The 144,179-nt window shown below is 35.4% G+C and overlaps 1 protein-coding gene across 1 annotated transcript; it reads right to left on the bottom strand.

Moving 5' to 3' along the window:
* Window positions 1–15,131: 15,131 nt before the first annotated feature.
* Window positions 15,132–104,739, bottom strand: PCDH17 (protocadherin 17). Its single transcript, XM_085215777.1, has 6 exons — window positions 104,092–104,739; window positions 99,360–102,402; window positions 76,005–76,063; window positions 75,654–75,826; window positions 27,802–27,876; window positions 15,132–19,807 (listed from the first exon to the last, which is right to left on the bottom strand). Exons 2-6 carry the CDS (start codon window positions 101,967–101,969, stop codon window positions 19,125–19,127), a joined length of 3,600 nt encoding a protein of 1,199 aa, XP_085071903.1. The 5' UTR covers window positions 101,970–102,402; window positions 104,092–104,739; the 3' UTR covers window positions 15,132–19,124.
* Window positions 104,740–144,179: the final 39,440 nt, after the last annotated feature.

Raw genomic sequence — 144,179 nt, forward strand, 5'->3', positions numbered from 1 at the left:
TATATAGCTCATAGAAACACTATCATAGAACAACCAGTTGCATTAGAAGGCTTGCTTTCTTCAGTTCTGCACTTATATGGTGCAATTCAATTGGATGAAAAAGGTTGTCTTTGGCACTAGCTAGGCACATTAGCAATTTTTGAATTATATCTTGGCTGGAACACCATTACTTGGTTTTGCAAAATTCAGTTATATTTCTAGTTATAAAATATACCTGATCTCCTTGTGCCATAATCAAGATTCCAACAAGTGAAACTGTGTGTTTCTCCTTTGCATATTCCATTTCAAGTTTTTGCAAACATTCCACTATGTCTGAAACCAGATAATTTTGACTGGTAAAGTCCCGAAAGGTCAAAGATCCATCTTATCTGTCTACAACAAAAATAAGAAGGGTTTGATTACTCAGGCCCATTCTCCATTTCATTTTTTAGTATTAGAATGTGACAAATTAAAGGTAGATATATGTATATATATTTTTTTTTTCCTAGAAACTCCTGTTCTTAAAGGAAGAAGTTTTTTTTTTGTTTGTTTGTTTGTTTGTTTGGTTTTTTTTTGTCCTCTGATTGCTCATCTCTCTACGGCAGGTGGCTCCAAAGCAGTTCAAGCTAAGAAGCAGATGGTAATAATTACTGTAAGGCTTTCTTTATCTATGAAACATCCAGGGAAAACATATACATTAAGACAATGATTTGTAAAAATGTGTATAGGAATCTGTGTTACAGTGAATGCAAACAGCATTTCTGAGCTGTACAGGACCTTGTTGATTATGGTCATATATTATCAGGTGACTTAGATAAATCTTCAGAAAATATAATAGACACAGAGATTCACTTTGAGATACTCTGAGTGGAAATTGCTTCCCCTTTCATTTTCTCAGCAAAGGAGACAAACAGCTTTAGAAAAAAAATTTGAAAGGTTCTGTCCTATACAGATAAAAACACAAAGCCTCCCACATATCTTGTTTCTTCTCTTTGCAGTTGTCATGCTTTGGTAAATTACTAAGTTGGCTGATTGTTAAAACTATTGAAGCTAGAAATATCAGGCAGAAATGTTACAAAAATGTATATTTTTGGAGGGAAAATATAGTATTCTCTCCCCTAGTTCTCTCCTCTTTCTTTTTGTTGGCTTAAAAAAATTGATGGACACCATTTGGGATAAAATACTGGCAGCAAAAAGTAGCAATGACACAGTGCTGTAAGACAAGTTAGATAGTACTAGATACTCATGCAAGAGTACTGTGGTCCTGTGGGGACATCAGTATCCACAGAAGCTCTCTATGGACCATGGAAGGACTATACATAATCAGCCAGAATCTATCCCATTACTAACACCAAATGTAAATCTTAGGCTGATCATGAGGCTGCAACTTAGTACTTGCACAAGTAAAACTTCGCTGGCCTGAAGTCTCAGCTCTAGCTCACATTTGCTAGACACTTTATTAGCACTCCCATTTCAGACAGCACCTCTTTGTAATGCATAGGGAATTTCATAGTACCATATAAAAGTTGGTTGGAATGGATGTCAGATTTATATCTAGTCTATTATAGTGCTATTATAGGACCACAGAATCATAGAATTATTAAGGTTGTTTTAATGATCTAGTCATCTAGTCTAGCCATCAGCCCATCACTACCATGCTACTAAACCATGTCACTCAATGTGACATCTACATTTTTCTTGAAAACTTACAGGGATGGTATATCCACCACTACCCAGGGTAGCCCGTTCCAATACCTCACCACTCTTTTTGAGAAGAAATTCCTCCTAATATCCAATCTGAAGTTCCCCTGGCAAAACTTAAAGCCATTACCTCTGATCTTATAGCTAGTTACCTGGGAGAAGAGGCCAAATCACACCTTCACAACCTTTCAGGTATTTGTAGAGAGTGATAAGTTTTCCGCTGAGCCTCCTCTTCTCCAGAATTAATTACTCTAGTTCCCTCAGCTCAAAACTGAACACAGTTCTTGAGGTGCAGCCTCAACAGTGCTGACTACAGAAAGATAATCGCCTCCCCAGTCCTGCTGACTATACTGTTTCTGATACAAGCCAGGATGCCATTGGCCTTCTTGGCCACATGGGCACACTGCTGGCTTGTATTCAGCCAGCTGTCAGCTAACACTCATATCCTTTTCCTCTGTGCAGCTTGCCAACCACTCTGCCTCAAGCCTATTATTCAGGTTTAACATGTCAGAAAAGGAAGATAAAAGTATTATTAATAGTAATAATTAAATATATAAAAACTGAATGCTTACTACTCAGTGACCAATGCTCAACCAATCTCTAAGCAGCATCAGCACTACTCTGCCAACTATCCCCAGTTGTACTGTTTCACAGGTCAGCTGTCCTGGTTCTGACCCTTCCCATCTTCTTGTATATCCCCAGTCTGCTTGCTGGCAGGGCAGCATGAGAAGCTGAAAAGTCCTCTACCTACTATAAGCACTGCTCAACAATTAAAACATCAATGTGCTATCAACATTATTTCTGTCCTTAATCCAAAACTTCGCATCTTACCAGCCACTGCAAATAAAATTAACTCTATCCTAGCTGAAACAAGGACTACTCCCAACAGTTTTTTCAGCACATACTTCCTCAGCTTCCTCAGCTCTGCAAAAATTGAGAAAAGCCTTCCTAAAGTGGAGACGAATTCCACACACTACCTTCTCTTGTCGTGTACGTGGTCATTAAAGCACAGAAAGATTATAGATGCTGTATGCAAAATTTATTTTGGGAAAATCCATTTCTGAGTATTCCTGATTACTTTCTTGATCTCCACCTTCTAGAAGGTAGATTCCAAGAGTATTAACTTATTGCTTTTCCTATAGGTTGATGTGGGAGTGACTAGCTGACAGTTTCCTTTTGTCTCTTTTAACAGTGAATTGCAACATTTACTTTTCCTCCAGGTAATATGATAGGCAGCAGTTTCACAAGCACACTGATCGACTCATTCAGAATCTGTTAATAAAATATTAATAGCCTGATTATACAGAATATATCTAATTTTGTTCTGATAGTGAGAACCTTTTTTTTCCAAACTTTACTGGTATCTACAGAAGTCAGTTAAATCTTTCAACCTTTTCAGTATTGTTCATGGTTAGATTGTCTTCTCCCTCCATCAGCTTGCTTTCCTTTTCCCTCTCATTCACTTTGCAAGTATAGAATTTTTACCTGTTAACTTTTATTTTTTTTTCACCAGTTTTAGTTATGGTTGGAATTTTGATTTCCTGTTCTTGGCCCTAATTGTCTGAGTAATTTCTCCATACTTCTCTTTTGTTGCCATGATGCGTTTGTTTTGTTTTTTTTTTTCCCCAGTTCCTCTGGATTCCCTTTGTTTGTTTCAGTTTATTGGGGAGTTGCATGCTTAGTCAAAAAGCTTTTTGCCAAAACGATTAGTGTTCCTGAACAGGAGAGTGATTAATTCCTGAGCTCTCCTCTAAATAAATAATCTCCCTTCTCCTGTCTGTCCTTGCCAAACAGCCTGCATCCACTTGCAACTGTCTTGAAGCCACAGGTGACAAATTCAGGGTCCTGGATTTCAAATGTTTTTAAGTCATGATTTTTTTTTATTTGATTTTGTGTGCTTTTTTCCTTTCTTTGATTGTTTTAATTATAAGAATTCCAGAGGAGGTAGGAGTAGTCCACACTAGTTTTGTCAACATCACTTAGGAAAAGGTTTGATGAAACTTCCCTTTAAATTGATTGGGAAAATGTAAAGTGTGGAATTATGGATTGGTTTATTTCTTTCTTCATAAAACTTGTTATTTTACTCTTTTACTACAAAAATATTTTAAACATAAAGATGTTGACAACTCTTCTTCTTTGAAGTAAGTGATTTACATATATATTTTACAAATATATGAACCAAAGTTTTCAAGATGTCATGGTTTTCTGATTTTTGTTTATTGGTATTCCTCATCATAACATCATGCCATGCACTGCGAGTTAAAGAGCTAAGGTTAAAGAGGTCTCCAGACCTCTGAATCTGAGAGGTCTCAAAAAATAAAGAAGGCAAAGCAAGGGACTTTTTGTCCCTAGTGCCAGTAAGTATATTAGTCATAGAACCAGGCCAAACCAGCCTGTAAACTGTTGACACAAGACCAAAAGCTTTTGCCTTAATAGTACCATTAGAACTGTTTTAGTGACATCAGTTCATAAGATAATATTTATGAAAATGCCTGAAAATGTGAAATCTGAGATAAAAATAATCTCATCTCAAACTGTAGTGTTTGGCCACCCTTGTATGTAATATGAATGCATGATCAAATGGGAGACTAAAATTTTACAAAGCTAGAAACTACTATTATTCTCTGTCCCTTATCAGAGAATCGAGACATACATTTAATGCCCAAATGAAAGGACTTTTTCTTTTTTTTTCTTTTTTTCTTTTTCCCAATGATGGTAGTACAGTTACACAATTTGTGGACCAAGACTCTGTTTTTCTCAGAAGATATTAAATCTTTCCTTGCATAATATAACAATCCCAACTGAAATCTGATGCAAAACTCCCCACCAGGAATTATTATTTATCTACAAGAACTGCCATTTAGCCATTAACAATCAATGCCATGTTTTTTACCTCTTGAAGCTCAGGGAAACACAAGCTTTCTATTCTACCTCAAAAATCATAGTAATTAAATTATCCCATCTGGGAAAATAGTCTTTATATATGCTACCTCTGACAGCCATATAATAGACATTAAGGACCTCAGAATGCAACAGGTGACGCAGATGATGAATGCAAACAGAATATTTGGTAACAGTTGTTATAAATTTTGTATTCATCATTGGTATTCATCATGGTATAATAAGAGGGTAAAAAAGAACACAACTCATGCCATGAGCTCTGAAAAAGGCACAGAATAAGTCAGGTGAAATAATTTAAATTAATATTGATTAGTTTAATTTTGGCTTAGAAATAAATGACAGTATCACCTGTTAAACAGTCCAGTTTACTTAGTAGATCTCACTATGTTTTTCTTGGAGACATCCCAAAAATTGACTAGAATGAGCTACACTTAGTTGACTGAATCTGATACAACCAGATACTATGGTAAAATATCTGTTGTGTACACTGAAAATAAAGGTTTTTCTAAGCTACAAAGGTCTCATGTTTATTTGCAGTTCTCAAATTGTCAGTGTCTATTATTGAATAAACCACAATGCCTTAAAGCTAAGTAATCTTGTATTTTAGCTATAGTGGGAATGACAAGGAAGTGGTAAGGTTAGAATGTGTAAGAATAATGTCCAAATAAAGATAAATTAATGACATGGAAAAATAAAAAATGGTCTGCTATGAGGAAGTGCTGATAATAATCCACTGTTTATTTAGGTTAAAATAAGGTTATTTTATATATTTTGCAAATATTTGTTCAAACTGCAGTTAAAAACAATAAGAGAGGGGAAAATGTCTAGATGCCATTTCAATATTTTTAATTTAATGGACTGTTCAAAATCAGATTGAAACATGAAAACAGAAAACTTTAAATTACCCTTTTATTGTAAGTGAATATGTCTAGGAAAATATTTGGAACAGAATACACCTTAGCTGAGTCTGTGTGACTGTTTTAAATTTTTCACTTTCCTATGATCTTTCTCTTTGTGCCTCTGCGTGTGTGTGATGCCATAACTTAAATTTTAATTTCTGTATTCCATTAAAAGATAGCCACTTTTTTCATGATGGTATTTTCCTTACTTTCTTAGAAATTCAGATGGAAATATTCCTTATTATTATTTAAAAGAACCGAAACCCTTGGCTTCCACAGGGACGTCACTGTCTCACCCATTCATGTTCTATTGTGAATGCCAGGTGCTACTTTTAGTGTACAATACAAAATGGAACTCAAGTACATTAAAAGGACTTTTGTACAGCTTTTTTTTTTTTTTTCCCCAACACATTTATATATGATTTTGAATATTATACATGCAGAGGTCGATTCATTATCTTAAATCAAGACTAGCAGTTTCAATGATACACTACCTATTTATCTAAATCCCTATTAAAATCATATTCCTTCTACTAGAAAATTTGACTTTGAAAAATCCATAGTTTAAGCAACTATCTGAATCATATAACAAGACTGAATTACACCAGGTGGTATTGACTGATATACTTGATAATGTAATAAAGATGCCAATCATGACAAAACTTGTTAGTTTGAAAATATGGCAAAGAATCATTTTACCGGAAAGCTGGCTAATGAAAATATTGCTTATGGAATGATGAGACCTATCAAGTAGATTTATAGCATACAACATTTATCAACTCTCAAATATTTCAAAAAGATTTGAAGACTTATGCAATAAGCAACATGACTATTTTCTCTGCAGTACAATTAACACATTAAAAAGAAGGGTAAGATCTGACAACCAGACCTGAACAGTAAAGAGCTTTCTATGTACTAAAACTCTTAAGCAGAGTATGCTGCTTCTTGAGCTTATACAGGCACAGTCACGGCTGGACCACCACCTGGATGTTTTGCAAGATCCACAATTCAAAGAGATACTGCTTGGGGGATTAAAGGCTGTGAGTCAGATTCAGTGAATCCAAATCCCAGCAGAAGTTTGGCAGAGGACTGAATCAGTTCCTGGGATGCCAGCATTAATGGCTGAGGGCCAGGCACTAATTCTGGATGCATGGCACGTGTCGCCTCCTATCTCGATTAAGCCATGTCTCTGACTTGCACACACAGCACTTAACAGCAGATTTTCTAAGGCATATGCTGATCCCAGTGCCATACGTCTTAGTTAAAAATCTGCTCCATAAGGTATGACCATTTCTTTTCTTTTTTTCTTCAGTTATTTGATGAAGAAATAAAAGCAAAAGCAATAGAAATTGAGAATTCATTAATGGCACTCACCCTTTTTTACTCCTGTGGCTGCTTGTTCATCTCATATTCCCCTCTTTCCAAAGGATTCAATCTGTACCTTCCCACAGTGAAATTCAAGTAGAAGTAGCATAGGAAAATTATTTTCCTTTGTGGACATGACAGGATTCTGAAAACTCACAAGTATTTACTCTTCAGGCAAATTTTGCAGAGTTGTAAAACAACATGCAAACTGCAGGGTAGAGAGAAATAAGAGAGTCAGCATAGCAAAACTCGATTAGAAAGTTTGATTTGATTATCTGTTCCTTATTTGCATCACACTGCTGTTTCACTTGGAGGTACCTGACTGGAATATTTTCACTGCAATCTGAGCATGGAAACTGAAGCGATCGGTAGAATACCAGACTGCAGGAAGCACAGCATTTTATGTTGAAACATTCTAGCATGAGAATTGTTGCTTTGGAAATTATACTCCAAACATGTTCCTGTTTTATTTCGCCTCTTGATTTAGATGGAATATGTCCAGAAAAAAATGTGGTTCAGCTTGAAGATGAGAAATGGGAGATTGAGGAGCTGAAAGGTACAGTACGAGTGGATTGATGCGGTGTCTTAATGTATTGGCCTTGAACTAGACAAACTTGATGATGAATTTAGCCAGATTAAGGAGAATAAGAATCAATCAGTTTCTGATGGCTCTAAAAGTCACCATAAAAGAGAAGATGGTTGTGTATTGTCAAAGAGCTACACAGAAGACCCTCTTGTGCAATAATAATTAAAAAGGCTCAGCTAGAGAGGTTAGCTTGAAAAAGAAGGAAAAAAAACAACTGACCTTTCTTTTCTTAGAGTAAAGCCCATTAGAGGAATGATTGATTTTGTACTTCACTTTTTTCTTTTTCTCTTCTTTTCTTTTCTAATTCTCTAAGTTACACGAAGCACCTCAGTTTATTTTTAGCCACTTAGTTCAAATTGGGGAGGGGTAATTGTGAGGCTAATTTAAAAGTCTCACAGTATTGAATTTTACTTTCCGTGAACTTCTTTTAACCTTCACATTCTGGAAGGACAGGCATCAGAAATTACAGTGCTTTTGAGTATTTTCTAAATAAAAAGAAGAATCAAATTTTAAAATCATATCCCTATTTCTCTGTTACTCATCAGACAGGAATTAACATTTACAAGAAAGCACTGTCCTACTTCAAGTGTTGTGACAAAGAATGCTCCTTACGGTCTTGACTTTACCTCTCTTTCACACTGGAATCATATATAATGTAGATGAGATTGCTAGGGCAAGAAATCTTAATTTATTTATTGTATAAGTGTAATTCCAGCCACCTCCTGTTTTCATTATACCAATCTAATGCCAGCCATTTCCTGTTTTCATTAGACCATTGTAATGCTAGGCTCCTACTGTTCTCATTAGTGCAGGACTGTGTAATGGCAACCACCTCATGGTTTCATTATAACAAAACTGTATGGTGCCAGCTGCCACTTATTTTACTTTACAGAATAGCATTTGAATGTAATCCATACTCTTTTCAAAAGAATATACACAGAGATGTCAAGGATCTTCGATGCCTAAGCCCCCTCAGACAATTCTGGCAAACACCCTTCCTATTTTGCCACTAGAAGAATGGAAGAGAAATTACACAGAGCATACAGAATAATCATTAAAGGCTGCAGAAGTGTTAAACTGTGTGAAAGAAGTTTAAATTCTAGTAACTGAATTTCTGATCAATAATCTATCTGGGCTACCAAAAAATAAAAAGATCATAATATTTTTTGGTCTGGACTGCGCTTTTCAGGAAATCAAAGTTAAATTTCCAGCTCCAGTACCTATTACGTACCTACGTAGGTAACGTACCTACCTACATAGATAATTTACTGTAACCTGTAAATTTTCAGTCTTCTTAGTAGAGCTGTGACTATCTGGAGATAATAAGATTTCCTCTGTCCAACATATTGGATTATTTAGATTTGGTTTGTTTTTATCAACCCTTTGAAAAAGGAATCACTTCATTACTTGCAATTAGTGATTTAAAAAAATCTGTGACTCCTTCAGGTACGATTGTAATGATATTAAACAGTATTAAGAACAGCCTGATAGTGAGAAGATTTTACACTGGGGATAGTCTTAAAAGCATAACTTTGCTGAAAGCTGGAAGGATTCTTTTACAAAAGTTCAATTAAATTTTGGATGTATTGTAAATGAATGTGACTATTTTACCTTTTGCAATAGGTACTGCAGTAGTAATAATAAGTAAAAGATAAACAAAAAGAACTATCATACTAAAAGGAATACAACTATGAGATACTGTGAAAATATTTTCAATTCGCTTAAAGTTTGTAATTTAAATGCTTAGTTTTTTTTGCTGATATTGTATTTATATGCATGAATATCCAAAAGAAACCCATTATTATTGCTCTGTATAGTTTATGTCACTGCTATGTAAATGTTCTGCAATTCCACTGTGATTAAATATCTGTTTTATATGGGGAGTTCTGGCCTCAGGTCTCTAATGTATGAGTTTGCAGTGTTTTAGTCATGAGGAGAACTAACACATCTGCTCGTATGCACACTTCTGCTGCTTCTGTTCTAAAGTCATGGGAGCTTGAGGTACTTGCCATCAGGATCAGAAAAAGCACCACAACAAGGGCCCATGTCTGTACCTGACCAAAATGATCAGTTCTGCAGAGTGACTTTGGTTTTAATTATTCATGTGATTCCAGCTTGTCGTGTTTTATCTGTTGTAAGTTTTAATGATTTATAGCTTCTCTATAGCTTGTGAGGAGGTGAAAGCTCTATGGGCAGGTACCACAAAAATAAAATGTCACTGTTATTATAAATATTGGTACTTATATTCACTTATTTGAAAGAAAACAGCATCTCAGAGGTATTTTTTTCCTGCTTCTTTAGTCTTGATGGAAAAGTTGTGGTTTCACAAGAAGAAAAGTGTTCTTTGTCATTCTCAGATTACTGTATTATTAACATCACTAAATAGAATAATTGACAGATGTGTGCAAGTTTTGTTAAAATGATTAAAAGCTCTGGAAATCATAACCTGTCAGTGTTCTCTGGGAAACAAAGCCCTTTCCATCTGTTGGGGGAGTCACCTGCAAAATGACAGCTGTCACCCATAGGATTTGAGCCTTGAAGGAATGGCAAAAATACATATAAAAAGTCTATCAAAAAAATATCATTAATTTGTTACTATTTTGATCACCTCATTGTGAGCAGGAAGTAATAGCTTGTAATTTGTCTGTGATCTCTAGTGTCTGAATTAGGTCCAACTCAATAGAAAGACAGTTATTTTAAGTGATATTACAGTTTGATAAGGCACTATATGTCTATGTATATCTTTTCATGTTCTCTGTCAGTCTTCACAATGAATAAAATTTTATGAGAATGGTGGTATGCTATAGCAGTACATTTTAAAATTACTACTTCTGAACTGTGAAAGCCCAATAAAACTGAAGCTAGGGGATGGAACTGAGGGAAGTCAAGGTTTCTGTGTGCCTTTGATTTGCCTATGAAGACAGTGCATCTATACTCTCTATTCCTTCAATACTTGTTTTAAGAAAGCTAAATGACTTTTCACTTCTTTTCCCATATCATTGCTTTCCCTTTCTGACACATTATCTGAGGTAAGGCAGGTGGAATCATACCATTTTCTGTGAAATAAAATGCAAATTTTGTTATGCAAATGGATCATTAAGAACTGAATTAAATTGAGCAGTGGTGGTAAATCAGCAATTATATTGTTGTGGGTTTTTGTTGTTGTTGTTGTTGTTGTTGTTTTGTTTTTTAATAGCATGATTCCAGCTCAAATAAAATACAACGAGACAACAACACATGTTGTAGATGGTAATGTAATTCACTACTGGAAGAGAAATCCTAGGGATGATGATGTGCTTTACTGAATTTGGTATGCATTTCACCATCACTAGTCTTTAAAGCTAAGGATGCTGAGCAAAGTACTTTGAGTCAGTTGGTAACACAGTGTATTAATTACATCTCATAATAACTTCAATTTTTACATAATTGTTGCATATTTGTGCATGTTAAGCAGATAAAATCCTCAGCCTGGATTGGTGATTGTGATTAATATTTATGTTGCAGTTAAAAATGAGCATGCTTTCAGCTTCACCAATGTTGAAGACTTTCTGGATTCTGTATAAAATGAAACAAAAACAGTAATTAAAGAAATTCCCAAACTGAGCAAACATGGTTCTTCAAATACAATTCTAACTGGCTGTAAAAATGCATTATGTGCTAGCCAATACGTTTACTGAGCAAGGATTGGTCTTCCTCCAGACCACCCTTCAAGGCTTGGAAATGTGGACTAGCATTTTCTAGTATGCCTTACAAATACCCAGGATGAAGAAAATAAAGAAAGTAAATGAGGAGAGCTGGCATCCACTTTCAAGAAGCTATGTTATTCAGGATTTGGCTGCAGCACCTGGTAGCTTCTCACAGTTGCATGTTGTCATTGCCCATAGACATTTTAATTGCTTCCAGGAAGGAGGTGATAGAAACAACTCCTTAAACTAGAGAACTACTGGTTATCAGTAGAGCTGACTCAGTTTTGCATTCTTGATCTCACATTAAGTTTGGCAAACTACTAGGAAAGCTCTTCAAAGAACAGTGCTTGATTCATTCAAACATCCTACAATTGTTCTTACTGCTCCCACTGTTGCAATAATATGGCACTTCCTCTGGGTTGAGACAAGAACAAATAGGAAATGTGAGTCTGTTCAAAATATCTTACTGTTTTTCCTTCTCTATCTTGATATCTTTCTTCAACCACAACTTTTGAATTTGAAGTGGTTTTAAGTTTTAGCAGTCCAGAGTTTATTAATAAGTTCTGGAGAAGTCTTTTTTAAAAGTGGATTGATTCGGAAATTATTCTACTGAATGTTCCAAACCTCATGTTACTTTTTACAGCTGGGTTTCTAGAAGCAGATAGCACTAAAGAAACCCAGAGTTTGTCTTGACAGGGCATTTATTTTGAAGTCTTCTGCTACCACGTAATTTGAATTGAGGCAAAACCTCAATGTTTTTAAAAAGTTTATCTTATGGTCAAAAATTACAGCTCATTAACAGTTAATGTTTTCTTTTCTAAATCTCTTATAATGGTATATTAATGTTATCAAAATATCTTCACATGTATTATTTTCTGCTATGTTTACTATATTCACTTGATGTTATACAAATTATTATTAAATAATATAGCAATGGCTACATTCATTTTGTTCTTCATATAGAATGAGACACAAGGATATAGAAAATCATACCTATGGCGTGAAGTGTAGGAAGTCAAAGAATACTAAGAATAAATACAATTTGTCATATGGTTTGAGAAAGATGCTAAAAATGCACTGGTAATTAAATACAAACATGATCCATAGTATAGTTGGAAGATATTAAATACTTATTCAGAATATATGTCTGCTGCTTAATTTCTTCATATTTTCATTTAAAAATGCTAAAATTAGCTATTTTTTTCAGCAATAGCTGCATGTTTAATTGTTACAGAAATAGCCTGATTTAGAGCTGGCAAGTTTAAGAATTGTAATATTCCTTTTAAAAGGATCTCCCATTGAACTCAAAAGTGTGAATGAAGAATTTGTCCATAAAAAGATAAGTGCTTTAACTGCAAAATAAAAATATGCTTTAATATTTTAGCAACTATAATATGATCAAGTTTTAAAACAATTTGAATTTTAAGAAATAAATGGAGATTTTATCTGCAAGTATTATTATTAGTTTTCAATTATATAGAATGATGTATGAATTCTTTACTGAGATAAATTTGCAATGTAAAGTATTCAAAAGGACATGTCATATGCTTATAATATATAGCATGTAGCATCACAAAGCATGTCTGTTTTAAAAGGGTTAAAAATAAGATGCATAGAACATCTTACTAGAGACATGAATAAAATAAATACATAAATGTTATTTTCTCGTGCTCAGACATATATTGTGTTTCCACTTTAATTTTCATGCCAGCCCAATAACCCATTTTTTATCATTTTCAAATCAGTCCAATAAAGAGAGTTCCGTATGTGATTGCCCTGAAATGATAGAAAATTTGCAGCTATTACAAAATGTAATTGCAGATTTGTTAAGCACTATTTCTTATTTAGAAACATTACAAACATTCTTTCTGAACTGCATGAGCAATCAACTGCTTTATTGCAGAAGCTCAAATGTTGGTTTTAACTTGGAAAAAGTTGAGGATAACTGACTTGCTGATCCCCTAGTTCTCTGACAGCAGTTCAGTAAGTTACAATAAGAATTTCATGAACTTCAAGGCATTAAATACAAAATATTTTCAGATAGGGAATTTTAATTATTCAATTTTCCAGCAAGTCAAAATCTAAATCTGTTGTTCAATAGTCTGAGCTTCAAGCCATGTTCACATTCTTGCATTCTTGCAGAATGGACATTTTGAATTACTGTCCAAATAAAATCTCTAATCCAAAAGACCTAAGGGAAGAATCCCTAAATTAAGGAAAAATATTATTATCATTATTTATTTATTTATTATCTATCTATCCATCCATTCATTCATTATTAAGGAATCAGTCTCCCAGAGATGGGGAGAAAAGTACTTCTTCAAAACTTGAACAAAAGATTTTTGTGAGCCAGGCATTATCAGGAACCATTAGCAATAAATAAACTAAGATAATGTGCTCTCTTCCCTGAATCATAACATATGTATTATAGAATATACATCTCAGAAATGTTTAAGATGGCTCATTAATTCTCTGATTCATTTCTATATGTACTACTGGTACTTTGGTGACATTTCACAAATTAAGCTATACATACAGCAGAGAGCCATCCTTTGTTTCCATTGGAGAAATATAATTTTTAGGGAAACATTACTAACTGAAGAAATAAGCTTTCAGCTGCTTTTATGACTTAGACTCAGTAAGGGATAAAGACATGGCATTTATCCCATGAGTGAACATCCTGAAGCAGTTATATGTGGCTGGCTTACAGGAGATCTAAGAATCTTTGTTTGACAGGCTGGCTACCTTCCAAATGAGAAATCAATGACTCTGTATTGTGGGTAAAGAAAAGCCAGGATGGTTTATGACTTGTTCTGCATATACTGTGGATCCAGCCAAGCTCTGAATTACAGACAGCAAGACAGCAACAACCCACATCCAATAATGCTTTCAGCAGCATAAGATACATTCTGGCAGGGCTCTGCACAGACAGTGGCTTCCTAGATTTTGGAATTCACTCTGTAGAATGACAAATATATGTAGTACGAAAAAAAAAATAAGGAAGGAAATAATAGGGGTTTTGTATGCTTGGGATAGCCACTAATTAGATGCAGGCTGGTTTTGTTTGGGGCAAAGGGCCTTGAAGAAAACATAGAGTGGCTAGAAGGTAATTCTGCGTGCAGGACTAGCACATATCTTCATAAAACCTGTGGTATTCTGAACAATCTATGATGCAATTTAGATATCAAAAGGAATGCCTATATACTAAGTTATTAATAACAAAATAAAAATAATAGTATTCAAGTGGAGATGCTTTACATTATTTGGGATATCACTGTTACATTACACAGGAGCAAAAAACAAGAACCACACAATCTGAGGAATTCATGAGGCTCGAACATAGCATTTCTCTTTTTCAAAAAATGAAAACGGTTAACCAAGGTGTTAAATTATAACAACTTCAGTCAGCTGGACGTAGGACTCAGTTGTATTTTCTCAGCATTTGTCACGTTGTTTATAGGAAAATGAAATAAATTACTTTTCTCTATTACACGCCCATAAGAAAGACACATTAAAAAAAATAATAAAAAATAAATAAATAAAAGTTAAACAAGCTTACATTCTTTAGATTGTAAGGTATTCTATCTGCTTGTATATTCGGATATATTTTGAACTTTCTTGTTGCGCTGATAGCCTTTGAAAACTTCTATCCTCATTTTATAATGTATTTGGTGAACTCAAACCAGTGTACTGAACCAAACTATCCTTTACTCAGCTCCATATACCTGTGAGCAAATAACAGCCTGTAGGGATTCAGCACATCAGCTGCTTAAAAGATAAACCTACCCAGCTTGATGAAAGCTCTTCACTACCTTCCTGTTGAGAGAAAACAGTTACACATTTCTAATAAATGAAGCAGGAACTGTCATTTTTTTGGCAAACTGATAACTAGCTGTAACAGCCGCAATGCCACAAGTTGCTTTTCCAAAGTAATTACCATCAGGCTCCCTGTGGTATGCAGTGTTTAACACTTTTCTTCTTCGTGTTAATGAATGCAAAAGCAGGAAACACCACTATTAGTAATCGCTTTTTATTCGTAGTCCTCATTTTCCAGATAGGTCACATTAAACACAGCCATTGAACAATAGCGGTTGAAATAATTAATACAATGTATGCTGTTTTTGTTTGTGGATTTGTTTGTTTGCTTTTATTTGTGTGGTTTATTTTTTTTCCTGTTTGTTTTATTTTTAGTGTGTATGTGTCATTCACTAGTCATTGGTGCAACTTTGAGCCATATGGGGAGACAGGGACTGATAGATGCGAATGCCAACCTGTAGCACTACTGGGCCAGAGAAGTCAAAATCTTAATCAAGTTTCACTCAATTACACTTCAGTAAATCTTGATAGCCAAAACTCCCACTTCAATTAATGAAATAATAATCACTGCCTAATTTCAAAATAAAGTAATTAAATAATAATGAATGGGTGCACATTATGCTGGTTTCTGACTCCATTTTGACCTTAGCAATTTCCATTCCGTTAGGCAACAAAGAGTTGAAAGTTTGTTTGAATGATGTACCTTGCTCCACTGTGAGCAATTTTTGACTTCTGGATATGGCTTGGACTTTAAAATCTAATATCTCAAGTGGCAAATCATAGTTAAGAAGACTCTCTTTCCTGATAAGTATTCCAGGAAAGAAGAGGAAGAAAGAAAAGATCTGATTTAGAATCCTGATTTGATTGGCCAGTCTTTTAAGGAACTTTCAGTTGTTTGATTTCATTAATCTAAAAAATAAAAATAATAAACAAAATAAAACAGAATGCCTTATGTTCTATTCACAGTGTACAGTACAATTTTATTAGTTTTTTAACTTGGTTTCCCTTAGCTCAATCATTCTCTCTATAGTCATGTGACAGATATTTTATTTCAGTTTTATAAGACATATACATAAGGAATGAGAGAAATAACTCAACTTCATCTTCCATTGCTGTCTCTTTCTCCAGTGGTGATTGCAAAGATACCAAAGAGAGAAAAAATGTTCTAATTCTTTTGTTTGTGGTACTTCAGATGACACTTCCTTCACACGTAATCATATTCATTTTGACTCAAACAGCAAAACTCACATTGTATATGCTCTGCTCGTTTGTTGATACATTATGTATCAATCCTAAATTATGAAACAGATTTTTTAACCAGGGATATGCTTACTGGAAGCAGTATGCTAAAGATCTACAACACAAGGCAGTTGTTGGCCAAATTAAATAAAAGTAAGATTTCTTAAACTCTTCCATAAAGCTGTGAGTCATGAATTCTGAATTACCTCCGTGGTAAATAAATAATCACTACTAAATACAGATAATGTGTTAAACAACTAAAGCTAGTAAATCACTAGTGACAGAGAGCCTTAAGGTAAATTCCTCTTACATTGGCACAGCCCTTTCACAGAATATTGTGGTTTTATGTCTTCAGACATATACAATGAATTGTACAATCTGTTACTCAGTGTTAAAATCATTTATAAAATACACAAATCTCCATCACTTGACTGCATTTACATACTGGCTTAGATTTTGCTGAATAATGGATCTCACTGGCAGAGCTAAAGACTTGGTGCGCAGACACTGAAGTGATGAGCACCACAGAAATACGTATAAGAGACTGTTCAAACAATAAGAAATCCTCTCCACTATGGAATTTTAAGCTATCAAGCTATCAAGCGAAATCAATCTTGGGTCTTCTGGCCAAAAAGAAAGAAATATATATAACACAGACAACACCACATTTTAGTTACATAAATTGTCCAAAACATGGAGAGTAGCTTGATAAAACATGTACAAGATCATTTGCTTACATGTATTCATAGACTTTTTTTAACAGCAGGAGCTACAAGCAAACGGGAATGAGTGTTTCCAACAACCAAACACAATTAATTGTAGTACTGACTAAGTGAAATCACCCTTTAATGGTAATATCAACACGAAAAAAGTTGGATGAATGTTATTCCTTGAATTGATGAAAAGTATGGCTTTGTGATATTTGAGATTGTGAAACTAAATTAAATAAAATCTTTTATATATGTTTTTTTATAGTAGAGGTTTTGTTTAATTTAAAAACAGATACTGTTTTTAAACAATGTGCTGTAGTTTTATGTCCAACACAGTATCTGAAGCATATGGGGGACAGATCCTGAGCTAAACATTTTTTTCTTGTTCTGTGCTAGTTCATTCTGAATGTGGGTTGATTTTTTAAACTTTCATCTGAAGGCAATTTTAAATTTTTCAAATGCAATAGAAATGCCCTTAGAAAACACAGTAAAAAAGTTGAAGCTCTCCCAAATTATTCTGCAAATATTTTTCAGAACAAATGAAAACAAAACCAGAAACAATCCCCCAAAATATACAGTGTATAGTTAGAACTGCAGGAAGCAATTGCACAGGCTAAAGAAAAGAGAAAATACTGCTCATGCCTTGACAAGTTTTGGCACTGACATACGTTTCAGATCTCTCAGCTAAATATCAAAACTTTGAAAAGGGTGACATTTCTTAAGAAGTCAATCAAATATCCTACACTAAACAGGCTGGCTGCACATATTTGGGGAAAACAAAATAAAACAAATCAAAATAAATAAGAACGTTCCAGGTATTGGTTCAAGAGTAATTTTTGTTATTAAACATGAATTTGCAATAGAAGCTTCTACAAGGACTTGCACAAAACCATGACTGATGGATATATTTGTAGGCCGTTCAGTTAGCTCCATCAGCTCACTCAAACACATTTTGAACAGATTATGTACTGCAGTACTTCGTAGACCATACATTAAACAAGAGACTTTGCTCTGAGCCACTGCTTCCCAAAATCCATGGGGAAAAGGAAGCAGGAAAAAACAAAACTCATAGAGTTCGACAGCTACTGAGGCAACACTTGCCATTTACAATATAAGCCCAAATATTTTTGCAACACAACTATATATTAATTTAATAAAATACACAATATAGCTCTTATACACTCAACAATTTGGCTCATATGCACTGAATCTGCAATAAATCAATAAAAATATGTCATTTGATGTAAACACACTGAATCTTCTTACATTTGCACATTTATATGATCGTGTGATTTGTGTGGATGTCTAAGACATTTTCACTTTCCTGAGCTATTTTAGTGTCCACAAATGAATTAAAAAGTGTTAAGAACATTAATTTATTTTGTGTATTACCCTGAAAGGTAACTTTTTAAAATGTATTTTTCTCCTCTTTTTTCTTTTTAACTTACTACTATTTATAGTTTTGTTGGACACTAAAATGCTAAATAGATACTATTTTTTTTTCTTCTTTTTCAAGTGAATTAGCTGATGTGTGTGCAGAACAAGATGGACTATATCATTTTACATTTAATCTTTAATATGATATGAAGTGTTTTACTGATGATCAGGATATGTCTGGTTGAATAATGATCTGTAATGGTGGTGTTTTTGTTTTCTTGTTCTTTTTTTTTTTTTTTCTTTCCTCTCTTATTTGTGGCAGATAACTTTGTACATAAATGTTTACCACAAATGAATGTTAATGTTTGGTGTCTCTTGGACTACTACAAGAACTCTTTTAGGACTTTCCGTAGAAGCCTGTGGTGACTGCTGGCAATCCACCACAGAATAGAAATATTCAACCCTGTTTTTCTTGGGGTTTATACGTAAACAGTAAAGTCAGCATCAGCTATTGAGGACAGTCTTAAAGTATCAGACGTATTTCCATTCCACCTTTCTCACACCTTCCTATCAGATTGTCAAAATGGCACCGTCTTTCCTTCATTGATATAGTTCTTTGTGTACTTGACTCTGTCCTAATGAAAGTTTGGTCAAAATGAAACCAGTGTTATCTGTCAAAAAGAAAGAGCAGTGAAAAGAACATACTTGTGGGCACTTCAGATGTTCACTAAAAGCCTTAAAGCAGCATTGGTCTTCCTTCATTCCTGTAAATCTGTTACAACCAGGGGATTTTTTTTTTTTGTATTTAATTAGTTTTAATCAGCAGAAGAGGAACGTAACTGCCAGCCTGTCCTTATTTTCCCCCTCACTTTCTGATGGCCACAGGGTCATTTCCCCGACAGTCCTGCAAGAGCTTATCTATTTCTCTCACAACTTCCTCGGCATCCACCGACTCCCTGCCTAGATCCCGGGCTGAACGGTCTAACTGTTCCAGAACAGAGTCCATCTCACTCGAGTCTCGGCTCACTCGGGAATGCACATCTGCAAAGGCCCTAGCCATCTGATCTGATGTAATGAAGGGAGCGTCTTTTGACTGTTTACTAGGCGATAGATACTGACTGTCAGTTGACAAGTACTGGCTGTTTGGTTCAGCCAAGGCTCCTGATTTCACTTCACAACCATCCAGAGGTCCTTTTGTTGAGGTGCAAGGCTCAATACATGTCTTGGTTGGGCTGCTCGATGCTGAGGGAACCTCCTGAAGCAGAGGACTCAGGGCACGTTTGGCTTTTAAATAAGGTTTAACATTGGCAATGAGAATAGTGTGCTCTCTCTTGTCTTTCCCAAATGTACAAAAAGTCTTTTTCCCAGTGGGGTTCACAGTTTCGTAAGTCTCAGTCTCAACATTAGCTTCAACTGTGGGTACAAAGAGATTTGTGCGATAATCTGCATTCTCAGCCTGGCTGGCTGCAGGGAACTGTGGCATCCAACATCTGTCAGAATGACCAAGCACTCTGCATTCATCTGTGCAGTTAACACATTCTTCTTGTTCTGTAAAACAAAGGAGAAAGAGAAAAACTCTAGTTATAAGTGGATTTCTTTAATGAAGTATCTATGATCAACTTGTGATGGACTTACTTGACATCTGGTGTCTTAACTATGGAGAAAAAGAAAAGTATAATTAAAATATTTCAGAAGGATGACATAGATCTACTAGTTGAGACATTAGATTTATTTAATGCTATTCTCTATGTATTAAAGCATTCACACAGCCCAGTGGAAGTAAAAAGGGGTCATTAGAGAATCATTCTCAGAGGAACTGAGCTTCAGCTGTAAACTAATCTGCTGTAGAAATCTGTTAGGCTTTGTTCTGTAAAACTCATCCTAGAAAATAGTGAGTAATACTTAAAGAACTCAAAAGGCATTATCAGGATTAATTTTTCAAATCAAATAACTGAGCAATGACTGCCTTTCTGGAAATACAAACACTTCACAAGAATCAGCAAGCTGGCTTTTCATTTTTGTCACCTCCATTTCTTTTATAATTGTTATGTTGTATGACAGTCACGGAATAAAAAGGTTTTCTTAAAAAGCCTACTTTTCCTGCTGAGAACAGAGAACTAGAATTTTTCATCCAGAATGAATTAAATATAAGCTTGTCAAAAAGTGCATATTGCAATTTTATTAGACACAAGTATGGATGTAATCAGCTTTACCATTTTTGTTTTGGTGCAATAACTGAAAATGGATTTGCTCAATATATATGATTTGGAAGAATGACAAACCATGACATACTATTTGAAATGATAATGATTGTAGGATTTCTATATTCTTATTTCTTTAAAAGAATACAGTTAAATACTTTTTTTTTTTAAAATTCACTACATTTCTAGAACATAAATTTTAATACTTCCCATCCTACAAGGCTTTAAAAACCTTAGTTTGACTGCATTTTTGAAGTAACAGAATATGTTTGGACCACGACTCACCATTTTGAAACTGTATACATGACTTTAACTCAATTTCAGGAAGCAGGAAAATTCCAGAAATGTGCTTTAAACATGGATTTTGTGAAGGTTGGTTGTTTTTGTTTTGTTTTGTTTTCTTTTCAGGAATGACAGCTATGATGCAAATTACCTTCATTTCTTTCTTGATTTGTTAAGTACTCTCCAATCAGTGCTGACCCCATAAATCCTTTTAGTATCTCTAGCTTTTGATCAGCCACAAATTGCTATTAAGTATTTTGATCAACAGAGTGATCATATGGGCTTCAAATTTGATTTTAGGAATTCAGTACATACAAAATGCCTTAAATTCCAGTTGGATTTTAAATTATGAATAAATAAATAAATAAAAGCCTGTAAATATGCATGTGTATGTGTATATGTCAGGATTAATTATACACATTTGCAGAGACATCCACAACAGGTCTTTACAAAAGCTGAACAAACTTCTTGATCTGATGATAGGACAAATTCTAACAGATCATAATCTTTTCATATTAGAAAATAACCCCCCTATAATCTTATGGTGTCTATAAATAACCACTAGATTCATGGACAGTTGCACTTCATAAACCTGACATAGAAGAATCATTTCTTTTTTGAGTATCCAATAGTGTAAGTAAATTTGCTCACATTTATAAAAAGACATGAATACAATATGGCTTAAATTTACTCAAAATTGTCTTATATCACAATGATCAGTTAAATTGGAGTGAGGTAATTCATAGAATCATAGAATCATAGATTGGTTTGGGTCTTAAAGGAAAAATTTTTTAAAAAGAAAAATCTTAACGGAAAGGACCTTTAAGATCACCTAGTTCCAAACTCCCTGCTATAGGCAAGGACACCACCCTCTAGACCAGGTTGCTCAAAGTTCCATCCAGCCTGGCCGTGAATACTTCCAGGTAGGGAACATCCATAGCCAATCTGGGCAACCTGTTCCAGTGTCTCACCACCCTCACAGTAAATAATTTCTTCCTAATATCTAGTCTAATAAATAAAATAAATACAACAATAACAACAACAACAACAATAATAATAATAATAAATTTTAAAAAGAAGAATCAATTCAATTTTGTTTTTACTTTTGTTTTATTATGTTTTGTTTTGCTTTGGTTTATTTTATGGGCTTGTCTAATTTTAAATCTAACATATTTAGTTACTTATGATAAGAAAATGATATGTTACTCAAAATTTACTTAGATCTGTGAGTTTTTAATACAGTTATTAAAAAAAAAAATTGTCATTCTGTATAAATACTACTTTCCTTCTTTCCTTCCTTAAATCTAAGAATGGTATAAGACTTTCAGAAAAGAAATAACAAAAGCAAGAGAGTGAAGTACAGAAGGATACAGAGTGATTTTTGAGGAAGAGAATATAACATGTATGCTTTAAAGATAAAATTTGTAGGGGATCTCCAAGGATAAGGAAGCTTCATGCTGACTTTAGCGTACAATACAAGCTGAAGTAGTCATAATGAAAAGCAAGATGAAAATACATTCCCAGCCCTAAGACTGTAACACACTGACAGAACTAGGAAAAGTTCTGATTTTGCTTCACTCGAATGAGATGAAATTGGCACTCATGCCTGCAGGCACAACAAATATAGGACAATTGCTTAATGAAAAATGTAGGTATAAGTTTCATACATATAAAGGACAACTTAGACACCTCATTCCAACCATTCGTTCACCTCCACTAAGATTTTTGAGTCTTGTTTTCCAGAGCTTCCACAGCTTCAAACAGCTGCTGCATTTCAAACAAATCAAACCACAATATTTTAAATGGGACATAGAGCAAAAATACTGGAAAAGAAGGTTTCAAATTTTCAAGTTTTAACAGGGAATGGGCAATAGATAATGAAAGCTGAAGTCTGGTTGGCTTTTAGTATGCATAGAAATCCAACAGAAATAAACTAATAAACAAAAAAAAGTGCTCCATGGCCAATGCAAACCAAGACCTTTCTATAATAATTCTGGAATTTTAGATTTTGCAAGTATTTTCTCTAAATTGTTTCTGCTATTTTTTCTCTTTCTCTGAATACTATGGAATGGATTTCTGGTAAATATAGCCTCTGGCATAAAAAGTGGGTCTAGATAGTAGTGAGAAATAATAACTGCTTCATTTAAGATTTCTTATTATTTTACTCTTCTATGGAATGCACTACAGTGCTGAGTAAAATTTTTGGTTCTTTTAAAGGATTCTCTAGGAAATTAATTTATTTTTGCTAACTAACTGCTTTATTTTGCAAATTTAACTATCTTTTGCATCATTTTTTTAATGTATATAATTTCAATTCCTTTAAATAAAATAAAAATTAAAAAAGATGATGCATTTGTTAGAAGCTGTTAAATGCTCGGTACTGCATAATCAATGAACAAAGATTTCTCCCTGTCACTTTGCTCTCTTTTAAATTATTTTGTGAAATCATAAATAATCTTTTTTCCTTTATATCTCACAGAAAACAAATAAATACATAAATAGAATGTAGTACTGTCTGTAAAACATAATAATCATATTTAATGCATTGAGAGTTCACAGTTTTTACAGCCCTTCAGCCACTAGTTTTGTGTTATATTATCTTAAAACTATCTTTCATAATTTTCTACTTTCTACATTCAACATATATAGAAAGGCTGCTCTAAAAGTAGTATCTCCTATTTTATTACCTTGGCCCATGACATCAGAGGCCAATGTCAGTTGGTGGTAATGGCAAAAGAGGTTGAATCTGCCTGCCACTATTTCATTTCATTTTGTTGCTATGTGACAGATGGCAGCAGAGAGGCACTCTGACAAAATGATGTCTGACATGAATGTGCATATGAAACAAAGGGGTGTTATTGAACTACATGCAGAAAAAGTTACTTCCATTGTTATTCATCAGTGCTTGCTGAATGGTTACAGAGATCAAGGAGTGAGTATAAGCATAGTGAGATGGTAGGTGGTACATTTCAGCAGAGGTGACAGTGACACAAAAGACAAACCAGATTCCGGATGGTCGTACACATTTTTATGATCATGGCATGCAGTCTCTTGTTCATCACTGGTGAAAATGCATAGCTAACGGTGGTGTCTGCATTCAAAAATAATGTTTTGCAGCTTCAAGTTTGCTCTTTCAGATAGTGTTATTGTATTCTTCATATCTGTTGTAGTTTCCATGGAAATAAATATGAGGCATTACTTTCAGAGCAACCTATATACATATAAAATGCAGAGCTGAACAACTTATGTAATAAGAGATTCATTTTTCCACTCTTATTTTAAAACCTGGCTGTACTGTGCTAATAAAATTATTCCCCAAACTGAGAATGAAATGAACAAACCTGAGATGAAAGAGGGAGATCAGAGAAGTTCTCAGCCACTAGAAATGCATTAACTACACTAGGTACTTAGTAGTGTGCCAAAAACTATGCTTTGAGGTTTTCAAAACTGATTCATTTAATTTTGTCACTGAGTTACATTCTATGATTTGAATTTATTACTTCATGTGTGCACACATACACTGAATACGAGGATAACTTGCAGTATTTGCATTATTCATTGGCATCAGTAAAAATACAAATTTTACTGCCAATGTCTTTAAGTAGAAGAGATATATAACATATAGCATATATATAATGTATATTGCATGTCACATCTTCCTTCCTCTTCTCACTTTCTGCATTTGCTATAGCAGGATTGCATTCATACTCATAGTATTGACTAACTTTCCATTTCCGATCCTCGGGCACCTTAGCAGTGAGAGAATTAAATATGAAGCCAAAAAAAGAAGGCAGTTTTGTGAAGAAAAATGTCCTGATTGACCTTGAAGTGAAAATCACCTATTCATGGCAGGTTCATGAGCTTTAGTATTCTAGTTTTGAAAAACTGTGTCTTTCACTTCACTATTTTTGCATCACATTGTGGAAAATGGATTTCAAATATTGATTATCATATATTATAAGCCACTCCTCTCACTATTAGCTTGTCATTTTGCCTGCTACATATAACAGACAGTGAGAAAAATCGAGCAGGTCCTCTTAGTACTAGCAGTAGAAACTACAAATATGAAATGGACTATCACCACCAAAGGCCAAATTAGTGTTTATGAGAAAACTGAATAAATTTAAAGGTACATATATAAATATATATACATAAAATAGGTAAAACATTGCACTGTACATCAAGATGCACTGGTAGAGCAATATGTACCATTGGTCTTTATTTCTATGCTTGTCTTCCTTGAGTTGAAAATAAACCTTTAACAGTTCAAGTGTGTACAATAAACAGAAGCAGCCTAGAGGTTTTCCAAACTCTCTGGAGCTCTAAGGGTAAACAGTCAGAAGTGCTTCATGCACTTCAGGGAGAACACACACGAAAATAGAACTGCTAAATTATCTGCCATCAAAAGAAAGAAGAAAGAAGCTGTCTGGAAACAACAGTCACCTAGATAGGAAACTTTCACTGGACTGAAATTTAAGATGGTTTAGGGGAAAAAAAAATGTTGGAAAAATATAAATTGCAATACAAGGTATGTATTTTAGTGTAAATACATATATTACGTATTTTATTCTGCCTTACCAGAGAAGTTAGTAATTAACATCTGCATTCTGTATCAAGTTTGATGCAAAAGATGGTCTTATTTAATTTTCTATTCTTTCCTCAAAAATACCATGAATACCTTTAAATACAGGTTTCACAATGATTTCACTGTAAGCATATTTTACTAATTAATTAATTAATGTTTTGGATATCTAGCTCCCTTCAATAGCTAAAACTGAGATATTGCAATTGAATTTATTAATCACATAAAATTTGCATAATGATAACAGAGAAATTTGTAATTTTTTATCTTAAGAAAAGCAAAAAACACAACAGTGACTTACTTTAGCCGAACTGACTTCATAAATTAATAGTTTTCCAATTAAATTGGACCCTAATTATTTTAATTGCACACACATACATGAAGCTGCAAAGCAAATAAAAAGTAAGCAATCCCTGTACATAGAACCTCAGCATATTAAAACTTCCAAGAAGTCACGTAAGATGAAGAACACTGTAGTCTGTATAAAAATACACCATGTAATGCAATGAGAAACGTGAAGGTTTGAGCATAATGAAAATCAGATTTAAAATATATTTTTGTATGTATGTGTATATTACCTTCACACAAGCCTGGACATACACATGCATACACATATAAACTCATTTTCCTCCCTAAACCTGTAAATGCTTTTATCAAATTGTGTTTGAAATGAAGCAAGGCAGACACAATTTGCGTCATAATTTATAAGATTTGACTTGGTAAATGGTCATTTATGTACATTCTTTTCCATGAGTTTGTTACTCACAAAATGTAAAACAAAAGTGTTCCTCTTTACGAACATATGCTCATCAGTGAAGATTAAATTAGTATTTGTATAAATAAATACATAAATAACAGTGAACATTTTGTTATGTTTGATTATCCTAGGCAATGCAAATTATTCTTCCAGATGTCTTCCTCATTTACTCCTTACCTCTCTTTCAACAGGTGACACTTAGTTTTTACTATCACATTAATAGCTTCTTCTAATAGATGTGACTTTTTCCTCTTCTTTTCTGTAAATATGGAAGCTAAAAAATAATCAATAATTTTCAGGTATGGTTTACTGGAATGCCTCAATGATAACAGCTCCAAATGAAAAATACACCAGAGGACTGATCCACAAAAGTGTATATTCTTTCTGAAGCTTGTAGTTGCACACTGCTATCCACCTTCACTTTTGAAAAACTCTATTCTTCATTGCATTACACAGTGGGCAGTGATTCACATATTTACTGACCCTTGCTTTGCTTTACAAAGAAAGAGACTAATATTTGAATGCATATATACAGTTTACACTGACTTCCTATCATTTTACCCTTGATTTTGTGAATTTATGTTCATTGTTACAAGTATTTCCACTAATAATTTACTCAATAATGAAACAAGGTATATGTTCTGTAGTGCATATTTCTCTGGTCTGACCACAAACATATTATGAAGGGCATGGAAAGGAACAGTATTTCCTTTAGGTTAGTAGAATAAGGTGTTTTGTGTATTTTAATAATTTGAAATAGATATGGCCTGTATTTTCTGTACATATGTATAAACAGATGGACAATAAACACCTCATGTCCAAAGGAGAATATAAATAACTATGCCTTTCAGAACTTCAATTCCTGAAATACACCTGAAAAGCTTTGGATTTGAGACAGACAATTGCCTTTACTGAAGAACTGGACGGATAGTATGCAGATATTTATTATAAGAGGAAAATAATGGGCTTCTTTGACGTGTCCTAAGGACTATGGCTATATGACAATTCTGACAAGAACAATCAGCTAAAGTATTTCTTCTGTGGTTGGATTTCTGTTTAATTACAATTGATTTTGACATAAATGAGCAGAGGTAAACAAATACTTCTATACACATGCTTGCTGTTATTAAACAGAGCTGTCTCCATTCTGAGTATTTATATTGGCTTGGCTGTTTAAAGGCTCCTTTCAGTTAGGCAAAGCAATTACGTAGCTCAGATTAGCAGTATGACTGGCAGAAAAATAAGAACAGAATGCCACTTTTTTAAACCTCATGGATTTTGTGGTCTTTTTCTGATATTAAAACAAAACATTTGAGGCCTATAATCCTTACAAAGTTTCCCTTTTCTTGTTTTTTTGTTTTTTGTTTTTTGTTGTTGTTGTTGTTGTTGTTTTGTTTTGCTTTGTTTTTTTGTTTTCTTGGTTGCTTACTTACTTGTCTTTTGGACAGAGGATAAAATAGAATGTATTTCTAATGTTGACGTGGCATAAAGCATTTTAAAGTAAAAAAAGCTGGTGAGTCTTTGGATTTAATTCTAGTTCAGCTGCCCAAGACTATAAATATTGGAGGAACATTGCAGTAATACAATAAGCACTACAGAACATTTAATTTAATTTTTTTTCTTTTTACATAAACATGCTTTGAATTCATATTTACAATTTAATTGCAATCACATATTTCTATTTAAAGACAGCATAACAGCAAGAAAACATTTTCATTACCTGAAAATTTTCCATCCTCACAACGGGCTGGTCCACAGATCCCAACAATGGGTCTTTGGCCTCTGCCTTGCTGTTCTGGGGGCAAATCAGACCTGTGAGTCACAGACAGGACTAGGCTCTGCTTCCAAAATTCCCAACATTGTCAGAATTTCCAAAGCACAAAAAACAGATTCTGACATGTTCTGGGCATAGCCCATACCCTTTGACATTTATCCATATGCTTCTCAAATGTGACTGTAAAAACACAGCCCTTTCATAGCAGACAGTGGACTGAGAACATACTCCAGCCCCACACCCTGAAAAGGCAAAGGACATCCCAACGACCCCCAGCAAACAGAATGGGAGGTGAGCTGCCTTAGAAACGGTTGCCTATGTTCTATTGCAGCACCTTGACAAAATCACCCAGAAGAAAGGGGATGAGATGCTTCTGGATGCTTCACTATCTGCTTTCTTATCTGGGCTGGGGCAGCTGTGAGGAAAAGTGCCTCTCTGAGTAGTAATTTCTTCCTATTGAAGAAAGAGGAGAGGCTGAGAATGGACACCCAGTTTTGGCTTCTAAAGTTCACCTGTAAGTCAAACTGGTACCTTCCATAATTTGCAGCAAAAGTACCATATGGCAGTCATGAAAAGATATTTTGGCTTCTTCTCCATCCTGCCATAAAAACCCTTCCTATTCCACTGCTGCAGGCAGGAATGCACATGGACTCTCTATGCCAGCTTTGCACTTAGCAGTCTACTAGGCAACTTTAGTGACTTGACAAGTTCATGGTTTTAAACAGTAAATCTTACAGAGCCCAAAAGCTGCTTCCTGGAAAAGAAAGGTGACGAAACTGCAGTGTTTAGCAGAAGGAAATAGGTTTGAGGGTCTGTTAGAAGGAATATCTTTTATATAACATATTTTCTTTCTCTTGATCAAGGCAGTTCCATAGCTTTTTTCAATATAAATAATTTCCATATATAATTTGTAATGTTTAGTAAAAGCTAACACTGTGTACTGTGTTGTGATGTTTAAGAATCTAGTAATTAAGCAGCCCCATATTGCTGCATCCTATACAAATAATGATAGACTGTACATCCAGAGAAAAGGTAACAAGTGACTATAATAAACAAAAGCAATGTATGGGAAAGAAAGAAAAATTTAATGAAAATATAACCATGCTGTTGACATTTCCTGAAAATATTGATGTAAAAGCTTCGTAATTTAAATAAGGTATCCCCTTTTGTCGCACTGCCAAGCCACCAATGATTAGCTATATATTATACTGGTGAGCCTTCCTCACCAGTTGCCAATTATCTCAGCATACAAATCTTTAATTACAAAACACTAAGCTTTTTGCTTTGTAAGCTTGTCTCAAATTTGGATGTGACAACTTGTTTACGGACATTGACTGATGAGGGTGCAACTGAGGAGAAAAACAGGCTCCTAGAGAAATCTGATTCTATACATTTTGGTGGCTCTGCTTACATTCTGAATATAGGTAAATTCTCTTGAATTGAAGAATATAAGGTTCTGTATAGGAGCTTGATTTTACCCAATAATGAATCAACACATGAAAGCTTTTCAAATGCTGTTCTCCTTTACAGAATCTCTCTCTCACACACACAGAAAAGATATTTCTAAAGGCAATACTCATGCTGAATCATTCAAAATCTGGCTACTTTGGTGAAAAAAAGGAATACAGCTTCCCCCATGTACCTGCCAGCATGCCTGGATTTACAGTTAAAATCTCCTTTACCAGGCATAATGAGACAATGTCTGTTTTATACTGATAGATGGAAAAGCCCACTAGGTAACATTCTTTGCTTCAAAAGGCTGATATAAATGTCTTACACTTTGGACTTCATGGGAGGTGCAGTGCATCTGACCCAGCAGGAGGAAGAATGCTTTTGGTCTCAGGACTAAAAAACAACTTAAGAGGTTCAGGCATCTTAAGGAACTCTTTTTGGACACAGAGACACAGACATATCTTCTCAGAAAAAGAAAATAAATAATTCAACAGTTTCATATGGAGTCTCCCTATGCCATGATAAGTAGCATATTCATTATTGTTTGATTAGATGGTGCCCTAGACTATTGTTTAGCAGATTGCTGGTGTTATGTTTTATCACTAACTTCAAAAGAGATCTTAGAATGGGAATACCGTTGTGCCAATTTATGGAGCACCCGCATTCTTTCAGGAATTCGAGTTTCATAATGCTTTCCTACTCAGCTTTCTACCTGTGTGGTGCTTTAATTAGATCAATCAGAAGAAATAATAAGGGATGCCTTTTTAAATTTGACTCTCTAAATATAAATATTTTGGTAAGGAAAATTGTACATGTAAATAGATTTAATAAAATATTTTTAAGTTATCCATGAACTGTAAATGAATCTCCAAAAGGTACTAAAGATGATTTCAGGGTATGCATGTCTTCATTTCCCCAGATACTTCATCAAAACCCCTACGTTCAAGATCTCTTTCTTCTATTTCAAGGATCAAGGAGACTATATATATTAGCAACACTAATACAGAAAATCTCTCCTGGCAGTTACTTTTATTTGCAGAAGCTGAGCTGCTCAACTGAGAGTCATAATTTTACTTGTCATCTTTGCATTTGTTACAGCTTCATTTATTGTATTGATGTCAGAGGACTGTGACACAACCAAACATATCTTTAAGAAAAATGGATAATTTAGGATCTATTTTCAAAGATGTTGGCATCATGTATTCATTGTTTTCACTAATATCTTCACTTTTTAAGTCTGCTAAACAGTAGAAGCTATTTTTCTGGTCTCTGGAAATCTTTCATTGGTGTCATATTCCTATAAGAAATGTATTTCAGTTCTGGAAGTAGACTTAGAAGCTAATTACAAACACCACCACCAAGTCAGATGTAGTCAAGGTAATTGCTCTTACAAGTGCCCTCAAATAACTTGTATAAACACCCTTTGAAGGAAACCCAGCAGTGAGGTAATAGATAAGTTAAACACTTTCTACCAAAGCAAGTAGAAGCTGTAGCTGCTACCTTTAAAGCTGCTGAAGGATTCAGAATATGTCAGTCAGTGACTATCTGTTAAATACCTTTAAGAAAATTGTTACTGTGCAGAGATGATGGAGATGCTATACCCCTAGAAGTAGGACAGACATGCTATAAAATGCTGCAAAATATGATTAAGTTTTGAGTGTTTTTAAGATTTTTCCATTTATTGGAAGCCATCATCATGATATTTACATCATTTACAGTTTCATACATATCTTCCACCATGATTTCATTTAAATGGGTGTCACTCCTCTCAGCTTTTTTGTTCTCTTGGATAGAAAACACAAGAGACAATTCCACAGATTTTTTTAATTTTAATTTTCCATATCACAGTTAATGAGAAGGGGAGAAAACTGGATCTCATGATTGCCTTAACTCCCAGGAAGACAAAAAATTGTTATGTGAAGTACTGTGTTTGAAATCAAGGCTCAGTGGCTCAGTCTGACCTTGCACAAATTCTGTAAGGAATTAACATATAAAATAATATTCTTACAGGAAGCAAAAAAAAAAAAAAGCTTTTTTTTTTTTCTTCTTCTTCAGTTCATCTGTTACAACACACACGGTACATTTCCTTCTTAGGTATCTAAGACACACACAGTTTAGCAGAGCGCTAAACTTATTTGTAAGCTCTCAAGTGACTTCGCAGTTGCAGCTGAAGATGGATACAAGGCAGCTAATTTGCTGCCACCAAGGGAAAATGTTCTAACATAAAAACATTCCCTCCCATAGCTTCAAAACTGTTGAGCACCTAGGGAGCCTGACTATTTGTAGAGTTGATACTATGCATATGCTTCCTTCGTATCTGTTACATGCATACATCTGGCATCTGTCTCTGTGTTAAACAGACTCAATTGTCCTTAGTATTAGTATGTAAAAATCCTCTAAGCTATGTGATTAATGCAAAGGAAGGTCTTCTCTCTCTCCCTTTTTTTTTTTTTTTTTTTTTTTTTAACTTTATTTGTTGTTCCTCCAGGTTCTTTTATCGATATTGGACTTCAGAGCTCTCACTTACTTGCCAGACATAGCTGGACCTATTCTGAAGATATGTCATAATTTCTTCAGGTGATGTTAGGGTGACTCTACATCCTAATAAGTTATTCAGCTCACTGTTACCAGTGAAGTCAAAGTTAGGCAAAGCACTTGATTTCAGATTTCAATATATTTTGAAGAGATCAAAGAGCATGGCAAATCCTGTTCTTTGGTTAGTCAGACCATGCAGAACAGTAATACTCTAAAAAATGCAGGTAGTTGCATAGAATGAACACTAAACTAAAGACTTTTTGAAGTTATTTTAGCCTTTCTGTCAATGTTCATCTCAAACCCTTCAGCAAAGTAATACAAATAAACAAACAATAACCAGTATTGGTAATTTGACATCTGCCATCATCCATGGTAACAAAATTAAATATGCTTAACATGCATCTTTTACAAGAAGTTGTTTCTATAAGAAAGGCTATAAAGCATATTCTTTCCTAAAGCAAATATAACTGCCTAAGTTTGTTTGGGATACTCCTTGAAGTTCCAAAATTGAACTATGCAGTTATCAAATGACCTGGCTGAAGCTGCAGCTCCTATAAGGTACATTAAATCCTACTGAATATGAAGGCAAACTATAATTTTATTAGCTCTCTTCTTTAAACTTCACTAGCATGCAACAAGGAAACAAATGAGATCTTTCATCTAATTTAAGAAATTCTGGGAGAGTTCTCATCAGTTAAAGGATTAAAAAAATGTGCACAGAAAGTGGACTGAGGTGCTGGATTTCATTTTATTATCTGATGCTTAATAGCAGTTATAAGAGAATTATCTTTTAGAAGCAGAGACAACCATATAATCGAATTTCCAGCAATTAAAATTAGCTAGAATTATTATGCTGACTTTGGAGACAATGGAGAAGAGTGGATTCAAAGAGTTACTTTGCACTTGGTGATACGTGCCAGGTAAAATAATATATTCACTAAATGCGCATGCAGTGTGCATTCAGGTAGATCCTGAAGTTGCCTCTCTCTGTTTCAGAGACACATACACGCAATGGTTTGACTTTTTCAGTTAATTGGCTAAAGCTTTTCAACACTTAACATATCATTTGTTATAAGTCTAAGGGACCAATTTTCCTTTATTGAATATAAATGGGACTTAGATGTGTAACTCAGCATTATGAATACTCTTTTCCAAGATCTGCTCCTAATGTGTCCATGTTAGTATGAAAAATGTCCTCTTGCAAAGCAATATTCTAGAGATTACCTGCACGTGTAACTTTCAGGATTTCTACAGAATATTCATTTGCTGTCTAGTCAGATCAAAATTCTTTTTCCACTGGGATATTTCCATGCAAAAGCAAAATAACTTATTTTTCTCCTCTAATATTGTGCTGCCACACTAATGGCAAACTACTGTATCTTTTCACACAAGTAAAATTTGCTTCAAAGTATTGCACCTCGAATGCCTGCAGGAGCACACAAGAACTTGCTCTTCTTCATTGAGGAAAACTGTAGCTGTTCCATTCCCTCCACAAGGCTGCAGCTCTGGTTCCATCTGACTTCTTGTCAGAGCTGTAGCAGGGAGTGGCTTTGCTGATGTACAAGGCTGTCACCTTTATACAAGCAAAATGTTTGACCAGTATGAATAATTCTTTATAATTGTATTTAATTTTATATTTTCATTGCCAGGAATTTAGCAAGATAAATTTAGAGCAGCCGATCAGCTGCACTTCATGTACAGAGCAAGCTGGGATAGTAGGCAGCACATTATCCTTCCTCCTGATTGAATTTAGAGCCAAACTCCCCACCAAATCTCCTGAGCCACTGTACCTTGATTTTGCTGCCCAGGTTCTGTTGGCTCCCAGTTCTATCTGAATCCCAAAAACATCATGGCACTGAGCAGTATGCAGAAGAGTGCTAAATTCCAATTTGCTGTCATATCTACAGTTCAGACCTACAAATCTTTTGCAAATATTACCAGAGCATGCTTTTAAATTATGCATAACTAGGAAATTAAGAGGAAGACAGCTTTATGTATCAGATTCTTCGTGCCTTCCTGCTTGTCCTGAGAATGCAGAACTGATAGCTCTGGAACTCGGAATGAGATTTTAGGTTTCCTGAGATTCTCAAAAATACAAAATACACAATATGCAAAAATAAAATTTACTGGTACTGAGTAACGTACTTCAAACTCCCACCAATCACTGAGTTCATTCCCAGAAATGGTTCTGAGCTCAAAATTCCTATTTTAAAGGTTCAGTATGCTTAAGCTTTCCCATTTATTATATCTATGTCTTTCCCACATCAACCCAAATATTCATCCCTTCTTTAAATAAATTATCAGTTTAAATTTGGCATATGCTTTTTGATTAAGTGATGGCATTTCTGAGGGAGTCAGGCTGAGATGATAAACAGGGATCCCCATACTGTCAACAACTTTCATAAAACATCAGTCACAGCCCTCTGAAAAGATGACATGCTTATTTAGCAGTTAATTTTTTTTAAAGATAATCAAGTGGAAAATCAATGATGGTAATCCTGTAGAGCACATCTACACTATCAAATGTTCCTGTGATATATTAGCATGGCTACATTTAGCCACTACAGCCTACTGGTTTACATGATATTCAAATAAATTCAGTTACAGCTGGATATTACAAACTGCCTCCATATTTTCAACAAACTTATCTTGAAATAGATATTCTCAGATTCAGAGGTGTTTTTTTTTTCAACAGAAAAAAAAAAAAAACTAATGGCATATTAAGGGAAAACAATGATAAATTGTATGAAAAAATATAAAACTAGTAGTCTTCAATAAGTTAACTGTATAGAAAGAAGCTATTATGTAACTCTAATTTTCAAGTAAGAAAAATGAAATCATATATTAATTGTAAATGTTTATGCAAAATGTCTCTCTTGAACTTCCCTCGAATTCATCACAAATTAATTTGATTGAAACTCTTCCTTTGAAAGAAATAATATCTAAAGTAATATTATACTTTGCTTACTATGAAAATCTCTTTTATAAAACAAAGAAAAAATTATCAATTAATATAATTGTCCACTTAATTTCAAACAAGAAAAGTGGAATAAAAATAAAGAATAAAGCATTCCACACAGAGAGGAATATGTGTACTTTGGTCACTATTTATTTTCTATTTCTGAAAAAGAAAATATAACATTTTCTCCATGCTTCCAGTGTTACAGTTAGCCTTCTCTATGATGATAACATATATCTCTGATGTCATGGATGAATACATCTAAAATTCAAGACTTCCTTCTAGCAAGACTGTAATCCTACACAGAAGGTCAGTGACAATCTACCTATTAATACCAGCTGGTTGCAAGTAGTAAGCAGCATTTTCTTATTTGGGTTTTTCTCTCTCTGCTTTGCTAGCTGATTTCTATGGGGACCTCCATCTATTTACCACACTAAACCCTGTTGTTCATGTAACACATACTCTTTGTTCATTTCCTAGAGGTAGACAATCAGAACTGGCATTATTGTTAGCATTCACAGAATCACAGAATCATACGGGGTTGGAAGGGACCTCTAGAGATCATTGAGTCCAACCCCCCTGCCAAAGCAGGTTCCCTACACCAGATCACACAAGTTGGTGTCCAGGCGAGACTTGAATATCTCCAGAGAAGGAGACTTCACAACCTCCCTGGGCAGCCTGTTCCAGTGCTCCGTCACCCTCACCGTAAAGGAGTCCTTGCGCACATTCGTGCGAAACTTCCTATGCTGCAGTTTCTGGCCGTTTCCCCTTGTCCTGTCTCCACACACTGCTGAAAAGATTCTGGCCTCGCCACTCTACCCCCCACACCTTAGATATTTATAGACCTGGATCAGGTCCCTTCTCAGTCTTCTTTTCTCAAGGCTAAATAGACCCAGTTCACTCAGCCTTTCTTCATAGGGGAGATGCTCCAGGCCCTTCACCATCTTTGTGGCCCTCCGCTGGACTCTTTCCAAGAGATCCCTGTCTTTTTTGTACTGGGGAGCCCAGAACTGGACACAGTACTCCAGATGAGGCCTTACCAGGGCAGAGTAGAGGGGGAGGATCACCTCCCTCGACCTGCTGGACACACTCTTCTTAATGCACCCCAGAATGCCATTGGCCTTTTTGGCCACGAGGGCACACTGCTGGCTCATGGCCAACCTGTCGTCCACCAGGATGCCCAGGTCCCTCTCTGCAGTGCTCCTCTCCAGCAGGTCATCTCCCAGCCTGTAACGGTGCATGCAATTTTTCCTCCCTAGATGCAAGACTTACACTTGCTTTCGTTAAACCTAATTCTCTGAAGACATAGTCAATGCCGATGTAGCTAATCCCCTCCTATTTGTTATTCAGCAACCAGTGTCTGCCAATAGGATTTAGGAATCCCTAAAGACAGCGTTTAAAGGGAAGGGTTAAAATCAGCTCGTGTAATGACATTATCAACTCTTGAGATCATTCATCATATTCATGGAATCTGTTCCATGAAGAGAACTAAGGTTGCTGATTAAATTAACTTAAACTAGATGGACAACCATCTGAGTGAACGAGATCACTGTAACTTTATTATATATGTTGGTACAAATACTTCTTTTAATCTGTTCTCAAGGCCCATGCATTCCTTGTGAAAGTCTCCATTTGAGAGATATCACCTCTAGAGCTCAACTCCCTGAGAAGCAATCATATTAAGTGAAACCTGCTGGGGTACTTGATTTTACATTAAAGTGAATTTATCAGCTATTCCCAACTTTTTGATAGACTAATTGAATTATCAAAGGCTGCAATGGGAAATGTAAAGCCTTCTGAGATCAGATTTATAATATAGATAAAATCCTTAACTTGTGTCATGTGAATATCTTAAAATGTAGTAACAGGCTGAGGGCTAGAACACACCTGATGTAAGATTTATTCTGCCTGTATAAAATCTCTCTCTGCCCACCAAAATTACAGGAAATGTCTGAAGTGTTATAGACAGGAAAAGGACAAAAATTACTTTAAAACATCATCTTCAGGTATGCTGCATGCCCACATGAGCAAGTTGCATCATTTTTGATATTCAAGTCAAGTTACATACTTTCTCTTTTCACTTTTTATTCCCTTTCAGAAGGAATATACAATTTTCTCCATGTTAAGGAAGTGACACACGATCAAAATCAAGCATGAATACATTATGTTCCTGAATTAGGGTATATAATATTGAACTATTTACACAGAAAAGCTGCTGAACATGAAGTTCATCTGTGAAAATTCAGCTTTGCCAAAAATTTTACAAAATAATTATCTAAAAATTTATTTATTTTAAATTGTTTATCTTTGATGTGCATATAATTTTGGAATTATAAAATAGATCTTGGCAAAAGAGACCATTTGGGGCAAAATTACAGGGCAAAAGGCAGATTTGTATCCCACCGACAATTTGTCAGAGAGATTATCTTCATATAGATACATAAACATAGATGCTCACAAGGATATCATTTAATATTTATTACAGAAACAAAGCTGTCATCTTCCATATGCATGAAAAAAAAAATGCTATTAATATACTGCGATTATAAAAGTACAAAAAAATCAAGCTGTTCTTATTTGCAACAAAGCACTTTTATGAAATGTCCAATGACAAACATGCTAAATATGCAGTTTCTCTTTAGCTTCTGCATGATAACCTGCGAACAAAACATATAGTCCATGAGCTATGGAACTAATTAATGATTATTTTCTGCAATTTTTTTTTTGTTGTTGTTATTGACTGATGTATTGAAAGGTAAGTCTGTTTGAAGTTTTCTTGGTAACAGGCATTGATAATGGTTTTCTTCAGTCAAGAGTCTCCAGTTTTTAATAATCTCAGATTATCATTTTTTTCAGTTATATTGGGCAATTATATATTCTATTACAGATGTCTATATTCAGATAATATGCAGAAACTTATTTCTGAGTCCTGTGTGTAGATACTGTTTCAAAAGTTTCTGGTAACCAAGAAACCAGTCAGACAAACACAGCAATTTCAGGAATTTCTAAAAATTAAAACAAAATGGAACTTGAAAAATGCATCTAAAAATCAAATCATTTTATTATTATTATTATTATTTCCATAATTGCTTTTGAAAGACTGATCTCTCTAACCAAGTCTTCTTTTTCTTGAGTATGTGCAAAGCACCAAGAAGATTGTGAACACTACTGTGTAAGTTTTTCAAATGTCACTGTCTAGCCTAATCAATGTAAAATATCTTTAAATGACTCCTTGTGGAACAGCTGATAAGCCTGAGCAAAAAAATTCACTAATGAGTCCAGATTGCTTCTGACACTAAACTGATGTCATTTACCTGGACTTGAGCAAGGCCTTTTACATGGTCCCCAACAAATCCTTGTCTCCAAATTGGAGTATGTGGATTTGATGGGTGGACCACTTGATGGATAAGACATTGGTTGAAAGGCCACAGACAGAGGGTGGCCATCAATGGCTCTGTGTCCAGGTGGAGGCCGGTAACGAGCGGCGTCCCCCAAGGGATCTGTCTTGGAACCGGTGCTATTTAACATCTTTATCAATGATATCAACGATGGAATCGGGTGCACCCTCAGCAAGTTTGCTGATGACAACACCAAGCTGAGTGGTGTGGTTGACACGATGGAAGGAAGGGATGCCATTCAGAGGGACCTCAACAGACTTGAAAGGTGGGCCCAGGTGAACCTAATGAGGTTCAACACAGCAAAGTGCAAGATTTTGCACTTGGGCCGAAGGAATCCCGGGAATCTATACAAACTGGAAGGAGTGGTCCTTGAGAGCAGCCCCACAGAGAAGGACTAGGGGGTCCTGATGGATGAAAAGCTTAACATATGGATGAAAAGCTTAACATGAGCCGGCAGTGTGCTCTTGCAGCTCGGAAAGCAAATGGAATCCTGGGCTCCTTCAGAAGAGGGGTGGCCAGCAGGGACAGGGAGGTGATTGTCCCCCTCTACTCTGCTCTTGTGAGACCCCATCTGGAGTACTGTGTCCAGATCAGGAGCCTCCAGTACAAGAAAGACAGGGAGCTGTCAGAGAGGGTCCAGAGGAGAGCTACAAAGATGATCAGGGGACTGGAGCACCTCCCCTACGAAGACAGGCTGAGGACTTGTTCAGCCTAGAGAAAGGAAGTTGTGGGGTGACCTCATTGCAGCCTTTCAGTACCTAAAGGGAGCCTACAAGGAGGAGAGGAATCAACTCTTTGAAAGAGTAGATAACTGCAGGACAAGGGGAAATGTTTTGAAATTGAGGGAGGGGAGATTTAGGTTGGATGTCAGGGGGAAGTTCTTTACAGAGAGAATGGTGAGGTGCTGGAACAGGCTGCCCAGAGAGGTTGTGGATGCCCTGTCCCTAGAGGTGTTCAAGGGCAGATTGGATGGGGCCCTGGGCAGCCTGGTCTAGTATTAAATGGGGAGGTTGGTGGCCCTGCATGTGGTAGGAGGACTGGAGATTCATGGTCCTTGAGGTCTCTTCCAACCCTGGCCATTCTGTGATTCTGTGAACATCTACTAATATTTTATGGTGTTCATACAGCTACATACTTTTTTCCATATGGAATGGAAGTGGGACATAGTCTCAGATTCTGATACTTAGATGCCTTCAAGGAAGGAGGTTCATACTCCAGCTAGGTATCTAAGTTCCTATTATAGTAAATATCAATTTAAATCTACTTAAAAGAATCAACAGAATGTTTACCTTAATCTAGATATCTACATTTGAGCTGAATCCCACTGCTGAATAGCTGTAAGAATTAACCTAAGTGTCTGAATAGAGATGTAGGCTACCATCTTTAAATAGAAGTATACGAAAAGGCTTGGTTCTCTACCCTAAATACAAAATTGTCTTCTACAAATGTAGAAGAAATATATTTTGCATAAAATTTTGGCAGAGATTATGAGCAGAGCTGCAGAACTGATGTCAAATAGGATTCATTGTTTCCATGTTAGGAAAGGTCTATTTTGATTTATCAGTCTTAGTACAAAAATGTGCTATTTCATTCGCAGTGGTATTCAAGGAAGCTGTTTTGAAATTTCTTGGAAGACATGCTCCAGCTTGTTGTGCCCAGCTATGTTACATCACATAAGTTAATGAAACTCATATTCTCCTACACCAGTCAAGAAAGATCTAATTTAACTTGTTCATATTCCTACCTCTTCCATAAGAGAAATGTAATTTGTGCACAGATCTCCTAATACTATTTCCAAAAACTGAGCAGAGTAGATTCTGTACTTTCATATTTTGAGCAAAGTTTAAAGAAAGGATAAATTTCAAGAGATTATAGGACAAAGTGGTCATAAGAGGCGAACATATTTCTATTATATACAAGATCAAAATATAAGGACTGGGGAGAATGGGAAAGGCAAAAGCATCGGGTATAAAATAAGGATTACAATTTTAGACTTATTATTCTGCAGAATGCACTTTTTTATAAACCTTTAGGCCACAATAATTTAAATGTCATTTATCTGGATACAATTTTAACAGGCATTCAAGATCAGTGCAAACAAGGAAGGGAAATTTATGAATATAAACTCTCAGGTCTGAATTTCGCTATGGAGAAAAAAAAAAAAGATAAGGTAAAGGGAACTTTAAACCAAATAAGTCTAAGCATGCCATTTTTTACATGAATTTAAAAAATAAGTAAAAGAGCATTTTTTTTAACAGGTCATTTTGAAATATACAAAAGAAAAAAAAACTTTTTTAAAGTATCTAAATAATATGTGTTGGCAAACATAAAATAAGAGGAAAGGCCTAGTGTCTTCTCATATTTGCTTATGGATAAAATCCCATTAACAATAAACCAGCAAACAAAGCAGTGATTACCAAAATCTCCAAACCCACCTCTCAAAGCAGTTTCTTTTTTTCAGTAAGAAATACATGCTGTCAAACTCAAGCTTTACTGTGCTAAATAATTGTGCTTAAGCTTAATTGTGTTATGTGTTGTTTGATTGTTTCACCTTTTTATTTTTCCTCCTTTAAACTGATATTAAGCAAAACTGAAAGAAACTGTTACGTAACACAAAAGAAGTTTGTCTCCAGTAGGCCCTAAACCAGAATGTGTTTTAGCAGAACATTTTCTGTGCCTAGGTTTCTTTTCCAGTTTTCACTGTGTTATGAATATACAGCAATATATTTGTATATACTTATACATTTATGTAACCAATTCAATAAACAAAATTTAAGAATTAAATTAGCTTTGGGGGGGGGGGAGGGAGGGGAAAGAGATATTAAAAAAACTGGAGTGTAGCTGAAAATTAACTTGCTCCACACCTCCCTGAGACTCATCCAAAATTAGATGAACAGGAATTAAGGCAGTAGTGCTTTTTTATGTATGTAAAAAAAAAAAAAAAAAAAAAAAAAAAAAAAAATCTGCTCTTAAAAATGTGCATTTGTAGTGATGAAAAGAAGAAATATCTACATGAGAAATATTTTTAACTTGCATGAAATTTAAACTGTTGCCAAGTGCATGGAAATTTATATATTCTTTAATTGTTATTTTTATTTTTTTCCTTTTTCATTTTCCTCATTCTTTTGTTTCACAATAAGTATTTCTGTTTATCTGCTCCTGTTCCACTTCCTCTATTCTCCTCTCAAAATATGTAGCACAATGCGTTTTGATACTTGAGATACAGTTCTATAATGTCTATAATTTTCACTTTTTCACTGAACAAAACGATACAGAAATAAGCCAGAGAATTAATCTCCAAAGCTGAACAAAACCTAAATGGTTATCTCTTCAATCGATTTTACTTGGCATACTGTCATAAGTTCTAGTATATTTACTTATTTATTCATTATTTAGTACTGACTTAATAAACTCATTGTTGTATACTGACTACAATTATATAACTGAGACACTAAATTGGTCACATGCACACACAATGGCAAAGAGCAGAAATAATGTCATAAGCCTGATATGTGTTTTACAGATATAGAAAATCTCACAATATGAACAGACATTTTAGTTTAAAATCTCCTTAATTCTTGACTGGTATCTGTGTCTTGCAGTAGGGCAGGTAGTAACAAGGCAAAGTATTTCATGCACTTTAGCAAAAATGCCTTTTCAACAAATTTACACTAGACAGTAATGAGCTATATTGTGTGGTGCTCAGTCTAAAACAAGTGGGAAGAAATTCCTCTACCCAGCTCTCAGGTATTAAGTCTGTACATCTTTTATGTTGGCAGCTCAGCTTCAGGCAGTAAAATAGAAGAACCTGTTCTACATGTACTGTTTAAACCAAGAGCAGAAAACCTAAACCTCCATCAATCTACTATCTTTGTTTTATAGCTTATCTGTGGCAAAAATGAATCATAAGAAAGATTTGTTCTGATTTCACAGACCGATCCATTGACTTGCTGGTATCTGTGAACCATGCTTTTCTACAGAATTGCTAGTAGTGGCACAGTTGCAGTATTAAGCATACTATAAAACCAAGCTACTGTCATTTGCTTCCAATTAGAGTATGTAAAACTAGATCTATAAAATGTGCATACACACACTACATACCCACAGTCATACAAGTTGACATGGTTGGTTTCTTTTTATACATTAACATTTTCTAAATTATGTATTCTCTTTCAGAAGTTCTACCACAACCAAGGAACTAGAATAGGAGAATGAATTAATTTTGAATAATTTTTTCAGATGAATTTTCCACCCAAATTCTTTGAATACAAGATACTTAAGGATATGTAGTTTCTTCAGCAAATTACTTGTAAGCTCTTCAAGAAATAATCTGTCAAGTTCTGAGCTGTGACTTTTTAAGTTGTGACTTTTCAAAAGACAAACCCTACACGGCTTTATAATCTCACATGTAAAATCTGGATCACAAGAGAAGACAAACAGCAGACCAAGTGTTTTCTTACCTGAAAGAAACAGTTCAATAGAGACTAAAGCCTACTTGTGGTGTTATGTAGGGTGAAGATAGGAAAGAAAAGCAAAGTTGAGAATGCTTGAAAAATATTTTTCAAGTATTTTTCATTAACAAGCAGAAAATTAAAATACTGGGGAAAGAATTCATTTTGCTTCTGAATCCCTTCCCTAGAATGGACTCTGCTTTTATGTTAACTTTGTGAAAAAATATCTCTAAAATAGTACAGTAGCAGTGCCATTAAAGTGCATGATTTCTTTAGTTAAGGGCCACTGGTCAAACCCACAGGGTCCATTCAGGAATTGCTTTCACTGGAATAAGTAATCTACTCAGGGCAAAAAGGAACAGACAGTGGAGAGGTAATGGAAAGGATTTAATGTAGTAACTATGCATGTAATTTATAGCCCTCTTTTTCAGACAGTTATATTGGGACCACAACTCTATAACACATTCAAGCTCAGTGCCAGAAAATAGCAACTAAGCAAAGAAAACGAACAAACAAACAAACAAAACTGGGACATTCTTAAAAAAACAAAAACAAAAACAAACGATAGTTCAATATGCTTTAAACTGTGATGCAAGAATGAAAAAAAACAGACAGAAAAACACCGGAGTATAATTTAGTGGCACTCTTTCCATAAACACTGTTAAGGAAATGCATTATCTCTGGATTATTTAGATATTTTTAAGTATGAAAAAAGTCTCAAAGCATAAGCAATCTAAAAACTTCTGAAGGAATGAGCTTATAGGGTTATGGCCTGATATCATATTCATTTAATCTACTTTAGAAACTGCTTAAGGAAACATTCTGCTGCTTTCTGAAAGACTGACTTGGGGATTATTGGAGCTGTGTAATTGTTCAGGTGATCAGACTAAAAAGAAACACTTTGGTTTACACTTACCTTGCAGAAATGGTAATGCAGAAATGGGCAATTAATTTGAGACATAGATTGCTGCCTAAAAGTCTTGCCAAAATAATTTCTATGAGGGCAGCTATAGCTACGTTAAAATATACATATTTTTTTTGAATTGCCTCATTTTCTAATGCTCGATCTTTATTTAACATCTCTCCTTTTCCCCTCCTCTGCAATATAATTATGCAGAAATCCAGCATAAAAATAGGTTGATCAGTGAAAACAGTTAGCTTAAATATTTTTTTTTTTACACCGATGTCCTACAGATGTTTGTTCTTTTTTTCTTTCTTTCTATTTTTTTTTCTTTTCTTTTTTTCATTCAGCTTTTCATTTGATTTGTATACAGCTATTTCTCGTTCTTGAAATATGTTCAGTCAATATATGGAAACTGAAAGTCTGGGAAATGCACATGCTTATATCAGTGCATTGCGATATGTAGTGCATATAATGGGATAGAGCAAAATTCCCAGTTTTTCTAGTTAAAGAAGGAACCTATCACTCACCACACTAACTCCAGAAAGGTTTCTGCTTCTTTTTAAGACATTCTGTGTAAAAGTTGACAGTGTTTCAGTATATAACTACATATGGGTCCTGCACTTTGGCTACAAAAACCCCATGCAGCGTTATAGGCTTGGGGATGAGTGGCTGGATGACTGTGAAGAGGAAAGGGACCTGCGGTGTTGGTTGACGCTCGGCTGAACATGAGCCAGCAGTGTGCCCAGGTGGCCAAGAGGGCCAACAGCATTCTGGCCTGCCTTAGAAATAGTGTGGCCAGCAGGAACAGGGAAGTAATCATTGCCCTCTACTCAGCATTGGTGAGGCCTCACCTCGAGTATTGTGTTCAGTTTTGGGCCCCTCACTTCAACAAATATATTGAGGCCTTAGAGCGTGTCCAGAGAAGGGCAACGAAACTGGTGAGGGGTCTGGAGCACAAATCTTATGAGGAGCGGCTGAGGCAGCTGGGATTGTTTAGTCTGGAGAAGAGGAGGCTCAGGGGTGACTTCATTGCACTCTACAACTTCCTGAAGAGAGGTTTTGGTGAGGAAGGGTTTGGCCTCTTCTCCTAGGCAACAAACAGGACCTGAGGAAGTGGCCACAAGTTGTACCAGAGGAGGTTTAGGTTAGACATAGGGAAAAACTTTTTCTCTCAGAGAGTGGTCAGGCACTGGAATGGCCTGCCAACGGACGTGGTAGAGTTGCCATCCCTTGCAGTGTTCAAGAGGCGCCTGGATGAGGAGCTACGAGATATGGTTTAGTTTGTGGTAGCAGTGGTAATGAGAAGACGGTTGGACTAGATGATCTTGTAGGTTGTTTCCAACCTTGTGATTCTATGATTCTATGTGTTTTCTTATCTCCAGAATAGGTTCACTTTGCTTTTCTAATTTTGACATAAACTCAGTGTACATAGCAAAACTAATCATGGTTTCATGATAAATACTCCTCATTTTGTAATACTTCATTTCAACAAGTAGCACTTGACATTTAGCCTAAAAGAGATATAAAATGTTACCTTGACAGATGTTTAAAAGGTCCACTAAAATATAAGAGTTCCTCAGTGCAGAAAAAGGTACAAGATGTTATTTTTCCCTCATTTTCCAAGATCACTCATTAAGATAATTAACAGATCCTAATTCACACCCCCCCCCCAAAAAAAAAAAAAAAAGTTTAAGAAGTTGGGTCTGAGTGAGAAAGAACTAGTGGATGTCTATTAAATCTTTACTTAATTAATTAAAAATATGTAAATAAATAAATAAGAGGAAAAGAAAAATTACCAAAGATGATACTATGTGAAATAGAATGGATTTCATTTTGTATTAAATGTATAAGCAAGCAAAATAGAAATTACAATCTATCATAATTAGAGGAGACTATCTACTTGAACCAGAATTATTTAGAAATTGTTAAACTGATTTATAAAAGAAACATGTGGATTGTGCTTTCTCATATTCTCATACTTTTATTTCTATTTAATATTCAAAGTATTTGAGGCCACTATTGTTTTTTTTTTTTCCATATTTTTTTCAGGCTTATGTAAAAAATGTTGATTTTTAATAGTATTCCAGCCTGCCTGCTGCACAAAAAGTTTTTTTTTTACATTTATGTGAAGATTCACTCACATTTATTATTTTACGGTTTGAGGAGATGGTATCCTTTATTAACAAGACACCATGTAATCTGATGGCTCCTGCTGGAGGAAAAATAATATATGCTTTCTATTTTCATGTAAAAGGTGAATAACAGCTAAAAATTACCACAGAAGACACACAGATTCTTAGTGTGTGTGTATGCGTGTATGTATATATGTGAACCCATATATAAGTAACATATGCAGCTTCTAAACTGCAGGCTTTAAGGAAAAGATAAATTATTCCATTGTAGTACAGTAGGTTTAACACTGATTAATAAAATAATGATTTATATCTGTATATGAATTTTAAAAAACATCAGAAAGATTAATTGCTTTTCTGTGGGCAAAATTACATATAAGATAGTTAAAGATTATCCGATTATTTCATTTTCACTTGTTCTTCTGAAAGATGTCTGGGTGTCTCTCCAAGTAGATTGAACATCATTTGCAACAAGAACAACGAAAAGAAAAGAAAAGAAAAGAAAAGAAAAGAAAAGAAAAGAAAAGAAAAGAAAAGAAAAGAAAAGAAAAGAAAAGAAAAGAAAAGAAAAGAAAAGAAAAGGAAAGGAAAGAGAAAAAGAAAAGAAAAGAAAAGAAAAGAAAAGAAAAGAAAAGAAAAGAAAAGAAAAGAAAAGAAAAGAAAAGAAAAGAAAATGGAAAAAGAAAAAGAGAAAAGAAAAGAACACCCTTAATTTTCTAATCCCTCTTAGTGATAAGGTAAGTAGAAGCATTTGATTTTTTCTTTTAAATGGTGTCTAATACTAGAAGCTTCTTTAATAGCAAAAGATTACATGATAGCTTTTGTCAGCGTGCCCAGCAAGGTTAGCCATAAATATGTGCATACGTAACAGAAAAAGAATTCTTTTGTAATGCAAAATATTACTTTTTGACACAATAATTTTTCCATGCCGAAGGAATTCTTCAGGATATTCTTGAAAGGACTCTCTTTATAGTTTCTCTTTTAAGTTACTGAAGTTGCAGAAAACTCTCTGTTTCACATCACCTTCAACTGCTCCCAGCAAGGTAATCAAAGTACAGGAGACAGTTTAGAAGGAGAGAGGAAAAGCTAAAGAGTGTTAGAAGAAACTGCAAAACATCCTGCATCTTGTATATACTGAAATTACCTTGGAAGACTGCTGAAAACTACCTGCTATGCAGTGCATTGCTACTTACTGTACGCTTAAGTTCCCCTAGAAAATACAGATCTTTGGAACTGATCCAGACAGATTGCAAGTGAAGGGCCTTTTTAAATTATTTTTATTATCAGTGCATAATAATAATAAAAAATTAATATAATAATTATTGTAATAGACAAACAGTGTCTTCAGTGTAAATACAAAAAGCTGTTGTCTGAGAGATGGTTAGTTTATGGTAGATTTTCTGATTATCATAGATTGTATGAACAAAACTGAAATTCTGTAGTGTTGCATTGCCAATACATCATACTTCGTTGGCTTCACAATATCACTTCAGGATTACATCACGACACACTAGCTGCTGGAAGAAAATAGTACCTTCATAGGTTTGAAATAGTCCTTGCCTTCTTGCATGGGCTATTTCAGCATAGCTTGTCTTGCCCTGATCTTTGTCTAGGTGTATTACAGTTGAAGATACTAACCTGCAAAACCCTTGTACTAACCACATGTACTACAGGAGTGATCAAATATGTCTCAACTCCCAAAAAAAAAGGAACCAATGATTTTCATTTAAAAGAAATTATATATATAATGTCTGTCTAAAAAATCCATGTGAGAAAAAAAAAAGTGGTTGGTCACAAGACGAAGACACAACAAATCTTCACAAGAGCATTTGTGCCTCAGTCACTAGCAGTCTACCCTTCAGATAACTGAGACTAAGAAACATTTTTTATTTATTTTCATCACCAAACCTGTCACAAATGACTTCAAATCACCGTTCAAAGCAATGAACTCCATCATCTGTCCAATGTCTGCAGTATAGAGTTGAATTATACAGTCAGTGATCTTAACTGTAAAAAACTTTTGTTAAAAACAGTTCACATTCTAAAGATTTTCTAAATTGTTGGATATATTTCAGCAGTAAGTACTAGTTACTTGTCTACCAGAAGTCCCAAAATTCAATATATTTATGAAATGTGGAACATATCCTGAGAAAACAGTGATCTAAGAAACCTGAGTGATGCCCTTTGCAGCTTAGGAAGATAAACAGTGACATATTGAAGTTGTTTGGTACTAATCCTGACTAGAATTGACACTGACTAGCGTGTTGGTCAACGTCCTACTTCCTTTATTTACAAAAACAGTATTTCAATAAATGCTGAGACACACCAACTAAAACAAACTGATTTTCACTCTCTGATCATCTAAATTGCAAGCAAGATCAGGAAGACATTAGTTAATTAAAAAAAAAAAAAACAATTTTAATATTCTTGACAATTCAGTCTGGACTCAAGTCATGGCACAGACATGACAGAATATTGAGGAATATGATTCTGTATCTCTGCATTACTTAATACTGTCAGCCACAAGATATGTCTAGTTTGTTTGATCTAGGGAGAACACGCTATATAATTTTTTGTTATAAATGAGAAATGGCAGAACTTCCAGAAGTATTCTCCATGACAAAAGCCTGCATTTGTGCTGATCTGCATAACAATCAGTTTACTTTCAGGTCCTATATATATATATAATTTTTTATTAGGGGATATATGATTTATATTAGGTGATATAATTAACATAATATGGATTCAGAAGTCAACAGTTTTTGTACAGCAGACAGTTTGAACTCCCTTTATCTCAGAAAAAACAATGCTTCCTTCGTCAGGAAGTTACTTCTCATGTCATAAAGAACTATTAAATAGTTCAGTAGGAATTCAACAGAGTAAATGGCGTTCACAGACCCACAGAAATATTGTAAAGCTCTCGCAATTTTAATGTAGTCTTCTGGGACTGAATTTGTACCACTATGAAGAACAAGATAATCTATATTCAGGGAAGGCTATATTACTTAAATATGAAAATTAGAAAGTTACCCTTCCTACGTCCCTATCAACTCAATGGAAAAAAAGAGGGCAATTCAGTTTGGATTCTTGATATAGAAGCTAAAATTTTCAAACTAAGTGCCTGCACTTGTTTGACTAGCAAACAAATGAAGAAGAATAGTTATTAAATCATGTATCTTAACATTGCTGTTTTTTGCTAATATAAAGTTCTCACAAAAAAAAAAAAAAAGCCTCTATAAAAATAATGTTTTCTCTTTTTGCTAGTTAGCTACAAAACTGGAAAAAAAAAAAAGTCTGGTGGAAAGTGATCTATGCATATTCTCAGTCATCATTTCACTTCTTTGATTAAATGCCACATAACTGAATATGCTTTTTTTTTCATATTTTGGCCAGAAATTTTAAAAAAATTAGCTACAATTGGAGTCCTCTGGAACACAGGATACCAAAAATGCATGAATTAAATGTTCAGGCACTCAGTTGTTTTCTCCTCCTGGAGAGAAAATGAGAGATCTTAAGTCAAGGGCTTAACACACCACTGGGAAGTACTCAAAGAACATTGTGATGAGTGTCAACAGAATGAATAGAAATATTTAATAGATTGTGAAAATGTGGGAAATGGTTGACTTTCTGTTCTTTTCATGATAACTTAGCAGCATATTTGCAAGGAATGCATGTATATGTATTATTTGCAAGGAATGCATGTATATATAACATCTTTTTTTTTTCTTCTACTACATGGTGAGTATAGCAATCTCCTGTTCTGCTCTGCTCATGTCTGAAAAGACTGATTTCATCAGAAGGAGACACATGCCTTTCACTTCCAAATTGAAAGTATGGCTGAAAGTTCTTGATGCTTTTAAGTTACTAATTTTTGCTTGAATAAACATGGACACTAATCATAAACATGAGATAACTAATACGAACAAAGCTAGCAATAAGCCATTAGTTTGGGTGGTAGCACATAGTGAGGTAAATCACACAGTGCAGATGCTCTGGTACTCTTCCTGTTGGACTCTTGTTTTGAAGAGTAAATAAAAAAAAAAAAAAAAAAAAAAAAAAAAAAAAAAAAAAAAAGAAGGTCTTTAGGCAAGAAGGATTTGGGGCCATTACCCTTGACAGAGCTCTCTTTGCCCTAAGCAATCTTTATGCTTTTATAACATGCGCCACCAATGTTTATTTGGAGACAGAGATGAAAATACAATTGTATTTCACTCATGAACTAGTACTTATCTTTTGTTAAATGTATCCACTTAAACACTGACATAGGCTGCTGTTCATGATGCATCATAAGAGAAAAAATGATTATTCAAATTTGAAAACCCCACATATTTCTTTTCTTATTCAAATATTCCAGTAATTTTGGCTGTGTCCAGAATGACTATGTAATCACCTTTGAATTATTGCCCTAACTTTTGGAGAACTGCCAATAAGTCGCAAACGTTGACTTCTTAAAAAAAAAAAAAAAAAAAAAAGTAGTTTTCAACTAGAAAAAAATAATACACAGAATTCTTACTATAGACAGAAAATAAGATTAGAAGCAATGTTTGTGATTAGAAGCAGTCAAATTAATAGAAAGAGGTTAGAGAAAAAAATAATAAGAAGGGGAACAGCATGCAAGGGAAAGCAGTGACAAGATTAAAAGAGATGCCTTGTGGAAAATAAGAAAAGGTGATCAAAAGCTAAAAAGCTAATTATAAGATCAGAGAAAGAAACAACATAACATAATTAGGAAGTAATAAGCAAAATCAAATATGAATGTGAAAACAGTAAGTGACTAGCAGAAATGATCTAAAATAATAAGAAAGGTATAAAAAGGTAGTGCAAGAAAAACTGCAAGAATGCTTAAGTGTGTGAAATGCAGGAAACATTAAAAATAAAATGCTGGAGGAGAAATATAATGATTGGATCAAAGGAATGTGATAGAAGTCACATAACTGTTACCAACAGAGATAAAGAGTAATAGTAATGACAAAGAGGATGATCGAACTGAATTGTTTTAAAAGTCAGAAACTAAGAACTATTACTATAGAAAAGAATAAGAATCACAAAAGGAGTAATTCCAGGTACTTTAAAACACCAGTAATATCTGCAATCTGACTAAATATATACTTCCTAATGCATATTTTAGTGCCTATCAACAGTACATAAAATATTACACAGAAATGCATTCATAATAATAATACAAGCCTAAACCATTCAGCTGTATCACAAATAATAATTATCTGGGACACTAAAAGATCATGGCAAAAGCTAATCTAATAAGTCTTCCATTATCCTTTAATACTTTAAAACTGTGCCGTGAGCTAAACAGTTGTCAAAATTGACTTCTGTTTACACCGAGCTGAGTAACAGTGAAATAAACAGAGATCACTGCTGAGCTCTAATTACAAAAACAAATTGTTCTCTCTGTAATCGAGCTGAAAAGGTTAGTCTCCTTCCCATCCTGTCCCCCGTTAGACTTTATGCTTATTGGAGGCACAAAGGCGGATGAGAGACCATATGTCATTTATTGAGCAGATAGGAATTGTAAGAGAGGGGACATAATAGAAAGACCCCACCAGATAAAACTGATTAGCCACTGCCTTGCAGGGATGAGGCCACAGAGAGCACGATGACTACTTTATACCAGATATTGTATTTCATTTTAACTCAGTTAATGGCATACTCCCTTCTCTCTAAAGTAGAGTGGCTAAAGTGTGGTCTACCAGATAAATGCAATCTACAACCATCCTCCTTCAGAAGGGAGGTACAGACAGGAGAGGTTATGCAGACAGGCATAAGGGATTTATTCTCTGCTAAAAACTGAAGATAATATGTACTACGATTCCTCATATCACATACGTAAAATTTACAAATGCACACGCTCTATCTTCTGCAAATTAAATATATTGTAAATATTCGAGGAAAGTTGACAACATTCAGGAACTAAACCACAAATAACCCTGCATCAGAAGTCTGCATTCGGATTTCACATTGTGAAGTACTGCTGGTATGAATAACCAATATGAAAGGAAGTAGGATAGCTCACTACTTATCACGTCTTCTAAGTTTTTATTCATTCCTACCAGGGAAAGATTGTGAGTTCTTCACTTTGAAACAACTTCAAACTTACGTTAGTAGGCACTTTGATGTCCAGTTTCCCACCACTCGGTCCCCTTGCCAATATTTTTCTTCAATCACAATCACAGATTACCTAGTGTCTGGCACCAATATAGGTGTTCAAGCCTGAATATAAAATACTGAGTGCATATTAACAGCCATGGTTGCCTATACCATCACTTTTCTACAGATATGTAATTCACTTCTTGAAAAAAATGCTATTACAATACAACAAAAATAACACAGCTGCTCAGCAGGTACCACTGTGGTGAGAATAATGAGAATAACCCATCACAGTACTACTATAAAAATCTGTTTTACACAAGCCAGTCTCTGCTTGTTCACTATCAGAGACAGTACATTTTGCATCATCACTTACGTGGTTTTCCTCATCTGGCACGATACTTACAATCTCTATTTCTCAGCTCTGTGCCCCAGGGACTAAAACTATCAAAGTACAAGAAAAGAAAAACACTAATAAAAATGCAGTACCAACCCATCTCATGAACAGAATCAGTCACCTTTGATTTTGTACGTGCTCACAGTGCTATCCAAGACAGTTGCTAAATTATTACTTTCTAACACTGAAAGCCAGCATGAGAAAGATTCTTATTTTACGAATAACTGGTACCTAACACACACAGCCTACCTCAGATAAGAATACTGATTCATTATAACTAGTACAGAGTCTTGCATCTAGAATTCAATTCAAAGAAAGGACTACTGAAAAACTTCATTACAGTGGCAAAGCATACTATTCTTTTGAATGGTAAATTACAAGCACAAAAACAATAACTAAAAAAAAAAAAAAAAGGCAATTAAATCTACTTAATTCCCACTTCCTACAAAACTATATCAGATCTAAAAAATTAAGGCTCATTTAAAGCAAATGGAGTGGGTCATTAACAGCATGTTGAAGATGTCAATCAACTGAAGATGTGGGAAGAATTTAAATACATGTTAAGTACTAGCAGTCCTCATTTCTTGATTTTCTTCTTGTTTTACTAAGGGGAATATTTCAGTCTTGCACCCCTATTAGAACTAAACACTTCCTCACAGCGAAGATTTCCATTTATAAATCTTTTATAGGAAATTTCCTCTAATACCAAGCACGTTAAGAAACCTCACACTCTGTACTACTTTCTTAATCCAAAATAATTGAATAGAAATAATTTTAAAATTTGCTATTAACACCTTGGAATTTCTAACATATATATCTAGATGCATTTTATCTGCATTTATATTATATTATCTGCATAAACTGACTTTTATAGATGTTGAGATGTTGTTTTATTTAACAATATATATATTATTGTTCTGTATTACAAGTCTGAATTTTCTGTTAAAGAATCACTTCACAGTAGCCATTCATGACTTACATGAAAAAAGAGTCATTTTTTGATATTCTCTTTATAAAGTTTAAGAGAATATAAAATCAGTATTCTAAACAGCAATAAAAATTTAAAAATTGAATAGAAATCTACATCATTTGCTCAGACCAGAATGATGAAAGTACACATTTGTTTGAGTATTTACAAGCAAACTGGGATTTATAATCTGATTAGGTCTTTAATACAAATGGAAAATATTAAACAAAGAATAGTAGTGGAACTTCTATGCTCTTATCTGTAAATATTATTTAAAGTTAATATATCTCCTCTGAAATCCTCAGTTAAAGCATTTGACACCTTGTACCACATACAGTGCTAGCTTCCATCTTGCTATAATCCTACTTCGGTAATCTGAAAAGCTAACCTACTGCTTAAAGCTTGAGACCTACTTTTTTTGCACATTCAGAATGGGCATTCATTCAAGCTGTATGCAAGCCAAATAGTTTACATTAAAAAGACAAAATTGAAGGAACAATTATTATAAATAGTTTGAGACTATCATTCAAAATCTTAGCTACATGTATCAGAGGCATTTACTCAAATGACATAAATGATTGTAGAAGATGAATAAAATATTTTTCCCCCCTTTTTCCCTCTTTTCTTTTTTTTTTTTCCTTTTCTTTCTTGCTTACAGAATCTGTGAAAACGATCATAGAAAATTCTGTGCCAAGCTGCTACAAACTCCAGAAAACTGTAAAAACTCCATCTAGATACAATAACTGCTCACTTATTCAAAAAATAATTTAAAAAATTACCCAGAAGTTTTTTGTTTGTTTGTTTGTTTGTTTTTAAAGACGTTTGCCATGTTGTTTTTTTTCTTTCTTTTTTTTTTTTTTTTCCTTTAAGCAACTTTGCACAGAGGATTTCTGACCTTTCAGGCTAGCAAACAGTGCTAGAAAAGACCTAATTTTGACAGAAGCAAGCTTTTCCTTTTTCTAGGCTGTGGCTCCACACCTCGTAAAGCTAACAAAAACCAGCAATATAAGGTACCTGCTCAGGAAGCATTCCCACTCTGTTTCTTTATGCTAGCACTTTCATGTTATTGGTTCAAGTGGCTAAAAGAGCAAAAGCTAACACATCACTGCCAGAAAATAAATAAATAAATAGTAATAATAACAATAAAAAAAAAAAAAAAACAAAACATTCAGATATTCAAGAAGCCACTTGTAGTCCTAAGTTATCTTTGCCATATACATGATACAAACTGCAAAATGATGGATCCTAGCTTTATATATACTTCTGAAGCAACATCATCATAAAATTGTCACAAAAATCAAAGAACAAAAAATAGCTGTATCATAGAATCCAAGAACCACAGACTCACAGAGTAGTTTGAGTTGAAAATGACCTTTAAAAATCATCCAGCTCCAATTCCTCTTGCCATGATCCACCTTCCACTAGATCAGGTTGATCTAAGTCCCAGACCTCTTTCTAGGAATAGAGCATACATAACCTCTCTGGGCAACCTGTTCCAGAATCTAACCACTATCATGGTAAATAATTCCTACCGTATATCTAAGTTAACTCTACTCCCTTTTAGTTTAAAGCCATTACTCCTGCCCTACCACTACACACCCTGATACAGTCTCTCTTGTTTAAGTTCAGCCAGCCAAAGAAAGAAATGATAGCAGAAATAAAAACATTCAGAATATCTTAATAGTAAGACTGTCTTTTGTTTCCTTAAATCATACACTTAGTGCTTTCACAGGTAGCACAAAAACTGAAAATATGTTTAAGATGGGATGAAATGGGATAGGATGGGATGGAATGGAATACAGTTCAGTAGGAAGAGATCTTTAACGATCATCTAGTCCATCACATTAAACATACAGAAAAAGGAACAGGAATTCCTTCCTTTTACCTCAGTGTTTTTGGAAATAATTGTCTATGTTGTTGGATTTGATAGCTACCACCATTATGATAATCTCTTCCTTTTGTAATTAGAATCATGCGGAAATCATAGAGTAGGAATCAGGCATAACAGGCACAGAACAAGATAACAAGTTGTTTAAAAGGAAAAGCTACCACAACATATCATGTCAACAACTCTTATTTTCCACTGATTCTCAAATTGCTTTCAAAGCCAGTTCAAGAAACTGGTCAAAATATTTAAGGCTTTTACTGAGTAAGATGCATCCCAGAATAATTCTCTGTTCAGTGCACAATAATACAGCTGTGTCCCTCTAGGCCACTCTTGTGAGTGTGAACCTCTCAAGGCTAGAAATAAAATGTTCTCCTTTGATGACTGTCATTTGATGGAAAATACATATCACAAGAAATAAACAGGGGCTTCGGTTAGATTCTCCTACACTGAGGAAGTAATCAAAGCCAAGAGCAATAATGAAAGTTAACAAAAAACAGAAGCTAAACAGCAGTAAAAAAATATCTGTAAACTGAGGGTTGAAAATCAGAGCCCATCATTAACTCCTACATGGCTACATCAAGTATCACAGTGTGGTATGGATCTACTGGGATATACATCTTGCCTCTGGCTTCCTAACCACACATCTAATTCTTGTAGCGGAAAACTAGATGAAACAAGGGAAAAAAAAGAATTCATTGAGTTGTGGGGTCCCACTTTATATTTTGTAAGCAGCTAAGCACAAGCAGATCTCACCACATGGATATAGTAAAATCTAAATTATGTGAGTTGTTAGATGTCACAGATTCTGAAGCACCTGGAAATCTGAATGAGGTGTAGGTAAGATGTGAATCCTATGTACTTAGCATACTATATTTACCAAAATGAATGTGTAGTATCTTTCTTTGTCTTTTTACTAGATATATGACTTTAACTTTTTTGACATTCTCATATGTTTTACAAGAAAAGAGGAGTCTTTTTTTTTTTTTTTTTTTTCCCTTCAAATGTCACTACTGACAATTTTTATTTATTATTTGCCCAAATTCACTCTCCTCACACACTATATCTACAAAATAGATGGAAGAGCTGCTTTGGAATCAAAATCATTTATCTTGGATAGAACAAGTGGCAGGACATGCTTGAAGAGTTACACCATTAACAGTTGCCACTAAGAATAAAGCATATAATGCTAATTCTCAGCATTTATCAGGCTAGAATGCAAGCTCAGATGAACAAGATGCAGGTATCCTTGTCTGGCTTTGAGCTGTTCAGCCTGACAGTGCAGTGTACCATAGCTTTACTTCCAAACCTGTACTGTTCTTTTGGATGAGGAAATCCTGAATAAAGGACTGATGGCATGGCTCGTTTGAATAAGAAAGCTATTGGAGGGAGACTATTGGGTCAAATACACAGAAAATATTTATTTTTTGGGTATATTTTAAATATATTTGAGATAATCAAAATCTGTCTATGTGCTTCTTTGCAACCTGCTCTGGGTGTCTGTGCTAGAGAAGGGAAGATGGAACATGTGACATCCTGAGTTCCCTTCCTAGGTCAAACATTATGTGATTCTGTGATTCCACAAATTTCAGGTTCTATCTTATCATCTTTTTACAAGAAAAATAAGTTTGTTTTTGTAAAGGCAGATGAAGAATTTAAAATCTATTGGAATTCAGTGAGAATCAAAGGAAAAATGTAAAATCTCTCGTCGTTCTGTAAGTTACAAACCTGTGAAGTTCAAAACTTTAATTCCTTCTTTACAGATTCTTTGGTCTAAAGGAGGCAAGCAAGTTAGATATGTCACAACACGAAACTGTTAATACCACTTAACTATTCTACCTATAGCATCTGTGTGGCTCGAGTGATACCCAGCACACCTTTGGTCTAGAACAGCTCTCATTCTTCCAGGCAGTTTTAGACAGGGTTCAGAAGTTAGCATAGCCAAGAACCATGGTTATGTAATAGCTCTGTTTAGCATAATTTTCATATTGGATTTTACTTTCTACCTCAGTGAAAATCCTGTGTGAAAGACAGAGTAATTACAGAAGCGCATAACTTTTCTGTTCTGCAAGGTAATAGAGAATGAATATATTTCTGTAGCCAGATCACAGCACTTGGTTTTGGGGATTGAGAAACCTTGCAGTCAGAGTGTTTCTCTACAAAGGTAAGATATGTGGGTTCTGACTAACTCTGAGTATAGGCAGATTGCCAACATGCTTCTTTCTTATCTTCCAACTTTCCTACATCAGAATAAGCTGTGAATTTGTAGCAAACTCCAGAAAGCTGTAGAAGACAAGACAGGAGCTACAGTAGAAATGGATCTTACTGCAGAGATCCATGAAGCAGGACACTGGATACAGTAGCAGTGTCACGGAGTTAAGTAGATCAATCCATGCCTGGAGGACTGACAGGGGGGCAGTAGGCCACCCAAAAATGGGAAGGAAAAGGGAAACGCGGTAGAGAGCTGGAAGCTGGGCTCAAGGGAAAAAAAAAAAAATAATAAAAAATAATAATAATAAAAAAAAGCAGAACAGTAGCAATGATCTAAGGAGGAAAATTTATTTTACTAACTATGATATTGGAATGCAAGATAACACAATATAACACAATCTAATCAAAATTGAGACTAATAAATCAAATAAAATAGGAGAGGGAGAGAGAGTTTCCAAGACCAATCAAACCTGAAAGCTTGGGACGGCTAGGAAGCACCCTCACAATACCCTCTGCAAGGCAGTAAGAGTGAGCCCAAAACAAAGGAGGGGCCAGATCCCATGACTTCTGTGACAAATAGGGACAGGTACCCAGAAATGGAGCATTAACACTTTAACTCCCAGTGCAATACATGATCTTATGCTGTGGAATATCAAAAAACAAAAATCACAAAACCATGACAGGCAGCCTTAATGTGAAATGAAATATCTCCAAGATGTACCATTGAATGCTGGAGCCTGTTAAGATCAGAAGTGTTTGACTGAAAGGAAAGTAAGCTTCTCTGAGGCTACCAAGGGAGAAAACACTGGAAAGTTAATCCTTATCAATTATATGGGTGAGTTTAAAGAAGATTTGTTCAATCACATTAAACCACTTTGTGGGTATTCTTATATTCTTGTTCTTTTATTTTTATTCTTATTCAGCACTAAAATGCTTCTGATTCAGTTTACTATGGTTCACTTTGGAATTGATATAAGCTTAGCCAAATTTGCTATATTTTAAGCACAAATAAAGACATCTACACTGAGATTTAGAGTGATTTGACTAATCCACCTGTAATGCTAATTTGGACAAATTTTCACAGCTGCTCCAATGCAGAAAAAGACAATGGTATTAAGACACGCACTAGAATTGGGGGGGGGGGGGAGGAAAAAAAACAAAAAAAAACCAAAAAAAAACAGTGACAATACTGAACAGTGATGATAATAAATTGATGTTTATATTCCTGAGAGTCATTATGCAACTCTTTCTCTGTGAAAGAGCTCTAAAATTATCTTTCTAAAGGTGAGGAAAGTCAAAATGACAACAGTGTAAGGAACAGGGCTAAAAAAAGCATTCAGTGAGTTGTGTAACAAAGGAACAATTAAAATGTCTGAAAAATACTGACTTTGATATAGTATAACAAGCAAAAATGCAGACTATCTGTACATGTATTTAATTGTTATTCCTATTCACTATAAAAATCAGATCTAGTTGAAATTAGGAAATGTTGGCAGTGACTAAAGACTAACAATATAACCAATATAACTTGTTTTTGTTTGTTTAGTTGCTGTTGTACTTGTGGTCATTGTTTTCCCAGAAAAAGGAAGAAAATGTTGCATTTTTACTTGAATCTTATATACAGGTACAACAACTGAGTATCTCTTTCCTAAATATAAATAAATTAATTAATGAAATTATGAAGAGACAGACTTGAGTCAACTAAATCATAAATTAAAGGCAAAATTCAAGATGAAAATGAGACAGCTGTCATAGATACAAGCTCATATATTTTTTTGATTGAAAATTGACTTAGACAAGAGGAGGGAACATTTTAGTGACCAACGCAATTTTTTCTGGAGATGGAATATATCCAAGAAGAACAGGCATTATGTAAGTCAGCATAGGAAAAACAAATAAACAAACAAACAAACAAACCATGTAATTTCTGATGAATTGTCAGAAAACGGAATACTCAAAAAGAATAGTTTACCATGTTTTGTAGTATACCACTTTTGGGTCAGGGAATAGCAAAGAACTTCAGCAAATAAAATCCCAACTGAACAAGACACATTAAAAATTGGAAACAAAATATTTACTTGATTCTATACAATTTGTAGTTATTTGGGTTTTTATTTTGTTTTTTAAAAGGAGAAAAGAGAAAAAAAGGAAAAAAAAAAAAAAAAAAAAGCCGCAACTGGTTCTAAGTGAGGAATCTGATATTACAGATACCTCATAGAGCCAGTGGAAATAAAACTCAGTGTAATCATAATGCCAAGATACAAATTATATAGGAATGATGAAGTGCATTGCACTTAAATTAACTAGTCCAAGAGTTCACAAGGGGATAAACATTGCTAATACAATTTAGTTTTTACATTCAACAGTCCAGGATGAAAATATAGTTACTGCTGTGCTATGCTGTAGTGCTGGCCAAAAGCTTTCAAATTCAGTGTCATTGTAGAAAAGAAAAAGGCTTAAATGTCTCTACATTTAACGTTTAACTTCAAAAAATGGGAACTGCCTGAACATGACAATGCTTTTTAAAAGGAAACTGAAAAGGGCAAGTAAAAGACTAAATGCTCGCAGATAGTATAACAGACTGCTAAGAGATACTATATTAGGATTTCAGAGTAACTGTATACCACTTACCAAAAACACTTTAAACGGACAGAAAAATGGCCAGCATGTGAAACAGCAGAGTAAAGGAAGCTATTAGAAGTAAAAAGATTCTCTTAAAAAGCGTGGGAGTCATATGTAAATTAGGAAGAAAAAAGCATAAAACTAAACCGATAAAACATTACAATAAAATGTTCCATAGGGAAGGATGGAAAAAGCTTTGTAAACTATTTGTTTGTGACATAGTAAGTAATAATCAGAATTTTTAAGAAGGAAGGGAAGGGAAGGGAAGGGAAGGGAAGGGAAGGGAAGGGAAGGGAAGGGAAGGGAAGGGAAGGGAAGGGAAGGGAAGGGAAGGGAAGGGAAGGGAAGGGAAGGGAAGGGAAGGGAAGGGAAGGGAAGGGAAGGGAAGGGAAGGGAAGGGAAGGGAAGGGAAGGGAAGGGAAGGGAAGGGAAGGGAAGGGAAGGGAAGGGAAGGGAAGGGAAGGGAAGGGAAGGGAAGGAAGGGAAGGGAAGAGAAAGGTGCCAGAGAAACAGTGCATCATTGAAGGTGACAGAAGCATGTACTGCAACACTGAAAGATAAGGTCACAAGCAAGCTCCCACTCGAACAGAAAAAAAAAAAAGCACAGTGCAAAGGAGTCTAGGGAGATTCCAGCACTGCAGTTATTCTGGGGATATAAATCAGTCATAAAAATTGCCTGCAACTGGAAGACTAATAGTTTACATCTTAGAGAAAAATGGGTAAAATGTCCACCAACAAATCAGCAGACCAGATGGAACCCAAATATGAAATGGGAGCATCGTAACACTATCACTTAAGTTAGCTTTGGTGCCACACAAACGTAACACGGCAAACGTGAATGATAAAATCCGTGATTGTGAAGTGCTGCAGATAGCTGTTGCGGTATTGTGTGACTACAATAAAATGGCACATGGAATTCAGTGTGAACACATGCAGGTAATATATACGATGGAAAAAACAGATTTTAGTATTATCCTGGACAGTAAAATGAAGATTTCAGCTCACAGAACATGCAGAGATCAATTAGAATGGGAAGCAATCTTGGAGAAGGAATAGAGATTTAAACACAAAATGTTGCTCTGTTTAAATCCACAGCTGCTGTGTCTAGACTTCTGCATGCAGTTCTGCTCATGCCATGTTCAAAAGAATATAATAGAAGTAAAGATGATCAAAGTTATGAAAAGGCTTTCATAAGATAAGAGATTAAATAAACTAAGTTCTTTTTAGCTTGGAGAAAACACAACAAAGAGAAAATATGGAAAGATTTGTGAATTGTGATTGTCACTGAGAGGACTAATAAGAAACAATCATCTACTGTTTCTCCTACAGCAAGAACGAGGCACTGCCAGTGAAATTATCATATGGCAGCTTCAATCGACAGTACTGTACTTGTGCACACACCTAAGTACACTGTGGAGATCATTGCTCAGGACATTATGGATGCAAAGGCTCCACAAAACAATTAGACAAATTCATGGAAGAAAACAAGAGAACTCCAGCCAGGATTGATGCAAATGTGTCATTTATTTTCTTGGATTTTCTTCTTTACACTTTTAAATACAGAGAAATGTAATTGTCCTATAATCTTTGTTTAATCACTGGAGAATGAGTAGAAATTCCACAAGGTGACTTAGACATTGCAGCTAGGTGAATCATTGAATTACCTTCAGCTGGTCTAAGTGAAGTGCAAACACATGTACATTTGCCATAGGCTGGACGATGAGAGTTAATTTGATACCTGACAGAAACTTCCACAGCTCAACCCTTACTAGACAGTTGTATTCATATGTTTTTAAATGCCTGCAGATATATATCTTATGTACTAAAGAAAATGTTTAAATCAGTGCAGTAGTTGCTGAATCAGTGCTTACACTGCACCTTCCCCTCGATTTTTATTACTCTTCCCTTCGTATCCATTATTCTGAATGCCAGGGAGCTATTTTTAAGCACTTAGTTCAGTTTAATAAAATATATTAAAATATCTGCACCAGAAAAAAATATAAGAATTTCTTATTAAGAATTTATTTTCGTAAAATCAAATGCATAAATAGCTAACTACATTACTAGTGCAGACAAGATGCATTTTACAGGAATATCATTTTATAGTGTACTCTACTTCAGTGACATGGAAAAAAAGACAGATGAGATCTTGATTATGATTAGTCACAGAAAGTATACATGATTTTTATATATATCATTGACAAAAAATGTTAGATGTTAAAGAGAAAATTTGGCCACCCACAAGTATTTAATATGATCACTATTACTACAAAATCAGCACTATTAGATTAACTTATATTTCAAAACTTTGAATAAATCTCTCCTATTCCTGAAAGCATAATACTTAATTATGCTTATTTACAAGGGCTCCTCTAAAAGTAATGCCTCTTGTTTTATTCTCTTGGCCTCTAACATCAGGGGCAGACGTAGGTGGTACAGCAGTAGAGGTGAAACCTTTCCACAAGTATTCTGTTGCATGTTGTTGCTGTGTGACAGATGGCAGCAGAGGGGCAATCTGACAAAATGGTGTCTGACATGGAAATGTGTATGTAGCACAGGTGTGCCACTGAATTCCTCCTTGTAAATAAATGTCACCCATGAAACAATGAGTGTCAATATTCACTGATGCTTGTTGAACATTTTTAGAGACCAAATAGTGGGTGTGGGCACAGTGAGGCAGCAGGTGATGTGTTTCAGCACTGGTAACAGTGACAGTGGGTCACCTCCACTGGTGCAGATTTTTATGAGCACAGCATGCAGGTTCTTGTTTATCGCTGGCAAAAATGCATAGCTAATGGCAGTGATTTTGTGGAAGAGATAGTTATAGCTGAGAATTTGCTCTATCAAATAGTATTATTGTGCTCTTTGTATCTGCTGTAGATCCCAAGGAAATAAAAAGGAAGAATTACTTTTGGAGCAACATACATAATATCATAATATTTAATTCTAACGTTTCTTAGGATGAAGCTTTCTGATGATTTTCTATGAAGTAAAATTAAAAATAATAATACCAAAAAACTACTTAGTCAACTTTCAAAAAGGAGGTATTTAATGCCAAAATCACAAACAATCTTACAGTAATAAGTTTGTCTGTCAATACTGACTCCTGTAAAATGACACATGACAACATATAGAGAAAAGAAAAACTGTGTAAAGCTCTAAATTAACCAAAGTTATATACTAGTTTACTATAAAGCCAGTTTTGCCTTCTTATTTTGTGAACTATACACAGCCTGTGAACTGTATATCTGACTGTAAATAACAAAGCCTAAACAAACACAATAGGATCCTAGTCTGAATAGTACTTTCTATCATTTTGAAAATATATATCGGTAGCCACTAAAAATTATCTCTATTTAAGAGTATCGTGAAAATCTTGAGGTTACTGTAAGAATTTATTTATTTATAAGTAGAATGGATGGTTGTGCAGTGTGTAAGAGAAAAATAAACAAGGAATAGTCAAATTTCCTGATGAAAACTGACAATCTTGAAGAAAAAGAAAAGAAATCTAGATGTTATTTCAATACTTATTTATCAGTTAACAAACTTGAAATAGCAAACACAAAAGCATAAGACAATCAAAGGTATCTGACTTGTGCAACACATCAGATTTATTCCCTGAGACATTTACATCTGAAAGGTACTTACAGAGTTAAGTATTTTTTGTAGCGTACTTTGAACATGAGAAATTATGTGACACATTCTTGACAATTTTGTTCAATTTGCCAAAAAATGTAGTTCAGTTTCTATCTGTGTGAGCCTTGCAAGAAAACAGAATATGTTCACCATTAATAACACTGATACTAAATAGCATCTTGTGAGACCAGATCTATATTGTGAAGTATTGCTGGCAAAGCTATGTCATCTGGAAGTGTGAAAAAAATGACAAGGTCGGTTCACACAGCTATTTGAAGGAAAACCCTGTCATGCACATAGCCATACCAGCACATATTTAGCTTAGTTTATCTCTTTCAGGGAGAGGGTACAGAAAATTTAGGACTCCTAAATTGTGTCAAGATGTGCCAATGTGTGCTACATCTCCAGTAGATGGCTCTGGCAATGGAGTTAAGAGTGGCAGGTATTCTGCTGCAGATAAACCTCCTTTACCATCATTAATGACATGCGCTACACTGGTTGTGATACAAGAAGTTAGACCTCAACTATCTTAAGAAAATATTTACTTAGATTTAATAAGATTGTTACTGTATGTTTGTGAAATGCCAGTTGATGCTTAAATGTATTTGCCAGGGATTAGTAGCCATTTCAGAATCCACTGTTCTTTAATGAACATACAAGAAGCGCCTTAGAAGTAATAAGAAGTTAGGTTTAAGAAGATCATGAATTACTTCAACTCACCAAGTGATAAAAATTTACTGAAATTAACATTATGTACGATACAGATATCTTATATAGAAGTTAATCCTTAAATTAATATTTTTAATTCATGTCTGAGTATTTAATTAACATAAATTATAATAGCTCAAGCGGTCAGATAAATTTATTCTGATTTTAAGCTGAGGACCATATAATCTAAGACCATACCCTTCTTTTTCTGCGAGTCATTTCAGTAAAATGTTTTGTCACATAGGGGTTTTTAGAAGCCAAAGTACAGGGTGAGCTCAGAGTCTAATTTTAAATCTCCAACATGCTAGTTTTTATTGCTTCTGGTGCCAGTTTTGGCCATAACAAATCAGGAGAAAAACCAAATAGATGAATATTTAACCAAAGCATCAAAAGCTATGAACCTTACACAGTCACCCAGCTCTGTGAGTGAAAAACTGCTTCCAGCTATAAATACATGGAAGAGAGAACAACAGCTGTGCAAATAGAAATTATATTCCTCAAATGGAAGAGAGATTCAACACCTCTATGTCATGATGCTGATGAAATGGGAAAGATTTGTTGAATAAGTTAATGATGATACCTCCAGAAAAAAACTTGAGCTAGAACCATTAACATCTGTAGTGTAAGTAAAACACAGAAGCCAAAAAGTTGGGAAAAGCAATGGCTAATGTGCAAAAAGCTGTTTCCTAAGGAAAAAAAAGAAAATACTGAACTGCAGCGAATCTTTCAAAACTTTAGACATCAACAAATACTGAACTACATGAGAGTTACTCACCTCATAAGTGTTTTGAGGGCATGATTCATGTAAAATAGATCAAATTAATCATGTTCCAAAAGTATCTGTTTCTCTCTTCATTAATTCTAAAGCGTTTGTTAATTAATTAACTATATATAATGAGGGTGAGTCTCGCAGAAGCAGGTAATATGGAAGATGAAATAACAGGGACCAGGTTCCCATGAATCTGTGCACTGTTCTCTTCTTTAGAAGTGCTGAAAATGTAGAGGTTTGTGATATTAAGCTTTTTTTCAGTTTTCTTAATGAAAAAAACTTTGAGATCCAGGTTTTCCAGTTTCCTTCTACTTATGGCGGACCAAATATTTAGGAGAAAATCTGAGTCTTAGTTTTGAATTGATTTTTGGAAAGGTAAAATTCACTCTAAATAGATGTAAACTAGTATTCTCTGGATTTCATTAAAATTTTAACGAATATTTTTGCTGCCTTGAACTTTTTTGCTTTTCTTATATTTTACTGGATAATCTGTTTCTAAATCTGTTCTTAAATCTGTTCCTAACAGTAAGCTGAACAAAGACACTGCATCTCTAAGTAAATATATTACCATTATAATAATCCATATTTTGATAAAATATTTTTGTTCAGTTACAAATAGTATAATTCAGCAAAACAAATACCACACCATGCTTGTCCAAAAGAGGTAAGATGGTACCACTCCACTGACTCTGCTCTGAAAAGAGCAAGTACCTGTCCAATACAGAATACATTAGTACAGTTTGGATTTTTTCAGTTGCAGCTAGTCTTAAGGAAAAATAAAAATGTTGATCATGTTTTTTTTTTTTTTCAAATTATTAATAAGCTCAACAAAAGCATACTAGCTCTGAGAGCTGAATAGTCTTCTACAGAAATCCAACTGTGTTTGTTACTTGCTTTTTCCTTTCTTTTTATATGTTCTCTTCCTACAACTTCTAAGATTTTTTTTTTGCTTTCTTCTTCCACTAACTTTTCCTCTGTCTATGCACACTTGTGCAGATCACAAAAAAACAAATCAAGTCTACAATGAAGTAGCTGTACAGTATTCATCTTTCAAGTATGCTAGTAAAAAATAAAGATACAAGAGTCTTTTTTTAATAAACAATAAGACACCTACTGTTGTCATGTACATTTGTGAAAAGTTGCTGAAGTGTATTAAATTTTCAATGGTCTGAAATTCTACTGACAGCTCATTTTAAAGAGTTTAAAGATATCTTTAGACTATAAATAGCAAAGAAATTTTTAGTCTTTAAATAGTAGCTTATTTTGTCTTACATAAAGAGGTTAAATAATTCCTTAAATCACTTTAACATATTATTAGCAAATTACCAATGGGGCATTTGTAAAGCTCAGACAGAAGCTAATTCTCATTGATCATCTAACTTACCGTTGAAAGATTATGACTGTGTCTAAATTCTAGCAATGTAGGCATTTCTGCCATTTTCCATATACTGATAAAAACATGAATGTACACAAAATAAACATAAAATTAAAAATAAAGGAATAAAAACATGAATAATAAAGAATGAATAAATATCTGAATGTAATACAAATGCGGATATTATTATTTTTGTTCACATGAAAGGTATCCCTAGTTGAACTTCATAACTTTTATAGCTATATATTAAAAAGTGAAAAATAATAATATAAAATCAAGAAACATATTATTCCTTTAAATTGGAAAAAAAGAAATTGGGATAAATGTACAGACACACTGCCTTTATGTCACCTTTTCTTGCAGTAACGAATGTCATAGGGACAATGGGCAGAGTCCTCAGTTTGAATCAAACTACCTAACCATACCAAGCTAAGACAGTAGAAAAGAAATAAAACTAATACCAGCACACAAAGTTTAGGTCTATTTATTTTCATTTGTGCACAGAGACCCAGTAGACACTTCCCTTGGCTGTGTAGGTTACGGATGTCTCACACAAATTTTTCCATTGTATTGAAATAGACAAAAGAACACTTGTGGTTCTGTTGTTCTTGGTCTTTACTCAGATCTTTTAAGGCTCGATCTTATAACTAGCTAACGATCATGTTCAATGGACAACCTAAATTACACTTTTAAAAATAAACATATAAGCTATTTAAATGTTCAATTTTTCATTTATTTAAGATACTGATTTTGTTTAAAAAATCAATTTGTTCATGGTTATCAGTGAATAATATCTTATTTGTGCATGTTGTTTACATACATAAACACATCACACTATATAAAGGTTTGCGCTAGAGGGACTATTAAAAGAAGAAGAAAGATTTTTGACACTTAATCATATGCCCATTCCCACTGATTTATATGAGGCAATTTGTACACATAGAAAAAATATGGTCATATACTGAAAAGAAAAGCATTTACATGTTTTAAATAAAGTTTTGGTCTTTTTCATGTCACACTATGATTTGGTTATACTGGGCATATGCTCCTCTCCATTTCATGCTGCAAAGGGGAGCAGATGGAATTAAATACAGCTTGGCATGCAGTATAGAAGCAGCCGTGGAGCTGTATTTTTTAGTACTACACAGGCACTACCAGTTACATATACATTAGAGATGAAACACAAAAAAGGGCATGTCACCTTCAGGAAAGGGTAGTAGTCAGGGAACATCTGTTATACATGCAGTGTTCCCTGTAGAAAGAACTGAAACATGATGAAATATGCATCAAAAGTTCCCTATGCACTGAGGTACATTAAGTCCCTTTCAAACCATATGAAGCCCACTTGGGGAAAGGAGGTTATTTGAGTGTGGCAGCTGGAATAGAAGAAGGCAGCAGCAGGGAATGGAAACCAGCTGTTCTGCCATTCTGGAAATAAGGATGGGCAGAGGCTGATATACTGCATGCATATATCACTGGCGTATGGACAGGAGACAAAGTTTCACTGAGAGGTAATTAGCTAATCATGTTGAAGCTCTATGTCTGAGCAAAGTCCTCGTTAAATCCTAAGTACTATTACAGTATATCAGGGATTCTTGTTGTGAAGCACTGCACAGCTCACATTCTTTTCAATTCTTTCACATGGTGAGCTCTTCCCATAAAAGATGCTCACAGACAAAAGAATGTAGAACAGGTCAGTGCAATTGTTCCCTTTCAGTACACTTTACTCAGGACTAGACAGTACATCTCACCCTTACGTTTAATTATGTTATCCCAAAAAGCAAGGCTAGAGTGGATCCCCTGGCCCTCAGCAGGTTAAAATAAACCTGGATTATCACTGGCAAATGTATATTTAACCTGTTTTAAAAAACACTATGCAGGAGGATTCTTTAATGTACAGAGGCAGCCACCTTCAGTGCATAAATATCTTTATTGCAAATTCTTCTCCATACTGAACATAAATAATTGTCCTAACAAACTAAAAAAAAAAAAAAAGGGAGGAAGGAGAGGGAGGGAGGGAGGGAGGGAGGGAGGGATGGAGGAAGGAAAGGAAGGAAGGAAGGAAGGAAGGAAGGAAGGAAGGAAGGAAGGAAGGAGGAAGGAAGGAAGGAAGGAAGGAAGGAAGGAAGGAAGGAAGGAAGGAAGGAAGGAAGGAAGGAAGGAAGGAAGGAAGGAAGGAAGGAAGGAAGGAAGGAAGGAAAAAGGCAATCATTACCCTATTTATAACAACTTTTTTTTTTTATTCACAAAGACTTTTGTTAAACCTAACTCTTTGCTCAGTTAAACTAATCAAAACTCTGAACAAAAACAGTTCTCTCAGTAGTTGCATAAACCACTGTTTTCTTCTGCTACATCACCTCTATGTTGATTCTGAATTTGTCCGGATCTGATTTAAAAATGAGTATAGTGTCTGCCATTAGTGCAACTCTCGCCTAAATTAAGATATACTTTTTTTTCCTCTGAAAACCAGAAGAATAGAACAGCAGAAAAGAAGTAAGCACACAGCAAGAAAGGACCAGAAAAAGGACAGAGTGAATTGTATACAGAAATTAAAAGATACACTTTGTTCTAGAAGAACAAAAAATAATTAGTGTTATTCTAACTGATGCATTACTGAATGGAATAATTAATTCCTGCACCTTATTTAAGACACTTCTGTTGATATGTTTTCCCCAGATGGAAATAAAACTAATGATAACTAAAAATCAACTTCAGGTTTCAAACTAACAGGCATTAGCTTTAGAGCAGTCCTATCTACAGAACATTTTTTTTCAATTTGGTAACAAGAACATGGCTGGAATGTAAAATAGGATTATATCACAACTTGAGTAATATCACTTCTCATCATATCTATATTTTTGTTAGCTTAGTAAGAGGAGATACAATCATACAATGATGATATAAACTGAGAAAGAATGGAGAAGATGTATATGCTTTGTCTCCTTTATGTAACCTGATAAACACACACATACACAGACTAAGAGGGAGGAAATTATCCTCTAGTCCCATTACAATAGTTTGTATGATATTAAGAGTTCATTCAATGCGTAGATATATGCCCTAAAATTTCTATTAACAAAAGTAAGCATAGCTAGAGAACATCCATTTACCATCCAGAGGAATGCATAAATCCTGTAACGATGAAAGCTACCAGTTTTATGATTTCCTCATTTCCAAAGTTGTTGATCTTTCTATGCCCCCACTTTTCTTTCAATTTATAAAAAGAATCTGAAAATAAAAATTGTTAGCTGAAGATAATGATTTTGACATAGAAAGGCCTCATTTTACTGAGAACAGCACATCCATCTCTTGCTCTTCTAGTGGGAATAAAGCAAAAAGATAAATAATGGATTCTAAGACTTCCAAGAACAAACTGCAACACAGTGACTGAGCTCAGCTCCAGGAAAGGCAGTGTCAAAACAGGGAGTACAGAAAAGAAGTAATGAGATTTACACTAGCAACAGGTGAGGAATATTCTGCTTTGTTGCCTCAAAACAAAGCTACAGTACCTAAATGTTAAAATTTACACCTACACCTCAGACAAAAGACTCATGGTAACTGACTGGATCGTGAAGTGAATTTTATGTACATTAATTTACAAATAAGATCTGTTTGTCTTTTTTTTTTTTCTTTTTTTTTCTTTTTTTTTTTCTTTTTTTTTTTTTCTATTGGTACAGTTTCAATCCTTTAGGGTGTTGGCAATAATATATCTAAATTGATTTGGTTGTGAAGCTTATAATTAAATCAATATACACAAAAAAGAATAAGACAACTTTCAAACTTTGAATGAATTTTTAATTATAAAAAAAGTAGAAATAATGGTGGGGGAGGAAGGAGAGAAATAAATTAACTGAATAATGTAGTATAACACACCAAATGTTCCAAAGACCATGCTGTGCTGAATGTTATACTCCGTTTTTTTGTTTGTTTGTTTGTTTGCTTTTTGTTTGTTTCTCTCAGTGACACGCTCTGTGTTTGTATAGATGCAGAAAGTTATTTCTGCATGCACTGAAAATCAATTATAGAAATTTCCCCCATAATCTGAGGCTAAATCTAATAATTAAAAGTGATATACACCATTCACAAAACTTCACAGTTACTATGTGATAATAATCTGCCAGAAACTGAAATATACTTGATTAAAAATCTGGTTTGGCAGAACGCAACTCTAGTTGAAAAGCAGGATAATAGGCAATAACAAAGACAATAATAGGCTATGGCACTCTGATGCAAAGTGCATTCACTGTCACTTCAGCTGCCAGGATGTTTGCAGTTTTCCTATTTTGTATCAATGAAAGAAGCTAAGAAAGTAGTCAAGGTATTAAGCTAATCTATTTCTTCTCCATTAGGGTGCCACTGCACATCCTTTTCTCATTTCTTCCAAGACAAGCTCCTGTTTCATCAGATTTCTCCTTCCTCACCTGGATAGCTTTGCTTGAACTCCAAAGCTGCTCACATGAGCAGAACTTGCTACAGAGAGAAGCCATGCATAGAAACATACTCCTTTCTAACAAGGAAGCATCAAACAAACTAGACTCTGCCTCTAAACACACCTGGTTATCACTCAACTCACACATCATAAAGTGCCACTCATGAACCTAGACTCAGTATCAAAATAACTGACAGGTAAAAAGTGAGCCTGAATTCTCTAGTAGAGTAGAAGGCCATCTAAAAATAAAACTTAAAAAGACATTCAACATAAAAGCAACAAAGGGGAAAAAAAAAGCTTTGTCTTTATTTTTCAGAAGTATTTGCTCAATTTTTTCAAATAATTTCCTCAACAAATATATCATAGATCACAGGATATGAACATAAGGAAGGTTATGACAGTCATCTGCGTAGCAAAGGTGACTAACTCATATTCCTCTGGTGAGATCATTAACTTAGATTCAAAGGGGGAATATTTTTCTAGTTTCTCAAAATGATGCATTACAGAATATCTGCATACCTTGGTGAGTCTAAGAAACTCTTGCAAACATGTTACCTAGATCAGCTTTAAATTGCCAAGTTTAAGGCACTAAGAATATTTGACATTTTTCATAGTACACCTGTAATTAAAAGTGCAAAATATTAATCTAAAAGCTAGATATCAATAAATACCAACAAAAGCTTCAATGTGAACCACAGACTTCACAAGAAAGAGGAGAACAGTTGTAATGCTACACATTCTCTTAAATTCAGAAGTACTATTCTCTTGACCAAAGTATTCACAGAAAATTGGGAAGGAAGTTCAGTCAGCTTAGATGTAATAATGAATGTGTTAAATGCACCAGAGTGGATATTGAGCTGATATAAGAAAATCATTGGAAAGTTCAGAAAAATCATTCATAAAAAATTCTGATAATATCTACTCTACTGCAGATAGATAAAGTAGGATATTCAATTTCAGTGATCTTCCTTTTTAAAAATTGAGAATAAAAATGCACAAGTTACTACAGTCTTGTTCTATGATATGTTCAGTGGACCAATCACAGAACTGCAGAATCACAGAATTGTAGGGGCAGGAAGGGGCCTCTAGAGTTCATAAAGTCCAACCTCCCTGCCAAAGAAGGCTCCCTAGACCAGGTTGCAAAGGTAAGCATCCAGGCAAGTCTTGAATGTCTCCAGAGAAGGAGACCACTAAAAAGTAGAGTTAACGGTTTTCATTGAGATGCAAAATATTTGATACAGTCTTTATTCTTTAGACAGTTGCATGCAAGTTTGTGTCAGCTTTGTTCTATGTGTATTTTCATTGTGATTATGAAGAAAGTGTTGTATTTTCGTGTGATATTTAATCTCTCTTTTTTTTTTTTTTAATTGCTGAAGATTGATTCCAGCCCTTTTATCCTAGTCACATATATCTTAGATTAAAAATGTGCTGTTCTACAGAAAAGCCTGGTAAAGTGGTCTTAGAGGAGTCTCTGGCACCAGTCCTGAAGTTTTCTTTCACTCCTTCTTCGTGGATGTACCTCTGATTTTCCTTTATTCTTAGGATCTATGCTACCATTAACCAGGCAAAAGCACATGCAAAAATGCCCCCTCTATGGAATACAAGTGTGAATGGCAAGCATTTTGAAAGCAAGATTTCTGTTGCACAGTGAGTGATATAGTGAACAAAAAAAACCCCTAATAATAGTAATAATCTGCCAGAGATATATTAAATCAGAAAAGCACAGGAAAATCCAAGAAATCAATGACTTATAAACAACTAGAAAAAAACATCCTTATCTCAGCATTGTTTTACAGATTATAAGATAAACATTCTCAGGACTTACTAAGAAAGTTTAGAATGAACATGTTTTTGTTGTAGATATCATTTACGGATTACAATATCATTTTCATCTTTGTATGTCATTTCAAAAAACACTGATCATAGTTTTTATGCACAAACCACAGCAAATAAAAAGATTATTCTATTATTAAAACATAAAATGTGAATAACACATGCTACTCCAGGTGGAATCAACAGGAATCTTTATGTAACTTGGCAAACCTATTTAACAGTGTTAATTCTTGTAAGATTTGTAAGTAGGATGATCTTAAACTGTCTGAACCTGTGAAGGGGTTTAAAGTCTCAGAAACAAAATGAGGAAAATAAAAGGTAAGCAAGACAAACGTGTCTAAAATCATTCCACTGAAAAAGTAAGTCATAGAGAACAAGCTCCTTTGTAAGTCAGCCAAATCAGTATAAGTAGGGAATAAGTAGAGAAATTTGATCTGACCAAAGACAGACAATACTTTTATGCAGAAAATAGCTTGGAATTTACAGAGAAGGGAAAAAATAATACCTGAAAGGAGACATGGCTTATTGTCTCAATGTATTTTAAAGGCCTTTGTTTTGCCCCTCTTTCTTTCTAGAAGTTAAATTATTTTAGAATCTTTAAACAGCAATAATCATGTCTGAAACTTTGCTACAAAACAGTGAATTCCTACCCTTTAGCACAACCTAGAGAGATGACAGAACTGACAGAAACATAACTTCTGATTCTGCTTCAGGTGCCGCCATAGGAAATCAAGCATTCCACTCCCATTTCCCAGAAAACCATTTTCCTCTAAAGAAAATGCAATCCTCTTTCTACCTGAATCACATACATTATATTTCTTACTCTCCTTCAGTGTGGAATGGAATGGAATTGAATAATGTGTAGAGAAAGCCATTTTGTTTATTGTCTTTCAAAAGAGAGAAGTTATGTTGGACTAAAAGCCCTAATCACACAATACTCAATGAAAAGCCATCATTGATTTTGTTGAAAACACCACATTGTACCACATTTGTTACTGCAATGATTTCTAGCCCCAAAAGATGCTTGCTGTAGGTTCAGTTCTTGTAATATGCCAAACGATTTTATTACCACACACTTGAGATGGAGGTAAACAAATATTGTTTGTATGTTATTACCATATATGTTATTACCATTCACAATTATATTTTTGGGAGGAAAGAAAGGTGATTTATCTCTCTATGCTAATTATTTATCTTTTTTTAGTAAAAAATATTACATAAACACCTCCTGCTGCAACACTGTGGCTAACAGTACTTAACATTCATAGTTCAGTATACATTCAATAAGAATGTGAGGAATTAATATAAGCCACTGCCGTGAGTTGTTTCCTGATGAATGGGGCCTCTCATAGAGACATAATGATAAATGCAAACCTCCAAATAACTTTTTCTGTTACAATGGAAACATGGAATAAAAGAGATTGGCTTAACCTGCTTACTAATGTTTTCATATTTTGAGATGTATTGTTCTTGACATTATATTGACAGACTGCGATAAAATTTGAACTCTGGCTATATACTGATTTTCTAAAAAGCTCTCACTTCTTAATTATTTAGAGCAGTAAATTATTTTCCAAATTAAACTTTTTGAATTTTAGAACCTCATTGCTGTACTTGATGGGTAGAAATCCACCCTTTTTGCTAAAACAAAACTGAGAAAATTAGATACACACTCAGTTTCTTTAAAAAAAAAAAAAAAGTCTAGCACTGCATCTTTATACAGATCAATGTCTAATTATAAGCAGAGACTTGCTGTGGCAAGAGGTTAGGAAAAAATAATCTTTCTGGCATTTATTAGTTGGAAAATAAGGTCATATTTGAGGTCAACCCTCAAATATACACAGAATAAGTTATACTGCAGCATTCTAAATATTCTACATAGCAAAAGTCACATTGCAATCCCAACATAACCAGAAACATGTTCCTAATGACTGTATAACAGATGAGACTGGTCTAGCTACAAAAGAAAAAAAAGAAAAAAAAAAAAAAAAAAAAAAAAAAAAAAACCTAGATCGAATTACTCAACAATTAATAAAAAACTTATATTTTTTCTGCTTAATTATAAATGTAGCTTCTCAATAATGTTGACTTATTTAATCATCTCTTAACTTTCTCTAAGACTGAATCATCTTTTACACAACTAACCTAAAATAAATATATAAAACATTCTAGCAGTAGTGCTCTTTCTTATTGCCTACAATATTGGCAAAATCACCTAAACACATAATGTTTAAGTGCTCAGTTTGTTAGATTTTTATTATTTTTTTAAATTGTTTCTTCTGAAACAAAAGACCTCATAATTAGATAAAGCATATCTGGGAAAAAAAATGCATTGGACAGAGAGTTTGAAGAAATAAATATGCTTATTTGTCAGGAGAAAGCTTGCAGAGATTGTGATCATTGTTCTGCTATAAGTAATTTTAGCTGATTCACAGACACTCATCTTTGATACCTTCCTAGAGTCTGGGTGAAATTATACTAAAAATCAGATTATTTTATTTTTTGACAATTCTCATACTACTATTAATTGTGAAATCAACATTACAAATAGAAATATACAACCTTGAAATGAAAACACTTTCTGGCCAGTTTTTACTGTTGTCTGATATCCCGAGTCTCTCTTTTTTTCCTCGCATCTAAACTACACAAGGAATGTAAATGACTGCTGCTCTTTTATCTGTCATGCCCAGGTTGAGTTTTCAAATCACACTTTGGCTGAAGAACAGTATATAATAAATCACAGGCAATGCCAGTGGAGACAAAGTATTTTCTAATCATTTTAGAAAATTACTAATTTTATTATTTTTTTTAATCTATTTTGGTTCTACGGAAGAAGGATACTTGTGGTTTCATTTCATATTCATTCTGAAAGATCATGAATGTCTTTGCTCTGGGCTAGGTGCAAGATTTACAGTTTTCTCTGATAGTATTATCAGAGGGCTATTCCACTCTGTTACACTGCAACTGCAACACTAATAGGTTTAAAATGATGGCTTAACTTTACGCTTTGTAAGCACTGGAGGCTTCACTCACCTTGTTCAAGTGGCTGGCTTTTAGTTGAAGTAGTTTTCATCTTGAGTGCCTCCCTAACAGACATGTCACAGCAGGAGCCTTTGTTAGTGTCTTGGTCACTGTCAGCCTGATCACTGTCCCCATGCCCGCTGTCCCTCAAGCTGGCTCTTTCTGGATCCTTGAATGTGGAGCTACTGAAATACATATTAAAAAATAAAAAAAAAAATAAAAATAAAAAATAAAAAAAAAGAGAAAGAGAGAGAGAGGGAGAGTTGTATTTACTTGTTCTAAGTTGAATTGTACTCTTTGGCCAAGCAATTTTGACAAGAATGCAAATTGGGGAAGCTGAGAAAGTTATTTAATAGGCCTTACCTTTGAACAAACTGCTGCCTGCTGCCCATGTAATTGGGCTCTGCGGGAAAATTGTCTGTCTGTGAAAGAGAAGGAAAAAAATACGTATAGTTGTACACTGGACAAATCTCCTGCAGAGCAACAAGATTTCCTAGAGGAGAAATGATTAATAATTCAAAAATTCCCTTAATCTTTAGATTTGTACATTTTAATTAAATTGGAAAATGCTGGCATGTAATTATGTGCTCAGAACAATTAAATGATTCCGGTCCACAAATTACCTGCTAAAGTAAACAATGAGGCTCCAATAAGTGGCATTCTCTGTGAGCAACCTGACAGATGACTCTGTTTATGTTTTTTCATTAGTTAGATATTAAGACTGATGGTTATTGAAAACGAGAGAAAAAAATACTTCTGTGCATTACAAAAGTGAATTATTCAATAATACTAATTTTTAATCATAATTACATCATCTATTGGGATTCTGAAGCCCTTACCACTGTAATACAATTTCATATGTTTCCACAAAACATGCAAATAAAGAAAAGAGAAGAGAAGAGAAGAGAAGAGAAGAGAAGAGAAGAGAAGAGAAGAGAAGAGAAGAGAAGAGAAGAGAAGAGAAGAGAAGAGAAGAGAGAGAAAAGAAAAAGAAAAAAGGAAAAAGAAAAAAAAGAAAAAAGAAAAAAGAAAAAAGAAAAAAGAAAAGAAAAAAGAAAAAAGAAAAAAGAAAAAAGAAAAAAGAAAAAAAGAATATTTGTACTTGTTTAGCTTTTGGTGTTTCATTTGTTTTTAAATGCTACTGGGAAAGTGCAAATATGAAAATATTTGGATTTTCTCTCTTTAATTTTCATCAGTATTAATAGCTACATCTGAATAATGAGAACCACACATGCAAGCAAGAACATTAAATGATTGTTGCTGACAAGTGTTTTTTTTTTTTTTAAATACTTTCATTAACTCTGTCATGAGTGTATTTTTAGCAGCATGAGCTAAGTAATTGTAGAAGCAGAAGTATTTACAGCATCCAGACCAACATGGAGTCCTGCCAAAGAGAACTGAATTCCCCTTGTATCATCAGCTGAAGTTCTTTGGAAGAAAGAGAGACTGAACCTTTCACAAAACCCCATATACTGTAGATTCGCGCATGTCACTTCGTCTTGCAGCTGACCTAGTGACAGAGCGCTTACTGTTTTCTGCATCACTTTGGATCACACCACTATGCTTCACAGCAGCTATGAGTTTTCCAACAGCATCTCACATATCAGCATCAGTAGCACAGGCAATACTCAATTAATGGAAAGCCCAATATAAGATTTAATGTTGTACAATAAGCGTTTACAAAAGTGACTGGTCTCCTAGAGATTTATTCTTCCTTGACACTCTCCTTTTTGTCCTTTCTGATTTATTTTTGCTTGGCTGTTTTTGTTTGTTTGTTCGTTTTTTGTAGGCACATGGTAATTAGAAATATTTGCTACTCTTTGTATCATAGGAATACTGGACCTTGAAAAAGACATATGAAGTTACATCTGAAACATAACAGTCAAAGCTGGTCGCAACAGCAAATAAGTAGCCACATGCCACTCTCAAAATATTTGTGAAATATATGTGTTCATGGATATCTTGTGTGATTTAAGGAAAACACAAAAGATAAATTGTCTTCTGTTCAGGATTTATGAGGTATATTTACACACACATTCTTCTTACCGGTGGGTAAGCCTTTTGTTTTTTTAAAAATAGGATAATTAAAAAAAAAAAAAGTTTGTTCACATTTTGAAGTAGTTTTTAATTTAAGTTGCAGAGTATGTTGCATATGACTTTTTTATTGCACCAAAATTACACAGTATTTTAAAATCTGGTGTACAAAAAGATAGTTGTTCTTCAGAAGCATTAAAAGGTGAGCTTCTAAAAGTTCTTAAATACTGTCCAAGAAAAGCAAACAATACAAAAGGAGAATTCTGAAGATTTGGCACACAAAATCCAGTGTGGTGGCATTGCTTTTCCATGTCACCTTTTCAGAAGTACTCACATTTTCAGCTACAGATAGTCAAACTTTAGCAAATCTAATTACTTCATTTAGGGGGCTTTACACTGAGAAACAGAGAAGATCCTGTTTTAATCAATGTCATTTAAAAATTTACTTTAACTGTTAGCATGCTTAAAGTTATAAGCAGAAATATTGAAAGAAAAAAAATAAAAGGAAGAAATGGAGGCATAACATTCTTATATTTAATCTCTTAAATGTAACACATTATATTTCAGAAGCAGCCTTCTGCATTTTATTCTTTTCTTGTCTTTACTTGTAAGCCAGCATCTCTTGTGAGCAGCAAATCCACATCATATATATAATCACTACAACATATACAGAGTCTGATACTTCTCAACCCAAATAAAATCTATATAATTGCAGAACTCGTATCTATTTTCTAAGTCAAATATCTCAGTTATAGATGCCAAGGAAAACTAACCTTGTGATTTTTTTTTTTTTTTTTTATTATTTATTTATTTTTTTTTTTTATGCAAGAAATGTGCCTCCACACACAGCAGCTACTAGAATCAACACTTCCATTTTTTATGATGTTGTCAGACAAGATGTCTGTTACAAAATGCATTTTCATCAATTCTCTGCTATCTGATTAAGAAACATAAATCAGACTCTTGTCCTGGAATTAATTATAGCAGCTTCTTAAACATGGTGTTAAGGACTTCTCTGTAATCTGAACCATGGTCAGAACTGGTCAAACATTTTGTTTCTGCATTGTCACAGCAATAAAAGCATGTCATATACCAGTCAAAATATAAATTTTAAAATAGAAGTTATGATAAAATCTTGGCTCCAGTCTTAATAATGGGAGTTGCTTCTGAGAAATTCTGTATTTATGGTAATAAATGGCCTTTAAATCAATCAAAGTTTGAGCAGTTTCCTTATATTGTATTTTGCATCTAAACAAACAATTGTCTTTTTACAGTGAGTTCAGAGCTGCAAAAAGACAACTGTAAATACTTGATAACCGTAGACTTCTGCACAACTCCAAGTTGAATTCTTTTCCTTCTGTTCTAAAATCATTAAGCTTTATCCTGTTATAAACTATGAAAATATGCTTGTGATGATCTGTAACAGGGCATTCTGAGATCTAGACAGTAGACGATAATTGTTTTCCTATTTTCATAGGATATCCTATGATATGTAAAAATAAACATTTAATTTTAAGGCTACACAATTTAGAGTAATCTGTTATACAGCAGATTACAGAGAGATATGAATGTCTATTTATTCTTTAATTCCAGTTAAAGTGAGAGATCATATACTTAAAATTTTTACACTTTCTATAGAAGTGATATTACACATTTCAGTTCATGCATTAATCATACCTCTTAACACCACATAGCTGTGATGTTAAAAAATAAGTGCTACTTTAAAAAATTTATCAACAGCAAATAAGTCCTTTGTTCTTTGAGTATGCAGACCTTTTCCAGAAATTAGAATTGGGTCTCTCTGTTTGCCCCCCCAGTTCTAAGGTAGGTTTCAGTGCGCCTACAGATAAACATCTGCAAGCTGACCTAATCAACTAAGATCCATTTACTAATATTACAGATACAGGTACCTACACAAGATTCACTCCATTTCAATCATCTAGCTTTAGGTTTGTTCTGCTCCTGGAGCTGACTTCCTTCAATAATTGTGGGGATAATATAGATGACCAGCAAGATATTCAGTTTAATAGCTAACATTAAGCAAGTTGCATCATACCAGGAGTGAATTATGTGGAATTATAATTACCTGATTAAAAAAAAAAAACAAAATATGTTACCCTAATTGAAGACTGAGAGCTGGAGTATCAATTAGGTCACAAAGTCATGAGTTTTTAGTAGGAAAAAAAAAAAAAACATACTTGACAGAATGTCTCCAAAGAAAACTGAAGTGAGAACTGTCCATCACCCTGGATGAACACTGGTGAATTAAAAGTCTGTGATATCACTCTAATCTATTGCACCTCTCCTAAAGAAGAGGTTTATTTTCACAGACTAGAACTAATTTCTTTCCAGTGAGAAGAGGTATATTATTTCCAGAGTTCTTTCAATGGCCCCCTAAAAATGCATTCTTCTATCCATCTGTCCTAATATGTGACTGTACAGTAAATTTGAAGTCTTAAGAACACTGTCATTACTGTGATGTTACATAAAAGTTCTTGAGGATTTGAGTACACACTTGTCAGCTTTGCCAGAAGAATGGAGCTCATAAAAATGACATTTTGAAAGAGACCAAAACTCATACAAACCTTCCAGAAGACACCAAAAATGATTAAAAAAAAAAAAAAAGCTATTGCCACTGCCTTTCAACAAGTATCTTAAGACTTCTTAGGACTTGATTACATTACTTTTGAAGAAGAAAACAGAAGAACAGGCAAACTAAACTTGTACAAACTACAGTCCTGGTATGTGGTCTTCAGATGTGTCAATATAATTGTCACAGTCTAACTGTCTACCTTGAAAAATCACTTGTTGACCAGTGTTTGCATGAACATGTAGAACAGTTTTCAAATGCTGTTGTCAACTGTCTGTAAAACCATTCATTCTATTACACTTGTTAGTGCTTCCATATTAAGATGAAACAGTGTCTTTGTAAACTACAATTACTGGTATGTATTGTTCATATATGGTGAATTTGGAAAAAATCATGTTCACAACATTTCATTGAAATGTTTTTGATATTTTACAGAGAAAAAAAATGTTCAATAGTGATTCTGCAAAGATATGTAAAAATAACTATATATATATGTATATATATATATATATATATATATTTTTTTTTTTTAATAAGAATATAAGGATTAAAATTGCAGCCCCATAACAATCAATCAAATTTCAGGAAATTGACTACTGCTTGGTGAAAGAATGGGCTTCTGCTTTCAAGAATTCCTATTTAATAACAAAATAAAACAAATCAAAACAACAACAATGACAGGAACAACAAGAACAACAAAAAACTGTCTATTAAAAAATAGCTCCTAGCTCTTTTCTTTCTTTTTTTTTTTTTTTCATTTTAATAAAAATCTTTGTTATACCACTATTCTGAAAATTTATAACAAGCTTTGATGTATTTCATACCATTTGAATAATGCTGGACAACAATAAAAGAAAGTTTTCATTTTAACAGACCTCTCTTCTGAAAAGAATGGTTCATAAAATCAATATGACTGCAACAAAAAAATGAGGAAAAGTAAGAGAGAAAGAGGGAGAGAGGAAGAAATGCAATATTTAAGTATTCTTGACAAATTACGTCCAGAAATAATAGTCATATTAGGAAAAGATGTATTTAAAAAAATGAAAAAAGAACTGAAACATTAATCAGTTTTATGAATATTCGGCTACTAAAATATGCATAATTTTTTTCGCAGAATTACAAGAGCAAGTATCACATTTTCAGAAATGATTCAACACAACTCTATTTTATGTAGATTTTCATACCTGAAACTATGATAAAGCAAAACGTCTTTACTGACTAAATTCTTTTTAATTAAACATTAAATACAAAATGAAATCTCTCTCCTCTTTATCAGATGACTACTTAATATCTACTTCAAGCCCTTTCTGTGTCTTTTCTTGAGAAGTACTCATCCTTCCCCCATGAAGCCAATGTCTTATGTAATGACAATCATTTACAAGACAAAATAATATATTCTGCCAAATCAAGTTTTAAAAGAACAGAAAATTGTCTTGATTTTGTTAGAAAGTTTTGCTCAATATAGTACAATCTTTCACAAAGAACTTCTCATTCTCCCACTTACATCTAGTGAGTGTGTTTGCTTAGCCTGAAGAACAGTTTTTGATTTCACAAGACTTCTTTCAATAAGAAAAGGTATTGCCTCAGCATCAAAAATAAAATAAAATAAAATGTTAAAGAACTGAGCATAAATTTCTAATAAACAATTCTATTTTATCTGAAAAACAAAATTAAGCAAGCTGTTTTAACAAATCTTATCCTAATATGTGCTCTCCACTCTGTCTTTGAAAATATTTTTGAGACATAACATATATGAATGTACATATTTGAGATGTTTCACATGCTGCAAAATGAGTATTTTAGAGTTATAAGAACAGTGTATTTATGCAAATTTCTGATATGTGACATTCTTGAAAAACAAATGGCAAGAAAAGCAGTCAGCTGCACAAGGCCATAGCATTCACCAGTCTCCTGTATGTTTTACTGCAGGATGCTGATGTTTTCTCTTTCCCTTGAATGAGAAAAGCAAAATGATGAGGGAGAGTTCCTAGGTTACTCAGTCAAATAGTTAGAGGGGCTTCAAAACAGTAAAAGTAGGATTCAGGAGACAGAAACTTTCATTTTTTCCTGTGAGTGGAGGAATATAGATTCTCCCCAGATATATAGACTGATCCATGTACTAATTTTCTTAGCACATACTACAATTGTTACACGTTACAGATCTTTTTTGTTAGAGAATTTCTTTCAAACTACCACAGATAGTTGTATAGTTGTATTTGTAGTACTGTCTCACTGAAAACAATTACTTTTCAAGTTTTTACAAGAATTTACTCCGCAACACACAAGGCACAAGAGAAGATAGAGCCCAGATAATAGTGATTTAGTGTAGTGTGAGGATTAGAAAACACAGGGCCCAGTGAAGATTTCTCTGACTTCATTGATGCACCAAGCCTGAATTCTGAAGAAGCTAAAAAGTCACTGTAAGAGAGACAGTTTTTGTGTGGCCCTGGTAGATAAAGAGACCTGTAAGACAAGAGAAAGGGTGAGTTCAGACTGATCAGTTTTTCACATACAAAATAAAGATAACTCCTCAGCCAGAGATACAGGATACACATTTATGGGCAGACTTAGGAACTAGGAAAAATTGTGGAAACTGAACCCAAAGCTGCCTTCTATTAAAAAGGGAATTAAGTAGATTTTCCAGACTGAACGCCAATTGTTGTTGGTCTTACAATTTTTTTTAGGCTTCTGAGCCTCATTTTACTTTGCAGTGCAGAACCAAGAATTATAAGCATTTAATGAAATTACCACAGTCTGGAAAGAGAATATGCAGAGTTTTCAAATGGGACTAGAAAAATCTAATTGCAATATGAACTATTTTTTGGAGAGTGTGTAAGATCAGAAGAGGTGGAAGAAGTGCTAAATATCACACCACATAAACAGTTCTATCTGAAAGTACAATAGCTCTCCTTCTGCTATCACAGCATCAATAAATAAACATAATGAAATTCATGACACATTATTGCATTGCTCTGTATTGCTCCTATTCATTTAAAAATGATGAACACATTTAAAATAATTCACAACCTGTCAAACGCCTGTGAGCAATGCAGTTAGACTGGAGTTTAAGAAGCCTCTGTGAAGATCTTATGAAAGAGCTTGATACAAGCTAAATCAAAGTGAAGATAGAAGTATGGGAAAACAGAATAATAACTACTTCACCTGAATCTACTAGTATAGTTGCATCCAATATATTTACACTGTTCACCAATGATATGTACTTACTGAAGCTGCACTGTCAATAAAAAATACATTAAGAACCTTCTGAAAGAGCTTCCCTGTCAATTAGATTGCAGATACATTCTATCGCTCCAGTTTTCCTGTCAATTTAATATACTGGATCATATTAACAGTACTGACTTGTCAATAAGGCAAATCCGAATCCTATTAATGGAGTTACACTGCCAATATAATCGGCTTCCTGTTTATCGAGCTCCCCAGTATTTGGGAAAGCTGTAAAATGGGATTATAAGGTTAGGTTGCATGCATCTGTCTGTATAATATATAAATATTTGAGGAGTTGTATCCTACTGTGAAGAAACACTTTTAGTCACTTTTTTCCTTTTATATAAACTTCAGAAGACAGAATAGTCCTGTAGTTTACCATCACTGAGAAAATACTAAATAATCCTCATTTATCACATTATGTTTCCTGCTTGCTCTTAGTAACACTGCTACAGAACAGTCTACTTGTGTGCCAGAAACACAGAAGTGCCAAAAGTTGTATGCAATCCATCCCACTTACATGAGAGTATCTGTGCAAGAAAATAAAAAAGATAAAATATGTTTTAGCAATAAAATCCGAAATACTCAAAAATTTCAATGCTTATTTAGTCCTTGTGTTATGTTGTATAATCTCGATGGAATTGAAGCTTGTAACTATAATTTTAGTGCAACAGAGACCCCTGGAAATAAATAATATGAGGTAGTGGTTCAGGCATTAAAAAACAAACAAACAAACAAACAAATAAAACCAGTATTTCAGCAAGCCTTCTATTTAATAGAAGCCTTAATGAAGTTGAACATTAGTTGCTTTTAACCACATTCAATATTAAATAACTACTTTGACTGGATTAGCAGAATATACAACAGACCATTAAACCTGATTATATTAAAAAAAAAACCCACACAACTTTTACTTTAAAAAAAAAAGGAAAAAAGAAAAGAAGAAAAAAGTAATTGCATTAAAATGTACTGGGCATTCTCTTATTTAATTAACTCTTTATATCCAACTTGAAAATATGGATTTAGAAAAACATGGTCCAAAATGACAGTTAAAGGTCAATGAATCAAGTTGCCAATTATATTTTCTGGTAGCAGATGGGTGCAATGAAACCTAATGATTGAATTTGAAACGCTTTAATGCACCTTTTATCCATGGCTCCCACCATATTGAGTCTACCTCAGTATTCCTAATAGATATTATGTTTACTGCATAGCAAACTCAACCACGGTTAGCTAATCAGAATGAAATCTGCACTCTTCAGAACTTCCAGTTTATTGAAGAATATCATACCACAGAAGCAGAATAACACTTGGGAGTTTATCTTTGATATCATTAGCCTTTTTTTTTTTTTTACTTTTCACTCCAAAATACATGTTAAATATTAAGTCTCTAAGTTAACACATTAAAATTAAATGGAGATTTAAAAACAAACAAACAAATAAACAAAACAAAAACAACCCTACTATCTTGAAATTTAAAGAGATCAAAGTATTTGTTATCATTTCAAAAAACATTTTTATTTCCTTGTGTTTTCAACCCTTTTTTTCTGTGTGAAAGCAACCTCTTTTTCTTTTCTTCACATACAGATATTCTAAAATACAATCGTAAGTTGTTGGTATTTTTATTTTTAATGTTAACACATATCTGAAAGATCTTACTAAGCGGGAACACCCAATGAAGCCAGTAAGAGTTGTGGAATATGCCTTATTCTTACCACTGCTGTTTTCTTGTTTTTAAGAGCAGCATATCACAAATGTTTTCTGAACAGACAAAAGTTTTATAAAAATTAGAATACTATCTGGTGGAGAAGGAGATCAAATTATGGCTTTTTAACACTGACAAACTGTTTTGTACTCATAAGGTTCAGTAAAGAGAAGCAGAGAAAATATTTTAAATCTTTTAAGTTCATGTTAACACCTATCCACTACATTTACCTTCTGTCCAACCCATACTCTCACTAAAAGCAACAATAAAACTCCTAGAAGCCATGACCTGAGGTCTACTGAAATCAATGGATGTTTTCAATTTGGTTTCAATGGTTCTTGGATCATTCTTCATAGTTCAATTACAAGATAAGTGAGTCTTTACATAGTGTGCTACATTCCCACAGATACGTATGTTGTACGCTGTAGAAAGCTACAAAGGAGCAGAAATATTACTATGGTGATAGAAACTGAAAAAATTCTTATACATAATATTCCTTTATGTCAGCATATAGTCCTCTCAGTGGATGACATTTAAACCAACTTGTAACAGCAGCAACGAGGAAAGGTGATTAGCTAGGCAGAAAACACTATACATGGCAGAAGAGTCCAGTTCTGTATTTCTTCACTTCAGAGTGAAAAATATCAGCAATAAAGGTGAAATAAGAACTTGTTCTGAAGTCACACTGCCTGCACAGAAAATGTACATAAAGAAGACCACTGAAGCTTTCTTTCAAGATGATGGACAGAAGAACAGAGATAAATCTAGATCACTTATTTTCCTCTCAAGCTGAAACCTTATCCTCCTCCTTTTCCTAAAATCCAAAAAAGCAATGACTCCTCCCTTAAATTCCTCAGGAATTAAGAAGCAAATTGCAGATGCTAAAACTTACAATAGTTTCTTCTGTCTAGTTTCTTATTTAGGTCATAAAACTATTTCAATATTTCATTAAAAACATCAACAAGTTATTCTAGAAGTGATTTTGGGACAGTATAAAAAGCCTAACTTTCTCACAAATATCTTGGCATAATTATTTTATCATAATATTAGAAAAAGATATACCACTAAATATGCTGCCAAAATTATGGGTGAATTTATGACATCATAAACTTTACAGCTTCACATGCCTGTGTAAGGAGATTTTCAACTATAAAATGGTGATGAGTTGATTTATTATTCGTGACATAAGATAAATAATTTAGGCTTTCACAAATTTAGCAAGAGGTTCTGTCCCTGAATATACTTTAAAGCCATAACATTCAGGTGCTTATGATGAGGTACCTCATAAAATGTAAAGTTTGATTGAATACGTCATGAATACAGTAGCAACAGCCAAGTAGTGTAGACAGAAAAAAATAAGGCCTTTTGATTACAGGGCTCCGTATAACCATCCACATCTCTGTCACTTCAGTGTCAACCTACTGCAATGACTTCATATTCTGCACATCAATTCAGGAGATAGAGCAAGCAAAGAAGATTGTTATCTTTCTCAATAGGAACACTTTACCTATAACACAACACCCACTTATCCAGGGATCTCTACAGGTAATTTCTACACTCATAGGTATTTTAATGTGTGATCTTGACATGTAAATTCTTAACAACTTGGGAGAAAATGTTCTGGATTAAAGCTTGTCTCTCATTAAAGCTTGTCATACTGAGACTACGAAAGTAGATTTTGTTGTTAAAATAAGCCAAAATGACAAAGGGTTCTCTGCAAAGACTGCAGAAAAATTTCTCTTTCTGTTCTAAACTTATGTTGGTTTGTAAACATCTAGGACATTTCTACAAGATTCACCACAGAGATTCAATGTCAATGCTAATATTTGACTGAGGGTGTTGTTGGAATACAGAATTCAAATTAAGGATTTGTCTCTATATTTAATTAGCTCAGCCAACATTTGAGCACATTCTTTCAAAAGCAAATGAATATAACTGTATGTTGCATATCATTTTTTATTCTCTTAAATATGAATTTTCAAAGAAAAGAGTTAATGTAACCTTGTGTAAACAATGTATATGTCACAAAAGTCCCAAGCTAGTATTCAGAAATTTGTATATGGAGGAATTCTCTTTCCAAATAGGAAAATAATTGAAATATGACAACTACTGTGCAAGAAATTCTAGTGAAAATATCATGTATTGGGCAAAAAAAATAATTTGTTAAGGCAATTATGTGTTCGGATGTGCTGCTCCCTGTAAGTGGATCAAGAGCCCCCACGAAGTCACAACAAAGGACTTCTTCATTGGAACTCAACATGCGATTTAAGTGCTCAGTAAATGAAATGATCTCTAAGAGACCACTGCCTGTACATACAGTTCTATACATATGCCCTCAAAACCTTTTATTTTCAGGTAGAACATTTCATTAGGAGATAGATCATTTACTAATTTACTAATTTACTCATTTACATAATTAAAGGTCATCTTAATCTATTGAAGTTTCTTTTTAAATAAGCAGATTACTGTGCGGTTGTGAATAAAACAAAAACGTACAGTAGAAAGGCCTACAATGTGTGCTTCAGTTCACATGCAACTTCATTAATTTCATTATGTCTTTCTAATAATGAGTAAACTTAGCTCTGTTGATTGCTTTCATTTAGATCTTCTCAGACATAACAGTAAAATACATTCTCTTCTAAAATATGCTAGGATCAAGAGTAAAATCAATCATCTTCCATAAAAATATGATATAATTTCTAGAATGCCATGTATCAAACTTCAGCAGTTTCTAAAGCCTACGGTATGAAGCCCTATGTCTAAAGACTTGTAATAGGATTACTGCTATAACTTTAACCATTACAAAACAAACATCACCAATATAATGATACCAACAACTTTAATAGCGTATAAGGAATAGACAGTTACTTGCAAGAATTAATCTGCCATTTCACACATCAGCCCAAGGGAGGTATTGTAATTGCAAAAAATTTACTCTTAGACTGCTGAGACTCATAGTAATTATGTTTCTTTTTTTAATAGAAATAGCCACAGGTAGTAACAAATTGGGTTTTGAGATGGGGAAGTGGGCATGCATTCTAACCTAAATTACTATGTAATTGTCTTTATTATAAAATACTATAGAAAGTATATAGCTCAAAATTTAAATTAGGACAAAATCTTTTCTTTAAGTAATCTCCTCTGCTGGCTCTTTAACATGACTGCAAGCAATTTATCTCTATCTAAATATCATTGCCAATACTAGCCAAAATTCCTGAGGATTATATTTGTTTAATAAAAGCAGTTTTCTTTTGCTTTACTTTATCCAAAGAAGATAAGCTAACAAGTAGGTCAGAATCTGGAAATCTATCTACTTATGCCCAAGGTTATTTTGCCAGTATTGATGTAGAAGGGGATGAAGGCTCCTTATGTTTCTGCACTTATATTTTGAATGAACTGAAATTAAAGTTTTCTTCGAAATTCTGGAATTCAGTTTGAAACATGGAATTACTTAACATGAGCTACTTCACAATTGAAGGAATTACTGTTTCTTCTATAATCACATTATTGTGATGATGGGATGTGTATTGTTAAGGAAGATGGTGGCCAATTAATAAATGATAAATTCATCTAGCTGTTCTGCCCCTTGCAATAATGTATTTTGTTACATCTGAAAAGAAGCTACAGGTAATTTAAACAGACAGAACACATTCACAGACAGACAAAATGAAGACTATGCACTCAAAGAAAAACCATTTTTCACCCCATAGATACTTTCTCTGTTGTAGAAAAAGGTGTAGATTGACACCATCTTCTAAAACACTGATAATGCATAGTGTTAAATAAATTAGTAAATAGATGTGCATTGCTCATTAATAACTTTTCTTTTAATCTGGCTAAATAGTTGCTTTGAATCTGTGCTGCTGTCACATTTATGTATCTACACATGAACAGTTTTATTATCTGACATAAACTCTAGACATTCAAAGAGCTTCCAATGCTTCATGTCTTCCATTTTTTAAAAGGCTTTTAAATTTGGTATTTCCCAAGCACCCTAAATTCCACTATATTCTTATTGTCATTTGATCCACTGAAATGATGAAGAGATCAGAAAAGAACACACTGGGTACTTTACAGCTGTGGCTGGATAATCTTGCTCATGATCATCAAAGCAGGATTGTTTTTATGATCTTCAAATCTGCATATCAAATTACACAAGTCTATGCAAAAGAGCAAAAATATCAAATATTCAGACATCAGGACTATCTCAATAGAGTACTAGAGAATGCAGTTTGAGGCTAAGTGATATGAACAGCTTTTGCAGCTTTGCAATGTTTTTAAAGTAAGGGAAAAAAGCAACAGGGAGCAGTTGAGCTAATACAGACTAAGAGATTCTGAGCTTAACTCTACATGTGCTTACGCATATCAGTAGCTCCATTTCTGTAAGCAATCCATTTAACTCAGTGGTTCTATTGACCTAAATTAAAATATTCACTGAATAAGTGTTCTAAAGATCGTTCCTTGAAAGACATAGTACAAATGCAGTTTAAAAGAAGGTTAGTGTCTCTAAGCTTCAAAATTGCCTATGTACTGATTAAAGTCATCATCTTTTTTTTTTGGCTTTTGTCGACAAACAGTCTGTTCCTCAGTATCAGTCAGAGCAAAGCCCAAGTTCTGAATCTGAGAGACATTATTAAAACAACACTTTTAGTGTTTTTTGTTGTTGTTTTGTTTTTGTTTTTAACCTTTAAAATGTTATATATTTTAAATATTTTTATGAAGTATCTTTAGATCACATGGGTTTACCTTTAAAAAAAAGAAAAAAAAAAACACAAAAAATTGAATTGTAGCTAAACAAGCTTACTGTAAGTGGTTGCTTAGCAATCGGCAATGAACAAGACAGAAATATAGTAAGTAAAGATAGTGACTGACATGTTCTGTGTTTGAATCATGGTATTCGTTAAAATGAACAGTGTAACACCAACAGAGGTTTAAAACAGAACTCTATTAATAAAATAATGCATACAACTGTCTTCAGGAACAAATTATGCTTTCAAAAGCTACAAATTGTGATTCACATGTCTGTTCTCAGTAAGAAAATCCTTTAGCTATTATTAAAAATACATTAAAATCCTTCAAAATTTTGATGAAGCCATTATTTACCTTTTGTTTTTAATTTAATTGTCAAGTGTGCTTCCAATGATTTTAAACATAGTATATATCTACAAAGCAAGCAAGACTTTATAGCTTTGAAGACTTGAAATTGATTTTTAATGCACCAGCTTTCAAACACTACAAAGGCTGCTCTCTGCTGATAAAGACAGTAAACAAGAAATTGTCCTTTAAATGTTCCCTTTAATGTTTTTCTTTAATTAGAAATCAATCAAAAAAAAAAAAAAAACCCTCCAACATTGTGACATTAAAAAATTAAAATTAAGACATTAAAAAGTGTTTAAGGCTTTTTGACACACGATGCATTCAAACTAGAATGAAAACTTGTTACTTTAGTTTACTTCTGTCAGTTTAGAATTTATTTCTTCACTCTGTAAACACTATTATTCAAGAAATAAAAACAAGTTGAGATACTTTAGCACTGAACACAGCTATCTGTATTGTGTAGAAATGTTAAAATTGAGATAAAATAAAAGTAGATGATTTAAAAGTACTGAAGTAAAATGATTTTAATACCTTTGGATTATTTTAATATATTCCTTTCCTCTAATCAAACCAAAGCCTATTTATGTAGATTAGTTACATCTAGAGTCTCATTTATCCAACCTGTATTTATCCTTTGATCACAAAGCTTGTTAACTTAAATGGTCTTTTATTGTTATGATTCGTTTTCCCATAATTATGCAGTTTAACTGCCTGATTTTTTTTGAATAAATATATGCAAACGTGCCAATCATATACAACAGTGTTATGCTAGATGCTCAATGAACTGCAAGAGCCATTTCAATACAATAAAACTGCCTGGAAGTGTTCCAGGGCAAGGACTGCAAAAACCAGTAATCACAGTGTCACTAGAACTAGTACAGGCAAATACAAGTGTGTCGCATGTACCAATAGATGGTCTGAAACACTGCCTGAAACTCATTTCACATGTCTATCACTGCAAGAACTTACAATGCATCCATCAGAGGTCCCACCCACACTACTTGTAATGAGAGTTCTGCTTTTCCCTTTTAGAGTCCTCCTTTGGCATGCAGTGGAGACTGCAGCACGCAGGCACACAGCAGGGAACAGGATGTAATTAGAAACTCTTCTGTTACGGGCAAAAGTGTTTTATGAACCAGAGGAACTCTGGTCTGACGCATAAATGACAAAGGCAGTAGAAACTTCCACAGATAATATGAAATACTGTTCACTTGAAGCATTTACTTGCCTAGATTGCCTATAGGGCACAAAACTGAAAATAGATCAGCATGGGGGTTCAAATGGGCGCCATCTCCTCGCTGCACCAAAAGTAAGATGCAAACTGATCTTCATGCTGCCTTTCTGCACAAGCAACGTTAATAATTGGCTGAAACATTTCAGCATCATCTATACATGTAGACTCCTCAATTTTTAGGATGAAGTATAGGGAAGTATTTTCTTATTTCAAGCAACTGCTCTCTTTTCTATACAGTTAGCTCTGTAGTTTATGCAATTCAGTAAAGAGATGCTTCTCTTGTGACCTGAATAATCAGGAATTGTATCAGAAGCCTTTGGGAATAAGAAGGAGGTTATTTGAAGCATTACCTAATATCCTAATTAACAGAGACATTCATATGAATTTGCTTGTTCTTGAATGTAGTAGTTAATACTGAGCATTTTATCTAAAACACTTAATAATTTATCTATTTCTTTCTCATAGGATTTACAGTAATTAATCCAGAATCTTCTTCTGAAAAAGACTAAAGTATAATAATAATAATAATAATAATAATAATAATAAAGTTGTATTTAAAAGACCATGACAAATACATTACAAGAGCTTAGAATGCACTCTAGCTAAGATTTATTGCAGTCAGCATACTCCATTACATCCTATCATATCCGGAAAAGCTGCAACAAATAGTTAATCTCCTTGCTGCCCTCTTAGAAAATCTAATAAATGAAACACACTCAAAGAACTTTTTCCGAAATGATACTGCCACTCTCTTCCTAGTATCTACTGTTTTTTATTTATTTATTATTTTCCTATGTAGCTAAGAGATTGCATTCCCCTGAGAGCTTTATTTTTTTCCTATATTCTCAAACCCTTTAGCATTAATTTGACCATTTCTCTTTAGCTGAAGTAGAGATACAATTGAAAGCATAAAGCTCTCAGACTATCTGCTGTAAAAATTTGTCCCAACTGCTCTACACTGACCTTTTGACTTCGATACTTTTAAAGATAAAAATGGAACTGCTCTGGTCAACAAATCATTGTTTAAGTTCTTTTCACAAGAAAATTCCTACCTGTTGGAAAACACTAGTAGCAAAATGTAATTGCTTTATATTTACAGACACTCCTCAATCTTAAAGCAACATCTCAAGACCTCTGCCGTGCATGCTATATGTTTTCATCAGAAAGAAAATAGCAGCCTGGATACATACATTTGCAGATAATTTGGCAAGACATTTTAACTTTTAGAGGAACACTGAGGAAAGAAAGATCAAGCAAGTTCTTTCAAAATATAAATGCAAATATTACTCTGTATGTTAAAGCTTCTTGAGGAGGAAGATAATAAAACGAAAACAAAATCCCAAATAGATTACAGCCATATACAGTGACCAGAACATATTCTCTCATTCATACTTTTACCTTCTTAGAAAAGCAAGTTTGTACCTATGCCTTTTTATCAGCAAGTGATATTTTCAAATAGGCTAACCTAATTACAATTTTCCGTATATCAATATTTGCTGATTGTTATGATTTTTGCACGTTTTTTTTTAAATTATGAAAACATATGAAACAGGATTCATATGTTCAATGGAGTACTTGATTTCCTCTTGCAGCTGCACACCTGATTGTGTTACAGTTCACATCATAGAGTTGAGACTTTCTAAATTCTAGTCTCATCAATTAATGTCTGTAAAGATTCTGTAAGAAAACATCACAAAAGGATGAAGTCAAAAAATAACAGGCCTGATCATACTATTCTTAGTTGCACTATGTAAGAATCCTAGTCACAATTTACTTCAATTCACTGAAATAATTAATGAAGACAAAATTATGCTATTGACTGATATCTGAGTAAAACCAGGCTTTCTTTTCATTGTGGGTAAGAATAACAGAAACCTGGCCAAACCTGCTGTTAAAAGATTACTCATCAATCAGTCATGAAAATTGCACTGGTAATTACAATCATGTGTGAAATTTACCAATTAAAGTTAGGAAATAAGAGTGAGCACCAAGATAAGGAAAGCTCAGACAACTTTAAGAGCTACTGAGAGGTGAGACCTAGTAGATGCTGTATGACTTGTCTCATCACTTATTTTAACTCTACTTTCTACTACTCTCATAATTTATAATACAGCAACTTCTAGAGAGACATTATTATTCTTAATTTATTGGTGACCAAGAATTCCTATCGTGGCAGTATCAGTTTCTTTCTTAGATCAGTGTTCTACTTCAGTCTCTTAAGTTGTCTTTCTCCATGTGTTCTTATTGCTTCGTATTAAAGCATTTCATCTTGGAAAAGTTCTTTAGATTTCACATGGACCTATATATCAGGAATGACCCTTTTGAAATAATGTTGCTATAAACAATATTGTCAAGGAGATCAAGATCAGGGCAGCAATAACGCAAAACAGGGCACAAATTCTGCTTCTTATGCATATTTCAGCAACTGGACTGGACACCACACTTTGCTCTGCATTGTTACACTTGCTCCCAAAATGAATGTACTTTGTCACAGCATTGCGTAGTGGAAGAATGGAATTATGCTTCACCCAAACACAGAAAATGTCCTGTCCTGCAATTCTTGTATAGCTAATCCCAGTACTGACTTTAATGAATAAGTAAACATAAAGCTACAGAACTACAGAATACAAAATCCTACTAATTGCAGACTGCATTTACACAATGCAAGCATTCACAGGAGTTATTTTGCAAGACATCTGCCCTTGCCAGATTGTAAAAACTACCATAATTCATCTCAGTCAGGCTGTTCTGAAATTTCATTTTATGACAATCCTTAGATATGGCCCTAGAATATATTCAAACATGTAATGGGTACAAATTTGTCAATCTGTAAATGTGTAGAAGTGCCCCTGTGTCCTCTTGGTGTAAAATATTAATTTCTACTAGCTGTAGTGAGAGAGAATAATATTTGCAGCAGGAGATACAGAAATCAAACTTACTACCTCTGATTTTAGACAGGAATTTTAGAACACTGAGAACAATGCAACTTCCGTAAGGAAAGTAAGGAAAGTTGCATGCTTCTTTTTTGCAATCCTGATATTTTTGAGCTGAAGTTTCTCAAAGTAAAGCATGAAATGATATAGTATCTAAAGAGAGAGCAGTACTAATGTAGCTCATGTTTTTATTTCCCCTGAAGATTGCATCTTCTTAGTACTACCAGGCACCTGGCAATGAAGCTGCACTGGGAGTTAACAGTAATCTGTTGACACATCGTAAACATCGGGTGCCTGAAGTATTAAGAATGATCTGTACTTTATCTTAAAATGCTACAGGACTGCCTGGTACAGCAATTGAAGTGGTTCCCAGCTTGAGATCTTCTTGCAGAACTGCCATTCTTTTTTTCTCTGGGTTGTATATCAAAACCTGTGGACACTACTTCCCTTATTAACTCCTGTCTCATTCCTCATATATATCCAAATCTCTCCAAGTTGCACCGCAAGAATAATAACAAATCTCTAGTCTTTGCAGTAGATAGTTTTCTGCACTACTGTCATGTCACTTTGAAAAATCTTTTTCCAGAACTTATATATTTAAGGAACCTATTTGTTCCCCTGTATCCACTCATTCTTATATGCTGGAATCCTGCAGGAAAGGAGACTGTTACTTGTTCATACAGGGAAAGGCTTCCCCATAACTAACACAAACTGGTCATCACATAGCCTTTTGTTATGAGAGACGTGAACATACACATGTATGTTTATACATTTTTCACATATATATATATGTATGCTTTATATATACATATTTAATATATCTTCTTCAAAATAAAGCAAAATACTCTTTCTCTTTGACAGAAGAGTACATGAACTTGATGTACTCACCAAAATGAGATGAAGAGAATTTGCCCAGTAGTCTTTGAGATCTCAACTGAATAGATACTGCCTGTCAGCCACGTAGACACTTAATTTTCTCCAACCTTCCCCATTTTTCCCCAGTAAAAACGAACAGTTTGGACTCCAAGTAATTGAAAGACTGCATGGAACATTTAATGCGATGGGGAGAATTGTATAGCTCTTGTCTGTATTTGAATGTTTTTCACTGAGTTACTCTTTGAAAGCACTGCTTCTAAAATATGTTTAGAATGTGATTACTGAAGTAAAAAACAACAGAATGTGATAATGTGTAGTTGTTCTAACTGCACGGTACATTATTAACGCTGTTCTTTATACACATCAACCTCACGTGCATGTCAAATCACAAATGGTCTATTTTCAGAAACCGTAGGCAGTTGCAATTCTCTTGTAAGCCAATAAATGCTAGAGGTATTCAGCATCCTTTTCTATTTATCCAAAATTTTACACGTACCTGTAAGTGTGCATGTTTAAATTATTTAATTATTATAGTAACAAATGACTTCTCTGACTCATATAAGTAACACACGCAATCATTACAAGTAGCTGAATGCTACAAAGTAGTGAACAAAGACACAAGTTGTTAGACCTCGTGACTAGTGAATAACAGGAATCACTCAAAGAGAGGGAAGATTACACTATTCTGCAATATATATGCAGCAGTATTTCGCTTCTAGTCCTCTGGGGTGAGTCTGAAACCCACAGCCACTAAGGAACAGTTTACCCCACAGGTATACATCGATACAAATTGTGCTGTCTGTAGCATAATTTCATTAGAAATCACAAAGCCTATTGATGTTAACAGCCCCTACTGAAAAGGAGAAGAAAAAAAAAAAAAAAAAAAAAGGCAAGTACTCTTATCAGGAGTGAGAAAATTTGCATCTTTCCGACAAATAACTTACTTGATTTAAAATATTTACAGACTCAATTGGTCTAAGTAATAATGAAACAGTATATGTATATACATATGTATATGCACTGTATATAAGGATATAGATATATATAGGTAAACAAAGTTTCTAATCAGTATCTAATTCCTGTTACAGAACTTCGCCATTTTCACTTGCTGAGAAAATGAGAGTGAAGGAAAGCAGTCTCATAGTATAAATAATATAGTGTGAGATTACCACGATTCGGCAATATACCTGGAAAAACTCAAGTGAATATTCGCTAGGGAACACTTACACAACCATTTGGCTTTTTCTTACTGAAGTAACGAAGAAAACTGCCGTTTTGAATTGACTAATGAAAGGAGATGATAAAGCAGCTGCTTGGATTCTGTATCTTTTTTTATCCACTGGCTATACTTTTGATTCCTAACTGTACAATTTGCTCTTCTTGTGTTTCCTGTGATATGTTAGATCCACAGAGAGGACTGATCCTTTACAGCTTCTCTGTGAGCTTGCAGTTTGAATTTTATATGACGCAGAAATGGAAGACCAGATAGAAAGTAGTGTATACATACTGAATTCAAATTTTATATAAAATTTACTCTAGAGATGTAGAGATGGAGAATACAAAACATATTTCAGTAATACAAAATTAGAGTGAAGAAGGATCAGATTTTCCCCTCTGACTACTTTAAGTCTGGGCCTCTCCTGAACTGAAAACAACTGCTCTGTTTCACATGATGGTTTTGTTTGGTTAGTACAATTACAAAGTATAACATTAGTAAGTACATTTGAACAGGTGTTCACTGAGGAAAATGAATGTTTCCTAATCTACTTGCTGGACCATCTAAGTATCCCATGCTATGTTGCATATTCAGGGAAAGCAAGAGTAAAATAATTGATATGCCTGTATGTGCTGTGTGGAGTTATAGTCACCATATCGAAAACTCTTACAGAAACCACAACACACCTTTTTAAGGGAGGAAATTCCTCTTTTAGCTTTATATAGACCTCAGGAAAAATAAAAAAATAAAAAAATCATGACTGATATTATACACTGAACACTGTAAAAAAGGTACCATATTTTCCATAGGGATTTTACACTTCAATCGAATTTTTACTACTCAGTAGCATCAATACATTAATTAATTGCTTTATATAGGCATTACATGGTTGTAGGAAAGTAAAATTATTTGGTTCTTAGTAACTATTACACTTGCCAGTAGGTTAAAAAAAAAAAAAAAAAAAACTCTTTTTTTTTTTCTTAGCATTCTGACCACTCCATTTTACAGTAAAAAAAAAAAAGTTGACATTACTTAAACATGTGTCATTGAAAGTTATTTATCTCATAAAGCATGAATTATAAATCAAATTATCTCTGGTTGCGCCCTAACCTAAACTCTTTCCTGAAGTGTCACTTTTTGTTAAAATCAATTCCAGATTTTACGTATTGCTCTGCTCACCTAATTGACAGCAACACAAATTCATGATAGGCATAAAATGAAATTGTTTCTGTGACATAACTCAACTCAATAGTGGGTTGAGGATCAGTTCACAGTGACCTTGTACAAACAGCCTTTACTTTTTTTTTTTTTTTTTTTCTTTTTCTCCCTGTTGAAAATATTCCATTTACAGGCTATCAGTTACTGGAATTTTTGTTACTTAACTGATGGACACTTCTATTTAGTTTAAAATGTTAGATGCAGCTGGCAAATAGAACATTCAGTGATCACAGACTGTAGGGTAGCATAACTCAAAGGTACTATGAATTTTTTTTGGTACATCAGGTATCTAAAGTGCAACTTCTTTCCCAGTAGCTGCATACACAAAGTGAGTCTGTGTCACTTCTGATTCACTCAGCTCATTCCCCTATGACTCAGAACAGCATATTAGGAGACCACAGGACAAAACAGATATGACATTTCAAATATATTTAATAGTCATTATCCAGAGCCTGCTTTCAATCCAAACGTTAAAAATCACTTTGGAACATACCTGAAGTATTTGAACATTAAGCTGCATTAATCATGAAGCAATACTTTAAATTAAATCAACTGGAGCCAAATTCTGCCCTCACCTTCACTCTATGAGTGCACTGCTCTAGAATATGTCTTCTGAGTTTGAATACCTGCTAGAAATTAAGTCAATTGATTAGCATCCTATGTCCAATGGTCCAAATTCTGCCACTTCTCACATTCACGAAAGTCGGTAGAGGACAGTATGGATATAACTGACAGCAGAATGCAGCCCAGCTGTAATTTCTAAATGTAATTTCTTTGGTAGAAGACACAGCATGTAAGTCTTTCACTATAAAGCAATAATCAATATTGACTCAGGCTACTGGAAATCTGACTAGTTGTTTTGCTGTTTTATGACAGGACATGAGCTTTGTTGACATTTAGGGTTAGGAGGGAGTCACCACATACATTTTTTTCTACTTGACTAAACAAAAATTTTTGGTTGTTTATGGGGAGAGGAGGAGGCAATGGGGCCCCGATGATACTGCTCTTTGTCAAAAATAAATATTTATGCATATATATTCTAAGGAAGGAAATTAAAAAAATTAAAAACATGCATATTGAAAAGAAAGCTTGTATTTACATACAGGATTGGAGGGCTATAATACACTGTTGCAATAGATGTCCTCAGTGGGTAGAGTTTCTCACATGTCCTGTCACTACAGATGATAGGACTGCTTTGGAAACACCCTCCCCCATCTCCACCCCCGAACCAAAGCCAAGTGAAACCTGTAGAAGCGCCCACTTCTATCTGATGACCCTCTAGGAAATTACCTCAAAGTGCCCCAAATGTGTTAAATGCCTACCTGCACCCTCACACGCACCTCATTTACACTGCCGTAACTCCATTTGTTTCACTGGGCACTTACTTTTGAGTCACAAAAGAAACACCTGTGTAACAGCAGAACCAGACACATCAAATGTGATCTGTTTCCACTTTTATTAAGTCCACCTCTATTTAGTGACTCGGGTTGATCCCTTCAGTGGTGTCTTACAGCAGATTTCACTGCAGACAAAACGTAAAGTTAAACCAGCGTCTATAGTGAGGTCCAGGGAATTCTAAAAGTCTCCTACCTGAATTATGGACATCCGGCTCGGGGGAGCCTCGCTGGCGTTAGTCCCTTGCCCTGTGAAGCTGGTGTGGCAGCCCACATGTCCCTGGGGTACAGTCAGGTTGTTGGAGGCGGGCTTCAGGTACATCACCTCAGACCTGGGAGAGCTGAGGGGCAGGCGGGTCTGGTAGTCAAAGTACATGGGTGAGGTGGCCAGGGATGGGCTGCTCACCACGTTCATGACATTGAGGGGGCCCCGGCTGTCCTCGCCCTCACTGGGCACCAGCATAATGTCATTCTTGCTGATCTTCTTCTTCTTGCCCTTGCCCCCTCCACTGCCACTGCCTCCTCCTCCCCCGCCACTGCCTCCCCCTCCTCCCAGCTGAGGGTGGCTATACTCGGCAATGCGACAATTATAGGTGCGGATCTCCTTGTTCTCTCGCTTGCACTTCACAGCAATAGTGATCATGGCAGCCAGCAAGATGATGGAGACAGTGCTCAGGGTCACGATCAGGGGCAGCGACAAGTCCCAGTGCGGTCGCCGATGCTGCTCGCCATTCACTTGTGGCTCGCCAGCCTCGGGAAGGGGCCCTGCCAAGGCCCTGACAATGAGCTTGGCCACCGCAGAGAGGCTGGGCTTGCCATGGTCACTGACTTTTACCACTAGTTCAGCCACAGGGCTGAGCTCCTCCCAGTAGGGGTGCAAGGTGCGTATCTCACCGCTAGTGGGGTCCATCTCAAAGAGGTGCTCCTCATTGCCTTCCACAATCTCATAGGTAAGGCGCCCACTCTCCCCAAAGTCACTGTCCAGGGCACGAACGGTGCCCACAGGATAGCCCACCCCAGCGTTGCGTGGCACCTGCAGCTCAGCAGTGTCATTGATGAGGGCAGGTAGGACGATGAGGGGTGCGTTGTCATTGACATCGAGCACAGTGACACGTACTGTGGCGTTGCTCTCACGATGGGGTGAACCTGAGTCCTTGGCCAGCACACGAAACTCGAAGTGTTTTGTCTGCTCATAGTTAAAGCTCCTCAGGGCATAGATAGCACCATTGGTTGGGTTGACAGAGACATAGGTGTAGATGGATACGTCACCCACGTGCCCAGGCAGAATGGAGTAAGAAACTGTCCCATTTTGGCCCAGGTCAGGGTCTTGCGCCAAGACAGAGCCCAAATACTCTCCAGGGATATTGTTCTCGGGCACCTGCAATACATAAAGATTCTTGCTGAAGCGGGGTGGGTTGTCATTCTCATCGAGGATTCGGACAGAGAACGACTTGGTGGAGTTGAGTGGGGGGTTGCCCCCGTCACGTGCCACGATAGTCACATTGTACTCATCCTGTGCCTCACGGTCCAGGGGCCGGTCAGTGACCACAGTGTAGAAGTTGTCATAGTTCTCCTCCAATGTGAAAGGGACAGCTCCAGGCCCACCACCACCTCCTAGAACCCGGCACTGGAGCTGCCCATTCTTACCTGAGTCACGGTCAGTGACCCGCACAAGGGCAATGACAGTGCCTGGTGGGGCAGCTTCACTCAGTGCTCCCTGGCGAACAGAGACAAAGCCAATGGTGGGAGCATTGTCATTGCGGTCAATGAGGCGGACGGTGACCTTGCAGTGAGCAGGGATGGGGTTGGGCCCCAGGTCTCGAGCCTGGACATCAATCTCTATGAGACCACTCTCCTCATAGTCCAGGTTGCCCTTGACACGGATGAGGCCACTCTGTGGGTCGATGCTAAAGAGGTCACGGACACGATCAGGTGCATAGCCACTGAAGGAGTAGAGCACCTCACCGTTTGTGCCCTCATCAGCATCAGTAGCATTGAGGTCAATAACAGCTGTCCCTAGTGGTGCATTCTCTGGTAATTCAACCACATAGGAGGCTGCCTCAAAGACAGGGCTGTTGTCATTGGAGTCAATGAGGCGTACATTGATCTGCACCGTGCCCGAGCGTGGTGGGTCGCCACCATCCAGTGCCGTCAGCACCAGAGTGTGGTGGCTCTGCTCCTCACGGTCTAATGGCTTCTGGATGACCAGCTCCGGAAACTTCGTGCCATCACCGCGGGACTTCACGTCAAGAGAGAAGAGGCCGTAGTCATCACGGGTTAGAAGGTAGGTACGCAGCCCATTGTCCCCAGAATCTGGGTCGTGGGCACTGGTGAGGGGGAAGCGGGTGCCGGGTGCAGCATTTTCTGAAATGTCCATATCCACTTGGTCAGAAGGGAATGTCGGTGCATTGTCGTTCAGGTCCTGGATTTCCACCTTGATCATGCAGATCTCCTGGTCATTGGCGAACACCTCAAGGGACAGCTGGCACTTGGTGCTGCGCCGGCACAGTGCCTCACGGTCGATGCGTTGCTTGGTGTAGAGCAGCCCACTCTCCCCATCCACATCTAGGAGGTGAGGGGCCGAGTTCTCCAGCACCCGGAAGGTGGACTTGGGGCCGCGTCCAGGGCCACCGCGCTCAGCAGGCAGCAGCCCACCACCTGCTGCCCCCGCCGCCAACCTTGCATCGCGGCCAATGTTCCCGATGACCGTGCCTGCTCCCTGCTCCTCCGGCACTGAGTAATTCAGGTTCTTCAGTGTCAGGGCAGGAGCCCAGCAGAGGAAGAAGCAACAAACGGAAAGGTACATCCCCGAGCAGGGGTGGGGGGTGGCAGCAGCTGCAGCGGCGACCAGGGTCGTCCCTGTCTTCTCTGCCTCCTGCACTAGGTTTGCTCTTCCTCCTCCTCCTCCGTCGGCTCTCTCTTTTTTTTTTTCTTTTTTCTCCTCTCTCCCCACCCCTATATTTTAAGTTCCTGAACCTGTTGCTCTAAAACATCTGCAGAGACACAGGATGAGAGGCAGCAAATGGACCATGTAGCTCAGAGGGAGGGAGGGAGCAGACGGAGGGGGGTGGCGGAGGAGGGGGGAGCAGCTCCGGCAGCGTCTCAGGAAGCGCTCGCCGTGATTGCAGTCCCCTCACAGTTACTTCGGCAGTCCAACTTCGGCAGTGGGAGGATTGCAAAAAAAAATCAGAAAATTTACAAAAGATCTTCTCCTCCGGGCAGACGAAGCGTTCCCGATCCTTGAATGTTTGCAGACGTACAAAGGATAATAAAAATAATAAAAAATCAGCAACGGTGGTTGTGTTTCTAAAAAATGATCAAAAAAGATTTTTTTTTTTTTTTAATACGTGTATTCATATATACATGGGAAAAGGGGGTGGTGGCCACAAGTCTGTAAGCAGGGGGAGAAAAATCTTATTCGCTACTCATCATTTGCGATGCAATTGATGGAGTGGAGGGATGGGAGAGAGACAGAAGGGAAAAAAAGTCTCAGCTTGTTGGAGGAGCCCTCTTCGTGTGCAGTGAGAGGCAGTGAAATGTCTGATTGCACCGCGGGGCTGTTGGCTTTCAGGGAGTGTTTTGCTGCATTTAGAGATCTAATCTTGCATTGCTTGCGGCGGAGAGCTGCATCTCGCTGCCATCGGTATTTCCTCCTCTATTTCCAACACCCTCACTCTTTCTTTCCCGAATCAAAAGGCAAGGGGATGAGAATGGCAGAGCAAAGGATAAAACAAATAAATTAAAAAAAAAAAACAAAAAAAAACACAAAAGCACAAAAAACTAGTGTCCGGATTTGCAGTTCCCTTTCTCTCCCTCTACTACCAGCCTCCCACTCGACTAATAGGATAGGAGAAAAAAAATAGTGAAAATCAAGAAACCCATCAACTCATCATCACCATTAGCAGCAAACATGTATCTTTTAAGAGCAATCGCGGGCTGCGCTAATCAGATGCACGCTCGGGTTTCTTTAAGACAGGCCAGCAGCCGCCGCCACCACATCCTTTCTCTGTGCGTCTATGCGTGTGTGCGGATGCGTGTCTGAGGAGCTGCACTTTTCTCGCTGCAGTTTAATCCCAGTTTGCTTTTCTCTCCAGTCGAGAGGAAATCAACAGGCAACCCATGGCTGGACGCATAGATTAAACAAGAGCGCGAGAGAAAGGAAAGGACTGGGGGGGAGGAGAGGGAAAAAAAAAGAAAAGCACACTCTCTCTCTCTCTTTCTCTCTCTCTCTCTCTCTCTCTCTCTCTCTCTGTCTCCCTCTAAAAGGAAAACAGTCTCTGTATTCACAAGGCTGCGCTGTCAAGTGCCTCTCTTTTCTTTCTATACAGCATCTCCTCCCAGTGATACTGCCGCCTAGTCCTCTTCATCCAGGGGAGGGGAAGAGAAGAGAAAAGCAATCCCGGTGGTGAATAAAGTGGCAGGTCTTTTAATTGCCTGATTCACCTACATTAAACCTATGCAGCTCCGTGGCGGGGTGTGATGCATTTTTGCAGCCCCTTCAGGCTCTTGTAGTCTCTCTGGGCATCTCGGTAATAGTGCGGAGCGCAGCGGCAACGCCAGATGCGTTCACCCTGTCTGATTTACCTTTCCCCGTAAATACTGGGGAAAGGCTACTCAATTTTGTTTCAGATTCTTCTAACAACCAGAAATAAATGAGTGGCAGACCCCAAATGCAGGTGTTCCAGGCTGCTGGATGAGTCAGATCCAGCGGAACAAATCACATTCACTATCTCCTCATGTTCCTCCTTTCACAGATATTAGTTGCAGCTTCTCCCTAACGCTTCTCTGACTCACTCTATAGACAGAAATAATAATAATAATAATAATAATAATAATAAGATGTATGTTTTGGAGGGGAGGGAGGGGGGGAAAGAAAGAAGAAAAGAATGAGAGAGGGGGTGTCGGATCCAGCTACACTTTTACTATACCTCTTTCTCCGGGAGACTGAGGATCAGGAAAACAAGGCTGTTATCCACGCACTGGCACAGAGGCGCGTCTGTCTCCTGCTTTGCTGAGTGTTTTTAAACCACCTTTCCTCAGTGTTATGTGTGCAATAATCAGAGCTCTTTCAGATTAAAGGAAAAAAAGAAAAAAAAACAGAGAGGAAAACACCCCAAAGCAACATAGGTTCCCAACACACAGCTCTAGTTCCGAGTCTCAGTCCTGCACTGCTTTTTCTCCTTTATTTGAGTCCGGACCCAAAGTACAGAGTTAATGCTGCAACCTGTGGTGGAAAGGCTGGCGAAAGCCAAAGCGAAAACACAATTTCTTCTCTGCCTCATTGGTGGGTGGCCCCTCGCAAACAGACGGTCGCCAGCCTTAGCCAGACGGCACGCAAAAGGAACGCCGACTCCCGATAAACCAGATCCATGGCACCAGCCGCCCGCAGGGAAGTGGAGATGCAGCGAAAATTCAACAGTTGGAGCCTCTCTCTGCCTCTCACTCCCCCCCTTTTTTTTTTTCTCCCTCTTTTTTTTTTTTTTTTTTTTTTCCCCTCCCTGTTCCCCTCCGCCTCGCTTCCCTCACTGCAGCACTCGCGGGGCCGCCTCGACGCGCTCTCCCAGCGCCGCTCGCCGACTGCCTCTATTCACCTCACGCCGCGGCTTAAACATTGATACGGATTTCCCGTCAGCCAATCGGAGGCGGCGGTGGCGACCGGCCCCGACGCCTCCCGGCCAATGGAAAGCGGCGGGCGGGCGGGGGGCGGGGCAGCGGCTAGAGCTGGGTGTCATTGATTAGATTGCTTCGCTGGGAGTCGTGCAACGTGCGTGGTGCTAGGGATGTGGGGCCTCGAACCCGAGCAGCACAGCTTCCCCAACCCTTCCCCAACCCACCTCCCTTTCCCCTCGCAGGCCTTTCCTTCCTTAATGCTTTTTTTTCTTTTTCTTTTTCTTTTTTTTTTTTTTTTCCCCTTTGCTGTTATTTTATTTATTTTAATACGTATTAACAAGTCTTCCGCGATGACGGGCGGAGAAAATAAGGAGGAGACGCGTAGGGCGCACTCCTTCTTCAAAGCACTGAGAGGCAGCACCCGAACCCCTCCGCTCCCCCCGCCTCCCCGGGGACTACCCCCGGGTTGCAGGGTGGAAGTGGTGGATGGGGGAAGCCCGCCCTCCCTCCCCCCCCCCCCCCCCCCACTCACTCCCTCCAACAGCTCTGCAAGGAGCCGCCCCGGGAGGGTGTCGCCCACCCCGAAGGGAATGAGCGTGGGAGCAGCGCTGCGGAGCGCTGGGTGCGGTGCGGTTCGGTGCGGTGCGGTGCGGTGCAGGGCGAGCGGCCGCAGATCCCTCCCCACCCGGCGCGGCACAGTGCACTGCGCGCCCCCCCGCACGGCACGGTCCGGCACGGCACGGAGGGAGGTTTTCTGGCGCGGGGGGAGGACTGAGGCTGGCAAGGTGAGAGCTCGGATTGCCGGAGTGCCGGGAGGAAGCTGCCATTTGTGAGCTGTGAGTGACGAGCGTGTAAGTAGCATGAATCATTTAAGGTTAAAAAAATAACGAGGGGGAAAATCAACTCCGGAGCAATTAGAAGGCGCTCCCGGCGGTTATTTTCAGAGCGGCTTTTGTAAGGTTCGGTTTAAAGAAGCTGCTCTGTTGCCTTCCTCAGTAGGATAGCCTCCAGCCTATTCGGTGCCCATAAACATCATCCGACTTGGGAAAAGTCTTGCTAATGCATCAATGCAATAAGTGCTCTTTCTGGACCCATCTCCCATCCTGGAGACGTCTCTGTAGCTCGGGCACGGACAGGATGCCCTGCAGAACAGCCATCATAAAACCAAGCTGTGTTAAAATGCAGTGTATAAATAAACCATCATACGTTAGCGGCAGCGTAAAATCACTGCTCTCAGATGTGCCAACTTTCAGTGTGAGAGCGACAGACAGACGAAATAAAGGAAATGTTTACAACATGCTTTGCTTTCCGAAGGAAGGCTTCAGATTGGCTGATGAAAATCGGCGTACTCGGCCAAGTCACTTATTCGGAAAAGTCACTCATAAAAGCAGGAGGGCTTTGGAAACGTAGCTAACACCAGAGCCAGACCCTGGGCTGCCAGGGGACCTCGTATCACCGCAGCTTGAGCCCTGTGCTCTCCTTTCCTTATCCCTTACGCCCGCAGGTTGTCTTAGGATGTCCAGTTATCTCCTGTGCAAGTTCTGCTAACTGGAGAAAAAAAAAAAAGAAAGAAAGAAAAAAAAAAGAAAAAAAAAAAAGGTCATTGTAATTATGTATTGGCTCCCTCTAGCGTGCTAGGGACACTGCTGCATCTGGGGTATGTGTGTGTGGCCTGCGTGTGTACCTATGCGGGAGCTCAGAGGGGGCCGGTGGAGCACCAGCAGGATAAAACAGTCATTTCACTATTACACTGGTATATACTCTGTAACAGGTGTAGGGCAGTGTATCATTTGGTTTACTGATGTTAAATTAAAGAAAGAAAGAAAAAAAAAAAAAAGAAAAAAAAAAAGAAAGGAAACTAAGTCTTTTCTTCGGGAGCACGCTTGTGTCTCCATCACTTTTCTCACTAGCCCACAGACTGCCTTTCCTTTTACATGACTCAGCATTGCACAGTAAATACTCCATCTCCACAGCGAAGTCAGTACATCTGAGGGCACTTTGCAGTTTGTAAAACAAGTACTCAGGACTATCAGTTAAAGGGAAAACTATATAATCTGTTATCCAAGTACCTGTGTTCTTTGCTTGTAAATTCTGCCTTTTTTTTTTTTTTTTCCATCAAACGTCTTGCGGCTTGTAACATCCCATTGATACCAACAACATGCATAGAATATTTAGAAGAAAAATAAAACGTGAATCACTAGCACTGGATCCTCAAAACTATGACTGTCTGTCAGGTGATGATGATAAGCAAAGTTCTTATCCCTTCACTCTGCAATTTACTCTGTTTCAGTACTAACTTCAGTAGACCTATTTTTTAATACTCATTTTCAGGTCTGATTATTAGCAATTTCAAGTGATTCCTTGGAAACAATCTCAGCTTGGCATCTGTAAAAAACTGTGGCTCCTAATCCCAACAGTGGCTTAGGTGCCTAAATAAAAAAAGCTAGGTAAAGAAATTGTTCCTGCATATGAATGCATGCCTTTGGTAGGCTGATGTTTGTTACATCAGACAGTTCATAACAACAAAATGGCATTTATTGATTTTAATCCACCTGTGCAAGTAATGAATATTTTATTTGTTCAATGATTTTACAGTATATCTAAAATGCTTTTTTTTGTGTGTGTCAAATTTGTAGAGCACACTAGATATTTGATAGCTAAGACTTGCATCATAATTTTCTACACACTCATCAGGAAATTGCTGTATTTTTCACATAGAAAAGGTAGAAATAAGATGTGTGAAGGTAATGCCAATGAGTGCCAATCATACCTATGTGCTGTGTGCCATATCACTGTGTACTGAATTTGTACTGAAAAAAGGAAACAAAATAATAACTACATTTAAATATGTTTATTAACAGATTTGTGAGAAAGCTGTAATGTGGAGGGGCACAGACAAAATGCAAATCCTAAATACTGTAGCAATAAAACATATACAAGAATTACACTATCAGGCCAGTCCAAAACAAACAAACAAAAAAACACCATTAAATGCTGTATGATTGAGAAGCTCAGCAAAGAAGCAGCGTCCAATATAATAATGATCTGTATGTGGAGGAATCAAATAATGCTTTAGAAGTCTAATTTTGGACACTTGGAATGTCTGTTCGTTGGAAGCTGTTGTCTGACTTCAGCCTAAGTAATGGGTAGTGATACAGCTTATCTCAAAACTAAATTAAAACAACAACAACGACAAAAACAGTGATTAGTCATGAGCATAATACAACTATATTCAGAATTTTGAGGGGAGTTTTCATTGTAAAATCTATGCTCAACCAAAAGTTTTCAAATGAAAATATTTTATTTTAGTAAAGATGATACGTAAGCACAGACAAAAAAAGTTTCAGAACAAACATCCCTAAACAAATAAAAGAAAATAAGAAGACGAAGAGCAGATCAATATAACTAAATGTCAAGGTTCAGTATTTAAGTTGTTTGAGCCTAAAACGTATCATTGGGAAAGCCCAAATCCAATCATCTTGAAAGCAATAGAAAGAAGGAAAATTAGAAAGGCCAAGAAAAGAATTCAAGGAACAAGAAGTACATCTATTGGAGAATAAAAATATCTGCTCAAATACAAATGTATGCTTTATCAAAACAGGGAAGCCATGAGAAAAAACGTGTGGATCTACTAGTTTACGAGCTATATGGAGGAGGAGGTACTGCAGAGAAATTAGATATCTGTACTACAGTACTCATAATCAATGAAGACATTTCCTCAAGTCTGCTTTCTTTTTAGTAACAAAGATGAGATGTGGGTGTGTATAGAGGTGTCACCACAGAGATTCTCAAAGAGCAGGAAGTATCTAACTAAATGGTAGTCATCAAGAGTTCTTACAGAAGCTAAAAATGAAGTAAATGAACTGTTAAAAATATGCTGTCATTAAGATCGGTTACTATGTGTGAGGATTAAAAGGTGTAAAATCTGTTTATTGTCAAGAAAGACTAAAAGGGTGATCAAGTAATTACTTGAGCAAGATTTACTTTTAGTATGAGGGAAAATTAGTTGAAATGACAATAAAAAGTAGAAATTATATGGCATCTAGAGGAACGTAAGAGAGCTACTATCCAGAAACTGAATTAAATCAATAGAAACCTTTCATCTGATTTGATTCATCCCATAATGATGAAGTAGTATAACTTACATAGATTAAAAGGACATTTCTTCCATCTATTAGTATTGTTTCAAAGTACCAACGGAACAATAGATTAAATTACTTTTGTGGCTCTGCATGGAAGTAGTTTTATGTCAATTTAAACAGCAGGATTTGGAAGGGAGAACAGTTACTGGGAAAAGCAACAAGAAGTGACAGTACAGTAGGTAACGGCAGGAGAAGGTAAGTGTTTGAGTAGATGGTGTTAGTGGACTAATAAAGAGCAGGAGCCAAGAAGTGGGGGGAATTAAAAAAGGATACTGAAGTGGAGCACTGGGCTATTAAAAATACTTGAGGGAAAGAGAAGGTGCAAGTAGGTGATAAATGTGAGATTGTTGCAGAAGTGATTAAGACTTACTTCTTTCATCTAGCTGGAATGTAATTCATTTACAGTTCTACCTGTGTCATTGTGAGGAGGGAAAAAAAGAGAAAAAAAAAAAAAAAAAAAGATCTATTAGGCTTAGAGAAAGGATGACTTGTTAGGCCAAAGATAAGTGGCTTAAGGCTTGGATTCTCAATGCCTCCTTTCAGGCATGTTGTCTAATGACTGTTTAGTACAGAATACAGAAACATCAATTTATTTATTTATTTTTATTACAGTGAGAACAGGATGCAGAAAATTGTGTTTCAACCAGATTAAGTAGATGTTTTTTTAATAATTCAGAAGAATAAAACAATCTCTTCAAGAGCAATCAAACTAATGGAAACTTGTTTCCTACAAGTATGTGTTTTAATTTTCCCACTGCCACTAGTATCAGCTTCCCCCTGTGTCTTCCTTTACCCTGCAGATTTGAGAGGCTGAGAGTGCCTGGAAAGGTGCAGTGGGTGTTTTTCCTTTTCTCACATAGGACGTCCTTTCCTCTCCCATTCATACCCATCGACTTCAATGAAATTTTAAATTATAATCACTTTTGAAATTTCTTTCCCTCTTGCAAATATCATTGAAATTGGCCTGTATGTTATGAAGTTACTGAGAATAATGATGGAGAAAGATAGACACTCAAGTAGTGGTCAAGTGGGAGTGGGCTGTTTGTTTACTTACATAACCTTCTTAAAAATAACAAACCAACAACAACTTTAATATTAAATATAAGTAAAAGTAGTAGAACGTATTAACCATTCTCTTATAACATCATCCTAGTTCCGGAGGTACAATATGACATGGTAAAAATGATTGTATGATATGACTTGGCATGTTGCAATACATGCACAGATAATGCTAGCAAGTTAGGAATGCACTGTGTAAAAATAAACAGCAGAGTTTGCAGTATGTATTAGAAAATATGTGCATTTTGAATTAAAGGATGTGCTCTGAAGCATTTACCAGCTTTTCTGAAGCAAACCTTTTATGTACTCATTTAAAACTGACATTTTTTGTGTTCATGGTAGTTTGCATTAAGACCTGTAGAAATCAGCAACATATTTCATTTTCACTGAAAAGCTAAGTCCTTTACAGATGAAAGCCTGTTTTGTAAATTATTTGTGTTTGAGATTAGACCACATACACTCTTCAATATTGTGAAAGTTTAACTATTTGTTAAGAAATTTTAAAATGTCTTTAGAATTTAATTGATACTCAGTGTAGTAGACAGTGTTTAGTTTGTCTGCAGTTATTGCAGGCTAATATTTCCTATGTCCTTTAAACACTATGTGGCAGGACAGGGAGGATATTTGTCTTCTTATTCTCCTCTCCTCTGGGCTAGGCTGCACTCCGGGAAGTGGGCAGGTTGTGTCTTCTGAGAGCACACAACAGAAGAAACTTAAGGAAGTGAAGGATAAGAAGGAAAAGGACTTATAAAGAAAAGACAAATGCAAGCAGAAACTCCAGAAAGTGCTGAGAAACACATGGAACGAACAAGTATTGATGTATCAGAGAGGCAGGAAAGAAAATGTTCTCCTGGACTGCAGGACGGAACTGCAGAGCTGCTTTATGGCGTCCATACACCCTGTCACAAAAATATGAGCTAGGAGATATTTATTTACACATTTTTATTCTACCTCACTTTGGGATATTTTATGAAACTTTATTTTGAAATGTGGTCTCTGAGGTTTAAAACCCCTCTGGGAGTGCTGGTAGCACTCACTTTGAGGAAGTGGTGGAAGCAAAACCATCTCAAAGGTCTGGGTAACTGGCATGCATTGTGCAGATGAAACAAATCACTTCTCACAGACAAAGCAAGTAGCTTGCAGCTAAGTGGAGTTATCTAACCATGCTAACACACAATTTGAAGGTGGGGAAACACATGGCAGTAGTACAGTAGTCAATTGGAATACAGTTTCTGCGCATACCAACATTCCTGAAAGACTGAAATTTGCCTTGAACAGAAAGAGCAATCTCACAGAGAATAACCTCAGGATGAGCAGACATGATACTGAAACTTGTGTTTGTGAATAAGATTAGGCATTAATACAGTGTGATTTTGGTACTCTGGGACCCCACTGAAACTTAGGTGTGAAGCACACACTCTATCCAGTAGACTTCAAAGTTATGTTACGTGAACTTAATTGTGGAAATAGTATTTTCCCCTTCTTTTCATTTTAAAACATAAACAAAACCCTCAAGTCCCTAAACAAACAAGATTACTTTCCAAGTGGAGTGTGAGGGAGCTGCTGGGTATTTCTCATGTTTCTTATGTGGGTATGCCCCTAAAGCCACTGATAACATAGGTAATAATTTGAAATTCACTGAAATCTCAGTAAAGTGTGTCACTGCACCTCCTTTTAAGAAGGAGGAATACGTTTGGATATTATTGAAAGCAGACTGATACTGTTGCTGAGTCAAGAGGAATCTGGCTGGTGCTGCAGAACCAGTAAGTTTCTTAACTGGAACATCACAGGCTTCCCACATTTCACACCTTCAAGCTGCAGGAGATTTGGGTGACTTATTCAAAACAATTTCCCATATTTTAAACCTCAGAGTGTTGCTTCTTATGCACTGGTTTAAGTTTTTATTGTTCACTCTTTTTCAGTAGTGTTTGCTGGCAGCAGCCAAGGAGTTGTAGAGTTTTTTTCTCTCAGAGCACTGCTAAAAGTTTGAAGGCAGTTGCATCAGTCAGACAGATCAACAGTTCGCTTATGAAAGCAAGAACCAATGTCTTTGTGGAAATTCAGAGACGGTGTTGCCACCTGCAAGATATGGCAGGAAGCAGAGAACTGGGGAAGACTGAAATAATTCTGATGTAAAACGCTACGTAGTCCTGAGCCATAGAAATTCACCTCTGCTGGTATTCTTACTTTCATTACCATGTAAATAAATATATGAAGAATGAAGATACCATAGTTATTGAAACTTCTGGTTTCTTAGTACAGTACTTAGTTTCCTGAAAAGAATAAGCATGAAGTACAAGCACAAAATAATCTCTCTCTATATATAAATTTGAAGGATATTAAGTTCCTACCAGAAAATAAATAAATAAAGGAAGGAAGCTTTTTGACTGTGAGTTATTTCCATGTTTTTGTTGTTTTATTTTTTCTAAGTTAGCATTTTGCACCAACCAACAAAATCGCAAACATTCCCAAGGGCTTAAGAAATTTCTTACACATTGCACACTGAAGATTCTGCAAGCTAAATTTGTCTGTTATGCAACCTTTTTGTTTCCAAAGTATTCCCTTATTCAGTTATACAGTTAGCAGCTCTACAACACTGTAAACAATTCTGTTGTTAAATCTCATGGAGAAACTGAATCCCATTTACTCTCTCCTTGCAGCAATTTCATAAGATTAGAGGGGAAAAATGAGGCAATAAAACTGTTTTTACTCTGTACCCCAAAAGTCCAGGGACACATCTAGGGATAAATAATAATAATAATAATAATAATAATAATAATAATAATAATAATAATCTACTGAGTCAAGTGTCACATTTCTTTGATAATCTTTTAAAATGGAATAGCATCTTCAGACTTTATGTGGGTGAAACACTTTCTTTACTAGTTTACACATCTATTTGAAGTTAACTGTTCAGTTGAGTTCCTGATAACTCTTTTCTTTTGAGAGCTCTTATGTCAGTTCCAACACAAACAAGACTTGTAAATAGCAGACTATAGATAAGCTTTCAAAAATGTTGTGTGGCATTTTGCCCACATATATGTCAAGTAAAAGGTTAGAACTTTCTTTTTAAAGAAAAACGTACCAATTAGCAGCAATGCAAGGCTGTCTAGAGCATGAAGATTTCAAAGCTTGACATGTCTGTAAATGCAACACAATCCATTTATCTGTATGAAGCTCTCTTTCATTTTCTGATGAAGAGAAGGATCCAGTGAGGGTCAAACCTACAATACAAGTACAAGTACTCAAAGACATTACTAGATCAGATTCTTTGCCTGATGTGTCCAGCACAGCTAAAACTGGATAACAGGGTTGCAGATGATTGCTTTGTATTTTTTCCTACCAAATTGCAATCTCAATACTGATTTCAGCGGCACAACTACCAAATAAGATTGTCAAACACTCTTATCCCCAGTGTGCAGGAAAATAAGGGAGAGTGGAAGATTTACTTCCTGGCATGGGCCAGTGGAACTGCAGGTCATGGCGAAAGCTGGTAAGCGTTGATAGCAGCCCGCTCAGGTCTCCATCCTGATGGGGCATTGGCAGCCAGTGCCCAAGGCCACACAGGGCTCTGGCTTCATTCCCTCGATGCATTGGCCAACTGAGATGAGCTGACCTGACAGTTGGCTGGTGGCACAGAGCAGTGGGAGTTTGTGCCCCCCCTAGAGCCAGGGGCAAGGAAGAGAGAAAATTATGTTTATAAAAGTCATAATTCCTTTCTCTGCTTGCTCCTGGGATGGTGCTGCTGTGCATCCCTCTTTCTTCAGGCAAACTGTTGTCTTGGAGTCTTGTCATAAGTGATTAGTCAGAATCCAGTATTAAATTAAAAAAAAAAAAAAAAAAATTAGAACCAAATGTACTAACCAAGGTGCAAAATTAACCTTTAAAAAATCCTGCAACATACTGCAAAACAAAAACAGATCCTAAAATTAAAACATACTGTATCCTTGAAACTACAAAAAAGCTTAGTGAATTTGTCTGCTTTTATATAAGACTTTAAAGAGTTTTTATTTTTTAAAATAGCCAAGTGCTCCTGTCCTGGAAGTCCTGACTTTTGGGCATCGTATCATTGAGTACCTAAAATCACTTGTCACTTTGCAAGGCAAAGCAAAGCAAGGCAAGGTAAGGGAAGACAGGAAAGGAGGGAAGGGAGGGAGGGTGGAAGGAGAGGAAGAGGAGAGGAGAGGAGAGGAGAGGAGAGGAGAGGAGAGGAGGAGAGGAGAGGAGAGGAGAGGAGAGGAGAGGAGAGGAGAGGAGAGGAGAGGAGAGGAGAGGAGAGGAGAGGAGAGGAGAGGAGAGGAGAGGAGAGGAGAGGAGAGGAGAGGAGAGGAGAGGAGAGGAGAGGAGAGGAGAGGAGAGGAGAGGAGAGGAGAGGAGAGGAGAGGAGAGGAGAGGAGAGGAGAGGAGAGGGGAGGGGAGGGGAGGGGAGGGGAGGGGAGGGGTAGGGAGGGGAGGGGAGGGGAGGGAGGAAAAAACCCATTGAAAAAAATCTTGTGATTCAAAGCTTATTAATAAACTCAATTTGTTTCCATATATTTCAGTTCCTTGAGGAGTTTGATTTTTTCATCATGTGGGACAAATGATCACAAGATGATTGTGTACATTAAGACTTACATCCATACATAATGTAATGAGCCTTTAGTAGGAAAGTGCAATAAGGTATTACTTGCTAAAATTCTGCAAGAGAGCCGACTCAGGATTGCACATATAATGATGGAGTGACAATTTACATCCATGGAAGAAGTGAATGCTATGTTAATATGACTACATCTTTTAAAGAATAAAGACAATGATCAGGAAAGCCACTTTCTCTTTCAGAAGAAAATAGCAAAGCAATTTTAAATGCACTTCTTCAGCACTTTTCTATAAGATTATGTCTTGTAATAAGAGCTCAATAACTTCTGAATTTGGACACTTCAGTGACCTAATAGCTTAAGTCTCTGACACCACATATTAGAAGAGATTTTATCTTTCTTTTGGCCATATGTAGTCTCCTCTGTTATGCAGGTTTTTTTATGGACATTCACCAATGCAACCTGATAGTAATATTAGTGTACCAAGAAATACAAATTAATCTTTTCTATATTTGTTCTGGGAAAAAATATATATATATATTTATCAAGTACAGACCTCAAGGGACTTAGGCTTTTTGACACTCTGAATCATTAAACACCTTTAGATAAGGGTCAGATACGAACTAATTGACCAGGAAGCATCATTAGGAGATGTACTTCAGCACCATGTCAGTCAGAGCTTCCATGATGTTGTATGGACTCATCACTGCAAACACAAGAATATAGCTGATGGCAGGTCATCCTTCACCATAACAAAATGGCACATCCTATTACCTGAGTGGTTTTTGTGTGTCTTTAATTTGGTATGTAAATTAAGTGGTTAATTGAGAATTAAATTTCACTTCAATAAAATACTAAGCAACAATTCTCCTAAAAGCAATTAATTTAAGTTTAATAGGAGTTACTGCATGTTAAAAAGGAACTGGTTATTAAGAGATAAGGAAATTATTTAAAAAAAAAGATAAAAATCAATTATGCAGTCTCTAGATCTGAATAAATATATTTAAAATAACTGTTCTGTTATTCTGACTCATTAGATACAAATTCAACATCTGTAGCATAAACCAAATGTTAATATAAAATATTACTTATCTTAATACAGTACCCTCTCCTTTACACTACAGTGGACACAGCTAGTGGAACAGGCAAATGCCAGAAGTTAGCCATTTAAATACTTAATGATTGTGCACATTAAATTAAAACTGTCTGCAACGCATATTTTGTAGTATTTTATTTGCAATTCAGATGTTATCTCTAGATGTATGTAAAGCTGTTAAACCTGCTAACAATTAAAGATATTATAATAAAACAGAAAATTGTAGCAATTTGTTTATGTTAATTTATTGTCACTATAAATTCCTCAGGGCAGCAACCATGAATACACTTTCCTGTATAAAACTAAAAACAATTTCTGTACCTCACACATAAAACAAAGCAGGAGAAAAAGTAACTAGTATTTATAGTTGCATGTTTTTTTCCTTCCTTCCTTCCTTCCTTCCTTCCTTCCTTCCTTCCTTCCTTCCTTCCTTCCTTCCTTCCTTCCTTCCTTCCTTCCTTCCTTCCTTCCTTCCTTCCTTCCTTCCTTCTCTCTCTCTCTTTATCTCTTTATCTTTCTTTTCTTTCTTTCTTTGTCTTTCTCCCAGTGGGTGAAGATAATTCTTAATTTTTTTCTTGTGACTATTCATAAATGTTTCATGTAGAAAAACTCTTTTACTTCCAGACTTTAGGGGAAAGAAATCATGAACAGGGGCCATTATTTATTGTCTTGTAGTAAACCGTAATTCTCTGAAACAGCAATTGGCTACAGTACTCTGGGAATTGGACCCAAACTTTTGAAAATCCACTTATTCTACAGTAAAGGCATAAAAGAAACATTCTAAAAATATATGTATTAGACTTGCAGGATGATTTTCAAAGACCTCAAAGAGACCAAATGTTTTACTACACTGTCTAACTCAAAGAGTTTAATGTAAGAAACAACACAGATTTACAGCCAGCAGTCCTAAGCAATACTTGCATAGTGTATAGCTTCTACTACATAGGACACTCCAAAATTAATGCCTCCTATTTATTTTCATGGAAACTATACTAGATATAAAGAGCACAATAACACTATTTGATAGAGCAAATTCTCAACTATAAAGCACTATTTTTCAGCATAGTTGCTACCATTAGCTATGTAATTCTGCCAGAAATCAACAAGAGCTTGAATGTCATGTTTGTAAAAATCTACACCAGCAGAGATGAACCCATTCTTGCTGTTGCCACTGCTCAAATGCACTACCACTGTGCTCATATCACCTGCTTGTTCTGTAAATGTTCAGCAAGCATTGATAAAAATCACTGGATGTAATTTTTCCACATGAAGGAATTCAGTGACATACCTTTCCTCATATGCACTTCAGTGTCAGGTGCCATTTTGTCAGAGTGCCCCTCTGCTGCCATCAGTCACATGGCAACAAAATATAATGGAATATTAGTGGGAAGGTTCAACCTCTACCCCCATACAACCAACATCTGCCTCTAACATCGTGTGCCAACATAATAAAACAGGAAACATGACTTTCAGAGCAGCCGTTGTAAAAACAAAGTTCATTAATTCTTAATCTCTTTATTCATGTTTATCCAAGTTTGATGAAAGTATTCTTTTTAAGTATTGTCATTTAGAGCAGAAACTTTGGATGCTCTCTGATATGCAAGTTCTCTTTCTAGTAATGGGACCAAAAAGTAAAACAACAATACTTAGTGTTCACATCTGGTCATGTAACTGAAAAATGGATGATTATAAACAGTAAGTCAAATACTAATATACCAGGGGACTTGCTGTTTTGTATGACTGACAGGAGTTTAAAATGACTTAAATCACCTCATAGTCATCTATAGTATAACTAAGGCCTAACACTTATGTCACTGAATAGAAGAACAAATTCTCATTGGATTTAACAAGTCTTTTCTGGTATTAAACAGATCTTTTCACTTCAGAAGACAAAAATAATACAAACATGTGCTTGTTCACATTTGTGGGGTAAATAGCAAGTACCAAACCTACCATAATGCAGCTACTGTTTGTAATATATCAAGACAATTATTTGAAATACCAGTGTTCAGTATAAACAGGTTTTGCCAGCTTAATGCCTTGGTGTTGAAATTCACACTGGCAAAACTAGAATATGAAGTGAAAATGTGCAACAAAGCAGACATCCATGAGATAAAACCAGAGATGACTATAGGTAGACACAAATATCTTAAAAAAAAAAAAAAAAAAAAAAAAAGGAGTCAAGTAAATAACTTTGAGTAATTTACATTTAATGTATTCAGTTTGTTAGAGAGGAAAGTACTTTTTAATTGTAGATGTCGATGTTTCCAGCATTGTTACTGTACTTCAAAGAAATAATAAATTTGTATCAACATTTTTAGAACAGATAGATGATGCGTTGGTATAAGTTATAGTATATGTCTCCAGATGTCTGGAGTGATTGTCACAAATAATGTGAATCCATGTTTGAATTTAGGCAGCCAGTGATCAACATAATGTGTAAAGCTCTCAAAGAGATTAATTTCTGTATCACTTTATGATGACATATTTTTATCTCTTGCTGTTTCAATTACCTTGATAAATTGGGGAGGGGGTTTGTTTTCCCACAGTAGCATCAGATAAAGAAATTTTTAGGGCATTTTTTTCCTCACTTAACTCATCTACCTGTTACAGTTTAAGAAACATACTGCTAATTAATCAAGTTAATTACATATTGAGAGGCAAACTTTGTGTGACAAATAATTTATATATATATATATATATTTCTGTTTCAGTACTTTTCACATTTTGGCTAAAAGAGATGAATCATATGCACCACGTGTTGTTAAGAAAAAGGTGATACTGATTTGCTGCTGCAAGCTTTAGCTTCTGTTTCCTACTGCTTCTGTCAATAAAACTGAAAGCAGTTGCCCTTAGATATTTCTGATATTATAATATCATCACTGGTAAATACTCATGGACATTAATTTATCTGACAATGGATATAGAATCTAGTTGCTTATTAGCTAAATTGTGAAAAAAGATTTGTATATTAAATAATCTAAATGTCCCTTGCCTGAGGGATATCCCGTAAATAAAGGATTCCGTTATGTCTGTGGGATTTTTTATTTCCTTTTATATTGTTATTATTATTATTATTATTATTATTATTATTATTTCTGTGATTCTGTGATTCTATTTTTGAGAGAAGAAAGATCTAAATGATGCCAGAAACTTGTTCCCAACATTTGTAATTGATACAAACCTAGTCTGTTTCAATAATCTCATTTTTTCTTCTTTGTCTTACAGGCTCAGGTATACCTGCCTTCCTTTGCAATATGACCTGTTTGATTGAAAGACATGATTTATTTCAAAATAAAATGATGGAAGAAGACATTTATGAGAAAGACATAGAGCTCATAGTTGACTGTCAGGGCCTTGTCTTAAAGAGAAATGAAAGTATATTTTAGAACATGCTACTTTGTACGATTATTCATAGTGTAGTGCAAGATAAAGATAAAGATAAATCCATAAAGGTGATTTCTTCAGTGTTACATCGTCTACTTCACAAATGTTTGATATTTTCAGAGCACTCTGGCCCCAGTGTTCTCATAACCAAATGTGCACAGTATGCAAAACAAATTGAACAAAGGGGAAAGGAATTGCAACAAAGCAAAATGATTGCCATGCTTCTAGGATCTTTTGGAGGTTTGTTTGTATTGCTTATTTAACTCACAATGCTATTTAAATAAAAAGACTATGCAGTCTGATGTGTGAACAGAGCGGGGTGTTTAGTGGTGAATCCTTAGAAGGAACCTATAAGAGGAAAGTGAGATTGTTTGGCAAGGTAGAGCAGAGAAGATATTTTAGGCACTGAAAAAAAATTTGGTGAATAGAAATAGAAAGTCACGCATGAGCTAAGTGTGCACAGAGTAGACAGAGTTGTATGTGAGCCAGGAAAGAGTAAGGAATTGGTCCATTTGTAGACTTGTGAAGCCTTGAAATTGAAGAGGAGAAATTTGACCTTGTAGTGTAATGAGACAGAAAACCACCTGAGAGACTGAGACACGAGGTAACATGATCAGAGCGGTGAACAAGAAAGATAACCTTGTCCACAGTGTTCCGAGTTGACTCTAAGAGGGAGATTAGAGGCAAGAGGGTTACAATTGCTAAGAGGTCACGGCAGGAGAGTAATAATGAAGGCATGAAGCAGAGAGGAAAAAAAAAGATGAATAACTGAAAATACTGTAGATGGGAAAAGATGTCTGTGGAGTCGAAAATGGACATCTAAAAGTCACTGATTATGTGAAAAAATATACAATTAAGGTTACTGCTGTTTTTATTTACTATTTTCTCGGCATTCGGCAGCCAAATTTCTGTAGTAGAAGTCAGAAACCTTTCTTGATCATTTATGTATTTATCTGTCTCTATTCATAGATATTGATATATAATTATTTATATATTTTGGCAGTGGAGCAGCAATAAGAGAAACAGGTGACACAGGTTTATTTTGCTGCCTCTACTACTGATTGGCATTGTGATCCTGTTTGTTGTTTTGCAGTTTTTCTGTCTGTACAAAGAAAGAGAAAGCATTTATTTTCTTTCTTTTTATGTATGCAGATGAAAAAGGTTCATACTATTTAAGTAGGCTTTGAATTGACGGTAGAGCTTGGTTAGAAGATGCACCCCAAGCCAGCCCACACAAACACCTTCACAACAACCAATATGTTGATCCCTTTATTCTGAGGGCACACTATTTCCAAATACTGGCATGAGCCTGTATGCCTTTGGGATTGCTAGGAAGTTGGAAATAACTGTGCCAGAGTAGGTAGTTTTGTCTGGAGGTGTAAGACTTCAACTGTGTCTGAAACATAACAACAACAAAAAATATTTGTCAACATATTTCACCTTCCAATTGGCTTGTGGGTTTATGTGTGGCTTTGAAAAAAGATATCAAAAGACAGTGGTGGTAAAGTGCATTGTTCAAGACAAGAAGGGGCTTTTAAAAACATTGATAAAGTAAGACATAAAGATAACAAAATACTTCTGGGAATTTTAGCTGGGGATACCAATATATTTGAAATGTTACAAAAATAAAAACAAACAAAAAAACCTGCCAACATTAAATGATTATGACTGAGAAGACCTGAAAAAAAAAAAAAAAATAGAATTGGTTAACCAATAAGATCAAGTCTTTTTCGCTTTGGCTAAGTCTTCTTATTTCTGCTGGTCCTGAAGATCTCCAGAAGATAAAGAAAGACAAGCCCCATAGTGCTAGAGAAGTTACAGCTGCCAGTTGGGGGGGGGAAGCAAAAAAAGTTAATTTTGAGATGCATTTTACACACTGAATGCACATTAAAAGAACAATAAATCATATGTTTTTTGTATAATATAGGAAAGCATATTTTTGAAAGTCACTGAAATAAATTTCTTAACACAAAATTCTTAGACGGATAAGTTTACAAAGAGATCATCCCAGTGTAATGCAGGAAGAGATAATTCAGAAAAAAAAATACAAATATAAAGATACATTTTAATATACACTTTTTAGCTTTCTAAATTAAATTGTCGCCATTTGCTCCTGAGACAATTAGCAGGCATCAGTTAGAAGACACAATAGATTTTGTACCCAATTACTTTCACTTTTCAGACAACAGTTTGCAATCACAAGAATATGTGTGGAGGCTTAATCAAAGATTAGAACTTTTTAATTAAATGGGGCCGTATGTGACTAGTCATTTGACATTAATTACTGTTTTAGTTGGATTCTTTTTGATTTGTAAAAAGGCCCTGAGCACTGCAAAAATTATGTCACATCATAAAAACTGCTGATTATTAAGAGTTTTCTTCATCAGCCCACCGCTCTTCTGAACAAGAAATATAATTTCAGAAGTGAAATTTTTGCCTGAGAGAAGGAGATTGGTGAGTTTTAAAAGCAAAATAGCAGATGGTACTTCAACTGGCTCCTCTTAGAAGGGACAGTCTGAAAGTACTTAATTGTAATGATTGATAAGGTCTTCTGACAATGCTCAGCAAAACTTCCAAGAGGCTAAACAGCTGGTGTGAGGTTCATTTGGAGTTTTAACTAGTTGACTACCCTTTGGGGTGTCTTAAAGCTAACTAGCATCACTGACATTAATAGAGGACATCAATCAAAATGAAACGCTGTAGCAGAAACTGATCCAAGACTTCAAGTAATATTTTAATTTGTCGGCCAACAGAGAGGAGGATAAATGTTAACAGTGTCCTTGTGTGATAGCTTTAAATTCAAGTCCAATGGTGCCACCAGTGTTTGCAAGTTGTTCTTTTGTGAGTTTTTCATAGACTCCACTTATTCACTTACTCAGTGTAATGTAGGAACAGTGACAATGAAAATCCTTATCTGAATAGCCTACAGAAAGGAAAAAAAAAAAGTAACAAAGTGCACAGTCTTTTGTAGACATAAAAATTCTGCTACAGTCTTCCTATGTTACTGTGAAAAAATGTCATTTAATTTATCTGTAGTACAATTTCCTAACTGTAGAGCAATGGTCATACCTTTCTACTTCACTCAGTAGATAGTAAGACCTTGAAAATAAAAGATATTGGCTGTTGGCATTAGTGCAGTGCCTAGGACAAACAGATGCTTCTAAATACTGCAGTTATTTATATAACTTATATAAGTTGTATTTATTCCTATTTTTCTAGTTTAGTCTCCATCCTGCTAGAGTCTGAAAATCACTATGGAAACTGTGGTAGTAAACATGGTATTTAGAAATCAGTTTTCATACCATGTCTAAGTTAAGTGTTTTCCTAAAAAGATCTAAGTCACATTGTATTTTCTAATGGATTGCAACCTCTCCTGAAATGGACAGAAGGATTCACTCCATTCAGATAAAAATTTTCCATTTGAAGTGGAAAACTATCAACTATATATGAAGGCAAGCATCATAGGAAACTTTAATTCCAGAATGAATGTAAAAAGATATGCTTTATTATTGAAGTGAGATTATTTTTCAAGGGGAAAAAAAAAGAAGCACTGAAGAGAAACAGAAAATTATCATAGTATTTTGTATTCGTTGCATTAGTTATTTCCCAAAGAAAGCCTATCAGTTAAAATGATGAATTCTAACCTTTACCGATTCTTCCAGAGAACATTCAATTTATATTCTTCAGGCACTTTACTACTTGTTCAAAATACTGATGCAAAATTATCGTTTTTGTTGTATTTATAAAGATCTAGTTACAAGTTTTCAAGGACATTTTCCATATTTCTTTCAAATCTAAGTCCTTTAGTATAAGTTAAGATAAAAATGGAACAAAAAGGTAACATACGGTACAGTTATTTAATGCATTAATATTTAAATACAGTGTTATGTTGAATGCAAGTCTGGTGGTCAATAGAAAATACAAAGGTCACATTATCACAGAGTACAGAAAGCTTTAAGAGATGAATACCAATGGACAAACAATTCTGCCAAGAATCTTTTTTTCTTTTTATTAGTCCTATGAGATCCAATAATGCTCATTTAAAATCAATAGTTTCAAATTCCCTTTATGAAAACAATCTGGCAAAAGTTCTTTGCATTGATAAATTTAAACAAGCAAACAAATTAAAAAAAAAAGTTTTAATATAGGTTCAAATTTCGAATTTACTTAATTTGTGTCTTGAACAAGTTCTGTAGCGAACATGTCAGTGTTTCTTTGAGCACCATTCTTTATAGAACAGCAGTTGTCACGCAAATGAATATTGCAGTGACTGTTGCTGTGCAGTGTTGCAGAGTTAGATGCTATTCTTGCTCTGCAGTGTAAGGGTGTGTTGGACCTGGGATACAAAACTACCAGCGTACTGAACATGGAGTTGATGAATACTCTTGTGCTGTGAAAAATGGTACAATCTAGAATGTCTACTTGCTTGCTGTAAGATTTTTTTTTTTTTTAAGAGTAAATACTTCAGAGAATCTTATTTATTTATTTGTTCATTCGATCTTTCATTGTAATTAATTGTTTACAATTATGTCTATATTCATTGAAAATGACTGGGTCATCTGGACCCACAGCGGATCTGGGGAAGCTGAGACCTTTTCAGAAGATCATTTGATTTGTGCAGGTACAGAGATCGGATGATCTGGGGATTTCCAAGGTTGGGAGAAGACAAATATGAAGCTGTAAATAGTACAACAATGATCCCACAGTTTTTGAGCAATCTGAAAGCCTTGTTAAGGTCTTTGGGGATTACAGAAACAATGTCCCTAACGAGTGCAGAGGATTGTGCCATTTACTGACAGGTTGACTGAAATAAAAAGTAGAAGGAACCTATCCTTAAAATCATGTTTATAAATTATTTATTTATTTTTGTCTCCTAGTCACTTTTATTTTTATTTATAATATATATATATATTTAAATTATAATAATAATAAAGGTATCTTTTTTGAAAGACTGGTAAAGCCTGGCTTTTTTTTTTTTTTTTTTTTTTTTTTTTTTTTTTTGTATTCTCATTCTCCTCTAGGGAGCTTGCTCTAAGGAAAAGATCTAGACAGGTCTACCTCAAAGCTCTGGCTGAACTGGGGTCCCATCACTACTCTTGTGGATATTTCAGTAGAACTGAAATACTCTGAACGTGTTTCAGGCTTTGCTGTTGAATACACTGAATAACATCTATTTTATGAAATTTGTATCTAATTATCTAGACACCTACCAATTTAATGCTGTCAGAAGTTCGATGTTAATTTCCATGGCCTGTGGCAATAGCTTAGTTATAGTAGGAACATTACCAGTGGAAATGTTAGTCACCTCCTAAGTGATATCAGAGATTTGCAAATGTCACTGATATAAAACCCTTGGATGTAGATACCTAAAGTAGTTGTAGCCTAAGGACCAGCTCCACATGAATGCAGATGTGTCAGCATAGGTTATTTGCTGATCCCTGCAAAGAACTGACTTCATTGTGCTGTATTAGGAGCCTAATAGAATATACAAATATCGAAGCAGAGTGTTTCCTATGTCAGTCAGCTACAGATGACTAAAAAAAAAAAAAAAAAAAAAAAAGAGTGTTTTAAAATTCTTTCCCTTGAAATTCAGAGATGCAATTAAATTAGCTGAATGAGGCTGGAATTTAGTTAGGAGTCACACTTCTCACACAATAGCCTGGTTAGTGGTTAGGACACTAGGACACTAGGTTGCCACAGAAGCTATTGTTTGGGAATTACATCTATGGCTCCTATTTCATAAGATGGTACGCTGAGTAGGAAAGAACCATATTTGTATTCTGGTCCATATTCTTGCCATCACCACAGTTGCTTTTTCTTTTTTTTTTTTTTTCTTTTTTTTTATTATCTAATTGATGTTTAATATAAACTAGGTAAAGAAGCTGGTGTTCAGTTCTGTGTTGCTATTTGAGTACTTCAAGCACTGTGCTGTATTGTTCTGCAGCTGTTGTCTATGCATGCAGAGCTCCTGCTTGACACCGACCTTTTGACTTCACTCCAAGTTCTTCGGAAGCAAAAGTTTGATTTAAATGTATTACCAGTTTCTTTTCATCAAATAGGTCTATATTAAATTTGAGAATTTAATGTAGAATAAACAGCAGTTGATTTGAGCATCAATCTCTTAAATACAAGAAAAGAGTTAACATTTTTCTATATTTCACTACTGTTCAGAGGAATTAAAATCTGTGATAATGACAAAAACACACAGATCCATTTCAAATCTGACATAGGAAAAATCTTCTATCTGTAAGGAGACAGCCAGCAGCTTATTCATCCACATTAAGAATGAACAAACAAAATAAAAATTTCCCTGCAGAAATAAAGTAAGTTCCAATTTGACAAAGGGATGAAACTGTAAGACAGTAACATTAAATGTAGTGATTTTCTACTGCATTTCCTCAGGCAATCAGAGAATGATATTTAAACATGATAGTAACTATATGAAAGGTGTCAAAAAAACATTCAAAATGTAAATTTATGTAAGACTCTGAAAAGAAAGATACATTAGTTCTCCTAATTTATGTAATTAGCTAATACAAATCCAAAGAGAAGTCCTTTTCATGAAGACAAAGGATTTGTGGGTGTGACAGATATATCTTTGGTCAAAATGGAGAGTTCTTAGATACAGATTTACTTCCATGTCTTGTTACCTATAAAAGACAGTACACAGTAAGTGATTTTATCTCTAGGAAGATCATTCACCCTATAATTTTCCCAGTCTTTGCAATTATCACAGGGGTGGCTGGGGAACACCTTTTAATCCCTTACACAGTCTACGTGGAAGATGGGTGAAGAAAGCTGATCCTGAGGAGTTTAGGCATAGGTGCTTTCAGAAGGGGCTTAGACCTAAATGCCTTCACAATGGAATTAAAGCCACCTGGAAACTCTGTAAAATAGATTTAGTTCAACAGGAGTTTCAAAAGCTACTGGGATTAGCCAATATTGGAGCAATACTTTGAGACTTTAAATTTGGGATTAAGGTAAATTACAGGGGTATATTAGATTGCAATGAATAGGATTAATTCTTTTGCCTCTCTGGGTACATCAAAATTAGCACTGAACTTTGTATTAAGAGCATTCATTTGAAACAAGTCTTTCAACCATCTCCCAAAAATTGTGTTATGGTTCACACTGTGGAGTACTCTAGGAAAATTAACTGGGATTTCTTGCAGATGGCATTACATTGAGAAACATGCCACAGAAGCATGCTCCCCTGCTCTTCAGCTACTAATGGCATTCAGTCCACCAGAGAAGACAGCAGCTTGTCTAAAAAACTCCATTTTAAATATCACCTGAGACAGAAGGTATGTGGAGGAATTGTGGAGAAAAAGATGTTAACATTGGAAAGTTTTAGAAGAGGTAGATGAGATTGTAAAAATTTTTGAATTCTTTTCCTTTGATGAAGTATATAGTAGAACATGGCAATACTAGTGGCACTCCTCCATCAGATCTAGGAGAACTAGAAGGATGAGTACATGATGAGTAGATTGCTGAAAACAGATAACACAGACCTCCTGCTGGAATCACACAAAAGAACCAATGGAAGAAACTATCAGCATCCTCCTTTGCTTGCAGCTTCTAGCCCAAATCATTTTAAACGGTAATAATAAACAAAGAAACAGGTGTATGTAGGTTACATCTAGCAGCCAGCTACCGATAATGAACATAAATAATGGTTAGGTCCTATATAATTGATTGTATCTTCTGTATCTGGGCTTTAGACCAGGGGGGAAAAAAAAAAAAAAAAAAAAAAAAAAAAAAACAAAAACCTTGCATGTAATTATGAGTAAACAAAAGACACAGAGTCAAAAATACTTTATGTGAGAATTAAGTATCAAATTAGAGTTCCAGCTTTCCATTTGTAAACAAAAGACTTGGAGTCAAAAAGAACTAGTGTGGGAATTCATATGTTAAGAATGACATCTGCCACTTACCAAGCCTTGTCAGCCTTACTACATTTAGAACACAGCATAATTCCAAGTTCTGTAATAACACTTTTTTCCAACAGGTCTCCAATCTGTCTAACATCTAGCCAGTATCAAGAGGTTAGAAGCTGCATGAGATGAGTCATTTGCTGCTGAGATCTTGGAAGCAAGACTAGTCATTAATACACACTGTTGACAGTCTAAACTGTTCCCATATCACAACCCAGAGTTACATGAGACAGGAACTCTCACCTTTCCTTGCAGAAACTTCACAGCTCTCTGCATTCTCACTGTTGCATTGCTTATGCAATGGAATAAATTGTACTTGTTTAGCAGAACAAAGCCTTTAGGCCAGCAAAAAGTTTCAGTGTCTCAGATAAACCACTGAAGTCATCATGCCAGGAAAATTTTCTTTTTTAGAGATGGAGGTTTTCCCTCCTGTCTTCCTGTTCCCTGAGTATGGGCAACAAGGTTCACAAAAGGAATGTGTTGCAAAGAGCTCTGTGGGGACAAGTAATGAAATTCAGTGTATTCCTACCCCAACATCTGTTAACCGTGGTAGAATTTAGGCAGATACATGACCAAAATGATTTTTAGATTGAGTACCATGTTTCAGGCAAATGATAGACCATTGCTGTAAAACTCGGAAATAATTTTCTCTAGTAATATTGCAAACACATGCAAACACTGCTCCTATTCCTTTTCTAAAATCAACTGCCTTTTTCACATCTCTTTGTGTCTCTTTTCCCTTTCCTTTGATCTCTTTTCTTTATGTCTTTTTTTTTTTTTTTTTTTTTTCCTTCCCAGAATTAAAACTTCATGAAATAGTCCAGAGGAGGTGAGATTAAACTAGAATTAGAAATATTGCAGAGATATATTTTCAATCCAAACAGATAAACCTTTTTTGTTTTTTATAATACATTCTTTTCCAACCATTAATATAAAAATGCTATTGGAAGTTACTAATTACTCTATTCTTATAACCACATGTAACCTTAATTAAAAACTGTAATCCACTGCAAAACGTAATGCACACAATGAAAAGGCAATCCAAGTTGTTAGATAACTAGGTTTTATTACTTAAGCTAAACTTAATAGATACATTTTCTTTAAATAAATAAATAAATAAATAAATAAATAAATAAAAGCTCAAAAGCATGATATTTTTCTATGTTGCAGTTGTTCTCTGCTATCCAGCAGTGAAAACAATAATTGTTATCAGTTCTTCATGTTCTTAGGGTTGGCAGTGATATTAGTTTGCATGAAGAATACAGCCATGCAAAAGCACAGTAGCACTATAGAGGAAGAGAGGCTGCCAAAGTCTCTGATGAGACTTGCCAAAAAAACAGTCACAGTAGGGTATCTTTGCTAGCTCTCTATCAGTCTACCTATAGGTCCTGCTCTCAAGGATAATCACCTGCTGCTGAGTAGAACTATTCACTGAGGCCAAGAGAGTGACTTAAATACAGTCTCAAAACTTTATAAACTGCAAAGGTGACAATACTCTTACATTATAAGGAGTCTCTTGACACTTGCTTAACGTGGGCTCAGTGCCACATTAGCATTACCATCCAGAATTGGAATTGAAGTTGGTTTTTAAGATGGTCAGCTGGAATGGGCGATAGGCTGACGTGAACATTTGCATCTGCCTATAAAACCATGTTCTCGGTCTTTTAATGTGTGTTTATATATATATATATATATATATATATATATATATATACATACTCAGAAATCTGGAAATCTTCCTGGAAATTTCAGTCCTGCTCATGTTATCATCCTTCTTTTTCATTTTACACGAGACAAGGTTAATTGAGCTCAGGAATGAATATGGTATGATGAACTCATACATATGTCACTCAGCTGAGAGCAAGTAGCTACTTTCCATACAAAAATTCTTCCTCTGATGTTAAAGAATTCAGATTAAAAGAGTGAGATACTGATTCTGAGAGCCTACACACCTCAGGGGAATAGGCACCACAGGGAACGAATTTGAAAAGCAATGATACTACTCCTCGTCTAGGCTAGCAGTTAAGCCATTCATCCAGTAAGCAGATACTCACCTCTTGAGGCAATTGGCACTTCTTTCTCCTCCTTACAGCATTGGCTCTGCAAACTCCTGAATGAAGACCAGCATTTCGGTGATCCAGAAGAGTCAAGTGACTACAAAAAGAGTTCTTTGAATGTCATGTATTGGGAGATAAAAAATATACTGGCTTTATCTCAGCACAGATATGTACCTTCTGTGCCACTTTGTTACAAGGATGATGGAATTGAAATAGAGAGTAAATGTATGAAGAAAAAAATCTAGGCTTTCATATTTCCTACTAAAAGCTACAAAAGCTAGAAGACAGTCACTTACAAAAATTAAGTGTGTGCTTCACATCAATCCCACCTTAGCAGACTGGTAGAACAAGCATTTTCCATGATTGTAATTAAGGCTGTAGCCAGTGTTAGCCTAGGATTGGGAATAGGCCTCCAACTTCTGTGAAGAATAATTCTATGTAGTAAGCAAACACGAAAAAAGGCATTTTTACTATAGCAATATTTTCAGACTATTGCAGGCAAAGTAGATAGCTCATTGACTTAAGATCCTCTGACTAAATCTGTATTGCATCAGAATATGTCTGAGTAATAGGCATGTATCTTTAGTAACCAGCTCTGAGGAAGCATAGCTACTTTTAGCAGTAGCAAATTTGAAGCCATAGAGGAGGGATGTATAGGGAAGCATAAATTTTATAAATTTAGGTTTTGTGAGGATTAGGAAGTGCTGAAAACTGGTGACCTAGGTAATGGTCTGTCCTGTAGGCAAGTTTGGGCTTCTAAATACCAAGTCATACTGACCTTTATGTGATCTTTAAATTATCTTAGTTTCATTATAGGCCTAAATCTTAGGTTGGACTGACCCATGAGTTCTTTCTTTGATTCGTTTCTGGTTTGTGATGTTTGTAATGTTTCTAGTTCCTAATCTTAGGCTTTCAAGAAAGATTTGATATTCCTTTGAGTTTTGAACACATTTTTTTTTTCCCCCTCCAAAGGAAGTGTTTCTGCACGAAAAAAACATCTGTGATGATTTATATATTTTTGTTGTAATCCCCTAATTCATTAGAAGCAGCATCTCCATTCAGAGGATTACTATGTAAATGTATGTGCATAAATCTAGGGAAGTTAACTTTTAAAAGGGACAGACACTTCGGTTTTCAGAAGCATTTTTACTTGTGATGTTGTTTCCAGCTGTGATAAATAAAGGTCTGAATTGCAGTGGGAAGTGTAGAAATCGAGACCCTGATCTTGTGCTGAATTCCAAGTGGGTAAGACGTTTGCCAACACATGGTTCAGTGCAGCATCAGGGCCCTAAAATCTGAACTTTGAAGGGCTGAGTTTTTTATTCTGAAGTGTTCAAATGGACTGCTTAAAAAACCTATAAATGCTTCATCTAGACAGCAGGGCACCATTTCAGGAACTGATTGCCCATTATATACTGACAATAAAATAGGAAAATACCCCAAGGGAGAAGGAGCAGGGCCTTATGACTTTCCCATTCAACTCAATGTGAAACTTATAATTTCCTGCTCCCACTTTGCAGGATGCATCAGTTTCCAGTGGCTGTTGCATTATGCTCCTAAGCCTCTTTCAAAGAAATGTGAAATTAGGGGGCTCTTTAAAGTGGAAAATCAGACAAAATCATTGCAGAAATCAGAGTTCCACAACAATAAAAATTTCCTTCATATATACAAAATATATATTTATTTCTTTCATATTGACTTCTCCCTTCCCAGAATTAATTGGCTACAAATAATATTCATTTGATTCACATTTTCTATGCTAAATTGTAAAAACGGGCTTACCATACACAGAAGTGAACTCATCTGTTTAAGAGATTTTCTAAGATTTTGTTTCATTCAAAAATCAAAGTGATCTCTGAGAAAATAGTCATGGAGAACACATTAGACTGTTGTATAGATTGACACATTCTCCTTTCCTGCATTAGAGCCAAGAAACCAATATACATCCTCCTCCTCCCAACACTGAATCTCCTCTGTGAAACTTCCAGCCGTCTGCGGTTGCAGAGAGCACCTGTCTGGATAATGTGAAGGGATAAGGGAGTATGTTAAACAAGGGCAGAGGGAATTGGGGAGGGTTGCAGGAGACACAGAGCTAATTGAAGCAATGCATTTTATTAATCTGGAGTGCTGTCTCCAGGCATGCCTGAAATCTAAATAATGATACTGAACTTCAAAGGCCTTATTCTCCATTGCTTGTGCACTCAGTACTCCTATTTAAGTCAGTGGAACTTCTAAAGTATATAAAAACAGAATTGTACTGTAAGCTGTAACAATAATTTAAAAATAAAATCTTATACTGTTTACAGGAAAAGAATAACCCTTTATCTGGTCAATTCTTTCCTGCCTATTGGCATTATGGGTAGCTTGAGTGTCAAGGTATATGATTTTGACCCTCTGGAGAGCCATATAACAGCCTAGATTTCCTTTGATATTTCATTGTTTTCCAAATGATTTGTTCTGCTGCTGTGTTCTGCTGCCGTTGGACACTGTGTGTACACGGCACATCAAGTATTTATGTAGAATCTAGCTACACAGTTTTGTAGCTTCTCAGGTGTGCTCAGGGATTTGACTTCTGCTTTTTAAAATTCTTCTGTTGTTTCAGTACCATTACATATTGAATTACATTAATTTCATCATGTGAAAATTAATTATTGGATGGTCTCATAATGTTTTGAAGCTGTAAGGTAGCACTATACTTAATTCATCTTCGTTTTTCAAAATGTGAAGAAACAGCTACCTTCATTCTTACATGTACAAAGAGGCACAGATCTCCATCTGCCTCTTCCACATGTGCTCTTAAGGATGTCATTTGCTGAGACAGGGGACACAGTATGAAATGTTGCTGCACAAAAAGCCCAGTTACTGTTACTTCAGAACACAAGATTGCTGACATTTGTCATTTCTGCCTTCCTCCAGCAAAGCACCAAAATGGATATCCTAACACTCAGCTCTCTCTAAACCTGGAGATGTTCTTATCCACTTTCACATACAATTTCACAATAGATAGGATGTAATCACTGAATATGCTATATGAGAGACTAAATACGTCTCTTTTTCAACCACATTTAAATACTAAAATTTGCACTGACTTTTCTAGTTAGATTTGAATCTTAGAATTTTCCTGGCAGATTGTTTTTTAAACCTTTTCTCTTATTAAAAAAGCTTGGTTAGCATGCTAAGGTTGGCTTAAAACATTAATAATAATTGGCTAGCTGATATTTTTTAATGAGGACAGTATTTCATGGAGATAAGGGAGTTCATCCAAATCAACAGAAATTGTAAGAAAATGTAGGTTTTAATTAAATTGATTAGATTCCATGATCACAGCATCCAGTGGAAGAAAGTCTCAAGCTTTATTTGCTTTGTTTTACAACTAATCCAAATTAAAACACAGGTGCTTGCTATGTGCTATGCAGAGCACATGGGGCAGCAGTGGATGAGGCCTGAAGGAGGCACAGCCCATGGAGAGCCTCACAGGAGCAGACTGAGGCTGGAGCTGTGGCACATGACAAGGATTCTTCTTGGACTTGCTTATCTGTGTCCTCATCAAGCTTTGAGACAATGATGTAAAAGAATAATCTCTTACAAGTGGCAGAAGTGAAATGCTATGAACTGACAAATTGCCTCATTTCCCATCCCCTTGCACTGTGTGGAGGACGAGGTAGAGGAGTCAGGAGTGAACCTGAGCCTGGAAAGAAGAGTATGGAGAAAGTGTTTTTAGTTTTGTCCTTGTTTCTCACTGCCGTATTTTTAATCGGCAATAAGTGAAACTAATTTTCCACAAGTTGACTTTCTTTTGCCTGTGATGGTAATTAATACTTTTCTCAACCTATGAGGTTTTTTTTGTGTTATTTTTGTTCTTTCTCCTCCTGAAAAGATGTAAGGGAGAACATCTTGGTGAGTGCTCGGCAGCTCGCCGAAATTAATACACCACAATACAGCTTAACATTTCTGTCTCAGGTACTCACATGGGGATTTGTGCTGTGAAATTTTCTGGAGAAATTTTCATCAGTGCTAATCAAACCTTAATTTTCTTTTTTACTTAAAGAAAATCTTTTCTTTAAATACTGTCATAGAATTTAAAAGCTAAATAGTCTTTCTTTCTGAATGTTGTTTCTCCAATGTTCTGTATATAGCCTGTTATACAATTATGCATGCCATTGCACTCGAGGGGCTTAACTCTGACTATTTTCAGTCCTCTGCTGGCTCCTTCACATTAGAGAACAGAGAATCACATTTCCAGACTTCTAATTCCAATGGACTTTCTGTATGCCATTTCAAAGGCAGAAAATTAATAAATAAATAAATAAATAAAAAATAAAAATAATAAAAAAAATTTCCCTTTGCTCTCTGTTTTTAGAGATAAAAGAGTAACTATTATTTTACTAGTCTCACTCTCTTTAATATAAAGCACACTGGAAAGGTCTAGGAAATGACTTCTTTACCAAATGCTCCTCAATAAAATTTTTCTCAAGGGAGATAGGAGAATTACAAAGAAACTACTAATGCTGTGATTCTGAGATATTTCCGTAATATTACCAAATATTGTATCAGTATTTGTTAACTTGAAAAGGAATGTGCAAGAGAGAAACCACACATTCCCCGAACTGGGTGTATTATTTTACTTGTGGAATCCACACTGATACGGCTAATGCTTTTAAGGGACAACCTGACCACCATCCCAAGATAATGAATATAAAACGATTTGCATTCACATGTATAGGGTTTCATTACAAAATGACCCACCATCTTTTACAACTCTTAGGATTAAATACAAAATGAATTACACAAGTAAATAATCCCATGAAGCTAATGAGTGCTTTCAATGGATGAATTTAGACACACGCTTAAGTTTCTGCTTCAACTGAAGTTTATTAAATAAAAAAGGCATCTTTCCTTTTTCTAAAGGTAATTTCAGCACCACTAATGGACACTTATTGTTCATCAACTGGAGGAAAGATGGGAAGGCGGAAGGGAACAAATGATCATTACGGGATAACCAACACAGAAGACAGAAGGAGTAACAGCAGGGGTGAAATGGAGTTAATGCCACACAGAGAAGCAACCAGTGTGCCCAAAACATCTTGGCAAAACTGATGTATTCTGAGGCTGTGGGGAGATTACAGTACAGGTTCCTATAAGAATATATTGCAGACTGTGTGTTAGGAAAGCTCCTCCATTAGGGAAAAATTGCCTGTGGAATGAGAAATACATGAGCAAAAACTGGTAACTGAAGAAATGTTGTTTAGGTCTGCAGTGGGATTTTTTTTTATTTTTATTTTTATTTATTTATTTATTTTTCTGGTGTGACAGTAGGCCACCAAAACAACCCATGGGGCTGCTGAGGTACAGTTCTGAAGGTGAAATGGTGTGAGATTTATTGCCAGGCTGTCAAATCTTCATAACATCTTTCAGAGCTGATGGGAATTGAAAGTGTACGTGTGCTTTTATTGGGCTGAAAGATACACTGTAGAAAATAATAATAATCGGCATATAATACTGTTTCATTCCATTGAAATTTCTCTGCCTTTGCTAATGTTTGCTTAATGTGTACTAGCACAGTACATGCATTGTAGAGTAACCATTACTTCAATTACGAGACATAATAGGAAGTCACTAAAAGATTTTTTAATGGCATTTTATGCTAGTATTTAGGTATATTAAGAAATAATGCTTTTTCAGTTACTTTTGGCACAATAGACTAAATTGCAATAAGAAGATAACTGATTAAAGCAGGCTGATGGTCTTCTGATTTTGCCATGCAAAATCCTTCTTTCACAGATTGCCAGTCGGAAACAATGTTCAACATGGAGAGAGCAGGAAGAAGCTTGATACAGAAAAGGAGAGGCAAGATTTAAATGTTTTCAGTTATTTGTTTCAGTCCATATACACAATTCCTTACACTATTGCAAAGATGCTTTTCAGGTTCTTTAGGTGTCTGGAGAAATTTATGCTCTGGCTCTTGAACTGTATTAACACTGAGACTGAGGCTGTACCTGGTTGAAATAGTGGCTGTGATCCAGAAGCAAAAAAATTTCCATACAAAATCCTTGTAGAATCTAAGGCAAAAGGAGAAAACAACAGTATATCTCAGTACCAGCCTGGATAAGTTGACACTTATGTGGTATTCTCCAGTTATTGTCTAATTAATGCTGAATATGCAATAGACACACGGCATCCAGAACTGTCTATAGCTGAACATCCTATGCACTTGGATACAGAACTACATTCTGGTCCAAAACTTGTAGTTCTGTACATTGTATAGAGAAGTCAAGAATAAGTGCATTAAAGAATCCAAATTAGAAAATGTTGCTGTATCTATTTTCCTGTGCTCTAGTTTCTGAACTTGTAAAATATTTAATATTCACTGTTTTTATGTCATGTCCATATTTACTGTATCCAAGTTGCACAAAATTATTGAGATAAAGGGTACTATAGAAAATATTTATTTATGTGGGTTCCCAAATCAAGCCCTGAGACACATAGACTCTGCATATGTATATATTTTTTTTTTTTCACAGAAAGTTTTAAAACAGTATGTAACAAAAAAGAAAGTTGAAATTTTGGAGCATCCTTGAACCATTCTACTGTCTTACACAGCCTTTTGAGCAAAACATGTTTTCTCAGATTTGCTAGGTTTCTTTTCTGTAGAATCTACATGCCATTACAGATGGAGTAACAGGTTCTTTAATCTCTTCACAACAAATAAGCTGCTCTTTTTAGAAAGTTAAAATAGTAATAGTTTGATCTTTTTAGAGGCAGACTGAAATTACTAGGCTAACAAATATTTCAGTAGCAAATATCTAAGTTTAAATTACTGAGATTTTTACAACTGGAAGTTACAAGATCAATCATGATAGTTGAACATGAGAATTTTTGTGATATGTTTGAAGTTCTACTGCACTATCAAATACTATCATTAAGTAGAAACAACTCATACAACATAAACTACTGACTGAAAAATAGTGTTTCAGTTATTTTTGTTATACAACATGTAACAAATTGCCTTTAAATTATTAAGTTTTCAACTTCCTTAAATGTCTTTCATACTTATTGTTAGAACTATGACAAGTCATTCTAACAGATACAAACATTCACCCTATTTTATATAAGAGATTCTTAATTTAAACCAGCTTTTATTTATAATTAGTGTTGAACTAGTACAAGTTTTTAAAAATCTGAGATTCAGTGTCTTTTTTGTTGAAGTTTGTTACATCAGTGGTAAATATTTGACTGTTTTTTCTTGTGTAATTTATTATTCTTTTTTTCTTCCTTACCAATCTCAATCTTATTGATGATTTTAAAAATATGTTTTAAAGATATGAACAGAAGATTGTATCGCCATTGACCATGCATATAATCTCTGTTCACAGGAATTTATTCCCAGATGATTTTGCAAGGGAATCCGTATGACTGTATAAATATGATTGTTTGCCATACATTGCTGTTAAGGGTTGAACTACAAGATCTATTTCAGTTTTCTGAATAACTGGCAAATTTTTTTTTTTTTTGAAAATGAAACATGCACCACTGCATCATTTGAATTAATTTATTGTTTTCCTTGCCATTGTACTGTATCAGCTCTTAGAATGTACTGTTTTTTGTTTTTTGTTTTTCTTGTTCTTATTCTTGAAAGATAATCTCCGTTAAATATCCCATTTAGTATTTTTCAAACTTTCTGACACATGGTGGAGTGTATTTATTCTTGACTAATGCTTACTAAACTAACATATCAGTATACGTCATGCTGCGTGCCAAATCCTGCACATTAACTGACACAATCAAGCTTATATTGCAAATGAACTAATTTTCCAAAAACACTTGACATTACTGGCAAGTCATCATATACTCTAGATGTTCTCATATGAATTTTTCCACAAAACATTAAGTTGAAACTGACCTTGAAAATGACTGTATACTGAGAGATCAATTACTGTGAATTTTATATTTCTTGGTAATTATGTGTTGCATGATATAGGTTTTCTCTGCTGCCATACAAATACAGAGTATGCACTTTCAAATCATAATCCTTGTAAATAACCCAGAGTCTGAATTTACTGTAGTGAAAAACTAGTCATCTGAGCTATGTATGATAAAGAAAATAGTTAACAAGGATGATTCTTTTCGTTTACCTTTACATCTGTATTTAGCAGACACCTATAACAGAGCTACTGCTGTAGTACCTCTTTCATTGTTAGTAGGGAAAAACAGAAGTCTATAGCTGACCACATCAATTCCATTGTCTACTGCCTATTGATCTCCATTGGATATAAAGAAATACTGAAAGTGGCGAGTTAATATACAGACATCTTATAGAACTCCAGAGTTAGGTGAGATGTCTCCTGACCACTTACTTAAGTGCTGTTGGTATAAATATATTATGTTACTAAATTTTTTATTGCTATACATATTTTTTAGCTATTGCAATGCATTTATTCTGTGCAAATTGTTTATCTGTTGTACTGTGTACTTTATAAGGTACATGGCAGAACCTTTATATGTTTCTACCACATTGATCATTTTTATATCTCAGTGATATTAGTTCTTAAAATATATTCAGTTTTTCATAGTTTACATTATTTTAGCTAGAACACAAGCTATAAAATTATTATTATTTTCAAAATAAAATATTCTTGGCAATTCTGTGAATACTAAAAAATATTAATTTCATGTACATGTAAATACAACTTCCTGAAATCCGGATGCAATCATGCTGCAAGCAAATAGATATTTAAGAGATGTGTATTAATATAAAATGAATAGGAATATTTCAGGTATAATTTACTTTCCAATAGAAATGTCATCATTTTGAGGTGTTTATTAATTATCATCTGGGAAAAAGAAAATTCACTTTGAAAGCATCAAAACAAAATGAAAAACACAACTTTTCTGAGGTTGTCTGGCACATCAACAGTATATTTAGTTTTTCAGCAGCTTGCTGTCATCACTTCATTTTTTAAAGCCTTTTTTTCTTTTTTTAGAATCACACTTAGTTTTGTTCTTTCGTAGATTCTTTTTCCTTGTTTCCCAACTTCTTGAAGTTTCACTGAGGTGTGCAATCAGAGCAAGCAAAAAGATTCACTCAGTTCTGGCTCAGCTGGGATAGTGTCTGCAGCTGGCATCAAAAATGTTGAGTGAAACTTGGAAAAAGATGTTTCTATTTCCTTTGTAAATAATGAGTAAGCTCTCCAGTGGAACTAAAATCTTTAAACTAAGGCGGAAATTTTTACCAACCTTGTTCTATTGTAATGGACTTTTCAGTAACTTCATCTTATATTTGTGCCAATATCTCAAGCCATTAATCTTGACAGCTGCTGATATTTACAAGAAAAGCCTTCAATTGGACGTTAATATCAAATTGTGTTAAACAAGAAAGTGACAAGATCTGCACAAAATTAACAGAATTCTAACTAGAAGTGTTTTCTCAAAATCCTTTAAAAAAAAACACAAAAAACAAACAAACAAAAAAAAACAGATTCCAGATTTCCCAGTAGAAAAAAAAAATTAGATATCTGTTTGACATCATTGAATTTTATGTGTATTTAATTAGAGAAAACTTTACGTTACCAAGAAATACTTTAATAATCATGTCAAGGTTATATATATATATATTTGCAGAGGAAAATAAAGATACAATTTCATAAGCATGTATTTCAAAGTTGTTTGCTAGTTATGAATGAAATACAATCAGGAAATATCTGGTAAATGAGAGCTTAAAACAGATGAAATTAAACATCAAAAACATACTGATGAGGGAGAAGGATTTTTACCTGTCTATGCTGTAGTGCTTTATATCACCAAGCTACCTTGTCTTCCAGTCCAGTACAAGGTAAGGAAGCTGGTAAACATGTCATCAAAAAGCAGAAATTTCTATTACACTTATTAAAAATATCAGTGTTTTCTATTATTTTAATCTCAATAGATCTGTTTTCTTGTTACAGTTTCAAAAAGACTGATCAGAAAAAAATTAGCAAAAGTATTAGGCCATATCTAATCTCAAGTTAATTTAGCAATCAACAATGCAGCACTTTTATGGTAGATTTCTGTTGGCACCAAAAGCAATACGGCCTCCAAATATATGATTATACATATTGATCTATATTGACATGTACTTCAAAATTATGACGAAAGTATTCTGACTTGTTTAATTAAAAGTTTATTTCTATTTTGATCTTGTGCTTTGTTTTATAGTTTGTTTCTTCCTATTTTCATGTCTGCCCAATCTCTAATTTTCAAAATGTGAAAGCCATAACAAATCTTGCGTGAGCACAGAAATAGCACATGGTGAATGTATATTTTTGTTGCATTCTGAAAATATTTTTATTAACAATACTATTATAATTCAGAAAAGTTATATTTTATAAGTACAACATTATTTATGACCACAAGGGAGAAAAAAAGGCATGGTATTGATGTGAGGAGAGAATAGGAGAGAGATGGAACAGAAGAAGTTCTATGAGCTTTGCAAAAATAGTCATAGAAACCTGTGGGTTTTTTTCCTGAAATGTCTGATTATGCTTGTCTATTAAATTACTATCTATCTATCTATATATTTAAATGTACATTGCACACTGTTTGAGAATGGAACAATGGAACTACATTTATTCCAGCTGTAGCTCCAGTTAAGACACAACATAACCTCTGAATAAATTCAGTTCTAGAAAATTGTCACTGAGCACAGGCACAGAAAACATGAAATTCTCTCATATTGATAGAGAAAAACATGCTTATATTTCTTATTTTTACCTGGAGAGGTCCTTCAGTTTTCAAGACCTTGCCCTTACACTATCATTTACACATCACATTTTACTGAGAGTGTAAGTATTATCACCCTGTAAGGTTACTTGCATTTGCATACTCATGTTGTATTGTCAAGTGACATTTAGCAGCATTTACTTTTTTGGCTGCCATTTCCTCATCTTGCATAATACATTTTTCTTACATTAGAAGCTGAGGCACAGGAAAATTTTAAAGTTTCAGTGCACCTGTGGGATGACAGCATGATAGACATCTGTGAGATAAATGCAGGCTTATGTTGAACAGGTTCAGCTGCAACCCCATAAAATGGCATTTTATAGTATGGCAGGCTTAAATGGTAGACTGTTGAACAATCACAGAAAAACATTACACCATATAAAAATGTAGTACAAGGGGGAAAAATGACAACAGTGTGCAGAACTTCAGCTGATCCTGCTAGCCATGTGGTATGTCACAGTAATAACAGGTACATTCCCTCAGTAAGTGCCCTTAAATATCAGGGAGTGAATAAGGCAATACACAGATTGTAAAAGGAATTTGTAATCAGATACACTGTTAACTTTATTCTTTCAGGAACTATTTTATCCTTGCATTAACAGAATATCCTTTAAAAGTGTTGTGAATCTGTGATTTCCAGAGCTTGTTACTTAAAAATCTACTTGTACAAATGGTTAAAATCAAAACTTACTGAGTAAATATGAAAAAAAAAAAAAAAGGGGAAAAAAAAAAAAGGAAAAAAAAAAAAAAAAAGCCATGAAAGCTGCCATTGTTCTCCCTTTCCCCTTCAGGACACTGCAATTTTCTCACTGTAAAAGTTTTCATATATTTTACCAATGTGTGCTGTTCTGTGTGATCCTGATGAAAAACCAGCTAGTTGAAGTTGCTTGGATGAAGGACGATAATTTACTCTTTATCACAGATGTATGGTAAACTGCTCAACTGTTCATTATTTCTCGCAATGCAAAACCCACAGAGTGCTCAATGCAAGTTTCACACAGCAGCTTTGAAATAAACAAAGGAAGTACTTTGTCATATCACATCCGTAATTAGATTGTGGAACTCATTGCCACAAGATGTTGCAGAAGCCAAAAGAGTAATTAGATTCTTAAAAGTACTGAGGATAGGCCCATTGTCTATATTGAACTCAGAAGTCTGGAGCCTTTGTCTCAGGAAGTCCCTCAGACTCTAACTGCTGCAAAGGAGGCCTGTAGGCAGGCCTGTTCCTTATATTCATGTCTGCTGAAGGAAGGGAGCTGGAGCAGTTGAATTTACTGCTTCATCAATGCATTTCATTAGACTGAATTCAGATCCAGCACTGAATTATTAAGTGATATCCTGGAGCTCTCACTGGATGCTGAAATATGTAAAAACAAGAAGGCAAAAGTTTACCAAGGTTTTATTTTCTAGCAAAATACAAAATCAAGCTGAGTGCGAGATAAACTTGAATCATTATGTTATGTATTCTTCTTAATATCAGTGAGTTTTAAAAGACTGAGCAAGTCCTCACCTATGCTGATGAGAATTGAAAAATTTAAGTCCTTTACTTATTCCTATTTTGATACTGTTTTCTCATTTTAATTTCTTCTTCATATATCTTCCTGTTCATACATGTGCTGGGTACTTTGGAGTCATGATCAGATGACTGGAATACAGATATATTTTTTTCACCATTTCACCAGTTTCTTGGACCTTCATCCTTGACAGGAAACAGAGTATTTTTTCCACTTTACTCTGTGAGAAACTCGCCATTATCACAATTTTAATGGATACTGCACACTGTTACCTAAGCAAAAATCTTACTGGTGTACATGTAAAATTCTTTACCGTCTTTATGATATAACTAGTGCGGCAAATGACTTAAAATGTACCTCTGGGAAAAAAATCCTGCAGTGACAGAGAAAAGAGTAACATGGCTATACAAATATCTTCCATTTCAAAATTCAGAATAGACATCCTCTTGGTGTCAGTAATGGAAGCAGATTATTCAGGATCTGAGAACTTATGAGATCTTAGAGGTGTGATGTGTTCAACATGCATATCATCACTTCTGAGGTGGTTCCTGTAGCATCATGTGTACTATATTTTCTTTTCATCTCTTTGGCAGATTTTTCTTTTTTCTTTTTTTTTAACTTTCCAAGCTATCAGAGTGTACATCCAATAAAATATAGATCTCAGTGTAGGAGATTTGGTAACACTTCCTTGTTATTTTTCCAACAATTTTGACCTTATGCAAGAGTCAGGACATTGTTTTTCCCACTGACTGACAGATCTACTTTTTTTTTGTGAGACTTCACTTACATAGTAAATGAATCAATACTCCTACTCACACTTTTCATGTCCTTATTTACTGCATGGCTTATGGGAACTTCACTCATTTCAACTTTCTCCCTCAGCTTTCATGACCTGGAGGGTTTTCTCTGATCATGTCATAGGATTACATTTTTCTACAAGCTATTTCATCTGAAATGACAAGTCTCTTCCACCAACATTTCTGTCATCACTTGTAATGCACAATGTTGGGGGATGCCCTTCTGATTTTCCCTGTTGCCCTTTTCCACAATGTGGAACTGTATCATTTGTTGCTTCTTTCTGTTCTTCCTCAGTAAAGCACCGACTGACCCATAGCAATCGACCTGATGGTTTCATCATCTGGGATTGCAGATCTGTCTTTTCAGTTCTGGTACTTAGCATCTTGGGATCAGAGTTAATATCAGTCCTTGGCAGAGTTTTTAGGGTACTATCCCTCTATGTGATTTACTGTTAGTTTCTCAGGAGCTGACAAAAGTGAGCTGGAAGTACATTTTCTTCAGCTGTAACATCAGAAGAAAATGTTAGTCAGTGCAAGCAGATTATCTAAACAGAGCCTGATGAGTCTGTGTCCTGGCTCATTGATCTTTCTTAATCCATGTTTGCTTAATTCATTCTAATCCACAACCTTTGCTCCCACTTTAGCTTTGTGATGTCCCACATTCAGCAGCACATCATGCCTCAACAGAGTGTCAGTGAGTTAGGGCTGCAGGATATTATCATCTGTAGCCATCGTCAAACAGAGGGGACCTGGATGCTGTTAAGATTAACTGGCATTTCTTGAAAAAAAGATTAAAACAGTAACAGCTGTAAAAGGATTATATCTCATTAAGGTTAGAGTTCTATCCTTATTCAGGCAATCTTCAAAATTATTAAATAAATAGAAATTGAATGGTGGAATACAGCTAGCGTGTCAGCAGTTGTATTCTGGTGTCCTGAGTGTTTCTGTGATAGTGGTATCATCATAAGTGAGAAATTCAAATTGAAGGTTACAAAAGAGAAGTTTATAAAATGTATAGAGAAAACTGGATATTTCTGTATCCTGAAAGTACTAATTTCCTGAAAAAGTAGAAGTATATATATATATATATATATATATTTCTGTTTGAATCAATTAATGTAAAGTAGTTTTTCCATTACAATATTTTTCTCATAGTAGGAGATAACAGTAAAATATTGAGTGATATTATATAAAAGCATTTCAGTGTACCTTTCACCTCAGAAATGCAGATAATTTTCATTCCAGAGTATCACTGTGAGTTCGTATATACAATCTATTTGAAAACAGAAATGTTTTCCCCCTTTTTTTTTTTTAGTTGATAGTCATTTTGTATCCTTTAAGGTAGATATAAAGCATAAAAATAATATCACAGATTTGTTAAGGTTGGAAAAGACCTCTATGATCATATAGTCCAACCGTTCACCTACCACCAGTATTGCCCACTAAACCATGTCTGTAAGTAAAAATACAACTACCCTTCTCTTAAATGCCTCCAGGGATGGTAACTCTACCACCTCCCTGGGCAGCCATTTCCAATCCCTCACTACTCTTTCTGAGAATAAATTCTTCCTAATATACAATCTGAACCTCCCCAGTGTACCTTGAGGCCGTTCCCTTTTGTCCTATCACTGTTATCTGGGAAAAGAGGCTGACCCCACCTTGCCACAACCTCCTTTCAAGTAATTGTAGAGAGCTGTTGATAAGGTCACCCTTCAGCCTCCTCTTTTCCAGTCTAAACTCAGTTCTCTCAGCCACTCTTCATAAGACTTGTATTCCAGATCCTTCACCAGTTTTGCTGACCTTCTCTGGACACGCTCCAGGTCCTCAATGTCTTTCTTTTAGCAAGGAGCCCTAGGAAGAACACAGTACTTGAAGTGAGGCCTCACCAGAACTGAGTACAGGAGGATGATCACAGAATCACAAATTCACCTCCCTGGTCCTACTTGTTGCACTATTTCTGATACAAGCCAGGATGCCATTCGCCTTCTTGGCCTCCTGGGAATACTATTCGCTCATGTTCAGCCGAGCATCTGCCAACACCATAGAAACAAAGAATCACAGAATCCTCAGAGTTGGAAGGGACCTTTAAGG

Source organism: Meleagris gallopavo, chromosome 1 (assembly GCF_905368555.1).
Source record: "Meleagris gallopavo chromosome 1, MGAL_WU_HG_1.1, whole genome shotgun sequence".
NCBI classification, from domain to species: Eukaryota; Metazoa; Chordata; class Aves; order Galliformes; family Phasianidae; genus Meleagris; species Meleagris gallopavo.

Bases quoted from the DNA above. Each gene is read 5' to 3' on its own strand.
- PCDH17 (XM_085215777.1), bottom strand. From the start codon at position 101,969: ATGTACCTTTCCGTTTGTTGCTTCTTCCTCTGCTGGGCTCCTGCCCTG. The intron at 27,877-75,653 runs GTGAGTGAAGCC...ATTTGCCCCCAG, and splicing joins AAGCCAGCCACTTGAACAAG to AACAGCAAGGCAGAGGCCAA. The intron at 19,808-27,801 runs GTAATGAAAATG...TTTGTTTTACAG, and splicing joins TGAGGATGGAAAATTTTCAG to AACAAGAAGAATGTGTTAAC.